Source organism: Oncorhynchus keta, chromosome 17 (assembly GCF_023373465.1).
Source record: "Oncorhynchus keta strain PuntledgeMale-10-30-2019 chromosome 17, Oket_V2, whole genome shotgun sequence".
NCBI classification, from domain to species: Eukaryota; Metazoa; Chordata; class Actinopteri; order Salmoniformes; family Salmonidae; genus Oncorhynchus; species Oncorhynchus keta.
This window is the reverse complement of record NC_068437.1, coordinates 20,729,545-20,873,723: the sequence shown is the minus strand read 5'-3', so window position 1 is coordinate 20,873,723 and position 144,179 is coordinate 20,729,545. Positions and strand designations below refer to the sequence as shown.

Below are 144,179 nucleotides of genomic sequence, written 5' to 3'. Positions count from 1 at the left end.
GTTTTGACAGTGACATTGAATGGAGTGTGGTCCTCCAGAGCTCTGGGCATATAAAGTAGGCCACTGTTGCATGCAACAATGGTAATGGGCAGGCATACCATGGCGCTTCCATGAATTATACACAGGTGCCGTATCTGCACAAAGACAGCTTCACACCCGCTGTGAGGAGATAGATAACCGCCCAACGGCCTGGGGTAGAGGGAGACCCTGTGACTTTACCTTTATGGCCACACTGGAGACACAGAGCCATCTATCAATCTGTCCTCTGGAAACACAATAGGGCGACCCACCCCAGAAAGGTACGGCACATCAAGGCAAATCCCGGCCCCACACACAATTGCATAGCTCCTATAGCCAGAGGCCTGTCATCAAACAAGAGTCAAAGATACACAGAAGCATGACTAAGGTAATCATAGGCTAAAACCACAGCCTATTCACCAGTCTGAACCATGACTCTCGGAGTGTGCTTAAGATTAATAGCTTGACCAATTCTACTTTCAGGTTCTTGGATTCGGTTGCTTTAAATTGAATGTAGCTTTTCAGGTTTATTTTGAGAGGCGAGTAGTGGGAGCAATGGGATCATTCTTCTTAAGTGTTATTAGGATGTAACTTGAAATCACAGGGGATTTTGTGCTGTTTGGACAAATTAAGGTGAATTGTTCCGAATCTGAAGTGGTGTTGAATTTGTTGAATTAATGGCTACACAAGGGGGGTGGGGATCTGTCTGTCACCCATTTCTATTTTGGTTGAGTGGGTAATGCTTTTCTGGCTCCGAAAATGCTGCTTTAAAACAGGAGACTGACTGAAAGTGTATCTTTAGGCCACAGAGATGACCAAAGTAACTCATTGCTAATCATGGAACAATGTCATTTTCTTTCATTATATTCAGTAGGCTTAGTGTGTGTGTGTGTGTGTGTGTGTCTGTCTGTGTGTGTGTCTGTGTGTGTGCTTGTGTGAGTCCTTCAGTCTACCTGAGAGCTGCTTCCTGGTGAGCATTTTTCTTTTACGTGGGACAATGATACGTGATTGAACTCAAAGGGTAACTTGGTGCTGTAACACTTTCTCAAAACAACACAACTCAGTGTAATGATAAGGTTGGCACACCGCCAACCAGGCACATGCCAGGCAGCAGCCAGATTGCAGGGAGAGGTCGTCTGCGCTGCGGAGGGTCAAATCTCGCGCTGACTCACAGATTAATGTTTAATTGGCCTGTAATTAAATTACTCCCTAAAAAACTCTGTGTGAATTATCTGGGCCAGACACCAGTTTCGCTCTTCCCTTTTCATTGCATATGGCGTGACACTTAAAGCATTGAAGGAAGGATAAATATGATAACTGCTCACTTCATACAAGTGCGGCGGTTAACATTCTTGCTTCTTTTTTTATGGAGTCGTCATGCTCTGAGCAGGTTCAAATGAAGCGTGAAAGAGACTTCGTGAAAGGCCTAGTAGCACAGAGGAAGAGGGAGAGATAGAGTGAGGTAAAGATACCCTTCAGGTATTACAGGCAGTCTGGGGGATGGATGACCTTGACCTTGTCTGTCTGTATGTCTGTCTACCTCAGTCAAATTTTCAATCAAATGTAATTATAAAGCCCTTTTAATCCTGACCAGCCCTGTTGAACTGCAATGTACAAATAGGGCTGTGCTGTGTAGAGCAGTTACGACAAAGAAAGATTGAATTCTTAATTATAGTGTCACCTGACCTCTTGAGCATGTCTCTCCAGAGGTGGCACCACTGGTCCCAGAGTGGCGGGCTGATTTTTTTCCTTCTGATAATAGACCTAACCAGGTATAACTCCGGAACCTAGTTGTAGCAGGTACAGTAAGGATTGTCCTTTTGTCTCAGAATAGTTGAGCGTGCTCCAAAGTTGCCCCATTTATCTTTTACTGAAAACAACAAAACTGTAAAGAAATTCCAGTAGGCCTAGCCTAAAACTATTATATTTGCTTCATCCCCATTGTTTTTTAAAAGTAAAACATGGGCAATGTATGGCATTTATGGCAGCCAGGCAAAGTTGAGGCTGCTCTGTGGTTGCACCATGGATAGCGGAGAGCGCGCTTTGCATTTTTTGCACTACCTCCGATATCCATGGATCAGATTCTGCAGCACTGTGATGAGAAGGAGGATGTGAAACAGTTGACAAATCATAAGGCATGGCAAGTCAGTCTAAAATAACTATGCTTTGTCCTTCTTTTCAACACTTTTGCGTCACCATTTTTTAGTAAACCAAATCAAGTGGTTCGTCTCTCTGTCCTTAAACAAGCTCATAACAAAGCAACATGACCCCAGAGCCCTCTTCTCTAAAACAGCAAACATACTTGAGACACGGTTGTTCTCCACATCATACATCGACCCAAAACCCATTAGTTAACATTGTAGCTTGAGGGGGATGTTCCTATATTATAGATTATGGACTGAAAAGACAAGAGACAAAGACTACAATGTATCAGAGGTTACTTTACATTCAGCTCTGTCGATGCCTATTGGAAAATCCCAGGGTTTTCAGAACATTCAGGCATTATAGAACAATGTTTGTTCTCTATCTGTTCTCTGTCGGCACAACTACGCCACAGCATATAGCGCTGTCTCTCTGAATCTGATTGGTGGCCCACCTTAGCGCAGAAAATTACACGCTAGGTCAACTCCTGTTCTGTGCGTGCCCAAACAAAGCCTCCTCGGCACGCTCCAGTAGGGAAACTCCTTCCCGTGCCTCAGCATCCCTGGTCTCATCTGTCCATTGACTTTGTTACCGATCTCCCCTCCTCTGACGGTTTCACCACTATTCTGGTGTTTGTGGACAGATTTTCTAAACCATGCCGGTTTATTCCTCTCTCTGGTCTCCCTACCTCTCTCCAGATAACCGAGACACTGTTCCTGCAGGTCTTCTGGTACTATGGACTCCCGGAGAACATCGTCTCCGACTGTGGCCCCCAATTCACTTCATGAGTATAGAGGGCTTTCATGGAGAAACTGGGGATCACAGTCAGCCTCACTTCCTGGTATGGGCCTCAGTCCAACGGGCAGGTGGAGAGGATGAACCTGGAGCTGGGGAGGTTCCTGAGGACTCACTGCCAGGACTGGCAGGGGGAGTGGGTCTGATTCCTTCCCTGGGCGGAATTCACCCGGAATTCATTATTTCACTCCTCCACCATTCTTACTCCATTCCAGTGTGTCCTGGGTTATCAGCCGGCCCTGGCTCCATGGACTCCACGCCGAGGCCCCTGCGGTGTCGAATGATTCTGACTCGCAGAGGAGGTTTGGAGTGAGGCTCCAGTACCTGGTGGACTGGGATGGGTAGGGCCCAGAGGAGCAGTTTTGGGTTCCGGGGGAGGACATTCTGGACCCCAACATCATCCGTGATTTCCATCTTTGCCGACCAGCCCGCTCTTCGTCCTCGGGGCCATCCCTCTGGCCGGCGTCATCCTGCAGCTGCTTCCCAACTCCCAGTGACCACGTTACATTCCCATTGTTCCTCAACTGTAGTGTATGATATACCATTTCCTAGCTCTGAATCTCTATTTTGATCCAATGTAAAAAACACTATTTGAAATTTTTGCTACATAAGACCAAATCGAGCCAGTCGATCACAAATATCCATATGTTTTCATGGCTATCTTTCCATATTCTGAATGCATTCTCCATAGAATACATTCTAGTCATGAACCAATCAAATTTAAGGTACACAGTATTTAAAGGGATTGCTTTAGATAAATGAACAGAAAAACAAATTGAGTGTTTTCTGGGATTTAATTAAATTTATTCACTGGATGCAAGGGAGCCACACTCGCAAACCTTGTTATGCAACCCCATGTCGCCAGCAGCATACCACCCTGCATACCACTGCTGGCTTGCTTCTGAAGCTAAGCAGGGTTTGTCCTGGTCAGTTCCTGAATGGGAGACCAGATGCTGCTGGAAGTGGTGTTGGAGGGCCAGTAGGAGGCACTCTTTCCTCTGGTCTAAAAAAATATCCCAATGCCCCAGGGCAGTGATTGGGGACACTACCCTGTGTAGGGTGCTGTCTTTCGGATGGGATGTTAAATGGGTGTCCTGACTCTCTGAGGTCATTAAAGATCCCATGGCACTTATTGTAAGAGTAGGGCTGTTAACCCCGGTGTCCTGGCTAAATTCCCAATCTGGCCCTCAAACCATCACGGTCACCTAATAATCCCCAGTTTACAATTGGCTCATTTAATCCCCCTCCTCTCCCCTGTAACTATTCCCCAGGTCGTTGCTGCAAATGAGAACTTGTTCTCAGTCAACTTACCTGGTAAAATAATGGATAAATAAATAAAATAAAATAAAAGGTAAGTCTGAATACCAACTACTGAGAAGTGCATAGGAAAAGCAGGTATAGGAAAGGTGTAACTTTCCTAAGTCTGAATCAGCCCCAAAGAGTATAGAAAAACAAAAATATGTGCCTCATTAAACTCCCAAACCCAACTGAAACAGAGAAATCCTTCCTCCTACTCAATCCTTTTGTCTGTGGGGAAACAAAGTAATACCTACCATAGGAGCTGAACAATACATACAGACTCAGATACATTAATGAAACTGCAACACTTCCTCACCTCCTGGCTTGTTCATTTACATGAGACTCTTCCATATCATTCTCAATAAACGTGTAGCAGCCAGGGTTAATGTGGCTAATCATGAATTCCAGTGAATCAGAAAATATGCAACATTGTTTCCAAAACACCTATCATTTTCATCCCATTTCATTCTTATATTTAGTCATTCAATGACACTTCTCATCGATCATGTCCATGCCAAGATTGTTTCAGCTAGAGACATTACAATGTGGTCGAAATACATCACATCCTGAACTTACACGCAACAGAGGATCTCTGGATCAATAAGTCTGCCACCCTCAGCCTGCTATATATACAGTACTCAACTCACTTGTAAACCACTGTTTGTCCAATGTCCCCAGATCATGACATACAGTATTCATGCTGTATACAGTAGTAGGAATACGAGACACTTGATGGCTAAAAATGGAACGGATTGTTAAAAAGTCTCCCCTAAGCACCTCAGATGACACCCCTTGAAAGAGAGTGATTCTTCATTTGGGCTGATCTGTGACCCCCTAGCACCTCCCCCAGTTAGAGTAGAATAAGGGAACCTCAGAGTAACACACAAGGAAACTTTATTGACACACACAGAAATGAAATGGACATGGAAAGGTAATGGAAGTGTTTTTTAACACACACACTGTCTCACTAGTCCAGAGATATGTCCAGATATTGCTGTGCAGGACAGAGGTGAGCTTGCTGATCGCTCTGTCACTGCTTGGAGAAGTCTGTGAAAATGTGTGACCTGCAGAGTCAGGAGGATGGGCAGATGTTCGGCCCCCTAACAACCAGCCCAGTAACCGCCCTGGCAACCACCATAGCAACCAACCAGTGGTCAGGGCCCTAGGTCTGACATGCCAGTTTATGGTCCCTGGCTTGCCTGCTAGGCTTCAGTGGGTGAAGGAAGCCTACTGCAAGATTTGGAAAGTTACAGAGTTTGTGTCCCTGAGAGAGAGGCCCGTGAGAATGATAAAACATTACTTTTGAATAGGGGTGGGCAATAATGTTGGCTCGAGGACCACGTAAGTTTTTTTTCCCGGACCCGATTTGTATATGGAAAGCAATTTGCTGGCCGGAAAAAGGGCATTTATTTTAATATATACTGTATACAGTCAAGACCAAAATTATTGGCACATTTCCTGCAATTCTACACATTTTCATGTGGCGAGACAAACATGTTATAGCTATTCCACACATTTTGCAGTGAGGGTGAGATAATTTAGCATTTGTAATGCCAATTTCCTGCTATTCCATACATTTTTTTTTACATAAGAGAAAACTTTCCAGTTTTACAGCGAATTTCATAGAAAAAAATGTTTTTAATGATGTGTTCATATGCTATCAAATCAAATCAAATGTTATTTGTCAAATGCTTTATAGACAACAGGTGTGTGGACTAACAGTGAAATGCTTACTTAGGGGTCCATTTCCAACAATGCAGAGTTAAATATAAGAAAAACATTTATAAATAGAAATAGTGACACAAGGAATAAATACACAGTGAATAATGAATAAAAATAACAAGTAAAAATAACATGGCTATATACATAGAGTACCAGCACCAAGTCGATGTGCAGGGGTACAAGGTAATTGAGGTAGCTACTGTATGTACTGTACATATACAGTGGGGCAAAAAAAGTATTTAGTCAGCCACCAATTGTGCAAGTTCTCCCACTTGAAAAGATGAGAGAGGCCTGTAATATTCATCATAAGTCCACTTCAACTATGACAAAATGAGAGAAAAAAATCCAGAAAATCACATTGTAGGAATTTTAATGAATTTATTTGCAAATTATGGTGGAAAATAAGTATTTGGTCACCTACAAACAAGCAAGATTTCTGGCTCTCACAGACCTGTAACTTCTTCTTTAAGAGGCTCCTCTGTCCTCCACTTGTTACCTGTATTAATGGCACCTGTTTGAACTTGTTATCAGTATAAAAGACTTGGTTTGAAGAAATCAACTGTGGGAGCAATTATTAGGAAATGGAAGACATACAAGACCACTGATAATCTCCCTCGATCTGGGGCTCCACGCAAGATCTCATCCCGTGGGGTCAAAATGATCACAAGAACGGTGAGCAAAAATCCCAGAACCACACGGAGGGACCTAGTGAATGACCTGCAGAGAGCTGGGACCAAAGTAACAAAGCCTACCATCAGTAACACACTACGCCGCCAGGGACTCAAATCCTGCAGTGCCAGACGTGTCCCCCTGCTTAAGCCAGTACATGTCCAGGCCCGTCTGAAGTTTGCTAGAGAGCATTTGGATGATCCAGAAGAAGATTGGGAGAATGTCATATGGTCAGATGAAACCAAAATATAACTTTTTGGTAAAAACTCAACTCGTCATGTTTGGAGGACAAAGAATGCTGAGTTGCATCCAAAGAACACCATGCCTACTGTGAAGCATGGGGGTGGAAACATCATGCTTTGGGGCTGTTTTTCTGCAAAGGGACCAGGACGACTGATCCGTGTAAAGGAAAGAATGAATGAGGCCATGTATCATGAGATTTTGAGTGAAAACCTCCTTCATCAGCAAGGGCATTGAAGATGAAACGTGGCTGGGTCTTTCAGCATGACAATGATCCCAAACACACCGCCCGGGCAACAAAGGAGTGGCTTCGTAAGAAGCATTTCAAGGTCCTGGAGTGGCCTAGCCAGTCTCCAGATCTCAACCCCATAGAAAATCTTTGGAGGGAGTTGAAAGTTTGTGTTGCCCAGCAGAAATGTCCTCTTGTCTGATGAAACAAAAATAGAACTGTTTGGCAATAATGACCATCGTTATGCTTGGAGGAAGAAGGGGGAGGCTTGCAAGCCAAATGACACCATCCCAACAGTGAAGCACGGGGGTGGCAGCATCATGTTGTGGGGGTGCTTTGCTGCAGGAGGGACTGGTGCACTTCACAAAATAGATGGGGGAAAATTCTGTGGATATATTGAAGCAACATCTCAAGACATCATTCAGGAAGTTAAAGCTTGGTTGCAAATGGGTCTTTCAAATGGAAAATGACCCCAAGCATACTTCCAAAGTTGTGGCAAAATTACAACAAAGTCAAGGTATTGGAGTGGCCATCACATAGCCCTGACCTCAATCCCATAGACAATGTGTGGGCAGAACTGAAAAAGTGTGTGCGAGCCAAGGAGGCCTACAAACCTGACTCAGTTACACCAGCTCTGTCAGGGGGAATGGGGGGAATACTTTGGGAAGCTTGTGGAAGGCTCCCCGAAACGTTTGACCCAAGTTAAACAATTTAAAGAGGCAATGCTACCAAATTCTAATTGAGTGTTTGTAAACTTCTGACCCACTGGGAATGTGATGAAAGAAATAGAAGCTGAAATACATAATTCTCTCTACTATTATTCTGATATTTCACATGAAATAAAGTGGTGATCCTAACTGTGTATGTAAACTTCCGACTATAAAGTGGCTAAGGTGTATGTAAACTTCCGACTTCAACTGTATATATACTGTAGCTAAGAAAGTAATATTAAGTGTGTTGTGTAGTAGGTTGTTAGTAGCCCATGTGCCTCACCCTAATAATTTGCTCCCTTTCCCCCTCATAACTTAGCCTACTGTTCTGATTTAGTGGTGCACATTTAGCCTATAGCCTGTTTTAGAGAAATGTCATCATCAAATATAGTAAGAGCTTTCATTATCTCCTTATATGCCCCCATTATTTATCTTACGGTTCTGACTTGGTGTACTGGGAGAATACTGTCAGAACGGCCCATGTTCTAAATTCTGTCGCTGTACATTTCAAAAGTGCTGAACAAATAGTTATATTGTCTACGTCCGTCCTAGCTCACTCTTAATCAAAATTACAGATGGCCTCTTATCTGCTCGTCGACCCCTTGTCTTAGTTTGTACATATCAATTGTTACTAGATTCCACATTTGTTTAATTAGGGTGGCCATATAAGCAATGTTTTTTTTAAGTCAGAAAAGGAGGCTGAATGAACTGTTACGCTGCCAGACAAGGCTCCGCTGAGGTCTAGCAGTGGTAAGGTGTTTGGACTGCTGTTGGGACAGCTTTATATAGGCCCTAACAGTTTGTGGGCACCATGTATCACCAGTATAGTGCAATTTGTGTATTGTTTAGTGTTGTGTTATGTATTGGCTTTGCTGGCATGCATCTATAACATTTTTGGGTGAATTTGCCCCACAAAGATTTACATGCTAAAATCACCACTGCTATGACCCCACTGTAGAAAGGGGAGACTCTCACAAACACGATGTTCTCTGTTTTGCTCTATGACCCCCAGAAGTGTCATGGAACTCGTCTAAAGGTAACCCATACAAATTAATAGAAGTACGGCGGTAGTTTTGTGCCAACAAAAATAAGGGGTTAAATATGTGTAAAAAAAAACTAAATATTTTCCTTTCTCATATCTCATAGATATAGGACTAATACTTTAAAAATGTATTCCTTATGATAATTTTTTTGACTGTTGTTTTGACATTTATGAATGTGTTATTCGTTTCTATAGACTATATAAGTAAAAGGAAAATACAATATTTTGTCAAATAATTTTTGTATATATATATTTAAACCTAAAGGGGTCCTAAAATTCCACATCAAATAACTAAATTAACCATTATGTGACCTTCATAAAACAATTCCATATGTCAGCTTCCTCCACCCTCCAACGGGTTAGACTTTTAAGAATTAATTGACATGGAGGTGGCAAGAAAACGATCAGACATTCTGAACATTTATTTAAGCGTTTGGCCATTGTTGTTCTGCTATAGTTTATCCACAGTTCCAAAAAATGCTGGTATGCGATGGAGAAAAACTAACTTAAAAAAGTAGAAGGTGTCACGCCCTGGTCGAAGTATTTTGTGTTTTTCTTCATGTATTTGGTCAGGCCAGGGTGTGACATGGGTTTTTGTATGTGGTGTGTAGCTTAGTGGGATTGTAGCTTAGTGGGGTGTTCTAGGAGAGTCTATGGCTGTCTGAAGTGGTTCTCAATCAGAGGCAGGTGTTTATCGTTGTCTCTGATTGGGAACCATATTTAGGCAGCCATATTCTTTGGTTGTATTGTGGGTGATTGTCCTGAGTGTCTTGATGTCCTTGTGCTGGGTTAGTTGACACAAGTATAGGCTGTTTTCGGGTTTCGTTTATTGTTTTGTAGTGTTTGTGTTTATTCGTGTTTACGTTGTGTGATTAAACATGGATCGCAATATACACGCTGCAGTTTGGTCTGACTCTCCTTCACCATATGAAAACCGTGACAGAAGGTCAATGCAGATTAAATTGAGCTTTATTTTATTTATAAGAATCGTTAGTAGTGCCAATAATTTTGACGCGTATCTTTCTTTAGGTTTTTTAAATTGTTAAACTGAATATTTTTTCTCTGAGTAATTGTATTAGTATAAAATAATATTGTTTTCCTAATTTTTTTGCATACGATATAGGTCAGTATTTGTATTATTTATTTGATGGTCTTTTTTACTCATCTTTATCAAGGGTGCCTATAATTTGGGTTGTGACTGTATGTCCATTATAATTTTTACATACATTTGATCTAGTTGAAGATGTTCAAGAGTGGTCTGAGTTTTTTTGGGTCAAAATAATAATTTGCCCCAAAAATGTCAAACCTCCTGCAGGCCAGATTGAAGGGCCTTATTTTGCCCACCCCTGCTGTAGATGAAGACTGAGTACTGATGCACATGCTTCATCAGCAAGCCTGGCTGGCTGTGCAATTAAACTGACAGTCACATCACAATTAGACGTTATAATGTGCTGGTCTCATTAGCCTTTTATTAAAGTCTCAGTGCAGTCAAAAATGTGATTTCCAGTGTTATGTACATATTTCCACATGATGAAGATGGAATAATACTGTGAAAATTATCATAATGCCCTTTTAGTGTAAGAGTTGTTTTAAAAGACTGCTTCAAGTTTCTGCCTGTTTTTGTGGGATGGAGTTTTGGCTTTCCGTGGTGACATCAGCATGCGGTAAATTAGACCAATAAGAAAGAGAGTTTAAAACCTCTGCCAGTAAGAGTACATTTTCAGTTTTCCCTTCCCAACTCAGACCATTCCCAGTCAGTCCTAGCAAAATTCTTGCTTGAGAAATTGCCCTTTGCTAAAAAGCTATTCTTGTTTACTTTTGACTATTTTAATTGAAAACAATCACAATAAGGTACTACATTCTTACTCAAAAATTATTTGATATGGAGATAAAATGGCTGCATTGGACCCTTAAAAAAAACTAAACTAGAGGGAAAGAAACCCAATCCAAATTCAAATGTGTCCCCATGACAGTGCACAAGTGTAAAATGAATTCAATATTACATTAAAGAAACATTTGATTTCTTTAGAAGCCTCTACCTCAAATAACATTTTTCCATATCGAATGCCATTAACTGAAAAGTAGTCCTTGCAAAAATCTAGGAATGTCTTGCCAAATTATGTTAACTGAGAGCTGTATGAATTTGTCCAATAAACAAGCCACATAACAGACAAGACTAATGCCCTCTATCCCAGGGGACATTCAAAGTATCTCTGGTCTGTGTGAACTTTTCTTACTTTAGGCAGAGAAACTATTGTAAGACAGGAAAACTTTGAGGCTGGTGGGGGTGAACCACCAAGAAGTTGGCCTCCTCTGACACACTCACCCTTCTGTAGACAGAGCAAAACAAGAGCCCAGGGACTGAATTCTCTCTAGGCAACAATATGTAAGAGCACAGACAGAGGCTCACAAGTGGAACAGAACACTCACTCACACTCTTACACAAAAACACAAATGCTTTCACACGTGAATGCACGCACACACAAGGTTCCCTGCCAATGGCGCTGCCTAAAGAGGCTATGAGGCATAACAGGATTGAATGCTCAAAGCTGAGGAAAAAACTAATTCCATGCTACAAAAAAAACAGCAGTTATCCACAGAGGAGTCTTGAGTTGACAGATTGGACCTTTCAGATTAGTTTTAAACAAAGGGGAACATTGTGACAGGCAGCTGTTTTCTGACCTAAAAACAGGTGAGATAGTTCTCCACCTCAAACATTTGATAAGTATTGCATTGCATAAAACAAGTGGTGGAGAGGGATAGAGAGATATACCTGCATTACTACCATATTCCTGTGGATTAAAGCTATTCAGTGACTGGATAATTGAGAGAAAAAGCAGCACATGGGTGTCATCCTGTAATTATGAGCAACATCATAATCCCTTATATTTCACAGGGATCAGGCATTTTACTTACAAATCACTGGGGAACGGCAGTTGGTTTGAATTTGAGAAAGGAATGGCTAGAGGAGTTGAGGTAGAGGAGAAGGGTGAACGTCTGTATTTCGCTCCTGCATTCCCTCGATAGCCCTCACATACCAGTTAATGAAAAAGGGTTTTATCTGCTATGTGGCACTCTTCATTCTTCTTTTTCCTCCTCTACAACCTTAATTAGACATTTTGAAGACAGGCTGCTGCCGCAATGTCTTTCCTAATTTTCTGTGTAAAATGCGGGTGAGATATTACCCATGATTGTGGCCTAATTAATACAACCTCACTAAAAGTTTGTGAAATGGAATGGAAAGGAGAGCGAGATAATCTCCGTCACTGTCTGATATGGCCTTGTAATGAGAAATATATTCAATAAGAATCTCAACAATGTTCCAAAGTGCTTTTCACATTATCTGGTTTCAGGGAGAAAAAGTGTGCTTGATTCTTGGAAAGATGTCCTTGCCCCTTTTGCACTGAATGAAAAGGCTTTAGTCTCATCATGACGAAATAAGGAACAAAGAATAAAGTATGAGTAATGCAAGTTTTTCACCTTTGAAAAAGTCAATTGAAAGTTGTGTGACTATTGCGAGGACTTGGCAGACCTCAGTCAATAACTGATATCCAACTCAAAGGGACACTCCCTGTGAATGGATCGCTCCACTGACCACAATGGACTGCTGCGGACACATCCTAAGAGCATGATCACTGCAGGAGAGATTAAAAAACGGGTGATCCTCAGCAATTTCTGCTGCCATACAATTGCTGATGCTCAACCTTCCAATTGAACAGCCACACATTTTTAGCATCACTCCAATACACACATTTCACTTGTGAGTTAGATAGATTATTAGGAAGTGTGGATCATCATTATTTGGACAGTATAGATTACAGTGCCTTGCAAAAGTATTCATGCCCCTGGGCATTTTTTCTACTTTGTTGCATAACAGCCTGTAATTGAAATGTATTTTTATTTGTATTTCATGTAATGGACATACACAAAATAGTCCAAATTGGTGAAATTAAAAAGGTAACTTGTTTAAAAACATTCTAAAAAGTAAAAAAAAAACAGAAAAGTGGTGTGTACATACATATTCACCCCTTTGCTATGAAGCCCCTAAATAAGATCTGGTGCAACCAATTCCCTTCAGAAGTCACATAATTAGTTAAATAAAGTCCACCTGTGTGCAATCTAAGTGTCACCTGATCTGTCACATGATCTCAGTAAATATACACCTGTTCTGAAAGGCCCCAGAGTCTGCAACACCATTAAGCAAGGGGCACCACCAAGCAAGAGGCATCACGAAGACCAAGGAGCTCTCCAAACAGGTCAGGGAAATGGTTGTGGAGAAGTACAGATCAGGGTATCGTTATAAAGAATGGCCCACCAAAACTCACAGACCAGGCAAGGAGGGCATTAATCAGAGAGGCAACAAAGAGACAAAAGATAACCCTGAAGGAGCTACAATGCTCTACAGCAGAGATTGGAGTATCTGTCCATAGGATTACTTTAAGCCGTACACTCCACAGAGCTGGGCTTTAAGGAAGAGTGGCCAGAAAAAAGCCATTGCTTAAAGAGAAGAATAAGCAAACATGTTTGGTGTTCGCCAAAATGCATGTGGGAGACTCCCCAAACATATGGAAGAGGGTACTCTGGTCAGATGAGACTAAAATTGAGCTTTTTGGCCATCAAGGAAAACGCTATGTCTGGCAAAAACCCAACACCTCTCATCACCCCGAGAACACCATCCCCACAGTGAAGCATGGTGGTGGCAGCATCATGCTGTGGGGATGTTTTTCCCCATCGGCAGGGACTGGGAAACTGGTCAGAATTGAAGGAATGATGGATGACGCTAAATACAGGGAAATTCTTGAGGGAAACCTGTTTCAGTCTTACAGAGATTTGAGACTGGGATGGAGGTTCACCTTCCAGCAGGGCAATGACCCTAAGCATACTGCTAAAGCAACACTTGAGTCGTTTAAGGGGAAACATTTAAATGTCTTGGAATGGCCTCGTCAAAGCCCAGACCTCAATCCAATTGAGAATCTGTGGTATGACTTAAAGATTGCTGTACACCAGCAGAACTTATCCAACTTGAAGGAGCTGGAGCAGTTTTGCCTTGAAGAATGGGCAAAAATCCCAGTGACTAGATGTGCCAAGCTGATAGAGACATACCCCAAAAGACTTGCAGCTGTAATTGATGCAAAAGGAAGCTCTACAAAGCAATGACTTTGGAGGGCTGAATGGTTATGCACGCTCATGTTTTCAGTTTAAAAAATAAATAATTTATTTATTGCTTGTTTCACAATAAAAATATTTTGCATCTTCAAAGTGATAGGCATGTTGTGTAAATCAAATGACACAAGCCCCCCCTCCCACCCCCCAAAAAATTGATTTTAATTCCAGGTTGTAAGGCAACAAACTAGGAAAAATGCCAAGGGGGTGAATACTTTCGCGAGCCACTGTACTTTTTAACAGATTTGAATCATGTAAACACATTTGAAACTTGAGTTTATAGAATGGCTCATAGAATGGGTGACAAAAGACATGCATAAAAACCCTATGAATGATGAAAACCTATGAGACAGAAAAGTGTGTGCTATTGAAACTGTCTGGGATTTCAAAAGTAATTCAATAATTAAATTCTACCTGAGCCAGTCTTGCTACCAGCAGTCAACCCACTTCCACAGAGAGATATGAGTGAAAATCCTCAGGAACACTGCAGCCTCAACTCACATGCATGACCTCCATCAAAGCTGTTTAACACCTCTTAAGGATCGGACCTTTTTTTAAAAATGTTCATCTAAAATGACATACCCAAATCGAACTACCTGTAGCTCAGGACCTGAAGCAAGGGTATGCATATTCTTGATACCATTTGGAAGGAAACACTTTGAAGTTCATGGAAATGTGAAATTAAAGTAGGAGAACATTAGATCTGGTAAAAGATAATACAAAGAAAAAATATTATTTTTTTCCCATCATCTTTGAAATGCAAGAGAAAGGCCACACTGTATTATTCAAGCCGAGGCGCAATTTTGATTTTGGCCACTAGATGGCAACAGTGTATGTGCAAAGTTTTAGGCTGGTCCAATAACCATTGCATGTCTGTTAAAAATGTTGTATCAAGACCGCCAAAATGTGCCTAATTGGTTTATTAATACATTTTCAAGTAATTAACTGTGCACTCTCCTCAAACAATAGCATATTTCACTGTAATAACTACTGTAAATTAGACAGTGCAGTTAGATTTAACAAGAATTTAAGCTTTCTGCCCATATCACCCTCTATCTACAATTATCTGCCAAAATTGTTGCAATCCCTATTACTAGCCTGTTCAACCTCTCTTTCATATTGTTTGAGATCCCCAAAGATTGAAAAGCTGCTGCGGTCATCCCCCTCTTCAAGGGGGGGGGACACTCTAGACCCAAACTGCTACAGACCTATATCTATCCTACCCTGCCTTTCTAAGGTCTTCGAAAGCCAAGTTAACAAACAGATCACTGACCATTTCGAATCCCACCGTACCTTCTCTGCTATGCAATCTGGTTTCCGAGCTGGTCATGGTGCACCTCAGCCACGCTCAAGGTCCTAAACGATATCATAACTGCCATTGATAAGAGACAATACTGTGCAGCCGTATTCATCGACCTGGCCAAGGCTTTCGACCCTGTCAATCACCACATTCTTATCGGCAGACTAAACAGCTTTGGTTTCTCAAATGACTGCCTCGCCTGGTTCACCAACTACTTCTCTGATAGAGTTCAGTGCGTCAAATCGGAGTGCCTGTTGTCTGGACCTCTGGCAGTCTCTATGGGGTGCCACAGCGTTCAATTCTCGACTCTCTTCTCTGTATACATCAATGATATCTCTCTTGCTGCTGGTGATTCTCTGATCCACCTCTACGCAGACGACACCATTCTGTATACTGCTGCCCCTTCTTTGAACACTGTAACCTCCAATTTGTAAGTCGCTCTGGATAAGAGCGTCTGCTAAATGACTTAAATGTAAAATGTAAATGCAGACGAGCTTCAATGCCATACAACTCTCCTTCCATGGCCTCCAACTGCTCTTAAATGCAAGTAAAACTAAATGCATGCTCTTCAACCGATCGCTGCCCGCACCTGCCTGACCATCCAGCATCACTACTCTGGACGGTTCTAACCTAGAATATGTGGACAACTACAAATGCCTAGGTGTCTGGTTAGACTGTAAACTCTCCTTCCAGACTCACATTAAGCATCTCCAATCCAAAAAGAATTCTCGAATCGGCTTGCTATTTCGCAACAAAGCATCCTTCACTCATTCTGCAAAACATACCCTCGTAAAACTGACTATCCTACCAATCCATTTACAATACAGCCTCCAACACTCTACTCAATAAATTGGATGCAGTCTATCAGAGTGCCATCCATTTTGTCACCCATATACTACCCACCACTGCGACCTGTACGCTCTCGTTGGCTGGCCCTTGCTTCATACTCATCGCCAAACCCACTGGCTCCAGGTCATCTACAAGTCTTTGCTAGGTAAAGCCCTGCCTTATCTCAGCTCACTGGTCACCATAGCAACACCCACCCGTAGCACGCGCTCCAGCAGGTATATTGCACTGGTCATCCCCAAAGCCAACACTTCCTTTGGCAGCCTTTCCTTCCAGTTCTCTGCTGCCATTGACTGGAACGAATTGCAAAAATCTCTGAAGCTGGAGTCTTATATCTCCCTCTCTAACTTTAAGCATCAGCTGTCAGCTGTAAATAGCAAATCAAATCAAATCAAACGTATTTATATAGCCCTTCGTACATCAGCTGATATCTCAAAGTGCTGTACAGAAACCCAGCCTAAAACCCCAAACAGCAAGCAATGCAGGTGTAGAAGCACGGTGGCTAGGAAAAACTCCCTAGAAAGGCCAAAACCTAGGAAGAAACCTAGAGAGGAACCAGGCTATGTGGGGTGGCCAGTCCTCTTCTGGCTGTGCCGGGTGGAGATTATAACAGAACATGGCCAAGATGTTCAAATGTTCATAAATGACCAGCATGGTCCAATAATAATAAGGCAGAACAGTTGAAACTGGAGCAGCAGCACAGCCAGGTGGACTGGGGACAGCAAGGAGTCATCATGTCAGGTAGTCCTGAGGCATGGTCCTAGGGCTCAGGTCCTCCGAGAGAGAGAGAGAAAGAGAGAATTAGAGAGAGCACACTTAAATTCACACAGGACACCGAATAGGACAGGAGAAGTACTCCAGATATAACAAACTGACCCTAGCCCCCGACACATAAACGACTGCAGCATAAATACTGGAGGCTGAGACAGGAGGGGTCAGGAGACACTGTGGCCCCATCCGAGGACACCCTGGACAGGGCCAAACAGGAAGGATATAACCCCACCCACTTTGCCAAAGCACAGCCCCCACATCACTAGAGGGATATGTAATAGCACACCTGACTACCTCATCACCATATTATTACTTACCCCCCTTGCTCTTTTGCACCCAGTATCTCTACTTGCACATCATCCGCACATCTATCACTCCAGTATTAATGCTAATTTTCTATTATTTTCACCTCTATGGCCTATTTAATACCTACCTCCGTAGTCTTCTACATTTGCACACACTGTACATAGATCTTTCTATTTTTATTTTATTTTGTGTTATTGACTGTACGTTTGTTCATGTGTAACTCTGTGTTGTTGTTTTTGTCGCACTGCTATGCTTTCTTGGCCAGGTCGCAGTTGTAAATGAGAACTTGTTCTCAACTGGCCTACCTGGTTAAATAAAGGTTAAATAAATCAATACAAATACATTCAACTTGGCTGCTTAAAAGCTGCTTGTTGAAAGGTTAAACTGTCCCATTTTCCTTCCACCACTTAAAAAATACCACCACGGCCACACCTGTGTCCCCACTCCCCATGCGCCAACTGTAGCGTGCAAAACATGTCTCTGTATCAGAACAGTGGGCTTTATGGCAATTATACCACCATATGTTCAAGCAAACCACCAAACTAACATTTTTTTTTTACAGCAGTGTTAGTCAGTGCTGAGTTAGACAGAAACTGGTCGTTTGACTTTTAGATTACCTCTTCTCTTACAAACTGTCCAGCCTCAGCACCACTTGTCAGTTTCCAAGAAATTGGCAGTATTTCTTTAACTGCTGGGGTAAATTGAATGGGAGAGTGCATTCAGCTGCCAATATGACAGTGATTCAGAACAACGAGCTAGCTTGGTCCTCATACAGTATGTATTCACTCTTCTGGCATGTGCTTTATACTGCACATCTTGTCTCGAAATGACTCCTCTCATTGACTCACAGATTCAACATGAAGGCCACCCACTTCATTTTCTTAACTGTTTCATTCAGATTATATATCATTTTCTGAACAAACACAGGAGAGACATTTATTACACCTACATAAGAAATCTATAGTCAATACAGAAATGAGAAAAAAATATCAAGGATATGTGGTGTTTCGAGATGTCACCAAGCCAATGGATGGCGCTGCTGTTATGTGTATCTGAGTGTGATACTATATAATACTAGCGAGCCAATTTAGGCATTACTTACCATGCTGTATGCATGCTACCGAGTGATGCTTAAGTAATGACTTTCTAATCAACATTACCTTGGTCTTGTATAGAACAAACAGCACACAAAACATGGGGGAACATCTCTCCATCTCCACTTAGAGAAGGATCAGTAGGCTACAGGTAGTTTTGGGTAGCCTTCCACAATAAGTTGGGTGGATTTTGTCCCATTCCTCCTGACAGAGCTGGTGTAACTGAGTCAGGTTAGTAGGCCTCCTTGCTCGCACACGCTTTTCAGTTCTACCCACACATTTTCTATAGGATTGAGGTCAGGGCTTTGTGATGGCCACTCCAAAACCTTGACTTTGTTGTCCTTTTTGCCACAACTTTGAAAGTATTCTTGGGGTCAATGTCCATTTGGAAGACCCATTTGCGACCAAGCTTTAACTTCCTGACTGATGTTGCTTCAATCTAACCACATAATATTCCTACCTTATGATACCATCTATTTTGTGAAGTGCACCAGTCCCTCCTGCAGCAAAGCCCCCACAACATAATGCTGCCAACCTCCGTGTTTCAGGGTTGGGATGGTGTTCTTCGGCTTGCAAGCCTTCCCCTTTTTCCTACAAACATAACGATGGTCACTATGGCCAAACAGTTCTATTTTTGTTTCATCAGACCAGAGGACCCCCTGTGCATTTGCAAACCGTAGTCTGGCTTTTTTTATGGCGGTTTTGGAGCAGTGGCTTCTTCCTTGCTGAGTGGCCTTTCAGGTTATGTCAATATAGGACTCATTTTACTGTGGATATAGATACTTTTGTACCTGTTTCCTCCAGCATTTTCACAAGGTCCTTTGCTGTTGTTCTGGGATTGATTTGCACTTTTCCCACCCAAGTATGTTCATCTCTAGGAGACAGAACGTGTCTCCTTCCTGAGCGATATGACGTCCTTATGGTCCCATGGTGTTTATACTTGCGTACTATTGTTTGTACAGATGAACGTGGTACCTTCAGGAGTTTGGAAATTGCTACCAAGGATGAACCAGACTTGTCGAGGTCTACAATTATTTTTCTGAGGTCTTGGCTGATTTCCTTTGATTCTCCCAGTATGTCAAGCAAAGAGGCACTGAGTTTGAAGGTAGGCCTTGAAATACATCCACAGGTACACCTCCAATTGACTCAAATTATGTCAATTAGCCTATCAGAAGCTTTTCCAAGCTGTTTAAGCTGTTTATTTTCCAGGCTGTTTAAAGGCACAGTCAACTTAGTGTATGTAAACTTCTGACCCAATGGAATTGTGATACAGTGAATTATAATCTGCCTGTAAACAATTGTTGGGAACATTAATTGTGTCATGCACAAAGTAGATGCCCTAACCGACTTGCCAAAACTATAGTTTGTTAACAAGAAATGTGTGGAGTGGTTGAAAAACTAGTTTTAATGACTCCAACCTAAGTGGATGTAAATTTCTGACCCACTGGGAATGTGATGTGAAAAAAGTGCTGAAATAAATCACTCTACGATTATTCTGACATTTCACATTCATAAAAAAAGTGTTAGTCCTAACTGATTTAAAACAGGGAATTTTTACTGGGATTAAATATCAGGAATAGTGAAAAACTGACTTTAAACGTATTTTGCTAAGGTGTGTGTAAACTTCCGACTTCAACTGTACATATGAGATGAGTAATGACAGCTATGTAAACATTATTAAAGTGACTAGTGTTCCATTCCTTAAAGTGGCCAGTGATTTTTACTGTATGCCTATAGGCAGCAGCCTCTAATGTGCCACTGAATGCCTTGATATAGAAGCTGTTTTTCAGTCTCTCGGTCCCAGCTTTGATGCATCTGTACTGACCTTGCCTTCTGAGTGATAGCAGGGTGAACAGGCAGTGACTCGGGTGCTTGATGTCCTTGATGATCTTTTTGTCCTTCCTGTGAAATCAGGTGCTGTAGGTGTCCTGGAGGGCGGGTAGTTTGACCCCGGTAATACGTTGGGCAGACAGCACCACCCTCTGGAGAGCCTTGTGGTTGTGGGCGGTACAGTTGCCGTACCAGGCGATGATACAGCCCGACAGGATGCACCACCCTCTGGAGAGCCTTGCGGTTGTGGGCGGTACAGTTGCCGTACCAGGCGATGATACAGCCCGACAGGATGCACCACCCTCTGGAGAGCCTTGCGGTTCCGGGCAACTTGATTGCGGGCGGTACAGTTGCCGTCCCAGGCGATGATACAGCCCGTCAGGATGCTTTCAATTGTGATTCTATAAAAGTTTGTAAAGGTTATAGGTGACAAGCCAAATTTCTTTGGCCTCCTGAGGTTGAAGAGGCTCTGTTGAGGTTGAAGAGGCTCTGTTGAGCCTTCTTCACCACACTGTCTGTGTGGGCGGTTCATTTCAGTTTGTCAGTGATGTGTACACCAAGTAACTTGAAGCTTTCCACCTTCTCCACTGTAGTCCTGTCGATGGAGATAGGGTGGTGGACCCTCTGTTGTTTCCTGAAGTCCACAATCAGTTAGCCATTCTCTGGCGACGACACATTTTTAATAATTACCCCATCATTTGAGAGGCGCATCCATGGAGCATAATGAGGTCTTGCTTGACGAGGCCTTGCCAAATGAGCCGTTGACTTTATTCCCCTGCCCTGTGATTGTTGTCTGATCTCTGGGTGGGTAGGGTAGGTACACTGTTGCCCTGATCCCCTGAGCTCACCTCCCTTCTCTGCTCCAGACTCAGCAATCCACAGGATTCACTGCTATTACTCTGCTTACTTCACAACTATACTCTGCTGTGAATGCCAATTGCTAACACAAACCCGCGATAAGAATACGCCTTGTTTTCAATGTGCCACTCAAATATGCATGCGGCACACACAGATGAAAAGACAGACTCCTATTCCCTAGTTGGGTGTATTTTATTCTAAGGAGCTACATACTCCCTAAAGAACTTCCATAATACACACACACACTCCACTACCAACACATTTTACCTTCATAAAAGCGCACAAGACAATGTAAGTACTCGGTCATCCCCTCCCCTGTTGGTCTGGGCTAGAGCTATATCAGTCTGCAATTCTGTTTCATTATGCATGCATGTTCCCTCAGCATTCCACCAGCACTCTTTCATTACATGTGTGGAGAACCTCTCGGATACCATGCTATCATTCATTAAGAGTGTGTCACATGTCACATGGGCCAAGAGGGCCATAGCATGTCCAGACATGTCCCTCCTCTCTGTCTGCCTGGAGGGGGGGTCAAAGATCAGTGAACACAGGTAGAAGAGCACATTATTTTTTCAGGAGACACTCTTTATTCCTCTGCCCTGTGATCTTGCTGATTTCTCTCACTCCTCATCTCTCTCTCATTCGCTAGCTCTAATGACTTTCTGTTCAGGGCCAAAAGTACAGTATGACGATGCGCAGGGCTACACAAACAAGGAAGACTATGAATCACAGCTGCCTGGAGGGGTAGTCAAAGGTCAGTGAACACAGGTAGAAGAGCACATTTATTTGGCAGAAAACCCTCTCGCTCCTCATCACACTCTCTCTCGTGCTGATTTCTCTCTCCTCATCTCTCTCTCACTCACTAGCTCTAGTGACTTTCTGTTCAGGGCCAAAACGACAGACTGACACAAACAAGGAAGACTATGAATCACAGCTGTACACACATGCAAATAGACTAACTCCACCTGCACAAAGTAAAATGTTTTTACAATATATAGAAATCTCTTATTCTTGTCCTTGGAGACTAATGAAGATGTCTAGCACTGTCGAGACAGTGAAAATTATTCAAACCATAAATGCGTCACAGTGGATTACTGGGGGCGATGAGTTCTGTGAAGGTTACAGATATATGTAAATGTGTTCTCTGTGCATTTCATTATGTTATCCAACTCTTATTGTTTCAGGGCTGAAACTACTGAATTAACCTAAACTCAGCAAAAAAAGAAACATCCATTTTTCTGGACCCTGTCTTTCAAAGATAATGAATAAAAATCCAAATAACTTCACAAAACTTAATTGTAAAGGGTTTTAACACTGTTTCCCATGCTTGTTCAATGAACCATAAACAATTAATGAACATGGACCTGTGGAACAGTCGTTAAGACACTAACAGTTTACAGGCAATTACGGTCACAGTTATGAAAACTTAGGACACGAAAGAGTCTTTTCTACTGACTCTGAAAAACACCAAAAGAAAGATGCCCAGGACCCCTGCTCATCTGTATGAATGCTGCAAGGAGGCATGAGGACTGCAAATGTGGCCAGGGCAATAAATTGCAATGTCCATACTGTGAGACGCCTAAGACAGCGCTACAAGGAGACAGGACGGACAGCTGATCGTCCTCGCAGTGGCAGACCACGTGTAACAACACCTGCACATTATCAGTACATCTGAACATCACACCAGGGGGACAGGTACAGGATGGCAACAACAACTACCAGAGTTACACCAGGAATGCACAATCCCTCCATCAGTGCTCAGACTGTCCGTAATAGGCTGAGAGAGGTTGGACAGAGGCTTGTAGGTCTGTTGTAAGGCAGGTCCTCACCAGATATCACCGGCAACATCATTGCCTATGGGCACAAACCCACCGTCGCTGGACCAGACCGGACTGGCAAAAACTGTTCTTCACTGACGAGTCGCGTTTTTTTCTCACCTCGGGTGATGGTCAGATTCACGTTTATCGACGAAGGAATGAGCGTTACACCAAGGCATGTGCTCTGGAGCGGGATCGATAAAATTGGATTTGATTTGATTTTGAGGTGGAGGGTCCGTCATGGTCTGGGGCGTTGTGTCACAGCATCATAGGAATAAGCTTGTTGTCATTGCTCCTCACAGGACCATCCTCCTCAGTGAATTTTTTGTAATAATAATAATTGCGAAACATTAAAAAAGTTATACTTTTTAGATAAAACTATACTAAATATATTGTCACCCAAAAATGTATTGAAACACACTGTTTTGCAATGAAGGTCTACAGTAGCCTCAATAGCCCTCTGTAGGATATAAACATTGTACAGCTGGAGGACAGCTAGTTCCCTTCCTCCTCTGGGTACATTGACTTCAATCCAAAACCTAGGAGGCTCATAGTAATTATGACAACTTCCGCAGGACATCCTCCAACCTATCAGAACTCTTGCAGCGTGAACTGACATTTTGTCCACCTAAGCTACAACTAGCTAGCACTGCAGTGCATAAAATGTGGTGAGTAGTTGACTCAAATAGAGAGAAAGATCAGTTGAACAGTTTGTAACAAATACATTTCTTCAAAAATGAAAGAGGAGAGAGAGAGGTAGCTATATTTCATATTTTTTCCACTTTCACCTACTTAGCTAGGGAATGCAGCTAGCTAGTTTAGCCTACTCAAACACCCAGCTCAAATAGAGGGGTACTATGTTACCTAGCTGGCTATTCAACACTGGAACTCTTCCAAGTCAAGGTAAGCTTTTGTTTTTATTAATTTATTACCACCCGGGCCGGCGGGTGTGTCTGCTAAACTGCCTTCTAACTGTACACTGTACTGCTAAGTTTACTAATGCGTTAGTTCTGGTAGATTGTAACGTCTTTCCTCCTCCTCTTCTGAGGAGGAGTAGCAAGGATCGGACCAACCGTTTTTTCACCTGGTCACAGACAGCTAATGTGTTGTGCACTGAAGTCCAGAAGCAAAGGGAAAAAGTGAGAGGAGTGTGTGTAGATGCGAGAAGGAATTATACAGTGGTCAAAGCGATCATGCTGTTCGTTTGTGGCTGCTATGAAAGTGAACTGTGTTTATTTGTGATTAGGGGTATATTCATTCTGCTGATTCTATTGAAAAAGTTTCTTAAACGGAAGAAAAAATAACGAAACAGGGATAAACATACCTGAATTTGTACAATAGAAACAATTGTTTGCAACTGTTGGACGAATGATTAATCCCGAGATCAGCTAGATGCAGATAAGATTGTGCAAGGCGGTATTAAAATGTGTCAATGTCTGTCACCTTGATTACTCAAATTTCTCTCGACCTATTACCTGTTTACATTGTAAACCTTCAATCACAGGCTAGGTTGTAGCAACCTCATGATGGGTATGGGGGACATTTTTATCATGTAGTAGCCTAAACCTATTGATGTTACACTGAGCTGGGTGAATGAAATATGAATAACAGTCATCCAATATGATGTAACTGAAATAAGGCCACCTCCATCTTAAATGGCATAGATCACCAATGATCAGGAGCCACCGTCAGTAATACCCACATACATTTATTTTTGCATCATTCCATTCCGTTTACCTTTCTTTCCTCTGTCACGTTCATGTAAGTTGTTCCTGAGGGTATCTACCATTATTGGATCATATTAGGCACATTTTGTGCAAAAGTTTGGGACAAATACCCAATTTTAATCATTATGGAACTCGGACCACGCGTAGCAGCTTAAACCTGGAGCCAGACGCATGGTTCACGACCACTAGAAGGTTGTCATACAGTTCCATGATTTGTGAGAATTAGGGTAGATTTATAGCATTATCGTTCAACCCCTATTGTAAACTTTTTTCCACCTTCCAATATTTTATCGATATAACTTGAATATGACAACTTTCAGGATGAATCAAAGCACTATTTCCTATTCATGAATAGATTTTCTGCTTAAAGGCTGTCCAAACCGTTCTTTATATTTCATACATACTTTACAAGATCATAGTAAATCTACCAGTTGGTGCTGAAACAGAGACAAAGATGAATAGATACTGAAGCATTCTTTAATTGGTTCATATAATCTGAACCCATTCTCTTGATGTGTTCTGTTGAGTCTGTCAACAAAATTATAAGTAGACCGTATTTAAAGGGAAGGCTCAAGATAAATGTACTGAAAACTATATTGGCCGGCAGGTAGAATGGTTTTCAACTGTTGACTGACATTTATTCAGTGTGTGCAAGGTAGCCACACCTGCAGAGCGAATTACGTGATTGAAAAGGGTAAGTCTAAATACCAAATACTGAGAAGTGGATAGGAAAGGCTTGTGTAACAATAGCATGCATTCCAAAATCAAGACCGGGCCCATAGTGAGAAGGCATATTGAATAATGCAAGTTTCAACCCCTTCAGCCTCCTCCTCTCCTCTGCATCCCCACCTCTTCACCCTAACAGCAGCAGTCATGATTTTAAATTATTAGAGTTTTCTTCTCAGTGAACCGTACGACTCCATATGTGAACCAAATGATCTCTCCATGGCTTTTAATGTAACGCCCCACTGCTCTCATGTCTCCGTCTCTCAGTCTCTCCCCACTGGGCACACACTGGTTGAAACAACGTTGTTTCCATGTCATTTTGACTAAATTACATTGAACCAATGTGAAACAGACGTTGAATTGACGTCTGTTACCAGTGGGCCTGCTCTGCCCCCTCCAGCAGCGAGGAACACGCTGTAATCTAGTCTGGTCATTACTGGGAATGCTCAGAGGTGGCACCAGAGGGTTGCTGAGTTTTTACTTTCACTCAGATTGGATTGCAAGACGCTCAGTTATATAACGAATTGTTCAATGGCCATTACAACCTTGACCTCAGAAAGGTTTTTCTTTACATCCTGACTTCAGAGATATATACACAGAACATTGTGTCCACTGTTTGTCACATGGGAGAGAACAGGAGCCAAACATATCAACGAGAGAAAGGACTTTATACAGGCAATGTGAAAATCCTCCCATCAGAGACAGGTTCATCATTTTCCTCTAGAGCTCAGTCTTTCCACTGGGCTTTCATTCGCCCTCCATCCTTTCCTGGGACTGAAAGCACAGTGGGAACATCCTTAGGAAATGATAGTCCAGATACAGCCCATCTCTATGTGTTTAATGATGAACTATAGCTTCAGGCTGAATGATGAAAAACCTCAGTTACAGCAAGAGCCAAAAGCAGAGGTAGCTAGTAGGTACATTCCTCATGAGACATGACACCATTTCTCCACATTAACACAACATTCTGTCATGAAATGTCAAACAGATTTAGCATGATTGAGCTTGTGGGTCTATCAAACATGCAAAAGCAGATATTGACCAAATCATTTCACCTGGACTCCACTTTGACGCCTACATAACTTTGTCCCCGGGCTCAATTGCTACTGCGTATAGACAGAGAGAGGGGTCCGACAGAGAGAAAGCTGGCTAGAGACGAGAACTATCCATCGACAGAAACCTCCACAATGGGTGTCTAATAACTGTCATCTATCCCCAGAAGGGGGCAGTATAGAACTTATGAGTCACATACCAGACTCAACCAAGCAGTTTTTCTTCTATGTGTCCTATCTTGATGTGGAGCTAGTCAGGCAGTGAGGTGAGGATGTAGAACAGGGCTGTGGGGAGGTGACATGTAAACACTGGTTGAAACACTGGCTGAGGGGCATTGAGATGTGTACTGTGGGGTGTTCTGGGAAATAGAGGTCAGTAACCCCATCACCAAACCACTCACCCAGGATCATAAAAGCCAATGGGGAGGAGAAGAGGGCAACTGTTCTCCATTGAGTTCCAAAACACAGACACACACACAATCACCTTCCACAAACAGCAACAGGCACACAGTAACGGACAGGTATTCCACACAAACACATGCATAGACACATAAAACATTTGTTCCTGATAATGAACAATGTCATCTATCATCACCATGAAAACAAAAATAGAACAAGTCGTCCAAATGCAGAAATTACCATGGCAATAGTCATGACAGTGTGTTAAGAACTGTCAAAGGATTGAGCACATATGTAACCATTCAGTCTAAGAGCTTGATTATAGACCAGGGCTGATTTTATTTGGCTACCCCAAAAAAGGGGGTAGCCATTTTTTTAAATGTATAACACACAGTGCATTCGGAAAGTATTCAGAGCCCTACACTTTTCCCACATTCTGTTACGTTACAGCTTTATTCTAAAATTGATTGAATTTAAACAACTTGATTGGAGTCCACCTGCGGTAAATTCAATTGATTGGACATGATTTAGAAATGCACACACCTGTCTGTATAAAGGTACCACATTTGACAGTGCATGTCAGAGCAAGAACCAAGTCAAGAGGTTGAGGGAATTGTCTGTAGACCCCCTGAGAAAGGATTATTGCGTCAGGCCACAGATCTGAGGAAGGGTAACAAAACATGTCTGCAGCATTAAAGGTCCCCAAGAACATAGTGGCCTCAATCATTCTTAAATGGAAGAAGTTTGGAACCACCAAGACTCTTTCGAGAGCTGGCCGCCCAGCCAAACTCAGCAATTGGGGGAGAAGGGCCTTGGTCAGGGAGGTGACCAAGAACCCAATGGTTACTCAGACAGAGCTCCAGAGTTCCTATGTGGAGATGGGGAAACCTTCCAGAAGGACAACCATCTCTGCAGTGCTCCACCAATCAGGCCTTTAAGGTTCAGGGGCCAGACAGAAGCCACTCCTCAGTAAAAGGCACATGACGGTCCGCTTGGAGTTTGCCAAAAGGCACCTAAATGACTCTCAGACCATAAGAAACAAGATTCTCTGGTTTGATGAAATCAAGATTGAACTCTTTGGCCTGAATGCCAAGCGCCACATCTGGAGGAAACCTGGCACCATCCCTACGGTGAAGCATGGTGGTGAAGCATCATGCTGTGGGGATGTTTTTCAGTAGCAGGGACTGGGAGACTGGTCAGGATAGAGGGAAAGAGGTAAAGATGAAAGAGCAAAGTACAGAGAGATCCTTGATGAGAACCTTCACCTTCCAACAGGACAACGACCCTAAGCACACAGCCAAGACAACGCAGGAGTGGCTTCGGGACAAGTCTCTGAATGTCCTTGAGAGGCCCAGCCAGAGCTGGACTTGAACACTATCGAAAATGTCTGGAGAGACCTGAAAATAGCTGTGCAGCGACGCTCCCCATCCAACCTGACAGAGCTCGAGAGGATCTGCAGTGCAAAATGGGAGAAACTCCCCAAATACAGGTGTGTCAAACTTGTTGCGTCATACCCAAGAAGAGTCGAGGCTGTAATCGCTGCCAAAGGTGCTTCAACAAATTATAATAAAGGGTCTGAATACTTATGTAAATCTGATATACATATTTTATTTATTTATTTGCACAAAAAAATCTATAAACCTGTTCTTGCTTTGTCATTATTGCTTTGTCTAAGAGCTTGATTATAGACCAGGGCTGATATTGTGTGTAGATGGATTAAATTATATAATTCTTTCATCAATTGTAGAATAAGGCTGTAAAGTAACAACATTTTCAATAAGAGAAGGGGTCTGAATTTCTTTCCAAAGGCACTGTATACACACACACACACACACAAACACACACACACAATATTTAGAACAATGTAGAATAATAGTGATGACATCACAACTATGAAATAACACATTTGGAATCATGTAGTAAACAAATTAACAGGTGTGCCTTGTTAAAAATGAATTTGTGGAATTCTTCCCTTCTTAATGCTTTTGAGCCAGTCAATTGTGTTGTGACAAGGTAGGGGTGGTATACAGAAGATAGCCCTATTTGGTAAAAGACCAAATCCATATTATGGCAAAAGCAGCTCAAATAAGCAAAGAGAAAAGACAGTCCATCATTACTTTAAGACATGAAGGTCAGTCCATACAGAAAATGTCAAGAACTTTGAAAGTTTCTTCAAGCGCAGTCACAAAAACCATCAAGCGCTATGATGAAACTGTCTCTCATGAGGACCGCCACAGGAAAGTAAGACCCAGAGTTACCTCTGCTGCAGAGGATAAATTCATCAGAGTTAACTGCACCTCAGATTACAGCCCAAATAAATGCTTCAAAGAGTTTAGGTAACAGACACATCTCAACATCAACTTTTCAGAATAAACTATATGAATCAGGCCTTCATGGTCAAATTGCTGCAAAGAAACCACTACTAAAGGACACCAATAATAAGAAGAGACTTGCTTGAGCCAAGAAATACAAGCAAGGACATTAGACCGGTGGAAATCTGTCCTTTGGTCTAATGAGTCCAAACTTGAGATTTTTGGTTCCAATGACTGTGTCTTTGTGAGACGCAGAGTAGGAGAACGGATCATCTCTGCAGCATGGCCACTACATTATTCTTCAGCGATATGCTTTCCCATCTGGTTTGCATCTGGTTGGACTATCATGTTTTTCAACAGAACAATGACCCAACACACCCCCAGGCTGTGTAAGGGCTATTTGACCAAGAAGGAGAGTGATGGAGTGCTGCATTAGATGACCTGGCCTCCAAAATCACCCGACCTCAACCCAATTGAGATGGTTTGGGATGAGATGGACTACAAAGTGAAGGAGAAGCAGCCAACAAGTGCTCAGCATATGTGGGAACTGCTTCAAGACTGTTGGAAAAGCATTCCAGGTGAAGCTGGTTGAGAGAACGCCAAGAGTGAGCAAAGCTGTCATAAAGGCAAAGGGTGGCTACTTTGAAGTATCTAAAATCTTATTCTACAAAGTAGAAAATAGTTTTAAAATATAAAGAAAACCATGTAATAGGCAGTTGTGTTCAAACTTTTGACTGGTACTACTGTATATGTTCCAGCCCCCGACCATCCGCCATTTCAGAGAAATAAAACCACTTGATGCTCTGCTTGATAGCAATACAATTGTTTAGAATCAGTCAACAATATGATGTGCTGTGATAAAAATACTTTTCTTCACTCCATGCTATTGGGAACTGTCAAAAAAGAGTTTTCCATGATAATACAGGCACTGAATGTAGAATTTGGCTTTAAAAAGTCATTAAGACAGCATTGAATTTACACAAAGAGTACCACTCATCTAATAACAATGGTTAACTCATGCTGCTAACAATTGAATTACATAATCTATACATCTGATTTGACTATGTTTAGAAAAAAATAGTCCATCTTGATGCTTTGGAGCTTGTTGATTGGCTATAAATACTGACTGTAGTACTCCCGAGTCCTGACCAATCGACAAGCTGGGTCTCTGAAAAATTATGCCGCTCAGGATGTTAATATAATTTTTTCCCTAATTAGCTATGCTAAGCAGTGGTCAACACAATTCAAACTTGCTGTATAATGGAATATGATGAGGTCACAACATCCATCATATTGGTTATAAAATAAGAAGTGTAGGACTGACTGTACTGTTAGTACTAAATCAGCATAGGCTTGAGACTTGGGGGTTAATGCTTTTCTTTAACAGGAAATATTTTTAAGCATGTCGGCACTGTGGAGATGACTCTTTGAGTTCTCTTACGTATGGAGGCTCACACATTCACCAAAATAAGTTATATGAAAAGAGAAATGATGTGTGGCCTGAAATCTATTGAAGCAAGCATCATAAAAGCCAAGAGAGATACAATTAGGAGAAGAGGTTATACGGCAGGTCTAGTGTGTGGGTGGACCAGTTCAATCAAATGTGAAAGAAGACAGACATTTGACACTCTTTAATGTCTCTCAGGACGTTTATTTCCCATGCATAGTTTGGACAAGTGTGTAGTGGAATTTGAGATTGAAATTTTAAAAAGAAAAGATCTGACATTCATTATTACTTTTCCATTAGGAATCATTCACAAAATGTTTTCAATTAATGTGAAAAGGTTGAAATTGATCAGCAACTCTTTCAAGGGATGAGTTTGGACGAGGAAAAGTGCTGTAAAAACATAAATACATGACAAAAAAGCCTCTAAAACTAAAACATTCAGCACATTTGTACAACACAGTGCAATATAAATGGGAAATTCGAAATGGTTCTCAGCACTGAGCTCCTCGATGTATCACTTGTTGAAATTGCTAATCTCTTTTAGAAATGAGAACGCAATGCAATTGTAAACATTATTGAGTAAGATATGACTGATACAGCACTGTTCAAAACCACAACTGAGCAAAAATTCTCAACTTTTCACTGCCATTTTGTCTTCCAGTTTTTAGTGCAGAGAAACATCTGCCTGTGTAACACAGAAAAGAGAACAGCACAAGTAACAAACCGATCCATGTAGATCATCATGAGAGGTAAGGATAGTGGAGCACAGGACCAGCTAACTCAACTCTACGGTAAGGCTGTGCCAGTATAGCCAGTTCTGACTGAGGAAAGATTGCATTTCGCAGGTCTATTCAACAACACTCTGTAAACCAGGGATGTACAGTTGAAGTCGGAAGTTTACATACACCTTAGCCAAATACATTTAAACTCCCTGTCTTAGGTCAGTTAGGATCACCACTTTATTTTAAGAATGTGAAATGTCAGAATAATAGTAAAGAGAATGATTTATTTCAGCTTTTATTTCTTTCATCACATTCCCAGTGGGTCAGAAGTTTACATACACTCAATTAGTATTTGGTATCATTGCCTTTAAATTGTTTAAGTTGGGTCAAACATTTTGGGGAGCCTTCCACAAGCTTCCCACAATAAGTTGGGTGAATTTTGGCCCATTCCTCCTGACAGAGCTGCTGAAACTGAGTCTAGGACTCCTTGCTCGCACACACTTTTTCAGTTCTGCCCACAAATGTTCGATAGGATTGAGGTCAGGGCTTTGTGATGGCCACTCCAATACCTTGACTTTGTTGTCCTTTTTTCCACAACTTTGGAAGTATGATTGGGGTCATAGTCCATTTGGAAGACCCATTTGCGACCAAGCCTTAACTTCCTTACTGATGTTTTGAGATGTTGCTTCAATATATATCTACCGTAATTGCTGGACTATTAAGCGCACCTGAATATAAACCGCACCCACTGAATTATTAAAAAATGTATTTTGTACATAAATAAGCTGCACATGTCTATAAGCCGCAGGTGCCTACCGGTACATTGAAACAAATGAACTTTACGCAGCCTTTAAACGAAACACGGCTTGTAACAAAAATTAAACATTGGCCTATCAAGAAAGTCTTTGGTCACCATCTTCCTCCTCCTGTTCACTGAAACCACTGAAGTCATCTCCTTCGGTGTCGGAGTTGAATAGCCTCAGAATTGCTTCATCCGATGTTGGATCGTTTTCATTGTCGCTCTCGTCACTTTCATCCAGAGGCAAATTCCCCGCTGAGCTCATGCTGCCCCTTCAACACGCAGCAGTCCAGCCTTTCGAAACCCGTTGATGATAGTGGATTTTTTGACAATGCTCCACGCTGTCAGGACCCACTGGCAGACTTGACCATAAGTTGCTCTTTGCATGCGGCCCGTTTTAGTGAAGGGTTTCTCCCCACTTGTCATCCAAGCCTCCCACTGAACAAGGAGCACCACCTTAAATACACGATTTACACTGATGTCGAGTGGCTGCAAATACTTTGGGCCATCTGCTTTTCTTCCCTCTGAAAGCTGTTGTTGTCTTTTGTTGTCTTTTTGCACTGAGTCAGTTCCTCACGCTGCTTTCCAACGTCTTATCATCGACTTATTAAGGCCAAGCTCCCGTGCAGCAGCTCTATTTCCTTTTCCAACAGCCAGATCGATCGCCTTCAACTTGAAAGTGTCTTTGCCATGATGAGGGTGACAAAATTATTACCGTAATCAGAATGATGGGAAGTTTGAGCGCGCTCGATTTACGTCACATTATGTGACGGTGCTCAGTTTTTGGCGGCATGAATCTTGTGAAAGATTCCATAAATCCATAAATTAGCCACGCCATTGTATAAACCGCGAGGTTCAAAGCGTGGGAATAAAGTAGCGGCTTATAGTCCGGAAATTACGGTACATAGTTTTCCTGCCTCATGATGCCATCTATATTGTGAAGTGCACAAGTCCTTCCTGCAGCAAAGCACCCCCACAAGATGATGCTGCCACCCCCATGCTTCACGGTTGGGATGGTGTTCTTCAGCTACTGCTCCAAAATGTAGGATATTTGTCCCCATGTGCAGTTGCAAACCGTAGTCTGGTGGTTTTGGAGCAGTGGCTTCTTCCTTGCTGAGACGCCTTTCAGGTTATGTCGATATAGGACTCTTTTTACTGAGGATATCGATACTTTTGTACCTGTTTCCTCCAGCATCTTCACAAGGTCCTTTGCTGTTGTTCTGGGATTGATTTGCACTTCTCGCAGCAAAGTACGTTCATCTCTAGGAGACAGAACGCATCTTCTTCCTGAGCAGTATGATGGCTGCGTGGTCCCATGGTGTTTATACTTGCGTACTATTGTTTGTACAAATGAACGTGGTATCGTTCATCAGGCTTTTGGAAATTGCTCCCAAGGATGAACCAGACTTGTGGAGGTCTGAGGTCTTGACTGATTTCTTTTGATTTTCCCAGTATGTCAAGCAAAGAGGCACTGAGTTTGAAGTTAGGCTTTGAAATACATTCACAGGTACACCTTCAATTGACTCAAATTATGTCAATTAGCCTATCAGAAGCTTCTAAAGCCATGACATCATTTTCTGGAATTTTCCAAGCTATTTAAACTTAGTGTATGTTAACTTCTGACCCACTGGAATTGTGATACAGTGAATTATACGTGAAATAATCTGTCTGTAAACAATTGTTGGAAAAATTACTTGTGTCATGCACAAATTAGATGTCCTAACCAACTTGCCAAAACTATAGTTTGTTAACAAGAAATTTGTGGAGTGGTTGAAAAACAAGTTTTAATGACTCCAACCTAAGTGTATGTAAATGTACGACTTCAACTGTATGTGTGTTTGTGTTTTAGACATGACAGTTTTAGGAGCTACAGTATCTACCGTGTGTCTCTCTACAATCTGTGAAATACATCTGCTGTCCTTGCCTGTCTCTTACACCTTCTCACATTTTTTCTTCTTCTTTTACTTCATTACCGGAAAAACACAATAGAGCAAGCACACACTAACAGGTGTCAATTAATCAACATAGATTTAAATGGATCCCATGTCTTATTCAAGCATCACATAGCAAGATGGTGGTGTATCAGCAGCTGCAGATTGGCGGGTGTAATATGTTGGTACAGTAGGAGGTTTGTGGTTAAAGGTCAGGTTTAATTTGGGAGATGGGCGGTGTTGTGAAGGGCATTCTAGGAACAGGAAGTGAAGTGTCTTCATCCTGATACTCAGGTCCAGTCATCTTCGTTCTACCGAAATTTAAAACACCAGCATTAAAGAAAAATGCTGACAATAATGAAAATAAGATTCAGTGTCATCCCAGTGATTACTGTGAAAGATATTATATATCTACACTTACAAAAACACCTTTACACACCAAGTTCCTTCGAAAAGGAAACAGTTCCTTCGAAAAGTATGAAAACAATACAAATAAAAAATACAAATATTTTCAGACGGTAGGTAGTTTTCTGTTGACATGAAATCAGAGATAAATATTTCCCATGCTTTCCCTTGCATTAAGAGAAATTACAATTGTGGTTTTGGAAAAACGAAAATCATCTGTAATTGATAACCTTGTGACACCCATTCCTGTAATTCAGCTAAAATGCTTTCTAGTTAACAAAAGAGCCAGTGTTCAAACAAAAGCATATAATTATTTTAAAGCATCATACACTATGCACAGGTAGGTAGAAATAAAAAGGTGGAGATGGTCAGCTCCACAAGAGAGCCCTGAGGGACAACAGTTGCCCCCAATCAATGACAGGTCATGAGCATCAATGGCTCAGGAAAAGCAAGTTTCGTCATGAGCAAGAAATGCTTCAAACAATCACAATCAAATCAAGATAACTGTGATATAAACAGTTAAATTAAGCTTGCTCAGGAGATTAAATGTTGGATCTAAAAGTCCCATTATCAACATTCTGTGAACCTTGGAGGTGAGAGGGGAGGGAGAGGGCTAGGGGACTGGTATTGAGGAGGTGGGGAAGGGAAGGTGGGCACAAATGTGTGTGCAGGTAGCGTATCTCCGCTCTTAGTGTAATACGAACTTTGACCCATAAGAAGAAATAAGTTACCATAGTAACAATACCGGGAGCGTCAGCGTCCGAGCAGCTAACCAGTGCCTGGCGAGTAACAGTCACATTTACTTCAGACTGTCCAGACGTGGTGCTATGCCATGGTAGCACTGACACAGGTGAAAAGCTGGGGCTAGGCTGTGAGGGGACACTGTGCAGAGACAGGCATGTTCACTTGACGTGCTCAGCGCTGTGGGAGGAACAGTAGTACTTTTTGTGGGCTATGAACGTGGACAGGCTGCTGAACTTGATATTGCACAACCGGCAGAAGCGGATGTTACCGTTCTGCAAAGGGGAGACCAGGAGGGTCTTGGGTGTGGTAGGTGCCGGGACAGCAACAGGGAGTGGGAGACCCAGGGTGAGGGCTGCCCTGTCTGGAAGCAGAGCAACTGCAGCCTGCTGGTTCATAACCCCAACCTCCCTCAGGACCTCAGGCACAGGGGACACAGTCAGGGGGAGGGACCTGGTGGGAGACACAGCAGGAGGAGCTGCTTTGGGGGAGCTGCCACCCCCAGCATGGGGACCCAGGGGGCTAATGTTCACCAGGGGAGAGGAGGGGGATACAGTGTCCATTCTGACCCGAATGTTGATGCTGTCCCTGCGGGTCTGGAGGCCCTGTTTGGGCGGGGTAACTGGAGTCTCATCCCTGGGGCTCAGGCTGGGGCTGATGACAGCTGGCTGGCCCTCCAGGTTCAAGACCAGGCCATGCATGGATCTGAAGTGCTCCACCAGGTCACAGGTCACCACCCTATTGGGAGGGCAGTAGGGGCAGACCACAGGAGGAGAGCCTGGGCCTTTGGCTGCAGGGCCGCTGTGAAGGGATGTAACCTCAGAGCCAGGCAAAGCTGAGGAGTGAGGGCTGGGCGAGGCCCCCTGAGGAGCCTTCTCTGTGGGGAGCCCATTGCCCTCTGGGGAAGTGGAGGCTGGTCTCTTCAGCCTGTGGAGCGTCTTCAGGGTGTTGGCCTGCAAGGTGGTGGCTGGGCAGTAGTAGGTCTTGTGGGCCAGGTAGTTTTCAATGCTGTTGAAGCTGATACTGCAGGCGGTGCACTTATGGTAGTCAGTGAGGGGCAGAGCAGAGATACAGCTGCTGCCCCGTGGGGTGTCCCTCAGACGGGGCCTCTTACTCAGGTCGATTGGACCGTCTCCATCAGGGCTGGTGCTACTGGAAGTGGCTGGACACAGGCCCAAGGCCATGACTGGAACAGGGGTCTCCAGGACCTTCCCTAATGAGGCAGCAGCCTCCTGCTTCACAGCCGGGCCCAGCCCTGGAGCAGAGGGAAAGGCAATAGCAGCAGCGTTGGCTAGGGCCTCAGTCCGAGCCATGTGGATCTCATACATCTTCTTCCTCTTGCGCGTGCGGATGGGCTGAGGCAGGAAGGTGGCTTTGCCAGCGCTTGACCGCTGGTTGGATGGATCGTGGCGCGAGGCACAATAGAAGCGCTTGTGGACCGTGTAGTTCTCATGGCGACTGAAGTGAATGTTGCAGGCCTGACAGAAGGTCCTGGTGGGGTCTTCTTCCTGGTCCTCTGCTGAGCCGCTGGGGCTCTGGCTGCCCTCACTGGCCAGGTCTCGTCCTCCTCCACCACCTTCCCCCTCAGAGGAAGAGGAGGACACAGCCTCCTTCACTCCAGGGTTCTCACTTTTCACCTCCACCAGCTTGCCCTCTGTGCCGGTGCTGCCTGGAACAGGGTCTGAGTCACTGTGGGAGGCTGTGGCAGCCTGAGGGGATGAACCGTGTCCGACAGAGGGGACAGTGACCCCTGAGGCCCCCTCCTTCACTGGGCCAGCCGCGTCTCCCTGTTGATGCCTGCTGGAGCAGTAGAGCTTCTTGTGAACGTAAAAGTTGTTGATGTTGTTGAAGGTGATGTCACACTCTAAGCAGGTGGCCCCCTTGTGGACAGTGGCGGAAGTGCCTGCGGGATAGAAGGCTGGTGCTGCCCCAGGGGACACCTGGCCCTGCTTGAGCCGGCTGTGGACCATCTCAGACATCTTGGCCAGGATCTCTGAGGCCTGGGGCAGGATGGCTGCCTCTGGGTTGAACATGTACTGTGGCAGGAATACAGCTCCTCCAGGCAGCACTGAGCCAGCTCCTCCCAGGTGGGCAGGGCTGGAGCCAGGGGTGGGGCTGGTTGGCTCTGCCTTCACGGCCACAGCAAAGGGACTCCTGGGGGAGGTGGAGGTCTGAGAGCACCCTACCCCTGTGTGTCCATGGCTCTTCCCCTCCCGGTCCTCCTCCTCCTGCCCCTCATTCTCAGAGTCCGAGCGCAGTTCCTCTTTGATCCTCAGGTCTGTGGGGAGGTGGTCAGGTGGGCTGCAGCCTCGCGGGGTGGCTGAGCTCCCATTGGCCCCAGGGCTGGAGGAGTCAGGGTGGGGTACGCAGGCAGGGGGCTCAGGGTGGTCAGCTGAGGAGGGGGTGCTCTGTCGGGGTGAGGGGCTCCTCTCTGCCGGGACTCTCACCTCCAGGTGTGTGCGAACATGCTGCTGGAGCTGGCCGGGAGAGTCTGTGACGTGGCCACATATCTGACATTTCAACACAACACCAGAGTCTCCTGGACTTAGACCTGCCACAGAGAGACAGAGACACACACTATTAAAAATTGTTTTCTTACTATTAAACATAACATTAGATCACTGGTGATTATGCTTCATAGCCTATAGGACCAAATCATCATCAATATACCCATACTCTCTCATGGAGAGACCCTCCAAAAAACACACGTTATATTGTCACATACCCTGAATAGGTGCAGTGAAATGTGTTGTTTTACAGTTTCAGCCATATAAAAACAGCACTCCTGGAGCAAAGTAGGGTTAAGTTTCTTGCTCAAGGGCACATTGACAGATATTTCAACTTGTCGGCTCTTCGAACCAGCGAGCTTTCGGTTACTGTACCAACGCTCTAACCGCAAGGCTACCTGCCGCCCTTACACTATGTAAACATAAAGGGTACTGTAGAATCTGTCAAGGCTACCTGCCGCCCTTACACTATGTAAACATAAAGGCTACTGTAGAATCTGTCAAGGCTACCTGCCGCCCTTACACTATGTAAACATAAAGGGTACTGTAGAATCTGTCAAGGCTACCTGCCGCCCTTACACTATGTAAACATAAAGGGTACTGTAGAATCTGTCAAGGCTACCTCCCGCCCTTACACTATGTAAACATAAAGGGTACTGTAGAATCTGTCGAGGCTACCTGCCGCCCTTACACTATGTAAACATAAAGGGTACTGTAGAATCTGTCAAGGCTACCTCCCGCCCTTACACTATGTAAACATAAAGGGTACTGTAGAATCTGTCAAGGCTACCTCCCGCCCTTACACTATGTAAACATAAAGGGTACTGTAGAATCTGTCAAGGCTACCTGCCGCCCTTACACTATGTAAACATAAAGGGTACTGTAGAATCTGTCAAGGCTACCTCCCGCCCTTACACTATGTAAACATAAAGGGTACTGTAGAATCTGTCTAGGCTACCTGCCGCCCTTACACTATGTAAACATAAAGGGTACTGTAGAATCTGTCAAGGCTACCTCCCGCCCTTACACTATGTAAACATAAAGGGTACTGTAGAATCTGTCAAGGCTACCTGCCGCCCTTACACTATGTAAACATAAAGGGTACTGTAGAATCTGTCAAGGCTACCTCCCGCCCTTACACGATGTAAGCATAAAGGGTACTGTATAATCTGTCAAGGCTACCTGCCGCCCTTACACTATGTAAACATAAAGGGTACCGTAGAATCTGTCAAGGCTACCTGCCGCCCTTACACTATGTAAACATAAAGGGTACTGTAGAATCTGTCAAGGCTACCTCCCGCCCTTACACTATGTAAACATAAAGGGTACTGTATAATCTGTCAAGGCTACCTCCCGCCCTTACACTATGTAAACATAAAGGGTACTGTATAATCTGTCAAGGCTACCTCCCGCCCTTACACTATGTAAACATAAAGGGTACTGTAGAATCTGTCAAGGCTACCTCCCGCCCTTACACTATGTAAACATAAAGGGTACTGTATAATCTGTCAAGGCTACCTGCCGCCCTTACACTATGTAAACATAAAGGGTACTGTAGAATCTGTCAAGGCTACCTGCCGCCCTTACACTATGTAAACATAAAGGGTACTGTATAATCTGTCAAGGCTACCTGCCGCCCTTACACTATGTAAACATAAAGGGTACTGTAGAATCTGTCACGGCTACCTGCCCCCCTTACACTATGTAAACATAAAGGGTACTGTAGAATCTGTCAAGGCTACCTGCCACCCTTACACTATGTAAGCATAAAGGGTACTGTAGAATCTGTCAAGGCTACCTGCCGCCCTTACACTATGTAAACATAAAGGGTACTGTATAATCTGTCAAGGCTACCTGCCGCCCTTACACTATGTAAACATAAAGGGTACTCTATAATCTGTCAAGGCTACCTGCCGCCCTTACACTATGTAAACATAAAGGGTACTCTATAATCTGTCAAGGCTACCTGCCCCCCTTACACTATGTAAACATAAAGGGTACTGTAGAATCTGTCAAGGCTACCTGCCGCCCTTACACTATGTAAACATAAAGGGTACTGTATAATCTGTCAAGGCTACCTGCCGCCCTTACACTATGTAAACATAAAGGGTACTCTATAATCTGTCAAGGCTACCTGCCCCCCTTACACTATGTAAACATAAAGGGTACTGTAGAATCTGTCAAGGCTACCTGCCCCCCTTACACTATGTAAACATAAAGGGTACTCTATAATCTGTCAAGGCTACCTGCCCCCTTACACTATGTAAACATAAAGGGTACTGTAGAATCTGTCAAGGCTACCTGCCGCCCTTACACTATGCATCCTTTGACTCTCTATGTCCCCTATCTTCCAGGCCGGCTCGGTCCTCCCTCCCGCTCCGTGGCTCGACGACTCATTGCGAGCTCACAGAACAGGGCTCCGGGCAGCCGAGCGGAAATGGAGGAAAACTCGCCTCCTGCGGACCTGGCATCCTTTCGCTCCCTCCTCTCTACATTTTCCTCCTCTGTCTCTGCTGCTAAAGCCACTTTCTACCACTCTACATTCCAAGCATCTGCCTCTAACCCTAGGAAGCTCTTTGCCACCTTCTCCTCCCTCCTGAATCCTCCTCCCCCCCCACCCCCACTCCTCCCTCTCTGCAGATGACTTCGTCAACCATTTTGAAAAGAAGGTCGACGACATCCGATCCTCGTTTGCTAAGTCAAACGACACCGCTGGTTCTGCTCACACTGCCCTACCCTGTGCTCTGACCTCTTTCTCCCCTCTCTCTCCAGATGAAATCTCGCGTCTTGTGACGGCCGGCCGCCCAACAACCTGCCCGCTCGACCCTATCCCCTCCTCTCTTCTCCAGACCATTTCCGGAGACCTTCTCCCTTACCTCACCTCGCTCATCAACTCATCCCTGACCGCTGGCTACGTCCCTTCCGTCTTCAAGAGAGCGAGAGTTGCACCCCTTCTGAAAAAACCTACACTCAATCCCTCCGATGTCAACAACTACAGACCAGTATCCCTTCTTTCTTTTCTCTCCAAAACTCTTGAACGTGCCGTCCTTGGCCAGCTCTCCCGCTATCTCTCTCAGAATGACCTTCTCGATCCAAATCAGTCAGGTTTCAAGACTAGTCATTCAACTGAGACTGCTCTTCTCTGTATCACGGAGACGCTCCGCACTGCTAAAGCTAACTCTCTCTCCTCTGCTCTCATCCTTCTAGACCTATCGGCTGCCTTCGATACTGTGAACCATCAGATCCTCCTCTCCACCCTCTCCGAGTTGGGCATCTCCGGCGCGGCCCACGCTTGGATTGCGTCCTACCTGACAGGTCGCTCCTACCAGGTGGCGTGGCGAGAATCTGTCTCCTCACCACACGCTCTCACCACTGGTGTCCCCAGGGCTCTGTTCTAGGCCCTCTCATATTCTCGCTATACACCAAGTCACTTGGCTCTGTCATAACCTCACATGGTCTCTCCTATCATTGCTATGCAGACGACACACAATTAATCTTCTCCTTTCCCCCTTCTGATGACCAGGTGGCGAATCGCATCTCTGCATGTCTGGCAGACATATCAGTGTGGATGACGGATCACCACCTCAAGCTGAACCTCGGCAAGACGGAGCTGCTCTTCCTCCCGGGGAAGGACTGCCCGTTCCATGATCTCGCCATCACGGTTGACAACTCCATTGTGTCCTCCTCCCAGAGCGCTAAGAACCTTGGCGTGATCCTGGACAACACCCTGTCGTTCTCAACTAACATCAAGGCGGTGGCCCGTTCCTGTAGGTTCATGCTCTACAACATCCGCAGAGTACGACCCTGCCTCACACAGGAAGCGGCGCAGGTCCTAATCCAGGCACTTGTCATCTCCCGTCTGGATTACTGCAACTCGCTGTTGGCTGGGCTCCCTGCCTGTGCCATTAAACCCCTACAACTCATCCAGAACGCCGCAGCCCGTCTGGTGTTCAACCTTCCCAAGTTCTCTCACGTCACCCCGCTCCTCCGCTCTCTCCACTGGCTTCCAGTTGAAGCTCGCATCCGCTACAAGACCATGGTGCTTGCCTACGGAGCTGTGAGGGGAACGGCACCTCAGTACCTCCAGGCTCTGATCAGGCCCTACACCCAAACAAGGGCACTGCGTTCATCCACCTCTGGCCTGCTCGCCTCCCTACCACTGAGGAAGTACAGTTCCCGCTCAGCCCAGTCAAAACTGTTCGCTGCTCTGGCTCCCCAATGGTGGAACACACTCCCTCACGACGCCAGGACAGCGGAGTCAATCACCACCTTCCGGAGACACCTGAAACCCCACCTCTTTAAGGAATACCTAGGATAGGATAAAGTAATCCTTCTCACCCCCCTTAAAAGATTTAGATGCACTATTGTAAAGTGGCTGTTCCACTGGATGTCATAAGGTGAATGCACCAATTTGTAAGTCGCTCTGGATAAGAGCGTCTGCTAAATGACTTAAATGTAAATGTAAATGTAAACATAAAGGGTACTGTAGAATCTGTCAAGGCTACCTCCCGCCCTTACACTATGTAAACATAAAGGGTACTGTAGAATCTGTCAAGGCTACCTGCCGCCCTTACACTATGTAAACATAAAGGGTACTGTAGAATCTGTCAAGGCTACCTGCCGCCCTTACACTATGTAAACATAAAGGGTACTGTAGAATCTGTCAAGGCTACCTCCCGCCCTTACACTATGTAAACATAAAGGGTACTGTAGAATCTGTCAAGGCTACCTCCCGCCCTTACACTATGTAAACATAAAGGGTCCTGTAGAATCTGTCAAGGATACCTGCCGCCCTTACACTATGTAAACATAAAGGGTACTGTAGAATCTGTCAAGGCTACCTCCCGCCCTTACACTATGTAAACATAAAGGCTACTGTAGAATCTGTCAAGGCTACCTGCCGCCCTTACACTATGTAAACATAAAGGGTACTGTATAATCTGTCAAGGCTACCTGCCGCCCTTACACTATGTAAACATAAAGGGTACTGTAGAATCTGTCAAGAGACAATGGGAAGCATCGGATAGCAGCAGCAGTAGTTCCGGGGCTTGAGTTTTCCATATTTGGGTGTACCAGGGCGAGGGAGGTGCTTAAACTTGGGGCGGGGATACACTGCGAGGTTATTCCTCCGATTGCAGACTACGAGAACCTGGCCATGCTTGATATATCACATTTTTGCCGTAGCCAGTTGGCAAGTATGCAAAAACGTCTCTTTTCCCTGTTAGCATTTTTAAGCACAACTGTTGCAGTAGCTTAAAACAAAGTGATGAAATGGACACTGTTAATTCAAAATAGTGTTGAAAACAGCCTCACATATCCATGGTGAGTCTTACACTGCTTTCGTGTGTCAACATGGATGATAAATGCGAAAGGAGGGGGGCTTTGGCTGAGAGTTTCTGTTTGCGAGGGTGGAGACTTTACAAATCACATTATCGCATTTTCTATCACGTCTCCCCCAAAACTTAATCAAGCATCTGACCAAATTTCACAATATTTTAGTTCTGGGTTAACCTATATTAATATACCCATAGAAAACATGGAATATCTGCATAGTTGCTGTTCTGAAGTAGAGGCAGTTCTGTATCCTCTCACTGCAATTGTAAACAAAAACATGTAGTCTGTTCATGTATTTACCTGTGGACAGAGGCAGTTTGGGCAGGCCAGGACCTGGGGAGTACACTTCACTGTGCGAGCCGGGCTGACAAACCATGTGACTGGTAACCAGGTGGCTATAGAGGATGTCCCTCGTGGTGGAGATGAAGCCACAGCCGTGACACACTCCATTTTGCGTGTCCGTGTGCACCTTCAGGTGACGCTCACAGTTGGCTTTAGTGGTGAAGGCCGACAGGCAGATCAGACACACAAAGGGACGCTCACCTACAGACACACAGGATACAACACACACAGCTCAACAAAAGTGTCTAACGCAAACATACACTGAGTGTACAAAACATTAGGAACACCTTCCTAATATGGAGTTGCACCCCCTTTTCCCTCAGAACAGCCTCAATTTGTCAGGGCATGCTCTACAAGTTATCGAAAGCGTTCCACAGGGATGCTGGCCCATGTTGACTCGAATACTTCCCATAGTTGTGTCAAGTCGGCTGGATGTCCTTTGGGTGGTGGACCATTCTTGATACACACGGGAAACTGTTAGGCGTGAAAAACCCAGCAGCGTTGCAGTTTTTGACATAGTCAAACCTGTGTGGCTGGCACCTACTACCATACTACGGTCACAAGACGCAGGCCTCCTAATTGTCCCTAGAATGTCTAAGCAAACAGCTGGAGGCAGGGCTTTCTCCTATAGAGCTCAATTTTTATGGAACGGTCTGCCTACCATGTGAGAGACGCAAACTCGGTCTCAACCTTTAAGTCTTTCCTGAAGACTCATCTCTTCAGTGGGTCATATGATTGAGTGTAGTCTGGCCCAGGAGTGTGAAGGTGAACGGAAAGGCTCTGGGTCAACAAACCGCCCTTGCTGTCTCTGCCTGGCCGGTTCCCCTCTTTCCACTGGGATTCTCTGCCTCTAACCCTATTACAGGGGCTGAGTCACTGGCTTACTAGGGCTCTTTCATACCGTCCCTAGGAGGGGTGCGTCACTTGAGTGGGTTGAGTCACTGTGATCTTCCTGTCTGGGTTGGCGCCCCCCCTTGGGTTGTGCCATGGCGGAGATCTTTGTGGGCTATACTCAGCCTTGTCTCAGGATGATAAGTTGGTGGTTGAAGATATCCCTCTAGTGGTGTGGCGGCTGTTTTTTGGCAGAGTGGGTGGGGTTATATCCTTCCTGTTTGGCCCTGTCCGGGGGTGTCATCGGATGGGGCCACAGTGTCTCCTGACCCCTCCTGTCTCAGCCTCCAGTATTTATGCTGCAGTAGTTTATGTGTCGGGGGGCTAGGGTCAGTTTGTTATATATGGAGTACTTCTCCTGTCCTATTCGGTGTCCTGTGTGAATTTAAGTATGCTCTCTGTAATTCTCTCTTTCTTTCTCTCTCTCGGAGGACTTGAGCCCTAGGACCATGCCTCAGGACTACCTGACATGATGACTCCTTGCTGTCCCCAGTCCACCTGGCCGTGCTGCTGCTCCAGTTAACTGTTCTGCCTGTAATTATTATTATTTGACCATGCTGGTCATTTATGAACATTTGAACATCTTGGCCATGTTCTGTTATAATCTCCACCCGGCACAGCCTGAAGAGGACTGGCCACTCCACATAGCCTGGTTCCTCTCTAAGTTTCTTCCTAGATTTTGGCCTTTCTAGGGAGTTTTTCCTAGCCACCGTGCTTCTACACCTGCATTGCTTGCTGTTTGGGGTTTAGGCTGGGTTTCTGTACAGTACTTTGAGATATCAGCTGATGTACGAAGGGCTATATAAATACATTTGATTTGATACCCATTTCAAAGGCACTTAAATATTTTGTCTTGCCCATTCACCCTCTGAATGGCACACATACACAATCCATGTCTCAATTGTCTCAAGGCTTAAAAATCCTTCTTTAACTTGTCTCCCCCCTTCATCTACACTGACTGAAATGGATTTAACAAGTGACATCAATAAAGCAAGTAACATTTTATTTGTTAATGCAAGTGTAGCGAAATGCTTGTGCTTCTAGTTCCGACAGTGCAGTAATGTCTAAAAAGTAATCTTACAATTCCCCAACAACTACCATATAAACACAAATCTAAAGGGGTGAATGAGAATATGTAGATGTACATTTTTATTTATTTTATTTCACCTTTATTTAACCAGGTAGGCTAGTTGAGAACAAGTTCTCATTTGCAACTGCGACCTGGCCAAGATAAAGCGTATGGATGAGCAATGGCCGAGCGGCGTAGGCAAGGTGCAATAGATGGTATAAAATACAGTATATACATGTGATATGAGTAATGTAAGCTATGTAAACATTCTTAAAAGTGGCATTATTTAGAGTGGCATTGTATAAAGTGACTAGTGATCCATTTATTAAAGCGGCCTGTGGGTCTCAATGTAGGCAGCAGCCTCTCTGAGTTAGTGATTGCTGTTTAGCAGTCTGATGGGATCATAGCTTTCACCTGGATTCACCTGATCAGTCTATGCCATGGAAAGAGCATGTTTTGAACATTCAGTGTAGGTCTTTTAACACACAATGACCACCAGTAGACTTGCTTAACCTAATAATACAAAAAGAGAGAAAAGGTCCTACTGTTATAACTGGCTATTAAAAGTGCAATACTTACACAAATATTCAAAGCCGTCCTTGGCCAGCTCTCCCGCCATCTCTCTCAGAATGACCTTCTTGATCCAAATCAGTCAGGTTTCAAGACTAGTCATTCAACTGAGACTGCTCTTCTCTGTATCACGGAGGCGCTCCGCACTGCTAAAGCTAACTCTCTCTCCTCTGCTCTCATCCTTCTAGACCTATCGGCTGCCTTCGATACTGTGAACCATCAGATCCTCCTCTCCACCCTCTCCGAGTTGGGCATCTCCGGCGCGGCCCATGCTTGGATTGCGTCCTACCTGACAGGTCGCACCTACCAGGTGGCGTGGCGAGAATCTGTCTCCTCACCACGCGCTCTCACCACTGGTGTCCCCCAGGGCTCTGTTCTAGGCCCTCTCCTATTCTCGCTATACACCAAGTCACTTGGCTCTGTCATAACATGGTCTCTCCTATCATTGCTATGCAGACGACACACAATTAATCTTCTCCTTTCCCCCTTCTGATGACCAGGTGGCGAATCGCATCTCTGCATGTCTGGCAGACATATCAGTGTGGATGACGGATCACCACCTCAAGCTGAACCTCGGCAAGACGGAGCTGCTCTTCCTCCCGGGGAAGGACTGCCCGTTCCATGATCTCGCCATCACGGTTGACAACTCCATTGTGTCCTCCTCCCAGAGCGCTAAGAACCTTGGCGTGATCCTGGACAACACCCTGTCGTTCTCAACTAACATCAAGGCGGTGGCCCGTTCCTGTAGGTTCATGCTCTACAACATCCGCAGAGTACGACCCTGCCTCACACAGGAAGCGGCGCAGGTCCTAATCCAGGCACTTGTCATCTCCTGTCTGGATTACTGCAACTCGCTCTTGGCTGGGCTCCCTGCCTGTGCCATTAAACCCCTACAACTCATCCAGAACGCCGCAGCCCGTCTGGTGTTCAACCTTCCCAAGTTCTCTCACGTCACCCCGCTCCTCCGCTCTCTCCACTGGCTTCCAGTTGAAGCTCGCATCCGCTACAAGACCATGGTGCTTGCCTACGGAGCTGTGAGGGGAACGGCACCTCAGTACCTCCAGGCTCTGATCAGGCCCTACACCCAAACAAGGGTACTGCGTTCATCCACCTCTGGCCTGCTCGCCTCCCTACCACTGAGGAAGTACAGTTCCCGCTCAGCCCAGTCAAAACTGTTCGCTGCTCTGGCCCCCCAATGGTGGAACAAACTCCCTCACGACGCCAGGACAGCGGAGTCAATCACCACCTTCCGGAGACACCTGAAACCCCACCTCTTTAAGGAATACCTAGGATAGGATAAAGTAATCCTTCTCACCCCCCCTTAAAAGATTTAGATGCACTATTGTAAAGTGGCTGTTCCACTGGATGTCATAAGGTGAATGCACCAATTAGGGAATCTGCTTTGAGAGAGAGAGCTAAAGTAATGTTTTGTTAGAGAGAATACAGTTCTCACCACTGTGTGTCCGCATGTGGATCTCCAGGGAGCTGGCGCTGGGGCAGCTCTTGTTACATTGTGGGAAGGGGCAGACACGCTCATTGGGGTAGGAGTCCTTGGGCTTGTCCTGTGGAGGGGAGCAGGAGGACTGCTGCTTCTGCCGGCTGGCACAGTAGTACATGAGGTGGGCCTGGAGGTTCCTCTCACTGCGGTACCAGATCCCACAGTCCTTACACGGAAAGATGTCCTCTGGACCAAGCAAACAAACAATTGTTATCACTTATCAAATGAGTAGTACATAAACAATGCACGAGAGCAGTGCATGTTCATTCCTTCATTTAAATGATTCCATGTGATCTGCTTACACATTAAAACGTTACATAGACACTTTCATGTAAACATCATGTTCATTGATGTGTACACACATCACCACACACGCATTCAGCTTCGTCACATGATCGATTCAATTGCGGAGCGAGAAAAAACACTTGACATTGCTCCGGGGTCTCCAAGGCAACAAGAGCACAGAGGTTGTGGGAGCGAGCGCCCGCCCGCGCGGGGTAATCGTACTGATCTGGTGTCAGGGCTCATGTTAAACAGGCTATTTTTGATAACGTCCGTAATTACCCACAGTCCTCAGCACAGAGCTTCTACAGCAGGAACCGGGATACGGCTGATCATGTTTTACCCTTTAGCTTGATTTGTGGTGATTAATCATGCACTCATCACAGCATGTCCATGCCTGCTCCCGCTGCTGACTACACTGCCAATAGGGGACTTTATGAAAAAGCGTGAAGGCAATTACAAAGCAGTCTACCTCTGAGACCAGGCGGTACAGAGGAGTTACATTGCCACCTTGTGGTGTACTGGGTGAATGAGAAAATGTGGCACGGTGAACCTTTGCACTTGCATTTGTTCACATTGACAGTATATACACAGTACAGTAACTGCCAATGCTTTGTGCTATGCATGTGCTCACCATAGACTCCAGACCCATATCAAACATCTCCAATCGAAAATCAAATCAAGAATCGGCTTTCTATTCCGCAACAAAGCCTCCTTCACTCACGCTGCCAAGCTTACCCTAGTAAAACTGACTATCCTACCGATCCTCGACTTCGGCGACGTCATCTACAAAATTGCTTCCAACACTCTTCTCAGCAAACTGGATGCAGTTTATCACAGTGCCATCCATTTTGTCACTAAAGCACCTTATACTACCCACCACTGCGACTTGTATGCTCTAGTCGGCTGGCCCTCACTACATATTCGTCGCCAGACCCACTGGCTCCAGGTCATCTACAAGGCCATGCTAGGCAAAGCTAGCTCCGCCTTATCTCAGCTCACTGGTCACGATGGCAACACCCACCCTCCAGCAGGTGTATCTCATTGATCATCCCTAAAGCCAACACCTCATTCGTCCGCCTTTCGTTCCAGTACTCTGCTGCCTGTGACTGGAACGAATTGCAAAAATCGCTGAAGTTGGAGACTTTTAGCTCCCTCACCAACTTCAAACATCAGCTAGCTGAGCAGCTAAACGATCGCTGCTGCTGTACATAATCTATTGGTAAATAGCACACCCATTTTCAACCTCATCCCCACAGTTTTTATTTATTTACTTTTCTGCTCATCATCTGATCATTTATCACTCCAGTGTTAATCTGCAATATTGTAATTATTCGCCTACCTCCTCATGCCTTTTGCACACATTGTATATAGACTCCCCTTTTTTCTCTGTGTTATTGACTTGTTAATTGTTTACTCCATGTGTAACTCTGTGTTGTCTGTTCACACTGCTATGCTTTATCTTGGCCAGGTCGCAGTTGCAAATGAGAACCTGTTCTCAACTAGCCTACCCGGTTAAATAAAGGTGAAATAAAAAAATAAAATAAAAAAGACATTAAAACCAGTAGATGGTGTTATCGCTGACATTCCTATGGAAACTCTAGATGGAGCATGAAGTATTTTCATTTTTAGCGCCATGTTGCTGAATGGGGCTGAATAGCACCAGAAAATAGCTAAAGATCATAGTGAAAGTGGCCGTAACTAGGGGGCTTGGGTGCTTACACAGACACATGTACGAAAGCACACAAGACACACTTATAAAAAGAACACATTATTATCCTGAGCAATCTGAAACTCACTGTTGACAACTGCCGTGGCCAAGATGGCTGCCATCCCAGCCTGCTGGGGGAGGAGCTGTATCTCAGAGTGGAGGGATGCTGGGTAGACACCTGTAGGCTCCTCCTTCACCGCTACACCCTGGGTCTTAGAGGGGGACCGCTGCTCCATAGAGGGTCTAGACAGCGTAGCCAGCAGACCGTCCCCTGTGGAGATGTCCTGGGTTACCTTACAATACAGCTCCTCACCTAGGGAGAAGAGAGAGTCACACACACAACAACACACGTCACACCAGGGGCACGTAGTGAAACATAGATGGTATTGTACAGTATGTTATCTATGGAATGTATAGTAATCTATAGTAGGTCAAAAGATCTCCGTTCTGGTCTCACTCTAATAAGATACCTCTGATTGTAAACCAGGATAAGAGCACCAGAACTAAAAATGTAACAAGAAAAATGGTGCATTATCTGCATGAGTGCTGTGTTGATTGTTTGGGCAGTTTGTAGAACCTTGGCTGTAGATGGTACAGTTGGTATCTGTTGCATCAGAGGTTAACAGGACTCTACGGAGCCAGCAGTCTGTGTCCTCACACACCAGGCTCAACCTGGAGATCTGTAGACACAGAAATAAACAAACAGAGACCGTCAGACTTGCTCTGGACACACAGGGTCACGTTTTTAATACAGAATGAGGTGCGGCAAATAATTATCATAAGCCATCATCACGTATCCTCTGATTCTCACACACTTTTCCAAGTCTTTTCAGACTAACCGATTTTGATACAGAACATTATACAGACAAAGACCTACTGAAAAGTGAGGTTTAACAATGAATTAATCCTGACAATGTCCTCTGAATAAACTGTTCAATAATTAAAGCACATCGAATATACACTACAATAAAGGGACTGATCTTTTCCAGCAGTAAGGGGCAGGCCTGTAACATGGGCAATCAGAAGCATAGAGGGAGAGGAAGGGGGCACAGGCTGAACAAAGACTTGCTGAAAAGAGCTATAGACAGGGCATGGAGAGAGGGAAGGAACAGAGAGACCCCAGGAGAGAGGAGAAGGAAAGGTAAGAAAGGAGATCCGATGACGTCGTAGTGCTCCTATTCACCCGGACGCCCTCTCAGGAGCTTCTCTCAATACACGATGGGACAAAAGGTGTGTGAGTGGAGGGGAGTCATAATCTAGCTGTGTGTGTTGAAGAATGTGTGTCAGTGTCTGCACATGTGTGAGTGCTGCTGAAGCCAGGGCAGGGCAGACCAGAGAGAAACACACACCTGTGCGGTCCTCAGCACAATCTTGTCTTTGTTCAGTGGAGGCTCACAGAGCATTCCACCTGACAATCACTCCCACAGGCTTATCGTGTGTCTGCATGAGACACACACTCATCTACGTACCTCTGTGTGTTACGGCACAGTTAAGCAGAGTGCGTTCGTAACCAAATGTCTTATAGCAGTCCCAGTAAAATGTTGTCTTCTTTGTGATACATTCATGAGAGTGTGTAGTAAAACCATAAACACAGTCACATTAGGTGGAGCTCCACAACTACCATATAGTATAGTTGCACAAGGCCTATAGCAGTGCTACACCTGTATGGAGGCCTGAGGACATATAGATTCTAGAACACTGTCTCCACTAGATGGCAGCAGTCATTCAGCAGCAACAGCCCTGACAGACACACCGCTTCAGGGGATCCACAGTTCACTCAGTCTGCTTGCTACAGGGGATACCTTGGTACACATATTCCAACATGGCACCACATGGACTGAAACTTTTTGAGAGAATATTAGGTTTAAACTGACGCGTGTACAAGGACTGGGGGTATATGGGGTGAGTTGGGAAGCAAGGGAGGACAGTGGAAGGATTTATTTTTGAATCGGTCTGTTCTAGCCTGAAGACGCTGCGTATTGTATTTCATGGAGAACTTGCGCTGATGTGGAGATATGGCTTCTTTTGTTTTAGTTTGTAACCCAATGCTGGAGCCGTCTGTGCTATAAGTGCTGCTAATTTGTTTCAGACTAATTTATCAGAAATCTATCACAATGCTTTGGTATTCACTGAAGAAAAGGCCAGTGTGGTCCGACTTGAGAAAATTTCACAGGAACATTTCACACAAGACTACTGTATATAGGACAGAAAAATAAAACCTTACAACAGAATCAGTTGGGAGTTTTGGACAGTTTGAACAAATGCAAAATGCTCTCTGAGAGACTCTCTGAGACTAGCAGAGAGAAGATGAGGTGGATATGGTGGTTTAGCTGGCTCTGATCTGGCTTTGGGCCCTGACTGCACTAGGGCTTGAAAGACGGCTGGAACCAACACACAGTGACATAATATGAACTAAAAGACATGGGGCAAGATTGCAGTTTGATAGGATGTGTAATTAACAAAGCCAACAGAGGCTGTGGCCGCCAAAGATTGTTAAGTTAAGAGGAGCAGAGAAGCCTCTAGTATCACATCTCCCTAGCCTGGAGGACATAATCAACAATCACAGTATCAAATTAAACATATAATCAAATGGTAAGTCCCTGCCTGTGAACACACACACACACACACACACACACACACACACACACACTCCACCACTAGTGATGTAAACTATCCCACAATGCAGTGTCCAACATCCCTAACTGAAACACTTTCTAATGAGGAGGGAGAGAACAAGGAAGGGGGGGCCAGAGGAGGACTAAAAGACTAAGAGGAGAAGTGAATGTTGCTTAGCGCTGCCTGTGTTCACCCTGGTGGTCTCCCTAGGATCCAGGAACTTTGAGAGCGCTTCAAGTCCCTCAGTGAGGGAGTCTTTGAGGTGCAGTCTAAGCCCCCTCTTCTGGACCCTCGTCTCTCATGAATATTAATCAGCTCAGCCAGGCTTTAATCTGCCTGATCCCCGCACTGCTGCCGCCGTAACGATAGCAAATCTAATTATTTGGTATTCTGGTATTAACCACCACTAGCCCCCTCCCTACACCATACAGCCTCATCATAGCCACCTTCAACTCCCAAACACGCACAGACACAGCCTCAGTGCGCACGCACCTCACCGCAGCCTACGACGCGCTCTCCTTATCACTCCCAAAAACGCCCTCTTCTCACACCGATAAAACTTGAATGCAAATGATGCTCGGCTGATTTCATTCCTGTATTCGTTCATTCTGTAGCCCTGTCGTCGCAGTGTATAAAAAGGAATATAGAATTCTCCCCAGATGCTCTTGTCTGGGGGTTGGAAATGAAGGGAGAAACCTTTCCCTGAACTAACCCCAAGTCTAACCTCGACTCAGATCAATTCAGCTTAATATACGGTTCAATTAAAGCAGAGGAAATAAGACAACGCCTCCCCCATCCTCCAGTAGATTAGAAGATTAAGCCTTCATACCACTGTCAACTCTCCACATATATTTGAATTTGCATACACATCATTGCTACCATAATTTGCTGAATATTCCCTGGTGATTAAAGCAATTATAGAATCCTGTTCTCTGTGGAACCATGAGAAACACAATGAAATGATTGGTCAATAATGAACTTCTTTTTCAATGTGTGCATCCTGGATAATGATATCATCCAAGTGTGTTTGAATGTACTCTATGAAGCGGACACAGCTGGACAGACAGAGAAGAAAAGAACAGGAAGGTAGAATAGTCTCTCCTTTCCTGGCCAGTGCAGCTGACTTCCACTGAATTCCACCATAGACCTCCTGACTATTGGGGCTGGCTTGGTCTTTATTCATACTCGTTTTCCCTCTCACTCTCTCTTTCACCCCCTCCTACCATTTACCTCTTCCCCTTTGCTTAATCTTCCCATCCTACCCGCTCTACAGTACTGTATGGCTAATCATGCCCTCTCTCATCCCTCTCTCTTTCCCATTCCTCAACCTCCCTCTCTCATTCCTACCCCTCTGTCTGCCCTTCTATCTCTATCTCTCCCCTTCAGGAAATGGTTTCTTTCCCAAAAGGGGAATGAAGGGGGTACTCACTGTCCCAAACAAAGAGGTCACTGTGTGAATCCTCCAAAAATACAGAGAAGAAAAGGAAGGAAGATAAACATCAGAAACCTACTCAACATCCGCCTCTCACACACACATTCTCTCTCAACACACACACACACACACACACACACACACACACACACACACACACACACACACACACACACACACACACACACACACACACACACACACACACACACACACACACACACACACACACACACACACTTCTTTAAAACAAATAAATACGCACATTAATACACTAATACATGTGCTTACTGTACAAACACACTGAAACCCATTCCCTTATACTGGTCTGCTCATGCACAGCCACACATCTGCATATACACTATATATACAAAAGTATGTAGACACTCCTTCAAAATAGTGGATTTTGCTACTTCAGCCCCGTTGCTGACAGGTGTATACAATCGAGCACACAGCCATGCAATCTCCATAGACAAACATGGCAGCAGAATGGCCTATACTGAAGAGCTCAGTAACTTTCAACGTGGCACCGTCATAGGACGCCACCTTTCCAACAAGTCAGTTCATCAAATTTCTGCCCTGCTAGAGCTGCCCCAGTCAACTGTGAGTGCTGTTATTGTGAAGTGGAAACGTCTAGGATCAGATGTGAAGTGGTAGGCCACACACGCTCACAGAACGGGACTGCCGAGTACTGAAGCTCGTAAAAATCGCCTGTCTCCAGTTGCAACACTCACTAGCGAGTTCCAAACTTCCTCTGGAAGCAACGTCAACACAATACCTGTTTCCAAGCAGCAGCACACAAGCCTAAGATCACCATGCGCAATGCCAAGCGTCGGCTGGAGTGGTGTAAAGCTCGCCGCCATTGGACTCTGGATCAGTGGAAACGTGGTCTCTGGAGTGACGAATCGCTCTTCACCAACGGACAAATCTGGGTTTGGTGGATGTTAGGAGAACGCTACCTGCCGAATGCATAGTGCCAACTGCAAAGTTTGGTAGAGGAGGAATAATGGTGTGGGACTGTTTTTCATGGTTCGGGCCCCTTAGTTCCAGTGAAGGGAACTTATAATGCTACAGCTTACAGCGCATTCGGGAAGTATTCAGACAGGGGCCCTTTTCCACATTTTGTTACGTTACAGCCTTATTCTAAAATTGATTGAATAAATAAAAATCCTCAATCTATGCAATACCCCATAACAACAAAGCAAAGCATTTTATTGGCACATTTACTGAAAATAAAAACAGAAATAACTCATTTAGATAAGTATTCAGACCCTTTGCGATGAGATTTGAAATTGAGCTCAGGTGCATCCTGTTTCCATTGATCATCTTTAAGATGTTTCTACAACTTGACTGAAGTCCACCTGTGGTAAATTCAATTGATTGGACATGATTTGGAAAGGCACACACCTGTCTATACAAGGTCCCACAGTTGACAATACATGTCAGAGCAAAATGTCCTTGAGTGGCCCAGCCAGAGCCCAGACTTGAACTCGATCAAACATATCTGGAGAGACCTGAAAAAGAGCTTGAGAGGATCTTCAGAGAGGAATGTGAGAAACTCCCCAAATACAGCTGTGCCAAGTTTGTAGTGTCATATCCAAGAAGATTCGAGGCTGTAATCTATGCCAAAGGTGCTTCAACAACGTACTGAGTAAATGGCCTGAATACTTATGTAAATGTTATAGTTCAGTATATGTTTTATAAATATGCAAACATTTCTAAAAACCTGTTTGCTTTGTCATTATGGGGTATTGTGTGTAGATTGATGTGGGAAAAAATGTGGGAAAAGTAAAGGGGTCTGAATATTTTCAGAATGCACTGTACAAATTACATTCTAAACGATTATGTGCCTCCAAATGTCTGCCACAATTTCGGGAAAGCCCTTTTCTTGTTTCAGCATGACAATGCCCCCGTGCACAAACCGAGGTTCAGACAGAAATGGTTTGTCGAGATCAGTGTGGAAGATCTTGACTGGCCTGCACAGAGCCCTGACCTCAACCCTCGAACACCTTTGGGATTAATTGGAATGCCGACTGTGAGCTAGGTCATCAGCGCCTGACCTCACTAATGCTCGTGGCTGAATAGAAGCAAGTCCCCGCAGCAATGTTCCAACATCTAGTGGAAAGCCTTCCCAGAAGAGTTTGCTGTTATAGCAGCAAAGGGGGACCTACTCCATATTAATGCCCATGATTTTGAAATGAGATGTTCAACGAACAGGTGTCCACATACTTTTAGTCATGTAGTGTGCCTCCAAGAAAAAATAATCCAGGTTTGATGAGCTGCATGCAAATGACATGTAAAAATATAAAACTGCGATACTTAAAACAGGCAAGATAAGAGATTTGAAAATGAGGCACTCCTGGAAAGCGGGCTCCAGAACTGCCGGAGATGAGCCTCGGAGATAGGTTTTCCCTCTCTCCTTTACTCTCCGCCCCGCAGAAGCAGGCGCAGATGACAGCGAGCTGCAGATACCAGCCCAGTCGCAGGGACTGAGTGATGAGAATAAGCACCCCCTCCCCATCAACTCCATCTCTACAACCCCACCTCTTTCCATTCCATCTCCCTTCCTCTCTGGCACTGCCTTCATCCTTTTGTTGGCTTTTGCCATTGCACTTTCCTATAATTTCTTTTTTTCTCCCTTTTGCCTCTCTACTTGCCCCTACCATAGTCCACCCATTTGGTCCATTCCCTTTCGCTAGTCAACATCTTCTCAGTGTCTGGCAGGGGCAGAAAGAGGGAGAGATGCCATTGTGGAAGTGTCTGAGGAAGAATTTAGGCCTCTGGTCCTCTTGTGAGCTCTAAGCTCTGTGGCACAACCTCAGGTCCATGTTGCCAATGAACGTATACATGGACGTGCTCTCAACATATCTGCCATCAAGATTAAGCTAGTTTAGTGCACTTTATTATTATAGACATTCAGGAGCGATCAAGAGGGTGACAAGTGCTAAATTACAGATTTGGGGTCTTCTGGAGCGACTGTTTTAATTAAGATCTAATTTGAGAGGGCAGGGTGCAGAAGGCTGCCAAAGACAGTCTCTGTTGATCATTTCAGATCAACTGGAGAGATTTACCAGGAGGTAAACAAACACCGCTAGATAGAGAATGAGAGAGAGTGAGAAGGTTCTCACCTTCACTCGTCCTTCGTAGGGAACGACAGAGCAGTGAGGGGGGAGAGACTCCCCAAAAGTGTGTTTGCAAGCCGTGGGTGGCGGACCTTATCATTTGAGTTCTCCTGGAGAGATTATTGGGGGATTAGTGCTAACGCTTGTTTCTAAAACATGATGAAAAGACGTTCCCCGCACGTGATAACGCTTTGAACTCCACACTCCGCTCCTTCTAGGATCATGCCTCTAGGCTTCGTTTCTGCGAAAGACAGGAGGGTGAAGAGAGGGAACAAAAGTGATGCGTAAATTGAGTTGCTTCTGCAGTGGTGTGAGCTCGGCAGAAGATGGTTTGGAGGAGTATCACTCAAACTACGGTGAAACTATAAGGCATGGTGCTCTTTTCCTTGTTGAAGCATTGCCATTATGAAGTTATACTAACTTGGTTGATACCACCAAATCATCACTACATATCAGGTGTAACCTACTAATCTTAAGACTCTTTTGACCAAGATTTGATCAATTTGTGATGTAATCAAAACGAGGGGAACTATATCAGATGAGTCTGATCCAATCAGAAAATACACACCTCAGTTGCCATGAGACGAGGACATGTTCACTGAACGACAAACTCCCAGCAATCTAAGGAAACCTGGTCAGCTCATCAGTAAACATTATTACACTGTGTACCAAAGTCCAACATCCATATCAGACAGAATAGATTTAAATAGATTTTAATGCCTCTTTCTCAAGAGATGCAAATGACAGGATTTCCATATGACACACACACAGCCCAGTGACATTGATAATCTAATGAGTGAGATCTCTTTAAGAGAGACCTGTCATGGATATCAACTCACTATCCACCCCGTTTCTGACTGCCGCTCATGATCCCCACCCACACAAAGCAACAAACATATACACGAGCGAACACACACGTTTCTTGTAGACAAATGGTGTCAATCCCTCCAATAGAGTTCCAGACACATGTAGGTTCTATGCCAAGGTGCATTGAATCTGTTCTGACCTGTGGGGGCCTAACACCCCATTAAGACACTTTATGTTGGTGTTTCCTTTATTTTGGCAGTTACCTGTAAATCAGATAAAAAAAAAACAAGTCTTATATTAGCTAGGATCTATGCTTGTTGTGTGAGAGTGCACTAGTGTGCAGTGTGTGTGGGTGTTCAAAGTGAACGCTTGTCTTGTTGTGTTACAGGGTAGGCCCGTATTAAACTGATAGCTTATCTGGCAAGATCAAATAAGAAGCACATTTGCTCAGAGAAGGCAGAGCACAGCAGGCAGGTTTGGCATGGATCTGCAGGTCTGCCAGGCGAGGCGGGTGGTGCCAAGTCACCATTTGATGTGATGAGGGGCAGAACCCCAGGGCTCCAGACGCCACTGCAGGCTGCATGACACCACCACTGGGACAGGTCTGAGGTGGAAAGGGACAGGGAGGAGGTCACACTAACAGGACAGCACATGGCATTCTGCCATGAAACCAACACTAAATGTCTCTTTTCTGTTACAAAAACATAATCTTGTAGCTGAATCAGGTAACCCTTTGTCCAATCCCCTACCCATAATATTCCCTACTGAGGCCAATCAAGCAGAAAGGTTGGTAAGGTTGGTAGTGTAACTCAATCACAGCAAAATAAACAAAAGTTAGCTGTGTAAATTGGGTATTTGGAATTGTTTAGACTGTCAATGTTGAATCTTTACACAGTACACGATGGCAACAATCATGCAAAGCCAAATGAATTGCACATCCATTGTAAGCACCAGTAGTTTATTAATAATAATTGGTCTCTTTATAGTGGGAGAGAACGCAGCAGAAAGCAATCTTAGCTAAGCAGAGATAGAGATGAAGGGCTGCGTAGCGGTGGATCTACTCTATTGAGGGTAACCCTGACCCCTGCTGACCCCTGGGCTGGCGGCCTGGCTGGCGGGGAACTGTGGGAGGAGGACGCGGAGTGACAGTGGGAGACACAGGAGGAATGTGAGATTAAACCCACTATCTCCTCCTGACTGAGGGTCAGTCTTCACTCTTTCAGCCCGCAGATAGCAGAGGGAGAGAGAGAGAGAGGGAGAGAGAGACAGAGATGGAGAGGGAGAGGTTAGAGAGAAGGGAGAGAGAATTCAAAAGAGATGGTCAACGCCGAAAATCTACTAAAAACTGCATTGAGACGTAGTCTTCTTGAACATGACAGAAAGGGAAGAGTGAGAAAAGGAGATGAGCAGTGGAAGGGAGGAAACGAAAGATGGGTGATGGGTGTGTGGACTCAGAAATTCTGATAATAAACTAAATCTTAGAAATGAGAGCCTATCAACCAGAAATCAATCATTGGGATTTGTTGTCCAGGAGGATGGCGCCACGCAGAGATAAAATACAGGCGGACGTCTGGGGAGCAGAGGGTAGAGGAGAGGGGTGGGCTGGTCTGGGTTTGCTGGGCTGCAGCTGGGAGAGGAAAGGCTGCAGGACCAGTGAGTCAGTCAAGCTCATGGATGCATCAGCATGAGACAAAAAGTAGATGAGCAGTCTTTCAGAGAAACATTCATGGTCATTCAAGTATAATGTCTTCATATATTTATTAACCCTTTGGGGAATACATACGGCATATACCGTCATTTAAGAACAACATCGCAAAAGGCCGCTATACATTTTGGATTATAAACTGAGAGGTTTGAGCCCTGAATGCAGATTGTCTGAATGCTGATTGGTTGAAAGCTGTGGTAAAGTATATCAGACCGTATACCACGGGTATGACAAAGTACTTTTTACTGTTCTAATTCCGTTGGCAACAGTTTATAATAGCAATAAGGCACCTCGGGGGTTTGTGGTATATGGCCAATATACAGTGCCTTGCGAAAGTATTCGGCTCCCTTGAACTTTGCGACCTTTTGCCACATTTCAGGCTTCAAACATAAAGATATAAACTGTATTTTTTTGTGAAGAATCAACAACAAGTGGGACACAATCATGAAGTGGAACCACATTTATTGGATATTTCAAACTTTTTTAACAAATCAAAAACTGAAAAATTGGGCGTGCAAAATTATTCAGCCCCTTTACTTTCAGTGCAGCAAACTCTCTCCAGAAGTTCAGTGAGGATCTCTGAATGATCCAATGTTGACCTAAATGACTAATGATGATAAATACAATCCACCTGTGTGTAATCAAGTCTCCGTATAAATGCACCTGCACTGTGATAGTCTCAGAGGTCTGTTAAAAGCGCAGAGAGCATCATGAAGAACAAAGGAACACACCAGGCAGGTCCGAGATACTGTTGTGAAGAAGTTTAAAGCCTGGATTTGGATACAAAAAGATTTCCCAAGCTTTAAACATCCCAAGGAGCACTGTGCAAGCGATAATATTGAAATGGAAGGAGTATCAGACCACTGCAAATCTACCAAGACCTGGCCGTCCCTCTAAACTTTCAGCTCATACAAGGAGAAGACTGATCAGAGATGCAGCCAAGAGGCCCATGATCACTCTGGATGAACTGCAGAGATCTACAGCTGAGGTGGGAGACTCTGTCCATAGGACAACAATCAGTCGTATATTGCACAAATATAAATCTGGGCTTTATGAAAGAGTGGCAAGAAGAAAGCCATTTCTTAAAGATAACCATAAAAAGTGTTGTTTAAAGTTTGCCACAAGCCACCTGGGAGACACACCAAACATGTGGAAGAAGGTGCTCTGGTCAGATGACACCAAAATTGAACTTTTTGGCAACAATGCAAAACGTTATGTTTGGCGTAAAAGCAACACAGCTCATCACCCTGAACACACCAGCCCCACTGTCAAACATGGTGGTGGCAGCATCATGGTTTGGGCCTGCTTTTCTTCAGCAGGGACAGGGAAGATGGTTAAAATTGATGGGAAGATGGATGGAGCCAAATACAGGACCATTCTGGAAGAAAACCTGATGGAGTCTGCAAAAGACCTGAGACTGGGACGGAGATTTGTCTTCCAACAAGACAATGATCCAAAACATAAAGCAAAATCTACAATGGAATGGTTCAAAAATAAACATATCCAGGTGTTAGAATGGCCAAGTCAAAGTCCAGACCTGAATCCAATCGAGAATCTGTGGAAAGAACTGAAAACTGCTGTTCACAAATGCTCTCCATCCAACCTCACTGAGCTCGAGCTGTTTTGCAAGGAGGAATTGGAAAAAAAATTCATTCTCTCGATGTGCAAAACTGATAGAGACATACTCCAAGCGACTTACAGCTGTAATCGCAGCAAAAGGTGGCGCTAAAAAGTATTAACTTAATTAAGGGGGCTGAAAAATTTTGCGCGCCCAATTTTTCAGTTTTTGATTTGTTAAAAAAGTTTGAAATATCCAATAAATTTCGTTCCACTTCATGATTGTGTCCCACTTGTTGTTGATTCTTCACAAAAAAATACAGTTTATATCTTTATGTTTGAAGCCTGAAATGTGGCAAAAGGTTGCAAAGTTCAAGGGGGGCGAATACTTTCGCATGGCACTGTACCATGGCTAATGGCTGTATCCAGGCACTCCGCGTTGTGTCGTGCTAAGAACAGCCCTTAGCCGTGGTATATTGCCTTCGGAAAGTATACAGACCCTTTGACTTTTTCCACATTTTGTAACGCTACAGCCTTATTCAAAAATGTATAACATATTTTTTTTCCCTCAGCAATCTACACACAATGTCCCATAATGACAAAATGAAAACAGGTTTTGAGATATGTTGGAAAATGTATTAAAAATAAAAAACAGAAAAGCCTTATTTACATAAGTATTCAGACCCTTTGCTATGAGATGTGAAATTGAGCTCAGGTGCATCCTGTTTCCATTGATCATCCTTGAGATGTTTCTACAACTTGATTGGAGTCCACCTGTGGTAAATTCAATTGATTGGACATTATTTGGAAAGACATACACCTGTCTACATAAGGTCCCACGGTTGACAGTGCCTGTCAGAGCAAAAACCAAGCCATGAGGTCGAAGGAATTGTCCATAGAGCTCCGAGTATTCAGTATTGAGCATGGAGTTGAACTGATCAAACATCTCTAGAGACCTGAAAATAGCTGTGCAGCGACGCTCCCCATCCAACCTGACAGAGCTTGAGAGAATCTGCAAAGAAGAATGGGAGAAACTCCCCAAATATAGATGTGCCAAGCTTGTAGGGTCATACACAAGAAGACTCAATGCTGAAATCGCTTCCAAAAGTGCTTCAACAAAGTATTGAGTAAAGGGTCTGAATACTTATGTAAATGTGTTATTTAAAAAAATATGTTTTAATATAAATTAGCAAACATTTATAAAAGCCTGTGTTTTCTTTGTCATCATGGATGTGGTATTGTGTGTAGATTGATGAGGGAAAACACCAATTTAACCAATTTTAGAAGAATGCTGTAACATAACAAAATGTGGAAAAAGTCAAGGGGTCTGAATACTTTCCGAAGGCCATATACCACACCCCCTCAAGCCTTATTGCTTAAATAGAGCATGGATTACAAATCTTTAAAAAGTATTTGATCCAGTCCAGAGAAAGTGTGTGTGTATGTGTTTTTGTGTATGAGAGTGTGCAATGTTCTGGTATCTGTATCTGGTCAGTGCCAGGAAAACTCTTCCAGCTCAGAATCACATGATTAGACGGACTTTCAGCACATGATGAATAAGAGACAACTCCAGCGAGAGGAACATCCTGTCTCTAACATTTCCCAAGGAAATGCACATAGCGATTGGCCATGGGGTAATAGGAGCGTGAGCACACGCACACAAAGATATTTCCATTTCCCACCACTGACAGATTAATGGGTGATAAGTCATTTTTTAATTATCCTTTCCCATTGACAGAACCCAACCCTCTACTTGACCTCTAACATCTCCCTCCATGCACTTTGAACCTTCACCTCTGACTCCTGGTCATCTCCCGCATCTTCTGTTTGGACGATCCCAGCGTATGGCCCCCATAGTGTGTCGGTGGTGAGGTCCCTGCAGGCCAGGACCTTGGGGTAAGCAGCATCATCACTCAGCTCCAGATCATCTACAGATAGAAAGGGAGAGAAGAGAAGAGAACGGGAAGAGAGAGATAGGAGATAGTGAATTAATATCTCTCTCTAAGGTCCCACAAGCAAACAAGATACACAGTCAAACAAAATTATACCAAATCCAGGTAAAAATACGGTCTCAAAACACAACTACAATGATCTACGTCATGTAAAGGCCAGAGCCCTGGAGATAACTGAGGAACAGACATGGGAGTCCAGGCTTTTTGTAAACAACCGGTGTAGACTAATAGTGAAATGCTTACTCACAGATCCTTCAACAATGCAACAAAATATATAAAACATCTAACAAAAATGTAATTAGTGAGAAGAGGAATAAATGCACTGTGAATAACGAAAAACAATAACAAGTAAAAAATATCATGGCAATATACAGGGAGTACCAGTACCGACTCGATGGGTAATGGAGGTAGCCATGTACATATACTGTGGGTAGGGGTAATGAAACTATGCAACAGGATAGATAAAAACAGTAGCAGCAGCGTATGTGATGAGTGTGAAAGTGTGTGTCGTCGGTATGCATGTGTACGCGTGTGTGGGCGTATGTACTGTGTGTGTTGGGGTTTCAGTGTAAATATGTGTGAGTGTGTCGGTAGAGTCCAGTGTGTGTGCACGGAGTCAGTGCAAGAGAGTTAGCGCAAAAAAAGGGCAATGCAGGTAGTCCAGGTAGCCATTTGATTAGCTATTTAGCAGTCTTGTTTCGAGGTCCTATGGCTTGGAGGTAGAAGCTCTTCAGGGTCTTGTTGGTTCTAGACTTAGTGCACTTGTACCGCTTGCCGTGCGATAGGAGAAAGAACATTCTATGGCTTGGGTGGCTGGAGTCTGAAAATTATTTGGGCCTTCCTCTGACACCGCCTGGTATAGAGGTCCTGGATGGCAGGGAGTTCCGGCCCAGTGATGTACTGGGCTGTACTCACCACCCTCTATAGCGACTTACGGTCGGGTGCCTTGCGGTTGCCGAACCAAGTGGTTATGTGTGCCGTTGATAGGATAGTCTTGAACGGAGCTTGTACAGAGTTCATCCAGTTTGTTCTCCAGGGACTGCACTCCAATACAACAGAGGGCAACGGTGGTTCACCGACGTGCTCGCGTCAGTATGCCCCCTTGCTTGCATCTCTTTTGCAGCCGCTCCCTCTTTCGAGACCTGGGTATTTAAGGCCTGGTACGGAGTAAGCAGAATGTAAAGAGCTGCCAACTCGTTGAAATAGAAATTTCCCTCCAAATCGAGGTTAATGATCACTTTTAAGATGTCCAGAAGCTGTTTTTTCAGTCATAGGAAATTATGGCGGAGACATTATGTGAGCTGGCGTACACACAGAAAAAATATTTTTGTGTGGAGGTGCTGACTAACGACGAATATAAACTATAAAAATAAATAATACAGAAATTTGCACACTATTGGCTAAATCACCCAATAAATTACTGGGAGTTGATATATGGAATGTGCGACTATCTTTATGATTTATTTTGATAGTCTATAGGAGACATTATGTACAAAAGAAGTTAAGATCAGCTTTAAAAAAGCTGGTAAGACTGCTACTATCCACTTTTCTGGAGGAGGAGTGGGGGGGGGTTACTAGAATACTAGAACAGGAGGAGACTCAGGCCATTGAGGAGGAGAACGCTTCACTAACAAACTGACACCCCTTACAACAACACAGAGGATCAACCAAGTAGGATCTCAAAGGCTTCAACAAAAACAGACGTCTCTCACAAAGGGATGATTGAGAAAGACATGTAGAAATTCACTGAGTCCAGTACATACAGTAAGTCGTCATATGACACAGCCCCCATAGCAATGGTGCTCTACAGTGCAGCCCCCCCCACATGGTTCAGCTTCACTTTCGGGGCTCGGGCTAAAGTGCCGAGGCGATAAGAGTGTTTGTCTAACACTCTCCATGTCAAAACACTCATCTATCTTCTCTGTATCTATCCCCACCAGAGAACAACAGACAGACGCTGATAAAATGGCTTTCCCACAAGCCTAGAGTGGGAGAGAGAGGGATGGAGAAAGGGGGTGGCAGGGAGAAAGAGGGATGGAGAAAGGGGGGTGGCAGGGAGAGAGAGGATGAAGAAAGGGGGGTGGCAGGGAGAGAGAGGGATGGAGAAAGGGGGTGGCAGGGAGAGAGAGGGATGGAGAAAGGGGGTGGCAGGGAGAAATGGGGGTGGCAGGGAGAGAGGGGATGGAGAAAGGGGGTGGCAGGGAGAGAGAGGGATGGAGAAAGGGGTGGCAGGGAGAGAGAGGGATGGAGAAAGGGGGGGTGGCAGGGAGAAAGGGAGGGTGGCAGGGAGAAATGGGGGTGGCAGGGAGAGAGAGGGATGGAGAAAGGGGGTGGCAGGGAGAGAGAGGGATGGAGAAAGGGGGTGGCAGGGAGAAAGGGGGGTGGCAGGGAGAGAGAGGAGTGAAGGAAAGGAAGAAAAAAAATTCAGACGCAGTAGTGAGAAGGAGATGGGAACGAATCAAGCTTGTGAATGTGTTTTTGAGTGTGGTACTGTGTTAATGTGACCACTGTTTGACTCCGGTTGTCATAAATGGAGCTCATACCACTATATTTGAACACATTGTAAGCTACTGTATGAAACTGCACTGGGCTAACAAACTCATAATTAAACAAACTCCATTGAAAATCTCTGAAGCTAAAATGTATTTGTTTCCCATAAAATGTTGAAGACTATACAGGCAATAAATAGGCCCATGTCTCTATTAGCTATTAGTCTGTGTTAGTCTTCTGTCCACATCAGCGAGGCTGAAGTCCAGTGTCCAGGCTTGGCCTATCTCCCATCACCCCCTGGTTAGATCACACTGTAACCCCCTAATCTCAACACTCCATCATTGTCCAGTCTGCTGCCCTGTCCCTGGCTGGTCTCGGTCACATGATGCCTTATCAACGTGACCACCACTATTAACCTAATTGTGAAATTGTCTGCTGAGATATTACCTTTGTGAGGAAATACAAAGAGAGCACACTGAGAGTCAGTGTTTAGAACGCCTATTCCCCCTCAGGAGACTGAAAAGATTTGGCATGGGTCGCCAGTTATTCAAAAGGTTCTACAGCTGCACCATCGAGAGCATCCTGACTGGTTGCATCACCGCCTGGTATGGCAACTGCTCAGCCTCCGGCCGCAAGGCACTACATCACTGGGGCCAAGCTTCCTGCTATCCAGGACCTCTATACCAGGTGGTGTCAGGAGAAGGCCCTAAAATTTGCCAAAGACTCCAGCCACCCTAGTCATAGACTGTTCTCTCTACTACCGCACGGCAAGAGGTACCGGAGGGCCAAGTCTAGGTCCAAAAGGCTTCTTAACAGCTTCTACCCACAAGCAATTAGACTCCTGAACAGCTAATTAAATGGCTACCCGGACTATATATGCCATTTAGCAGACGCTTTTATCCAAAGCGACTTACAGTCATGTGTGCATACATTCTACATTCTACGTAAGGGTGGTCCCGGGAATCGAACCCACTACCCTGGCGTTACAAGCGCCATGCTCTACCAACTGAGCTACAGAAGGACTATGTGCATTGACCCCCCCCACACACACACACACACATACACATACATCTTTTACACTACTGCTACTCTCTGTTTATTATCTATGCATAGACACTTTACCTCTTCCTACATGTACATATTAATTACCCCGACTAACCTGTGCCCCCGCACATTGACGCTGTACCAGTACACCCTGTATATAACCTCGTTACTGTTATTTTATTGTTGCTCTTAATTATTTGTTACTTTTCAAAAAATATATATGTTTATGTATTTTCTTTCAACTTCAGTTTGAGTAAATACCTAACACTTATTTTTCTTAAAAGTGCATTGCTGGTGAAGGGCTTGTAAGGAAGCATTTCACTGTAAGGTCTACTACCCCTGCTGTATTCGGTGCACGTGACAAATAACATTTGATTTGATATAGAAGCTACAAATATTTGATCCTGCTGCCCAGTCTTCTCCCTCTCTATCATCTGTAGCACAGGAAGGCGGCGTCACCTCCTGGATGGCAGGGTCCAGCTCTGAGGTGCCCACGGCCAGCCGCCCGGGCACACCATCCAACCTGCGGCTTTAAATAAGAGATCAGTTTCATCCTCCCACTGAGGCGGAGGGAGTGATCACGAGGCCCCTTTTAATCACTGCACATCTGTAATCTCTGCAGGTTAGCATGGCGCTACTCTACGCAGGGCCTCCTCCAGTCCTAATCACTGCTAATTACCACTACCACCCACCACAAAACCCCATAATGACCTGGGGCTCTTATCAATACTGCTCAATGCCCTGCCGCTCGCCTCTCGGCCTGATACTGGCCCCTCTGTAGAGGCTCTACACCCCCACAGCCCTGTTCAATGCCCTGCCACTTGCCCACTCCGCCTGATACCCTGGCCCCTCTCCTCGCCTCTACGCCATATCTATACCCTCACAGCCCTCAACAATATGCCCGGCCTGGACCAGACATCATCTACGCTGCTGCGTGACCAGTGGCCACAAAAACACAGGCCTTATCAATAGGGATCTTGCACGACAGAGTCCACGTAGACCGAGCGGCTAGCCTTATCAATATAGCTCCACTCTGGCAGTGTCCACACAAAGCCTCATCAATACGGCTGCTTCACCAGCCACTGGGGCGCCCTGTCCGTTTACAACAGCAGACAATAAAACAAACAATCACTCTATCATTAATGAAATGACTAATGCAATTACCCGATGAGTAGAAAGATGGGGATAGAGGGAGGGTAGGACGGAGAGGAAGGACAGGAGGGTGAATAATGCAACAATGAGGTCATAAATTAGTAACAAAAATACATGGGTGATATACATGTACAATATTTCAAATGCATCATTGACCTGGATGAAGCCAACAATCACATAACCACTTTTATTTTATAGAGACCTGGTATGTTTGTGACCTGTTGTGGCACGTATCCACAGACAGACTCACGCAAATTCCCTTCCTCTCTGAACCCTTCAAGAGGAACAAAGGAAACATCACATCTAAGCTGAGAAAAAAAACATACTTGTTAACAGACACCTGAAAGTAGTTTGACAAGTCTGTCAAATTGTCATGAGCTCAGTGAACATTGATGTCCTGCCGTTACATGGCCCTATGAGTAACCCAACACCACCAAATGGGTTATAAATTATATCATGTTAAAGTACTACCAATGACTGTAGTTTATGGTATAGTACTGTAGGGGGACCAGAGTTCAGACTAGATTAACCAAACAATGTTTTGAGACAGACATACAGTAGCACTTCCTGGTACAGGTCAAATACACAGCGTACATTTATCAAGTTATTCTCAATAATTCATGGGACTCTTGGACAGCAATTCATGGTCTAATGGACAAGAACTTTGAGTTATTGAGCAATGAATGACAACATCACCAGCATTACTCAACGACAATGACCAACATTACATCAGCCAACCTAACCTAGCGTTCTGTTGGTTGTCACGTATGCAAAACTAAATGCATGACCAATGACTAACAAAAAGCAGTTATACAACCCTAAGTAACAGGTGCTCCCCTACTCCAACACCATAGTCTCCTCTATCAAGGCTAATTGATTTTAAAAAACAATTGTTGATATCAAATGAGCACATCGCTGCGGAGCCATTGATTTTTTTGACACAGTACAACAGGAAATCTTTATCAGGGCCGTACTACGACCCTGCGCTAATAGGTGGGGTTTAACCTCTGCTGAATGACAAATCCCTGAGCTTTCTTCCCCACTCACTCAGCATGGGGACTCCCTCTCTGCTCTGCCCTGTAACGCCCAACTGAGGAAAGAAGATGGGCCCCTATCGGTAAATCAAAATCAAATGTTATTTGTCACATGCTTTGCAAACAACAGGTGTTGACTAACAGTGCTTACTTACGGGTCCTTTTCCAACAATGCCGAAGATTAAAATAAAAAAGGTCAAATGAAAATAGATTGTGACACGAGGAATAAATACACAGTGAATAATAAATAACAATAAGGAGTAAAAATAACATGGCCATCTATATACATGGAGTACTAGTACAGAGTCGCTGAACAGGGGTACAAGGTAATTGGAGCTAGCTACTGTATAGGTAGGTATAAAGTGACAAGGCAACACGATAGATAAGACTGAGGAATAAAGGAAAGCCAAATAATTTCAGCCTCCTGAGGGGGAGGAGGCGCTGTTGTGCCGTCTTTACAACTGTGTGGGTATGTCTGAACCATGTTAATTCCTTAGTGATGTGAACAAAGAGGAAGTTGAAGTTCTCGACCCGCTCCACTACAGCCCTCATAGATGTGGACGTTTCCTGTAGTCCACAAACAGTTTCTTGGTCTTGCCGATGTTGAGGGAGAGGCCGTATTCCTGACACCACATTGCCAGGTCACTGACCTCCTCCTTACAGGCTGGCTCATCGTCGTCGGTGATCAATCCTATCACCGTCTGGCCGTCAGCAAACTTAAAGATGGTGTTGGAGCTGTACGCAGCCATGAAGGGTTAAGGATAGGATGAAAATGTCAGTGAAGACACTTGCCAGCTGGTCAGCACATGCTCTGAGTACGCCTCATGTCCTGGCCCCGTGGCCTTGTGAATGTTAACTCTTACTCATATCGGCTACGGAGAGCGAGATCACACAGGTGTCCGGAACAACTGGTGCTCTCATGCATGGTTCTATGTTTCTTATCTGGAAGTGAGCATAGAAGGCATTTATCTCATCTGTTAAGGTCGTGTCGCTGGGCAGCTCGCAGCTGGGTTTCCCTTTGTAATCCGTGGTAGTTTGCAATCCCTGCCACAACCGCTGAACATCAGAGCCGGTGTAGTAGGATTCGTGCTTAGGATGCGGTCTTAGACGCTTTGCGTTTTTGATGGCTCGAAGGTCGAAGCAGGATTTCTTATAAGTGTCCAGATTAGTGTCCCACTCCTTGAAAGCGGCAGCACTAGCCTTTAGCTCAGTGCAGATGTTGCCTGTAATCCATGACTGGTTGGGTTATAAACATACGGTCACTGTGGGGACGACGTCATTGATGCACTTAATTAGGCCGGTGACTGATGTGGTAAACTCCTCAATCAGATGTGTCCCGGAACATATTCCAATCTGTGCTAGTCCTGTAGTTTAGCATCCACTTCAATGGATCATTTCTGTATTGAGCGTGTCACTGGTACTTCCTGTTTGAGTTATTGCTTGTAAGCAGCAAGCAGGAGGATAGAGTTATGGTCTGATTTTGCCAAATGGAGTTCCACCTACACTCTCTAACAAGAAACATTTCCATGATCATCCAAGCAGACCCAGAGTCCCTTCGGGTCCAGTAGCGGTTCAGTTGAAAATATACACATTTCTGGGATATGCACCTCATGCTCAGGACGCAATCATTTCCATTTTACCCTCTATTGCACAGCAAAGATAAGACACCTGCATCGCCACGCTAATCAGATGAGCTTCAACAGAACTTTATCATTGACATTTACGACTGTTTACCCAACTAATTTCTTTTAACTGCACTGCTGAACTTTTATCAGCAAAATACATACCCTAGGAAAGAGCAGATGCCAAACATGCAAATTACAAATATGTGAAATAAGATAAAATAACTTAAAACAAAATGGGGAACATTACTGTAAGCCAGGGTGGCAAGACAGTGTTGACAATATGTATTCCTGGGAATACAGACAGAAATGAAGAATGCTGACATTCACATGCAAAACTTCATTTTGAGTTCAAAGCCCAGTGGTTGAATGTGTTTACTTGCAATAAGAGCCTGTGATTGAGATACATGACTAGTAACACCCTTGTCTGAGTTTATGCTTCAAGTATACTTTATCACTCTAAAAACACAGCCAGCTGGGAGTCCAAGGTTAGGTCAAAAAGAAACATACAAAAAGGACAAGCACTGAATGTCATCATTAATAGTGGCTATGTGCAATGTACTTCCTGTGTCTCCGGGAGGCTGTACCAACAGGGGGCACTGTAAAACAGAGAGCAGCCTCATTAGGGTCAGCAGTAGGACTGGAGGGTCACAGACAGGGGAGAATGGTTAGATCCGATCAAGACACCAATACTACCCCTGATCTCCCCCCACCCACCCACACACACACATACAGAGACAGTGTGTGTGTGCGTGCGTGCGCTTGTGTGTGTATATGTGCGTGCGAGCTCAATCTCTATTCATTCTTTGCCTCCATCTCTTACAGCCTCCCCTTCCTCCAGTGCTACCCTTTTAGAAATTGAAAGTAGAGACCTTCCAGAAACTCTCCCTGATAATCACACATAAATTAATTAGAAAATGTTTCTTGACATTCTCTCCGCATAGATGGAGGGAAAAAAAGACTCGGGCAAAGCCACAAAATTAATTGTACGGTATGTGACTTCGATAATTAATTCAATCATTAATTCATGTCTTCTTTAACAACTCCTTCTGGCTTCATGAAGGACATTTCAATCATAGCTGTATCAGGATGTAGACTTGGAAAGTGAGTGTAGAATGGAGCTACTGTAAACGGTCAGGGCCATGTACAAATCCACTAGCTAGAAGTTAGAAGGCCTAAGGCGCTATAATAATAGCGCACAAGGATGTGAAACAACGTGCCATAAAATATGAGTCCTTTTCTTACACTCTGGTCTGTGTCTGTACTTTAAAAGAGCAAACCGTTTTAAACATAATGCTGCTTCGTGTAATAAATCTATATAGAAATCACATGCAGTGGTGTGGTGGAGGGTAAATGCAAGTAAACGCAGTTTACCCACCTTTTTCCCCCCATCTCCCAACAGTTTACCCACCTTTTTCCCCCATCTCCCAACAGTTTACCCACCTTTTTCCCCCATCTCCCAACAGTTTACCCACCTTTTTCCCCCATCTCCCAACAGTTTACCCACCTTTTCCCCCATCTCCCAACAGTTTACCCACCTTTTTCCCCCACCTCCCAACAGTTTACCCACCTTTTTCCCCCCATCTCCCAACAGTTTACCCACCTTTTTCCCCCATCTCCCAACAGTTTACCCACCTTTTCCCCCATCTCCCAACAGTTTACCCACCTTTTTCCCCCATCTCCCAACAGTTTACCCACCTTTTTCCCCCATCTCCCAACAGTTTACCCACCTTTTTCCCCCATCTCCCAACAGTTTACCCACCTTTTCCCCCCATCTCCCAACAGTTTACCCACCTTTTTCCCCCCATCTCCCAACAGTTTACCCACCTTTTTCCCCCCATCTCCCAACAGTTTACCCACCTTTTTCCCCCATCTCCCAACAGTTTACCCACCTTTTTCCCCCATCTCCCAACAGTTTACCCACCTTTTTCCCCCATCTCCCAACAGTTTACCCACCTTTTTCCCCCATCTCCCAACAGTTTACCCACCTTTTTCCCCCATCTCCCAACAGTTTACCCACCTTTTGCAGAAAAATGCATTAAAAGAACAGGAAGCGTTATTTTTGTCACTGCGACCGGTGAGCAGAGTTACCCACCTATTTGTTGACCACTACATTACTGATGACGGTTAAGAAAAGGGAAGTATTAATGGGCTAATGGAGGAGAGACAATTGAGTGTGCTCTTGTTCCACTTCCTAAAATGGCTACTTTTTTCCTACAGTTTTAACGGCAGATTTTGTTAGAGGAGTGTGTCAGAAAAAGTGCCAGAAACTCCCATTTCCTGGTGTTAATTCATTGAATCAGGCTGGAGGTGGTAACTACTGTATTGACATTCAATCATTCCAGAGATACTTCCATTTGGGCACACCAAGCCAACGATGCATTTCAGAAAATGCATCACCCTCTCCAAGTTCACCACAGTACAGTACATGTGACAATGCTCTTTCCCCTGCATGAAATCTCATCACACACATCAGATCTAAACCATAAAAAAACATTCAGTATAGTGGAGCAGTGAGCTGGAGTGGGAAGTTGGTGTGAGTCTGGCAGTGGAGAGATAGAGGACAGGAGGGGGAAAGAACAAACTGAAACGCAGGGTAGGAAGGACAGGATGTGGGCTAGCACTGCTGAGAAGCCAGGCATCTGATAGGGTTGTAATCACCATGGTTCTGTCCCGGCAACAGGCGCTAACACATCGGCGATGGGAGCAGCTGGGCTGATAGGGCCTGGACAGCACTGAGAAATGTTCCTTTAGATTATACCCCTCGCCTATCAATCATCACAAGGGGAACAGAGTGACACAGAGACAGGGCCAGTTGAGAGAGAGCGAGAGGACAGGGGTGGACAGGGGTGGGGTTCAAGAGGAACGGAGATAGAGGGGGTTGTTAAGGCTTAACTACAGTTGCTCCTTCATTCTAGATAAAATACACCAAAGCAGGTCTATCATTAAACAGTGAGCTTATTATTTTACCACAGTGAAACAGACATGTAATGGCCACCATATTTATTCACAGGAACAGAACACATTCAACCACTGGGCATTGAACTCCAAATGAAGTTTTGCATGTGAATGTCAGCATTCTTTATTTCTGTCTCTATTCCCAGGAGTACATTTTGTCTTCGACCTTAGATTTTTATGCAACCACTTTTTACAAAAATGATTCAAACATGTTTGCAGAGGTGTCAGTAAGAGCTGGAAGAGGTCACATTAACAAGAGAGAGAGGAGAGAGAGAGAGAGAGAGGAAAGAGAGAGGAGAGAGGAGAGAGAGAGAGAGGAAAGAGAGAGAGAGAGAGGAAAGAGAGAGAGAGTTTTATAACTCTTGGTTTGACCACCCGACGACAGAAAGAAAACAGTTATGAGCTGAACATAACAGTATGTAAATTCAGTTGCACTAATTCCGTGACCGATTTCTTGGTTATTCCATTACCAATTTGGTAACGAATTACAAGTTTTAATCACTTAATAATATAGGCTCTTAGCGTTCATTTGACACCCAATTTGATATTCTTCTATGAACTTCACATGTAGGCAATGGCGTGTATTCATGGATGCCAAGGGAAGCCAGGCTTCAACAAATATTTGACCAATAATAAGTAAATAAAATAATTTATATTTCGTCTCTCTGTGTTTTCATAATTTTCTGTAAATTTGCAAGTGGCTGAATCTCACGGGAGAAATCATCGGAGCGAGGGAAACAATGCCCCTCTGTCTCAGTATGTGTAGCCCATGTACCTGATTCTCTCTGGACCAAAAGAGTATAACATGTTGCCGACGTAGCATTTGATTGATTGACTGATGCCAGCAAGAATTTGGCCTCCCTTGATCATTTCTTTTTTTTGCCAATCAGTATTGAGCTGAGCTCAACTGTGGGATGTTCCAGTGCAGCAAAACACCCCCCAAGGGAGGCCAGTTTGGATTTGGCTTCAGACCAATGAAATCACGTATCTGTTCCTGGTCTGCTTGTGTTGATGTCCTGTAGTAGCTAGCTTCTAAATAGTCCCTTTCCTAAGCCATGGATGGAGATGGGGATTTAGACTTGTGGTTATGATTATGACAGCGATTCTGATCTAACCATAAATTAATATGTTGTGCCACTGGCCTGAGACAAGTTCAATATGCAGCCTAGATGTAGCTTAGTAGGCTCACATTAACTAGATAACTAGCAAGCTTGGCTGGTTAATTGTTGCTCATACAAGGAAGTAGCCTATGACAACAAAAAACTAAAAGTGTACTGTATGACAGAGCCATAGACCGGTTTGCCAACATGAAAAAGAGGATGCCATTGGCATTCAACTAGTCTACAAGTAGGGAGTCAACATTTTTGTTTAAGCGCGCACGCACACACAGAAATCAGTACCATGGACAGCCACATGATATTTAGCAACATTGATTGGACTAAATTGTTTTTGGTATATTTACATTTGTTTTCAGTATTAAACTAAGCATATACAGCCTTGTTGATTTGATGTTTAAATGTTTAAGTTGAAATGGTGATGGAATAGCAGAGGCAGTGCTCCTGTTGTCTTTGTGCTGATGTGCAGGAACTCTGTGGTTCTCAATCAGGTGTTGTTTAGTAAACTGTTGAAAACATGAACTTGCTTGACCATTCTGCAGGAGATATAACTGTCTGTATGCAACATTTGCTTTGTGGACTTCACCGGACAGATGTTGCTTTCCTTTTTTTTTTATGAAACAAACGTATTTGTAGATGAATTTATTCCGCCACTGTGTTACCCATGCACCGCTACCGCATGTAGGTGCTCATGGGTCCTTTTCGATGGAAATGCCCTGAATCAACATGTCCAATGGGCATAGAGTATCTAAAAGGCAAACAAACCTCCTGGAATGAGTAAGAAATAGCCTCTGAATTATAAATATAACCTGCTGTAATAGACAGGTTACAGAGAAGCCATGAGAAAAGGGTCTAGTAATGAGTGGTTGGCTTTCTATACATCAGTATGCTGTGTGCTCATTATAAGAACATATCAAGAGACCAATATTTCCCTTAGACACACATTCTCGGCCTCACACCAGAGGGAGAAACGCACTCCCACAATCCCCGTACTCCTACTCCTCAATCCCTACCCCTCAAAAGTGATGTCAGACCACAGTCAAATGCTTATGATGTGACTGAGACAATGGTCTACATAAATGTCAATAGACCAACTGTTTACCCCCCCCAGATAACAGGATGTCTTCACACAACCACAGTCACTGCCAACCAAATCACAAATGAGCTGCTTTACCCTAGCATTGCCATTATAGAAAAATGTACCTTCTTTAGCCAAGACATGCTGCAGAAATGCATAGAAATGAAAACTGTATCACCACAATCAGTACACTTCATCCATGAAAGAATCACTTTGATTGGTGGTCACAGCAAACAAGTGTTCTTGTCCTTAGAATTATCATCTAGGTACAAATGGATACTTTCTGTATTGTCCTAAAAAAATTACAGATTTTGGGATTGGTATTTTTGTTGATTTCTAATACTAAGAGAAAATAGCTACACAGAATTATGCAAATGTGTTATTACTGCACTTGATACCTCAACTGCCTTCTGCCTTTCGTGACACACAAGGAATAGGCTGAAATAAAACCTCAAAAGTAAAACCGCTATATTGCAACCTGATACACACAACTAAACTTGTATAACTTCTCATTTGATGGATACCTTTACAGAGAAATAAAGCAACTTGCAAAATAATAAAAAAGCAATACTAAAAAAGCAAGCACACAAGGAACATTTTCCAGATAACATTACTGCCTTTAATATTATGCACAGTGATAGGAGATTACACAGGAGATTACGGTCTCCAAAACTGCTAAATACAGTATAAGGAATGTTCAAAACCTTGCTGTTAGGTACATTAATGTTCTTTATAAATTCACATAAAACCATATATCATACGCAGATTTAGAAACAGATATCATAATAATCAGAAATTTTTATAGTCATGATTAAAACTACTTGTATTTAATACTTTCATCTTGGTATACCTGTAAGGAGCCATGTCAGTTCTACCTCTGCCTTTTCCACTTTAGTTCTGCTCATCCCTCATCCCCCTGCTCGCCCTCCAATTCCCTCTACGGAGCTCTCCTATAGAGGGATATGCAGATTCAGTCACTCTCTGCTGACAGAGAGACAACCTAACCATCTATACACACCTTCATATCAGGACCACTCCCTCCCTGCCTCTCACCCACCACCACCGCTGCCCAAAATAAATTATCATAATTTATATGCCATTGATAATATGCATATTACTATGACACTCCATGGTCCTTCATAATTAAATATTATAAAAATCCACCACGCCTGGTAAATAATAATTATTATTATTATTACGTTGCCATAATAATTTATTATTGCGGGTAATTTGGAGGATAACGATAGAGGAAAATGCTAGCAAGGCAGGTCTGCTGGGTTTCTCCAGTTCCGATTGCGCAGCTCAGTGACACTCAGTCTGTTCTGTTCTGTTCTGTATGTGGAGGAGAGAGAGCCAGGAGTGACAGTCCGTGAGCCACGAGGGATTACTGTGATGGCTATTTGCATATCAAGAATTTTAAGCAGAGGAAAATATCAAACCCTCCAGCCAGCAAGGTCATTCAAGAGACACATTTTTTTCTCTTCATAATTTATTTTGCATATCATGCAGCAGGACACATCCTAGATTAAAAAGCCTCTTTACCGTATCATACAATCCCTGCCAGACACTTGGTCCCAGCCACCGCCTTCCATTCTAAAACACCACACCCTCATCAAAATCTATATTACACACACCAACACCATTACAGAGAAATACAACCACAGACACACACCTCATCTTCCACGTGGCCTGAAAAATATAGCAAGAATATCATTTGTTAAATAAATATTTGAGCTAGTGTAAGCCTTTTCCTACAGCATCATATTTTAACGTTCATGGTTTTCACTATCAATTCATGTCACAAAGGCAATGTATTGATAGTTATTGACAGTAAATATAATTATTACATTTTTTATACTGCTTGATAACGATCGTCTATAGTCATATCACTCACTTGGATGAAAGTGTAGGCTACAACCATATGATAACCACTTATCATAACACACTAATGACACTTTACAGGAAGATAGTATAATGCCTTTCTGATGGGAAGTGTCACATTTTATCTTCTAATAAACAGGAAACTAATGTGGTCGACAAATATAGGCATGGGAAGAATGAAAATGCTTATTTTGAGCAATTACAATATGAGTCTTCCTTCTGTTCGTGTGAAATGTAATGTCTGAGCAGTGGTAATGACACAGACACAATGCAATATAATTTACAGGAACGAAATAGATTAAAAAATATATAAAAATCAATTCTATAAAGAATTGCTAACGTAATAATCATTACCATTATATTGTAAAAATGGGATTTTTGCACAGAATTGGAAATGACATGAAAAATATTTCTACACTGTAAATGAACGACAAATATTCATGATTGTGTTCATCATTGACTCATTATGGCATAGAGAGAGAGCGAGAAGACTGCGAGGGCCTGAAGACATCAGTCATGGAGACAGAATATATCAAATTTCTCACATGAAGCGTGGCTGCCATGACATGAACATCTAGAAAGCACAGAAATTGAGGGCAAGCACCAATCTCTGGCAGACAGGAGCATGACAGTCTGCATTTGTGAGGAGGAAAATAGTTAAGTTGGACAGCTTGTGAGAGCGACAGAGAGAGACGGAGAGAGGGAGAGGGAAAGAGAGAGTAAGAAGGAGGGGGAGAGGTCTGTGGTGAGGACCTGACCAGACCCTGCTCTCTAGTGTAAACCACCCCCAAATCCCTGTACCCAGACGGACAGCCAGACAGACAGGAGGTAGAGACAAAAACAGATATGCAGCTAGAAAGTTCTGTATCTTCAGCCTGATCCGAAAACAGGGGTAAACTAAGTGACAGTGAGAAATGAGCAGAACACTAACACAAAGAAGAAAGAGATTAAAGCATTTTCCATATGAGAAAATGTTCCTCTCCCAGAGACTTGTGAGAAATCGCTGATGGAGACTAAACGAATGTATGAACAAGACGATGTTCACCATGTCTCCATTCCTGACATTCAGAGGAAGAAATAACAAGAGGGAAGTGCATGTCTGGGTTTGGGGGTTGTTAGTGGTGATGGGGGATTGTGGGGGGGGGCCTTGACGATAAGGGAAAAATTCAGACCGGTCAAAGTTTCCCTTTTGCCAATCGTGCTCCTGATAAAGACAGCGCCTGCTCCAGTACTGATAGAAGGGCTATCTCTCGCTCGTTCCCCCTCTCTCTTGCTCTCCCGGCAGTTAGTTTGTGAGGAAAAAAGCCTATCACACTAACATCACTGTGCTGCCATCAACCAGCAACCACACAGCAATTAATATCGCTCCAATTACTGTTAAAGGGACAGGCTGGGACATGACGATAATGAAAACATCCTCAACTAAAATAATTAAAAACACTGACAAACTCACTGATGGGCACATACACACTCACACACACAGTTTGAAAATAAATATGAAAGATAGATCCTATAGTAATCTCCTTACATTATTTAAGTGAACAGAAGAAAAATAAAACAGCTATGACAAGAGGGATGGAAAAAAATATGATGGCAATTGCTTGTTAAATCCTCTGTGACATGTTTGTGTTCTCAGATGGGTTTTTGTTACAAGTTGAATAAATTCCCATTGGTCACATTAAAGGCTGCCTCTCCCAAACAACAGCCTGGGCACATCACATCATCTACACAATAACACAGCAACTTAAACACACTCACACTTACTTTACAAAACAAATACACAGCCCTCAGTCAAGACTGCTATGACACAAAAACAAACACATTACACACGCACCACACAATAAACAAGACAAACTAGACATGGATTCACAGTCTCTGACTAGTCGGACAGACAGACAAACTGACTCACCTGGACCCCTCCAATGTAGACAGTCTTCCTCCTCTTCCATCTCCTCCTTAGTGTGTGTTGGACCTTTCTCCTCCTCCTCCTCCTCCTCCTCCTCCTCATCATCAGGTGCACAAAGGGATTCATGTGTCCTTGGCTCTGTTGAAAGAAGAGGGCATCAGAACAATGAGACATCTATTCAAACAACAGGGTTGGTGCATTATACATTATATACGTATCATATTATAATAATATGACGTTACACCGAGACATGAAAATAAACACTATTCAGAAGAGGATCGATGGCCATCCAGTGGCTATTTATCCACTTTTGTCTTATTCAACCTGTGTGAGTGTGTGTCATAGTAACCACTTCTCCAGGTGTATGTGATAACACAAAAAACGTTCTGGGCTAATAACGTAAGAAATAAATAAATAAAAATTGCAAAGTGGTTTAGGAGCTAGAAGCAGAGCTGCCATGTCTATCAGCGCCATCCATCCAGAGGACAGGACACTGTGTGTGTGTGTGTGTGTGTGTGTGTGTGTGTGTGTGTGTGTGTGTGTGTGTGTGTGTGTGTGTGTGTGTGTGTGTGTGTGTGTGTGTGTGTGTGTGTGTGTGTGTGTGTGTGTGTGGTGCTCGCAATTCGTCACACTTGAGTGTGTATGTGTGTGTACAATGAGTCCACTCCACACATACTTTCCTCATCATTGGCGGTTCCTGTCTGTTGATCAAAGCCCTCAGAATAAAGCCTCCATAGCTGTGTAACACAACACCTCAGCACGGAGATGGACCCTTTGATTCTCCAAGCGACACCACAGACAGAAAACCTCATTAGAGACGATGTCTAGTGATCTCTCCCTCTCTGCCTCTGTCGCATAAAGGCAAACCACCTCCAACAAAGACACAGACGGAGTGGAGTATACACTCTAATCACTGTCATCAATATCCCTGTCTGTCTTTGATGAAGGTGATTACTGAATCTCTCTCTCTGATCAGTGTTCACTGTGTAGGGAGAACTCTGAACCTCCTCTTTGACTTTGGTATCATACACTTTACTTCCACGGTGTTCCTACATAGCAGAATGGGCTGATTATCAGCCATTAGCTTAATCAGAGGGACTCTCCCGCCCCTGCCCCACTCACCTTCTCCCCTTCCCCAAATCCCTTCCCATCAACCCACCCCGATAACACCTCGGCCTTGTGCACAAAGGGCATGTTTACCATTGCATTCTCGCTCAGATAAACAGCGATAGCGCTCGATCGATACCCAGCCATAAACGTCCGCCAACGTGACGCCCTCAGAGAGGTGCTGTTATTAATGTAACAGTTGAAGATTAGATCTGTATCGTCAAAAAAAAAAAATCAACCATTGCCCGCCCCCTCCTCCCTAAAAATACACCCACCCCGTCCAACTCTCCATCCCACCCCATACACACACACACACTCAGCCTGTCCCGGCACATCAGCCCCAACACTACTAACCCTCCCTCCCTGCCTAAACAGTCCCATTATTTTCAGCTATAAATCACATTGAATGGCATATTGATTTTATCATGCGCTCAGCTGGGGGAGTGGAGCTGGAACCACAGTTATTGCGTTTAATATTATCAATATTATCTCCCATATCATCTGAGCCGAGGAGGCAGGTATCAGGAGTCGATGACAGAGACTTTTCTGCCGCCCCCTCCTCCCCCCTCTCTACCTCCTCCCCTCCTTCTATGCCTCCCACCCCCCACCCCCCCAACCGAGAAAGCCTCTATCAATCTGATAAGCAGAACTTCCCCTGTCACACCTGCAGGGCAAAGTCACCCAACAACCTGAACTTCTAAACCCAGACTCCTCTTTCTCATCCCCAACTCACTGTGTGTCCTCCCCCTACTGCATTGTTGACCTCTGCTCTCTGCATGTTAACTCACTGGTGAACTCCACTGGTTCCCACAGAAACAAAAACAGGGATGCTACTTGAGCGCAAAGGCCCTGTGAAGAGAAATAGTTATTTGGACCAGCAGTGTTGGTCTCTCTCACTCACTAGTTTTGACTAGCATATTTTTTATTATCCTTATAAGGTCTCAGACAAGGGTCCTTGTTTCAGTAAGAGTTCCTGTATTCACCTGTAGACCATAGATCTCATCAAACACTGAGAATGAAGGAACATTGAAAGGAAGCAGTCACACCACGACAGAGACAGATGAATTGAGCAGATGAGTAGCGTATGTGTGTGTGCATGTGCAAAGGTGCATTGTTTGTTCATTGCAAATTAATATATTTGTTTTCTGTCTAGAAGATGAACACAGAGCGGGTCCTGTTACTGGTAGAATGTGTTTTTCTCTCTAAGTTATCAAGAGCTTATCGCCTATGTCTCTCTCTCTCCCAGATGGTGGATAAGGGACCTTGCCTTTATTAGCCAGCGCTGGCCCGATAAAGACCTGGTATTGATCCCAGGTTGAAAGAGCAGGTCCGTCAAACACGGCTGATTTACAGAGAGCTGATAATGGCAGGACCGGGCAACCGAGGAACCAGAGAGAGAGCTAAATCAACAAGGTGACGTGTCGCTTTTCTCCATTCAGTTTGGGGGGGGAGACAAAGACACAAGAGAAAACACAAAAATACAAGCTTTATTTGTCTCTGAAATGTAATCGGCGTTCTATTCTTCACCATCGCGAGCGAGCGCACGCACGCACACACACACTTAATTCTCTCATCCTCACCTGCAGCACACAAGCTGAAACCAACACACAACCCTGGGTAATCTTTAATCTAGTCTCAATTAACACCTGACAGAATTTCCATGGGTTTATCAAACCAAGCCAACCAGCAGAAGCTTATCACTTAACACTCCATCCCAAAATTTCACAAGAGCAGGACTTTGTCTTTTTAAAAAAGAAATACAGAACTCTGTAATAACTCAAAATAATATGATTCGAAGATAACCCTCTTTGGTAAAAGACAAAGTCCATATTATGGCAAGAACAGCTCAAATAAGCAAAGAGAAACAACAGTCCTTCATTACCTTAAGACATGAAGCTCAGTCAATTCGGAACATTTCAAAAGTTTCTTCAAGTGCAGTTGCAAAAACCATGATGGAACTGGCTCTCATTAGGACCACCAAAGGAAAGGAAGACCCAGCGATACCTCGGCTGTAGGGGATACGTTTATTAAAGTTACTAGCCTCAGAAATTGCAGCCCAAATAAATGCTTCACAGAGTTCAAGTAACAGACACATCTCAACATCAACTGTTCAGAGGAGAATGTGTGAATCAGGCCTTCATGGTCGCATTTCTGCAAAGAAACCACTACTTAAGGACACCAATAAGAAGAAGATACTTGCGTGGGCCAAGAATCACGAGCAATGGACATTAGACCGGTGGAAATCTGTCCTTTGGTCTGATGTGTCCAAATTTGAGATTTTTGGTTCTAACCGTCTTTGTGAGATGCAGAGTAGGTGAACGAATAATTTCCGCATGTGTGGTCCCACCGTGAAGCATGGCGGAGGTGGTTTGATGGTGCTTTGCTGGTGACACTGTCTGTGATTTATTTAGAATTCAAAGCACACTTAACCAGCATGGCTACCACAACATTCTGTGCGATATGCCATCCCATCTGGTTTGCGCTTAGTGTGACTATCATTTGTTTTTCAACAGGACAATGACACAACACACCACCAGGCTGTGTAAGGGCTATTTGACCAAGAAAGAGAGTGATGGAGTGCTGCATCAGATGACCTGGCCTCCACACTCACCAAATCTCAACCTAATTGAGATGGTTTTGGATGGGTTGGACCGCAAAGTGAAGGAGAAGCAGCCAACAAGTGCTAGGCATATGTGGGAACTCCTTCAAGACTGTTGGAAAAGCATTCAAGGTGAAGCTGCTTGAGAGAATGCCAAGAGTGTGCAAAGCTGTCATAATAGCAAAGGGTGGATACTTTGAAGAATCTAAAATATATTTTGATTTGTTTAACACTTTTTTGGTTATTACATGATTCCGTATGTGTTATTTCATAGCTTGCCTTCACTATTATTCTACAATGCAGAAAATAGTAAAAGAAAGAAAAGCCCTTGAATGAGTAGGTGTCCAAACTTTTGGCTGGTACTGTATGCACATGTGAAATTATCTTTTCAACATTCATTGATGGTGTGCCCCTATTCTGCATAGTTTTGGTTAACAATTAACAAGTAGTGGGATATTGGGATATGATGAGTTTATGGGAATTAGTGGTTACATAGCACTGGCAGTTGATTTGAGAGAGTATAGAACTTATTATCCAGGAACCACATAACGTATATTTTAACTTACAATTAATAAAGAAATCATAATGAGTAGGGGGAATCAATCAAATCATCAATGCAAATATTGAATAATAGAGTCAACATAACAGCCGCAGTCATACCTATTGTAGTGAAGACAGCCGAATAGATAAATAATTACTAGAAAACATATGACTGAGACCGAGACAAAAGACTGAGGACTGAGACGACACTATCAATATATCTCCAAGACCCTGGTGCCATCACAGAAGACAACTGTTGTATGAATCAATTGAAATGATGAGCTCAACACAGATAGTTCCACAGAATGAAACAGGGCACTTGCCAAGAAATTTTGTTCATAATCTGGGGCAGAATTAAAAGCAATGGTTCAGTGAGAAAAACCAGGGAACTACCATTGGCAGCAGTATTTGAGTGGCATATGAACCATTTGGCAATAGTGGCAGAGAGTCAGGTCACTCACAGCATCTCAGCAAGCTACAGCACCAGCCATGAGCTAAGACATTGTGAGAAGCAGTGGATCTGCTTAGATGCCACCAGGTACTCACTGAGTTGTGTTGCATGGTTATAAGAGGATAGCTGTATGTTTCTCAGTGCTGCCCCAGGCTGAGAGAGCTCACCTTCATTGTACAGGGGGGTATATGGTGGTGGACTGGAACTGTCACATTCTGCTGAGTCTGAGGCTCCGCCCTCATCGCCCGATAGGCTGACATCCTCAGGTGTGTTGTCCTCGCCACCCTCCAGGTCGCCAATAGAACCTTACAGAGGAAAAAAAGGAGGGAACATTTAATTGAATTGAAAATCTTTACTCATTTATATGAAGACATTAACCTATAACACACAGCACAATAACATCAGGTGAAGGAATCCATACCCCAATTCATGACTATATATTTAGCCATTTAAATACAGTGAAACTAGAATATTATGCTGTCACTCTTCAGTAGAGATTACTGAACAGAAAGCTCTGAAGTGATTAAATTTTTCATTTCATGTCCCTTGTAAAATTGATCTCATGGAATTAGGAGTGCCCCAAAAAATTAAGGATATCAAATTCTGCACAACAGATTCCGTAATGTGTGAAAAAATAAGTGCTATTCCCCAAATGCAACATTTTTAATACATTTTATATTTGGTACACTAAAGCGTTTTTACTAATGTCATAATAAGATAATTAACTCAAACCTGATATTGTATTTCTATGATCCCTGCTGACTACCTGCTGATTTTGTTGCTGAGCTATTTTAGACCGGTGAGGATAGCCTAAATTAAAGCAAAACAATATCATGCTTTAATAATAATAATGTTTTAAAATAATAAAAATGAATTGATATGCATTCTCCTAATAATTATAATCCAGACTAAGTAAAACCAAGGATCAGAACACAAAACCTTTCCTTGTTTTCGTCAGACCCAATCCCCATCATCATGGTCTCATTCTATTGGTGCAGGTCGGGAACAGCTCTCTCCTCACATGCTTTCACTCTACTGTCACACACAGAAAAGGTTCTACATGAGACCACTCTAATTATGAAAGCCCACCAGTATTTCAAATCGGATGCCACAACTCTCTGTAGACATAACGTTACAGCCTATTCTCAGGAGAGCACATAGATTATTAATTAATCTCCGGCCCTATTATATAAAGACGATTAGGAACCGTCAAATCGGTGTAAATGGTTATTCTACTGATTACCATGGGAGAAAATAAACGACAAATGCAAACAAAGGCATTGCAAGTAAGTCTTGGGGCACAACACAATTTTAAACAAGTACATTTTTGTCAAATTAATACTGGATATTAAAATGGGATTTTACCCCATAGTTTGTAAATGAATTCCCATGAGGTTGTGATGAGCGAAGTGGGATTGTTCCAAGCTAAAGCCGTGACTGGGGGCGTATATATTTACACTCCTAGAACAAAAAGGCCTATAATCTATACAAAGCACACAACAATACCCGTGAATAAAGAGTCTTGTAGAAAAAGAGAAAGGCAATTTTTCTAATTCTGTTAATTTCACTTCCAAGCAATTAAAACGAGGCAGAGATAATGCTTGGAAACAATCGCTGCCTGACAAAGTGTTTCGGTCTTTGTAAATGAAACATCTTTAGGCTAATTTTGACTTCCACGCCTGCATGGTTCACTGTTTCAGATAAAATTAACAGTTAGATTTGGACCTTAATACTAAATAAAAAAAGATGAAAGAAAAAAGATCGATCCCGAACACAATATTTTAGAATTATGTGGCTTGAGCTTTGGTAGATCAAATTTACAGTATATCTGTGTGAGGACATTTTCATACAATTAATTTTCCTTTAATCATAATTGTACAAAGGGACTTCTCTGTATAAAATTCCAATTATATTTCTTGTTAAAAATGTAAGTTTGAATTATCATTTCTTTCCTCATTACTGTTCTGGTTTAATGAATCAATCGCCGCACCACTGCTTTCAGACATCAAATTGTGGGGAATAAGTTGAAACTTTTGCCTCATTTATCCACAAAAAATATATATAATATTTTTTCCTCTTCAGGATAGTTGTAAGAAAGGATAGTACTGTTTACTTGATAAGCATTGTACCATCCTACATCATCTGAACTTTTCAAAAGTTATAACCACAAATTGTTTAAAACTCACTGAATAAATTGACGGTTAAACAATTCAGAATTAGACTTATTAAAAAAATGTATGAATTTGTTAACCAATCATATTAGGTATATTAAGTAACTGAAAACAACACAGAAATATGCCACACAATGGAGATGTCGCCGAGTATAATTTGAGGAGCAAATGTCTGGACTGTCAATCAAGTATTGAAACATGTAGTATATAACCTGAACTGATACCATTAGCCAAATTCTGAAATAAGTCTCAAGTCATTCATGTGCGTGCACTCACACACACACACACTAACCTGCATGCATCTGTGACACAGAATTTTCATCATAAAGACAGTGAAAAAGAAAGAGAGCGGGTTGGGGGGAACTCAGAGCAGCCTCCAACTCCATCTGCCACTCTAATACAGCACAGAACAAAGTGTAAAGCTGATGAAGGCAGAGGAGATACTGCTTTATTAACTCGCCGTCCACATCAAACCTGTGTGCTCAGCAGCGGTGATTAAACACAGAGACAACACATCAAACCTGTGTGCTCAGCAGCGGTGATTAAACACAGAGACAACACATCAAACCTGTGTGCTCAGCAGCGGTGATTAAACACAGAGACAACACATCAAACCTGCATGCTCAACAAGACTGATTAAACAGTTGCCGACGCCTGGCCAGCTCTTACACTAATACTCATCTTACAAAACAGCAGAACAAGAAGAGAAGCGCTACTTGTATCAGACAATCAGACACTTGTGAGAAAGAAGAAAATCTTAAAGGAGGATATTTAGAGAAAGTGAGAGAGGCCCCTTCGTATGTACTCTTGAAGAGGGAACTGGGTTACCTGACATAGAGTCACATGCTGAAGAGGAGCCTCTTATTGTTCAGACTTAAAGGAATGACGAAGGATTGAGTAAATATTATTTTAACTTCAGTTCTATCAGGTCTTTCAAGCTTGAACCCCCAAGAGGGTTTAAAACCCACTTCAATTATCAGAATTAAGTTTTTGTTATACTTTGCAAAAAATGTAGTCCATGCGATTGGAATGATTTCTCTAATTTGATATCTAGGTGAAATAAAACATATATTTCATTTGATCCGAGGAAAGTAATGATGAATGACTTCATTGATTACGCCGTAAATTAAACAAATCTAGCAAAATGTATAGATTTGAATTTTAATAGATTTTTTTTTGTTTGTTTCTTTGCAACTTTTTTTAAAAACGTATTTTGTACATAATATTGCTGCTACCGTCTCTTATGACCGAAAATAACTTCTGGACATCAGAACAGCGATTACTCACCACGAACTGGCAGAAAACTACACTGCTCAAAAAAAATAAAAGGAACACTAAAATAACACATCCTAGATCTGAATGAATGAAATATTCTTACGAAATAATTTTTTCTTTACATAGTTGAATGTGCTGACAACAAAATCACACAAAAATTATCAATGGAAATCAAATGTATCAACCCATGAAGGTCTGGATTTGGAGTCACACTCAAAATTAAAGTGGAAAACCACACTACAGGCTGATCCAACTTTGATGTAATGTCCTTAAAACAAGTCAAAATGAGGCTCAGTAGTGTGTGTGGCCTCCACGTGTCTCCCTACAACGCCTGGGCATGCTACTGATGAGGTGGCGGATGGTCTCCTGAGGGATCTCTTCCCAGACCTGGACTAAAGCATCCGCCAACTCCTGGACAGTCTGTGGTGCAACATGGCGTTGTTGGATGGAGCGAGACATGATGTCCCAGATGTGCTCAATTGGATCAATTGCATCAATGATCTCCTCTTGTAGGAACTGCTGACACACTCCAGCCACATGAAGTCTAGCATTGTCTTGCATTAGGAGGAACCCAGGGCCACCCGCACCAGCATATGGTCTCACAAGGGGTCTGAGGATCTCATCTTGGTACCTAATGGCAGTCAGGCTACCTCTGGCGAGCACATGGAGGGCTGTGTGGCCCCCCAAAGAAATGCCACCCGACACCATGACTGGCCCACTGCCAAACCGGTCATGCTGGAGGATGTTGCAGGCAGCAGAACGTTCTCCACGGCGTCTCCAGACTCTGTCACGTCTGTCACGTGCTCAGTGTTAACCTGCTTTCATCTGTGAAGAGCACAGGGCGCCAGTGGCGAATTTGCCAATCTTGGTGTTCTCTGGCAAATGCCAAACGTCCTGCACGGTGTTAAGCACAACCCCCACCTGTGGACGTCGGGCCCTCATACCACCCTCATGGAGTCCGTTTCTGACCGTTTGAGCAGACACATGCACATTTGTGGCCTGCTGGAGGTCATTTTCCAGGGCTCTGGCAGTGCTGCTCCTGCTCCTCCTTGCACAAAGGCGGAGGTAGCGGTCCTGCTGCTGGGTTGTTGCTCTCCTATGGCCTCCTCCACGTCTCCTGATGTACTGGCCTGTCTCCTGGTAGCGCCTCCATGCTCTGGACACTACGCTGACAGACACAGCAAACCTTCTTGCCACAGCTCGCATTGATGTGCCATCCTGGATGAGCTGCACTACCTGAGCCACTTGTGTGGGTTGTAGACTCCGTCTCATGCTACCACTAGAGTGAAAGCACCACCAGCATTCAAAAGTGACCAAAACATCAGCCAGGAAGCATAGGAACTGAGAAGTGGTCTGTGGTCACCACCTGCACAATCACTCCTTTATTGGGGGCTCTTGCTAATTGCCTATAATTTCAACCTGTTGTCTATTCCATTTGCACAACAGCATGTGAAATTTATTGTCAATCAGTGTTGCTTCCTAAGTGGACAGTTTAATATCACAGATGTGTGATTGACTTGGACCTTGTGTTGTTTAAGTGTTCCCTTTATTTTTTTGAGCAGTGTATTTTTCTTTTAACGAGTCTGACGAGTCCGACGTGAATGACATACTGCTTTCCCGGGAACAGGCCAAAATCCCCGTCATTTGCGTGAAGAGAAGGCGGAGAAAAAGGGTCCGGAGGGCGGGCTGCCTTCTGAGAATTCGTAGGCGATCGATTAAACCCCCACTGCCTTCCGTTCTGCTTGCAAACATACAATCTTTGGAAAATAAAATTGATGACCTACGCGGAAGACTAAACTACAAACGGGACATTAAAAACTGTAAAATCTTATGCTTCACAGAGTCGTGGCTGAACAACGACAGCTGGCTGGTTATACACTGTATCGGTGGGATAGAACAGCGGCATCTGGTAAGACAAGGGGTGGCGAACTATGTATTTTTGTAAATAACAGCTGGTGCACAATATCTAAGGAAGTCTCAAGGTTTTGCTTGCCTGAGGTAGAGTATCTCATGATAAGCTGTAGACCACATTACATACCTAGAGAGTTTATCTGTATTTTTCATAGCAGTCTACATACCACCACAGACAAATGCTTGCACTCAATGAGCTGTATTCCGCCATAAGCAAACAGGAAAATGCTCAGCCAGAGGCAGAGCTCCTAGTGGCCGAGGGACTTTATTACAGGGAAATTTAAATCTGTCTAACTTAATTTCCATCAGCATATTAAACACCTCCCTCTGCAACCAGAGAGAGAAAAAAAACTGTGGACCACATTTACTCCAAACACAGAGACGCATACAAAACTCTCCCTCGCCCTCCATTTGACAAATCTGACCATAATTCTATCCTCCCGATTCTTGCTTACAAGCTAAAATTAAAGCAGGAAGCAGGTGCCTCCTGCTTTAAGTGAGTCGGTCAATAAAAAAAGTGGTCAGATGAAGCAGATGCTAAGCTACAGGACTGTTTTGCTAGCACCGACTGGAATATGTTCCAGGATTCTTCCAATGGCATTGAGGAGTACACCACAGTCATTGGTTCATCAATAAGTGCATCGATGACATCGTCCCCACAGCGACCGAACGTACATTCCCAAACCAGAAGCCATGGTCTACAGACAACATCCTCACTGAGCTAAATGCTAGAGCTGCTGCTTTCAGGGAGCAGGGCTCTAACCTCGAACAGGCAAAGCATCAATACAGGACTAAGATCAAATCGCACTACACTGGCTCTGATGCTAGTCGGATGTGGCAAGGCTTGCAAACCATTACAAACTAAAGGGAAGCACAGCCACAAGCTGCTTACTGACACAAGCCTACCAGATGAGCTAAACTACTTCTATGCTCGCTTCGAGGCAAATAACACTGAAACATGCATGAGAGCACCAGCTGTTCTGGAAGACTGTGTGATCATGCTTTCTGCAGCCCATGTGAGTAAGACCTTTAAACAGGTCAAAATTCACAAGGCCGCAGGGCCAGACGGATTACCAGGATGTGTACTGCAGGCATGCGCTGACCAACTGGCAAGTGTCTTCACCAACATTTTCAACCTCTCCCTGTCCGAGTCTGTAATACCAACATGTTTTAAACAGACCACCACAGTGCCTGTGCCCAAGAACACTAAAGGAACACCTATGTGAGAATGCTATTCATTGACTACAGCTCAGCGTTCAACACCATAATTCCCTCAAAGCTCATCACTAAGCTAAGGACCCTGGGACTAAGCACCTCCCTCTGCAACTGGAACCTGGACTTCCTGATGGGCCACCCCCAGGTGGTAAGGGTAGGTAACAACACATCCGCCACGCTGATCCTCAACACAGGGGCCCCTCAGGGATGCATGCTCAGTCCCCTCCTGTACTCCCTGTTCACTCATGACTGCACGGTCAGGCACGACTACAACACAGTCATTAAGTTTGCCGATGACACAACAGTGGTAGGCCTGATTACTAACAATGACGAGACAGCCTAGAGGGAGGAGGTCAGAGACCTGGCCGTGTGGTACCAGGACAACAACCTCTCCCTCAACGTGATCAATACAAAGGAAAAAGAGGACCGAGCACGCCCCCATACTCATCGACAGGGCTGTAGTGGAGCAAGTTGAGAGTTTCAAGTTCCTTGCTGTCCACATCACCAACAAACTAACATGGTCCAAGCACACCAAGACAGTCATGAAGAGGGCATGACAAAACCTATTCCCCCTCAGGAGACTGAAAAGATTTGGCATGGGTCCTCAGATCCTCAAAACGTTCTACAGCTGCACCATCGAGAGTACCCTGGTTGCATCACTTCCTGGTATGGCAACTGCTCGGCCTCTGACCGCAAGGCACTACAGAGGGTAGTGCGTACGGCCCAGTACATCACTGGGGCCAAGCTTCATGCCATCCTTTTATACCAGGCGGTGTCAGAGGAAGGCCCTAAAAATGTATCAAAGACTCCAGCCATCCTAGTCATAGATTGTTCTCTCTGCTACTGCACGGCAAGCAGTACCGGAGCACCAAGTCTAGGTCCAAGAGTCTTCTAAACAGCTTCTACTCCCAAGCCATAAGACTCCTGAACATGTAATGGCTACCCAGACTATTTGCATTGCCCCGCCCCGCTCCACCCTTCTTTTACACTGCTGCTCTTCTCTGTTGTTATCGTCTATGCAAAAAAAATTATGGTCACTTAGAAATGTCCTTGTTTTTGAAAGAAAAGCACATTTTTTGGCTACTAAAATAACATCACTTCGATCAGACATTGTTAATGTTGTAACTGAAACATCTGACTTTTAATGGAATATCTACATAGGCGTATAGAGGCCCATCATCAGCAACCATCACTCCTGTGTTCCAATGGCACTTTGTGTTAGCTAATCCAAGTTTATAATTTTAAAAGGCTAATTGATCATTAGAAAACCCTTTTGCAATGATGTTATCACAGCTGAAAACTGTTGTCCTGATTAAAGAATCAATAAAACTGGACTTCTTTTGACTAGTTGAGTATCTGAAGCATCAGCATTTGTGGGTTCGACTACAGGCTATTCTTGTTCTCAGAAATTAAGGCTATTCCATGCGAGAAATATCAAGAAACTGAAGATCTAGTACAACGCTCTGTACTACTCCCTTCACAGAACATCGCAAACTGGCTCTAACCAGAATACAAAGAGGAGTGGGAGGCCCCGGTGCACAACTGAGCAGGAGGACAAGTACATTAGAGTGTCTAGTTTGACAAACAGACACCTCACAAGTCCTCAACTGGTAGATTCATTAAATAGTACCCACAAAACACCAGTCTCAACGTCAACAGTGAACAGGCGACTCCGGGGTGCAGAGTTCCTCTGTCCAGTGACTGTATTCTTTTGCCCATCTTAAACTTTTATTTTTATTGGCCAGTCTGAGATATGGCTTTTTCTTTGCCCCTCTGCCTAGAAGGCCAGCATCACAAAGTTGGCTCTTCACTGTTGCTGTTGAGACTGGTGTTTTGCGATAATGGGCCTCTGTACGCCTATGTAGATATTCAAAAGAATTTAAAACAGCCGCTTCTAGATACAATAGTCATTTACAACATTAACAATGTTTACACTGTATTTCTGATAAATTTGATGTTATTTTAATGGACAAAAAAAACGTGTTTTTCTTTAAAAAAAACAAGGAAATGCCTAAGTGACCCCGAACTTTTGAAAGGAAGTGTACATGTACATATTACCTCAATTACCGACGAACCAGTGCCCCCGCACATTGACTCTATACCGGTAACCCCCTGTATAGTCTCGCTATTGTTATTTTACTGCAGCTCTTTAATTACTTGTTACTTTTAATTTCTTATTTTTTAAACTGCATTGTTGGTTAAGAGCTCGTAAGTAAGTATTTCACTGTAAGGCTGTTGTATTCGGCGCATGTGACTAAAAACATTTGATTTGATATGAAATCTTGGTGACATTGATCGCTCTGAAGACCTCCAAATCTCCTGCGATGATGGTTGAGTACTCAGCAGACAGATGAAGGACCAGAGTGCAGTAGGGTGATGGACGCCACAGGTGACCACAATCCCTGACATTGCAGATAAGCCCGAGGGCCTCTGGGCTACACTGCTCTGCGCTCTTACTGCCCTGACAGCAGACGAGTGACAGGGACTCACTCTGGACCGACTGCAGACAGACAGGTGTAGAGTCAGGGAGATGGAGGCTCTGAAACAGGCTGGGGCCCGTCACACCTATCTACCTGGGTTTAGAATTACCATACCACTCCCTAGCTGCCTCACCAGCCCTCAGTGAAGACCCAGGCCCACATAGAGGCTATAGAGAGGGCAGTCACACACTCTATAATGCCTGTATATGGGGATGAAAGGGAAATTAGTATAGTTGGTACACTACATACTTTTCTTCCCATAAAACACAGGTTGTATGTAGAATGTTGGGGTTGTGGAAGAGAAAATAAGTCTTCCATATTTTAGTGGCTGCATCTCATGTCATTCCATCACTTTATATATAAGTAGCATTCCTGTGTGAGCAGAACTGTCTGTCAAACCGCAGCCAGACTAAACACAGTCAGAAAAGATGTGAGAGCTATAGCCTGTAACTGAATAGAAAAATATATCTGCATAAAATGTCTCAACGCCATCAGTGAAATCATCCGAATGACTGATTATAATACTTATGATAATGAGTGTGATTATAATATGATGATAATGTGTGGCAATGATATTCATGTGCACAGGGCATTGGAGAACTTCAAACAGGGCCCGCCTGATCCCAAATGTGGACCACGTGACAGCAGGACGTCAAACATCAAACAGTTAAATCCCCGGACATAGCACTGGGGTACAGAAGCTTTGACAAACACCCCCCTTTCCGTTACATCTCCCCAAATTAAATCTCTCTTTTCCCTTTACTACATCCCTCACTCCATCCTACAGTATATAATCAACCCCCCATTTCTCCCCTTTCCACCCTGCCATCTCTCCTTTATATTCTTGCTCTCCTGCTTTCTTCCTCTCTACCCCCCCACCATCCCTCCCTCGCGCTCAGAAAAAAACACTGTGACTGGGAGCGTCACTCTGTGCGGATAGCTGGGAGCCGTTCTCGGTTATCGGCTCCTGCAGACTCTCTCTGCTGGTCTGATCTGTCTCCTCTTCATTAAGCAAATACGCCGACGTGGAAATGAAAACATAATAGCTATTTGATTTCCAGCGAGATATTTTGCATATTGGTTCGGAGCTGATAGTGGAATTTCATCAAGTCGTTCTATTTTTTCTTCTTCATTGCTTTAAAAACTGAATTACTGAGCTGGGCAGCTTCAGCAGGATTTCTTTACATTGCTGGGAAGAGAGAGGAAAAAAAGCATAGTTCCCCAGGAAGACTACTTAAACGATTAAATATCCCCCATTTCCCCTTTTTCTCCTTTTGATAACACGAAATACATTTAAAGAATTCACAGTGCTTTAGGTTCACTATACAAATCAGAGATAGGAAGGAGAAAATTAACTCCTTAATGAGCAGGAGCTCTTCTCCCTGATAATGGTCCAGGGGAGACGACGGGGTGAACGAACCCACAGAAAGAGAACGGGACTAGGGAAAGAAAACAGGAAGGAGTTAGTAACATGGAGGGAAACCAGCTTCCTTCTGCCTGGATATCACTCTGTGGGCCCTGAGAGGGCAGGTGTGATGGTAGATAGCACCAAGGTTACCCACTGCCCAGCATCGCCAGTGATGGATTGTCCAGTACAGGGGTATACTTCATGCCCCAATGAGAGAAAAACTACCCCTGCAAGGGGAGATCAACAAACCTCTTCACACCAATCTATCAGATAGCACCACCTCTCAAGAGGACATTTCTGCTGGGCTAAAATAAATCTTCCTCTTGTTTTCCATGTTGGAACATGGTGTTTTTAGCCCTGATAGGGTCCAAGCGTCTTTGAGCCTCATACACACTAACAGCATTACATTCACAATGGCATTCTTACTTTTTCATCTAGCTCCACTAGCTACAGTACCTACTAACACAGAATTTTCAGATGAGTCCAGATTCTGTGACACTTCATGGGCAGCAGGGTGGGAAAGCAGGTTGTTTAAGACACTCGTTATACCAACCACACCTTATACCTTGAGATACAGTATATTCCCCACATCAATGGCATCAAAACAGCATTGTGTGCACCAAGGTACATGGTGAATGGTGAGGTATGAAACAATATCTGTAATTGCAAGGACATTTTACAAGATTTCATCACCTTTGTTTGGGTGCAGAATACAGATTATTATCAGCGAATTTGCATTTGTCAATACATTTCACACAGCTTAAAAATCAACAGGCTTCTGGTATGGAACATTCAAGAGCACAGCAACGTCTAGCTGTGTGACCTAGCTATGACCTGGTGACCTCTCAACCATTTTAGTTATTTGACTATAAACGTCACTGTCCTTGTTCATCTACTTGTAATTACAGCAACTGTTAAAGCATTAACAGTTAGCAAAATAGTAACATCTAACAGTAATGTTCAACAGGTTTAAAATGTATATATATATATATATATATATATGTGTATGTATGTATGTATGTATGTATGTATGTATGTATGTATGTATGTATGTATGTATGTATGTATGTATGTATGTATGTATGTATGTATGTATGTATATATATATATATATATATATATATATATATATATATATATGACACTTCATAATCATAATGAGGTTCTTATATGACCAGTGTGGTATATGTTCCCTCTCTAGGATACAGTATGTCGAATGATGTCCCCTCCCTCCCTAGACACACATCACAACGGTTCCTACTTGGCACCTCATCAAACACTCTCCCGGTGAAAGATGGTCATTATTATCAAGACCATGATACTATCCCACAGAGGTTATATAGGAGGGCAGGACCTACGATCCACTCATTATAGGATGTACTGTACGTAAGAATGTGTGTGTTGTGTTGTCTAAAGGGAAAATTGTGTACTGTATGTGCACCCGTTTTCTTGTGTTTAAAATGTAATTTCATTTTAAGAGAAGGTTTTGCATCACGCTGCCTGTACGTAGGAGGGTTATTATGAATACATTTCTCACTCACACACAGACACAACCTCCAAAAACAAGACACACACAGACACAAAAACAACCACCATGAAAAACATTGACAACAATTTTCCCTAAATAAGAAAAAATGACACTGTCCTACTCGATCCCATCTCCATGGTCATATTTGCAGCCAGAGCAGAGCACGAGGGGAGAACCAGGGGGAGTTGAGTTGCCAGGCGGCTTGAGCCGAGACCCTGGACTATTGAAGCCAGGCATGCAGACAAGAGCCAGGCGATAAGCGCCCTGATAAAAGATTGAAAATAGCAGCAGATTTTAACTTTCCCACCGTTCCCAAGATCCATGGGGAGAGGGGCGGGGGGTAGGGGGGGGGGGTTGAATCAACTACTTATTGCACTGCTCCCTATCTATCCTGAACAACCAGCAAGGCCACTGAGTGGGTATACTGACGCACTCAGACACACACCCCTCCAATTCAAATTTTTGACTAGTGTGTGTGTGTCTGTGTATGGAAACTGGAGAGGGACCTTTTGCAATAACATCTTCCTCCATCTTTTGATCCTAATACATACCCATTTCACATAAATCTAATGCTCTGGACTTCCAACATACACAAATAAGGTACAAGAGGTTTGAAAATGTATCCTTCTCCTTAGTATAGGAGCCATAAATAGGTAGTGATTCTGGGGACTATAGCGTCCAGCTGTGGGTCTGTTCACTGAAACCAAGTAAATAGCTTGCTGAGCAAATTGAAAAGAGATGCACCTATTATAATCAAAATGGGCATTATTATAGGCATCACTAGGGGGTCGTAAAGGGGTCACTATACCCCCCCTCCCTCACAGACACACACACACAAGGTCAGTAGATCTTAAGTTTGACTGTTATTTTCCCAAACAGAAACCACAGTAGAACAATCTCTCCACACTCTAGTCTGGAAGGATAAATAACAGTGATATTGTTGCATATTCTTTATCAGACTCTCACATGCTATATAGGAAGTGTCCTTGAGCACCGATGAGAATTTCCACACATTCTCATAGAATTTAGGTAATTTTGTGTCAAGTGTGTGTAAGATCTTAGGGCCAAACTCATAACTTGGCTTGCATCCTAACATTGCCTTTTACGCCAATTACACGCACGCTTAAGTAAATCTACACAGGTCTGAGTAGTTCATATCCTAACTTTTAGTTTGGTGCCAGTTTTTCTCTGTGCCATCCATTTTCAGAGCAACACCACTACAAGAATGGAACTGGATGTGCAAATAAAGAAAGACATCTGAGTGAGTCAAGTTAGAATCTTGGTAATTACTTATGTGGGAGGGAATATGTAAGAGATCTCATAAGAGGAGGATGATTGCAATCCCTCCACCGCTCTCCTCCTTGATCTTAACCCTGAATGAAGATGGGAGGGGGAATGATTATGATGGTATGCAGAGGAGAGAAGAAGAAGAGAGAAGCCTCAACCCACTGCCATTTCTCCTCCACTAACGCTCTCAAAGCGCTGACAGAAACCAGCAGGAGATCTAAGCACCTCCTCCTCCTGAGCCTTGTTCTATCTCCTCCTCTCTTTTTGTCTGAAGTGCCGCGGCCTTCGGTTGGCCGTCTTATCTGAGTGTTGACCCTGAGGCCTTAGCTTAACTCTCCAACCAGAGGGGCCTACAACCACCGCCACTGCTCCAACAGACAAACACTTACACAGGTGTTTCTGCTAGCGCGAGAGACTAAACACATCCCAGAGCCAGAGAAGAATAAAAAACTGCCCAGATTTGGATCAACAAAACAGTGCTCAAAGTGCAGAGGCTGCTGGGAAGCTGTAGCGAAAGTGACCCCCAGTGAACGTGTTGGGGGTTATGGTTTAGACTAGACTGATATAGCCCTGATAGGAGACTATTAGAGGCCTCGACTCATGGCCTAGCTGCTTTTATCCACTTAACGCTGCTTTATGCAAGCTATTGGATCACTGTGATCTCTCTATGCTTTGATATCCAAATTGTTCTGGCTTGTATCTAGTGTTTGAGTACCTTTAAAATGGTGTTAACTACACAATGTATTTGCTTACTAAGAACGGCAGTATCATAGCCTACTGTTCTCTTAGTACTTCTTAGTGAGTACGCACCGCACCTGCTCTTTAACCCACTCAGTATACCGGCTGCCCTGAGGAAGTCACAACTGTGTATTTCTAAGATGTGTAATATCTGCACATAACCTGTTAAACCACAATACTCTTTTATGGCTCTCCGGTAATTGTTATGACTTAATTATACATCCTAAAAGAACATAAAAACACTCAACACAGTGGTTACTGCTACTACCCCCTGAAGAGAAACCCTGGAAAAGGAGGAGCTGCATAGAGGATATACAATAACACTAGTCTTCCACATCACTACATCCAACTGTAACTTACCGAGGCATTGCATGATCATATGACCATAGGACCATGTCAGTTTATATCGGTCTAACAACAAATTTCAGATTTAGAGATCAAGAAAAAGAAATTGAAAGACCAAAAAAAAAAGGGGGGGGCAGAGAGCGGAAAAAAGGGACACGGAGAGTAAAAATAAATAAAAGGGGCAGAGGAGCGGATGGCAGTTGAAATGTTATCTGTCCCTCCTGTCACATGGCTTAAAAAAATAAAAATAAAGATCCTGGGAGTGTGAGTGTGATAACTCTGTGGAGCATGTAGAGGGGATGTAGAGGAGATAGCATGGGGTTAGCTTGTTAAATATAACCCACTGCATGGCTGGTAGCAGCAAAGAAAGGGGGTATTTTCAAGAGGCAGGGCATCACTGTAGCCCTCACTGCTCTGATAACATCCAGAAGGGGGAGAGGGAACACAGCCCAGAAAAGATGCACTCACATCTATGCATCTTCCCTGGTTGCAAAAGGAAGTATCAGCACCCCTCGAACTCAAAAAGTCACAACGGAATTTCTGATGTGAAAAATGTGTTCTTCTCAGATGATGGGACGATACGGGGGAGTACAGCCAAATGTCAAAGATGATAACTGTAAGAGTGTAGAGAAACAAGTGAACATACACAGTACACACCCACACACACACACACAATTGAATGCACATAATAATAATAATAATACATACATACATAAACACAGAAACACATACCATTTGAATATATGGTTTACTAAAATAACCACAATGGATAACTAGTTGTAAAAAGTAGCTGTATAATAGGCTCAAACCTTGTAGTTCCCACACACGTTTATTAAAACAAAAACGTCTTGATTACAAACATAGTTATTACTGGTACAAAATGCAATAAAGCTAAATGCTGGGTATTTCCATTGAAAACAAAAAGAAAAGAGCACCAACATGTGAGCATATCAAATTGGGTGTCAAATGAAAACTAAGAACCTATATTTTGGGGAAATTAAGGCCTAGATACCATTTTTCAACCACATTCCATCTTAAAAATGAGGCATTGCTTTGATTTCTGGATAAACAGATGGAAAAGGTCTTAGAAAACATCTACCAGAAAAAGTCTTTAAAGGTATCAGAAATACATCAGAACAATAAATGTTAACGTACATTTCATTTTGGTGAAATTGATTACCTTCTGTAAGTTTAAGAAATATTGCCTTGTAATTTGGTTCCAAACAAATCACGTATTTTGTAATCTCTCCCTCTAAATAACAAGTAATGGTAGACCTACCAATTAGCTATAGCGATTTCACTGATATCAATTTTGTTTATGAATTATTAATTGATTAAAACTCATAATTGGTAACGACATTACCAATAAAATAAATGACTGCAAATGAATGGGCTACAATGACAACTCATAATAATCACAAACCACAGTTGGGTCACCTGTACTGTCCTCCCTTCCACTGGCATACTACAACGTTCAGCTCATAACTCTTTCCTTTCTGTCGTCTGGTGGTCAAACCACCGACTATTAAAAAAGTCAATCTGGACAACCCCTCCCTCGCTCGATCCCTCTCTGCCTTTCTCTACCGCTCTACAGTTAAAGTCAATCTCTTACTGACACCTACCCATGAGCCCCCTCTCTTTCCATTTACTTTAACCAGAATCCTCACCCACTGAGCGCCGAACGACACCGGATGTTCATGCACTGTGCTCTACTGTGCTGCGCTGTGATGTCCAAAGCCTGTGAAACATGAGGAGAATGACATTCACATCCATAATTATGCATTTCTATGTAGTACATATCAGGGACCCATGATGTAATTCCGTTACCGCAATTTTGTTTGCGGGTGTAAATCCACTTAAATTTACTGTAGTTCAATAGCCAAGAGATGTTTATAACCTCAAGGTGCCATAGCTGACTCCATTCTTTCTGCAGACATAATCCAACCTTCATTCGGAACAGTTATTTTACAGTTTTTGGAAAACATGGTCGCAAACTATGTTACCACAGTTTGCATCTGCACAGTTCTTCAACAAAAAATGTTTTGGTTACATTTTCAGCGGAAATTGTTCAAAGTAGTTCTTGTGCATATAGTTCTATTGTGTGTTAAACTTTGAAATCAATGTTTTTGTTTGGCATACATTTTGAAATGAAAAAACTGAGTCAAAACGTAATTCAGTTACCGTGGAATTGCCCCACATATTTTAAAATAATATGACGGGTTAGGTATTAGTTTATAGCTTTAACAAAAATATTATTACAGTGTTATGTTGTCTATATAAATCACTTCCTAATAAAGCCATATGATTGGTGATCTTTCACGAAAGCTAGGTCTCATCATTAACTATGAGCACTATGGTTCCTCTATAGTTGCAATTCGTCATAAATATACTTATACATTTTAGTAGGATATACATCACCCTTAGCTGAGGGAATAACCTAGATAAAAGCCACAATTCATCAGTCACTAGCTGAGCTGAGTACATACCACAGCTCTCATTAAAACAGGGTTGTTTCATTAGTTTGGAGTATTAGTTAGCTCTGATAAAGTCTGGTCCTGTCTTGTCTGGTCTGCCGTGGTGTGCAGTGCCAGGGCGAGGTGTGTCTGTGTGGATGACTGTAGATAATTTTAATATCAGGCCGGTGTGGATTGCTGATAGTGTTTTAAGGCAGGGCCCAGTGGACTGAAAGCTGGTAGTACCTATCTGTAATTAGTAACCATTCTCTATCACTGATAAGATAAACTCACCCTGACCTTTTCAATTTTGGTCGCCATGGCAACAGGCACTCTACCCCCTATATTATTTTAGTGATTAAACAGCCAATAGCAGGGAGATGTGAGAAACTGATAGGGATGATTAATAACAGTGTTGGTTGAAGTGTGTGTGTGTGTGTGTGTGTGTGTGTGTGTGTGTGTGTGTGTGTGTGTGTGTGTGTGTGTGTGTGTGTGTGTGTGTGTGTGTGTGTGGGCCGTCAGTGTCACAGAGCCATATGAATAGGCTCGGGTAGGCTTTTTGTGGTGAATAATGGAAATTTAAGATGAGCTGAAAGGGAAATAAAAGCAGGGGGATGAGAGCGATAGATGTCTCCTTTTTGAGAGGCACTCTCAGAGGAAAGGGAATATTAACGTTACCTCCCCCTTCCCCCTCTCAGCCTAGCCCATTGCCCACCACTCTTGAGGTTCAGCACTGGAAGTGTTATCTTTAGATTAATAATAAATGCTGGATTCCAGTATTACACTCACTTAAACCGTGTGGTTTTAGAGTGCGGAAAAATACCTTACTCAGAGAAGCTGCTGGAAATTCAGATGGTGAAGCCTGTTTATAAATGTAACCATTCATACTGCTATTACACTGTTTCAACCAGGATACAGCCCCAAGAGTATAGGATGGAGAGTCTTCTTATACATGGACCTTCCTGCATGTGCCATATAGTCGAGAAGGATTTCATCTAAACAGGACTGAAGGTTAAAAGTAACCCAGAGATGTAATATAATGACCCCTCCACAGCCAGCCCAGTACATCTGAACTATTAACCAGTCCCATCCTCTAATATCACTAACCAGACCAAACTCCCATAATCTTCACCTGGCCCCAAAATCTCCCTTTATTAATACCAGTGAGGCCCAAAATCCCACTCCCTGGAACAGATCAGTCTGCATTTGCATAAAAAGGAAATAGCAGGAATAAATGCAAAGTCTGACCAGTTGACTGAAAGGTCACAGTGGCTTTGTACAGCATGAGGACAAACAAGCCTGGGCCATGACAGTGTTAATCGGTTAGATCGCTGCGCTGATACAAGGAGAGAATCTTTCCCTAAACTAAGGGGAGATCTCCATGCATCTCTACTGGAGTTTTATATTGCACCCTTATTACTCAGAATGTAGGTAAGGCACAACTAAAGAGCGGTAAGCTTGGTGCTGTAACCTTGGTCCACACCAGTGTACTTTGATATACAGTAGTGTTTCAGAATATGCACATTTCGTGTAGTCTCCATTTTGCAGCTTTTGGGAAATTGGGAAGGAGGGTCAGTGGAATGTGGTGCCATGAAGGATTTAGCCAATCAGATAAACGTCAGCCATTCTGAGATATTTCTGAGATAAACCATTCCACAATATCTCTAGAACCATTCCAGGCCTTTCAGTGGAAGAGATAATGAATCCCATAGTGCTGAGTGATGTGCTCACAGAGGGGATCAGACACACACCTACTGAACAGTCTACACACACCATTTTGAAAACCATTTTTTCGGATAACACAGTGCTGGGATAAGCACTTAGAGTAGCACTTACAAGGCCAAGGGGCTGTTGGACACACACGCATACACACACACACACACACACAGGGCATGTCCGCACGATTGCTTGAGTAAGCGAATTAACCACAGTGATGGCTGAGGAGACCCTCACAAATGATTTCTTATAGTCTGTATCACTTCCCTGACAGTTGATGTTCCACTTTCTTTTTCATTATTTATTTATCTATTTTTGCTTTGTGTGAATTCAGCAAAAATACTTCTAAAGCACTTAATGGTGCTATCGAGAGCCCAGATCTGCTGCCACACGCTGCCTGGCGGTTTCATTTGAGATATTCACGGGCCGGCCCCAAAGAACCGCAGCATTATCAAACGTCTAACGAGACTGACACGGCCAATTATTGACAAATGATTCCTTTAGAGCGCACCCGGCTCCCTTGATGAGCACAGAGTTCCTTGATGAGCACATAGTCCCCCCTTTCGTCCTCTGGGCCCGAGGACTCGTGTCTATCAGATTCTATTAAACGCTCAACACTTTGGCGAACAAAGCTGCCTGCGCCTTGCATTGCATTAACTGCTATTATACACTCATGAACTTTGTCAAAATCATAATGGTTCCCTCTTTTATGCTCTTAACAACTCCAACCACTTCTCTTTTTGTGCCACTTGTTATAGGCAGATGAAGGTAAAAAGATGTCTTCGAACCATCAGAGAACAATATGTCAGAAGACTGAGGGGACACCAATTGTGCTGGTTCCACACATATCCTTATCAAACATCACAGCTCTTGGAATTCAAAGTTAAAGAATAGGAACCATTTGAATACCCAGAAGCTAATATCTATAAAGGAACTAATGCTTTATCGGAAATTTGTACTGTGCACTTTTGAGTCTCCAGCCTCCTTATCAATTGCATCGTAATCGGGGGACTTTGATGCATGACACGATGGCTCAGGTGATAGATAGAAGCTTCTGATGAGCTCAGGTGGACAGAGAGGACAAAGGGATCAGGGGATAGAAGGTAAAAACAAGTCTGAGACACATGAGATGAGAACTTTGATACAGATGCAACAGAATAAGAACACTAGGCAACAGGCCCAAAGGTCAAAGGAGAGATTTAAGGAGGGAGGGAGGGGAAAGTGAACCCTGTGTAAAAAAAAACAGTTAGTAAATGAGGTAGAGGGTCAGGACAGAGAGTGTGTCTGTAAAAACAAGGGCTTGACCCACGACCCGTGGCTGGTGCCGAGGCTTTTTGTTTTTCAGCCCAGGCCCTTTACTCCCTCTGCCAAGTCCACATCCTCTCTAACGAGGGCGTAGTTTCTTAACATTCATCATCGCTGAACTCTGAAACTTTATCAGCTCCGGAGCTCGGCGCCACGGACATGGCCCCGGCTTTCTCAGCTCTCAGATAGGCCTGATAACACACTGATAGATTACAGCTGATTGTTTTACTTCAGGGGACACTGCTGCTGCTAATACTAATAATTTGACAAGACTCACTGGTGAGGGTAGGAGGGGCAAGAGCACAAAGAGGAAAGGGAAAAGACACTAAATTAGTTGGAGAAAGGGAAAGTGTGTGTCTGTCCGTCCGTGTCTGTGTGACGTTCTTTGTATTGATGATGGAGAAAGAAAGAAAGAAAAAGGCAAGGAATAAGGAAGTGTATCTTACCCTGCAATATCTCATTCCATGAACGAATAGGTACAAGAGATAAAAGACGAGAAAGGATGAGGGGAAAGTAGAGAGCGGATGGTTGACTAGAGGACATTAGCTAGATCTCATTGCTGGGATGGCGACAACCATCCATCCACTGTTACCTTGTACTCCTGGTCCATTGCAGCTAATCTCTAGCATGCATCAGAAGCCAGGGACAGAGGGCACCTCCACCCCACCTCCTGCCTCCCCGACTAGGCCTGAAACAGAGCCCCTCTACCCCAGGACTCACACATGCGCACACACACAGCCACACACGGACCAGAGGCACGAAGAGCAGCGGAAACCTTACCCTGCAGGGGATGGAGCGTCAGGTGACCTACGGTTTAAAACAGGGTCAAGTGTGATGCACAAGGACACCACACAAAGACTAGTTTCTCGCTACAGTAGCACTCTATAACAAACCAGAGAGAACAGATTGAGATAAGCCAAGATAGAAACAGCTCTTCCATTTCGTTATCTGTTGAAATTCATTTGACATTTTTCTACACTGAACAAAAATCTAAAACACAACATGCAATACTACTGAGTTAGAGTTCATGTAAGGAAATCAGTCAATTTAAATAAATTCATTTGGCCCTAATCTATGGATTTCACATGACAGATATGCATTGGTCGGTCACAGATACCTTTAAAAAAATAAAGTATAGGCGTGGGTCAGAAAACCAGTCAGTGTCTGGTGTGACCACCATTTGCCTCAGGCAGCGCGACACATCTGCTTCGCATAGAGTTGATCAGGCTGCTGATTGTGGCCTCTGGAATGGTGTCCCACTCCTCTTTGGCTGTGCGAAGTTGCTGGATATTGGCAGGGACTGGAACATACAGTAATACATGCTGATCCAGAGCATCCCAAACATGCTCAATTGGTGTCATGTCTGGTAAGTATGCAGGCCATGGAAGAACTGGGACATTTTCAGCTTCCAGGAGTTGTGTAGAGATCCTTGTGACATGGGGCCGTGCATTATCATGCTGAAACATGAGGTGATGGCGACAGATTAATGGTAAGACAATGAGCCTCAGGATCTCGTCATGGTATCTCTGCGCATTCAAATTGCCATCGATAACATGCAATTGTGTTCGTTGTCCGTAGCTTATGCCTGCCCATACCATAATCTCGCTGTCACCATGGGGGATTCTGTTCACAACATTGACTTCAGCAAATCGCTTGCCCACACAACACCATACATGCTGTCTGCCATCCACCCCGTACAGTTGAAACTGGGAATCCGTGAAGAGCAAACTTCTCCAGCATGCCAGTGCCCATAGAAGGTGAGCATTTGCCTACTGAAATCAGTTCCGACGCCAAACTGCAGTCAGGTCAAGAACCTGGTGAGGACGACAAGCAAGTTTCCTTGGGACCGTTTCTGACAGATTGGGCAGAAATTCTTCGGTTGTGCAAACCCACAGTTTCATCAGCTGTCCGGGAGGCTGGTCTCAGACGAGCCCGCAGGTGAAGAAGCTGGATGTGGAGGTCACGGGCCGCCGTCATTACACGTGGTCTGCGGTTGTGAGGCCAGTTGGACATAATACCAAATTCTCTAAAACGACTTTGGAGGTGGCTTATGGTAGAGAAATTAACATTCAATTCTTTGGCAACAGCTCTGGTGGACATTCCTGCAGTCAGCATGTCAATTGCATGCTCCCTTAAAATTGTGTTGTGTGACAAAACGGCACATTTCAGAGGCCATGTATTGTCTCCAGCACAAGGTGCACCTGTGTAATGATCCTGCTGTTTAATCAGCTTCTTGATGTGCCACACCTGTCAGGTGGATGGATTATCTCGGCAAAGGAGAAACTCTCACTAACAGGGATGCAAACAAATTTGTGCACAACATTTGAGAAAAATAAGCTTTTCGTGCCTATCTAATATTTCTAGGATCTTTCATGCAGCTCATGAAACATGGAACCGACACTTTAAATGTTGTGTTTATATTTTTGTGCAGTATATTTATTTATTCCCCTTCTGGATGGATCTTACCAGATTTTTCAGGTTTGCATCAGTATTACATGGTGCCATTTTGAGACCAGAAGGGAAACCAGAGTAGACTAGTTAAATACCAGAGTACTGAGAATTAAAGCTATTGTATTAGAACAGGTGCAATTAATGATTAGGATGTAAAGCAGGGTCAAAGGGACGGCCTGCCCCTCTTCGTTGTGAGGGGAGAGCTCCTCAGCAGAAACCTAACAATAACCAGACCTGCTGTCATCTACGACAACAGAGGCCTGTCCACTGTGTTCCTGCCTCTCTATTAGTGTCAGATTGAGGTCTGCCTTATCTAAGCCAAGCAGCGCTCTATGTGTCTGTGTGGATCATGAGGACGGGGGCTTTGGTCTGAGCAGAAAGACGTAGCGGGGGAAAAGGGTTAAACAAGGTCCAATCTCCTAACACAAAAACAACAACCACACAACACTAACCCTTTATTTTAAAACGTTTTTAAAAAACACAAAATAACTGAGAGGAAGAAAAACATATATTCTTAATTTTTGCGTCAACATTTTATCAGCCTCCCCATGAATAATCCATGCGGTAATTTCTTTCTTTCTCCCTTTTTGTTCCTGGCATTTTGGTGGAGCGAGATAAGGGGTAAAAAAAACAACAGAAGGGCTAGGAGAGTGAAAAAGAGAGATAGATAACATTGATATCAACTCCTACACAACACAGTCATTCCCTTATCTAGGCTTTTTATCACATCCCCCCCACCCTGCTTCCACTCTCTATTCTTTATGGCCTAAAAGAAGGACTATTACCCTTAAAAATGAAGTCAGGTTTTAGTATCAAATTAACCTTATGTACACATTTTAACAGGCCTGTTAATGTGTATAATTCAGCAGCAGGGACAGCTGTGGTGAAATGGTCACAGGGGAGTATGGGGAAAAAGTCAAAGACAGTTCATTTGAACCAGTGGGAGAGTAGCACACACTTGGAAGCAGACACAGACTCACCCTATCCTAAAGTCATGTTTCAAAGAAGAGTAAAAAAATATTTCAGACGAGACTTATCATTTATCTCACTCACAGAAAAAAAAACATCTGTAGTCTATCAAGGTCAGTTACTGTGCCCCGAACAAACAGCACGTTGTTACAGGCCGCTGTTCTCACAATGGCTACAGGTCTGTCTCTGTCAGGAGGGGGCCTTTTGGAGAGGTGTTCTTCTGCACCTCTAAAGGGGACAACCACCCACTTCCTGTTCCGAGGCTCTAACAGGGCCCAAGCTTGTGGGGACAGATTCCACTGTGACAGAGAGAGGGGTGGGACATTTTACTACTGGGATAGGCCAGTGAGTTGTTGCCATGAGCAATCAGCTCTTGTCTAGCTCGTGTCTATGTGTGCTACAGGCTACGTGAACAGCTCATCTGACTCAAAGCTATGACATACAACAAAGAGACAGTAGACAGGAAGAGTGACATCATATTACAATATGGGAAGAGGAGGCATGGAGGAATTCCACTCCTAATGGAACACTATTAAATAGAGGGAAAGAGAGCAGAGGAGAGGAGAGAGGGGTGAGTGGAGGAGAGACGACAGGAGTAACGATGGAAAGAGAGTAAGGGGAGAGAGAAGAATAAGAGGAAAGATAGGGAATGTGGATAAAAAGCAAATGGGTTACAGGATTTGGATGCTGGAGTCTATCCATCACTGATCATCCTGGTATCTCACTGGTGCAATCAGTGATAAAAAGTCAACCTGGAAAAGCCGGTAACTCCGATTGGAGTTCATTGGGCTGTAGATAGGGCTGCTGCCCACGCTCTGTACTGTTTCCTCTGGCCTCGCTGCTAATAGATGGCACAGACAACCAAAACAGCACAACCCTATTATGTATACATATGCAACCTAGATGTATAATAGACCTCCACAATACACTACCCTCAAACTTTCCCAATTATTCTACCATCATACACTCTATCCCTATACCTCCCCTCTCCCTACGACCCTGCTCCCTCTCAAAAAGGCCTACAAAGAAAGAGAAATTAAAAAGAGAGGTTTTTCACCCTGACGCACCCCATCCTTTCTAGATAGAGGGAGAAAGAGAGAGAGAGAGAGAGAGAGAGAGAGAGAGAGAGAGAGAGAGAGAGAGAGAGAGTGATAGGGAGGAAGAGAAAGAGAGAAAAAAAATCATAATTTATCTGTGTATTATCAAGAAAGGCAGACACTTTAATCAGTCAGCTATGAAGTCAGTATTTCCATTCTTATCTGTCGCAGGAGTGGAAATGGAGAGCAGATAGCGCTCTGGGAGCCCATCGGTGGGCAGGAATGATAATGGGGGAGAGAGGGCTGGCTATTGGACCGCTGTGTCAGCCCTATCTGCACCCATTATCAACAGCCTTATCGGCACTGCCATCAGCCAAGCTGTAATGGGGCCAGTTCAACTTTCCACATTATCATACCGCCAAGACCTGGTTCAGTGAGGCTAGAGGTCTGACTAGAGAGAGAGAGAGACTTCTGCAAGAGAATGAAGGATAAAGATAGAGTGAATAAAAAAGTAGGACTGGAAGATAGAGAATAAAAAGAGAGCATTGAGGAGAATAAAGGGTTTTGGAAAACAGATAGATCATTTTTATTTAACTAGGCAAGCCTGGAATCGAATCAGGGTCTGTAGTGACTGAGATGCAATGCCTTAGACCGCTGTACCACTCGGGAGCCCAAGGTCACACTAATTACAGGAATTATAATAATTATCATAAATTTACAGTAACAACCAGGTATTTACTTAGTATTTTACATGGTAATTCCACAACAATAATCTATTAATAATTAAGTGTGTTTGTTTATTTGGGATTCAATAAAACAAAGAACCACTAGGCACCTTTTCCAATTGTTTTAAATTATTTTAGAAAGTACCCACTGGCATCACAAAATGTCCTTGTATATACCAGGAAAAACAAGTAGAAACATAACCGTGAGATAAAGTGCACATTCCTAATCCCCTAGCTTATCAATATAGTCTACACAGGTTGCACTGGCTACGAACAGACACTGTAGGTGGGTTCACGTACTAAAAGGATGAAAATTATGTTCGACATCTGATTGCCAACGGAAGTCGTTAAACCAACCGATTGCTCTTCCTCTTCCCCATTTTTACTCTCTTGTTGTTCATTGATGGTCAAGAAGGCAACTTCTTCATTTACACACTATATAAAGGAAATGAGTTTCAGCTGTGGTCATACTGTCTGACTCAATCTGCCATGTTATTCCGTCATCTAGTCTGAGCACAATAAGGTATTTCATTACGTGCACGTATCAATAAGATACTAAGAAAGGGAAAATATAAGATATAGTTTGGCATGGCATTGGAAGAAAACAAAGGGAGTGGTTAGTAACATGATGTCTGGACTACATCATCTCTCCTCACAACAGACAGACTTCTAAATGTGAAGGGGTGAAGAGTCACTGGACTTGGAGAGGGCTAGTAGTAAGTGGGGTGGACAAAGACACCACCACATATATGGGTCTGATTGGATCCCTATTCCCCTATGGTTTTACTGAGTACTCCAGAGCATATCTTAGGTCACTTAACCATCCCCATTTCATACTGTACACTGAAAAGTACTCCTTAATGACGTGTGATACTACCTGTGGCCCCGCAACTATCTAAATCCCCTCCGCCAAGAGAACTGTCTTTGACTGACAGGTTACTTATCAGCCACAGAGCAAGAACACACATGGTTTACACGAGAGCAAAGCAAACCAGGCTAAGACCACTCACAAATAACAGGGTTGGCCTGAATGAGTCATACTGTACACATGAGAGAGAGAAGAGTTACTGATCCCTGGTTCCTGCCTCAGTTCAACTGGACAGGGAGAGTTACTGGCCAGGGAGTGTGGTGTATCTGCATCCCAAACAGCATCCATTTCCCTACATAATGCACTACTTTTGACCACTAGAGCACTATACAGGGAAAGGGTGCCATATGGGACACATCCTATCTGGCCATAGTGTAGTGTATGAGAGCAGACAGTGAGAGGAGCCACTGGTCTAGACCACCTCTGTTAAGGTGGGTCCCTGGGGCAGTCTAGCATCTCCTCTTTCTGGGCCTTTGTCCCTGACGCCCTGCAGTTCTTATCGTCTATTTTCCTCCTCATACACACACAGTGTGTGTGTGTGTGTGTGTGTGTGTAATATAGATCGTTATGGGTGATCTGAGTGGGGGTGCAGAGTCATAAGTCCATGCAACATGCTGTACATATATCATATTCTACAGGTCAAGAAGACACACTTCTGTGTACATCCCGTATCACAGTAACGGTTGGGGGCAGGACCATTGTGTTCCCGTTGTACTCCGATCCCTCCACCTGCCTGCTATAAAAAGCAGGTCAGGCTGGATTGTTTGCCCAAGCATTTTTATACCCCGGAACCGAACAGAGCGCTGAACACAGTAGGAGTAAATGGCCTCTCTTATCGTCTTCGCTAGGGGGAACTTGTCATAACAGCGTCACACACTACCCCCCAGCCAGCGGCCTGCCTGCCTGCCGACTCAGCCTGAGTATGGCCATGTGGCCAACGGCTACCCAGGACACACATAGAAACACCATCTCTATCCAGACCTCTGCATCAAGGCAATATATCAATGTAAAGATCTAACATACAACACCCACACAACCTTACTCCATCAATCATATCCTGAATAAAAAGTGTCATCGCATCAAACCATACCCCACATAAATATCACTCATCAACTGAATAACGGACACAAAACTAAAGAATTGTTGGTCTCATTTTGCAATGTGTCCCTAACGCCTATGTATTAATTTGGTTGTTACATAGGTAGGTACAGTGTAATTACAGTTTAGGTACACATTATTAAAAAGTCCTTACAACAAACAGCAGCACCAGCAGTGTTTAGAATGGAAGGTGGGACACAGCTGTTATGTACTTGAGGAAAGGGCTCTTTGCTTTAATGTTGTGGAGGTAAAAGTCCACCTGTACTACAGGAAGGCATATGACCACACCGAAGACAAAACACAGCAGCAGTTACTGCAAAAGTAAATAGTTTGACAAAGATTAGGCTACTGTAAGTACAGGTAACTGCCAAAATAATGGAAACACGTGGGTAAATGAGGGATATAAAGTATATTGAAAGCAGGTGCTTCCACACAGGTGTGGTTCCGTGTGTTTCCTGAGTTAATTAAGCAATTAACATTATATTATGAATAGGGTCATGTATAAAAATGCTGCGCAGGCCTTTATTTTGGCTACACCTCCTGGCAATGCCCCAATCCACAGGGCACGAGTGGTCACTGAATGCTTTGATGAGCTTGAAAACAATAAACCATATGCCATAGCAATCTCAGTCACCAGATCTCAACCCAATTGAACAATTATGGGAGCAGTGTCTGAGACAGCATTTCCCACCACCTTCAACAAAACACCAAATTATGGAATTTCTCTTAGAAGAATGGTGTTGCATCCCTCCAATAGAGTTCCAGACCCTTGAAGAATCTATGCCAAGATACATTGAAGCTGTTCTTGCTCATGGTGGCCTAACACCCTATTAAGAAACTATGTTTTAGCAGAGAAGTTTGGAACTCTTTCTTATTGGTCTATTAACTAATTTACCACTTAGTGATGTCACCAGGTAGGCCGAAAACTCCATCCCAATGAAAAAGGATAACATTTCAGCTCGTATTTTCAAACAGCATTACCATCACTTTCACAATGTCATAGTATTATTCCAACCTCATAGTGTGGTAATCAGTGGTGGTCGGTGCCGTTTAGGTTTATGGCATGGCTTTATTTCCATTACAGCATATTGGATGACTGTCATTCATATTCCATTCACTCAGCTCAATGTAACATAAATAGGTTTAGGCTACTACATGATACACATATTTGCTCTATACCCATCATGAGGTTGCTAATTGGTGTAATCAAGGTGACAGACAGTAGCCAGGTTTCCATTTAATTTGCAACAGATTTTCATGTGAATATTCTAAAATCTGAATAAAACATTATGCACATTTTCCCACCAGAGATGTGTTTACATCAAACTGACATTTTGCAGATAAAAGGCTGTGCGTGATGACGTAGTGCACATAAAAATATATTTTGCCACTGAATTCCCATGTACAGAATGAAAAACACAGGTTAAATAGGTTTCCATTGCATTTTCAACCCGACTGATGGTTTTGTCACAAAAACTGTTGCGGTATACAACAAATGTGCCCACTCTGGCCTAGGCATTGGCAATCTAGCCAAGAGCTCACAGATACAGTGCGGGTAGGCTACCTACATGAAACGATTATGGATATAATTGGAAATAGTGGCGCCGGAGAGGATGGCCGCCATTTTACGACCTCCTGACCAATTGTGCTATATTGTGTGTTTTTTTTGTGCTCTGATCCAAAACCAATGCTGTACATAATGTTTTGGCCATCGTTTCATATGACCGAAAAGAGCTTCTGGATATCAAAACAGCGATTACTGACCTTGAGTTGGATGAGGACTTCTACTTCAACAAATTGAAGGCTAAGGACATAATGCTCATCCCAGACCAGGCCCAAATCCCTGTCACTCGGAGGAGGCGGAGCTATAGAAGTCGGCATGAGAGATATGTAACGAGACTGCGACAGTGAGTACATAAGTGGCCATTACTCTCCGTTGAATTGAGAAACATGCAAGCACTGGAAAATAAACTGGATGAGCTCCGCTCAAGACTATCCTGTCAACGTGATCAGAAGAACTGCAATATACTCTGTTTCACTGAGTTGTGGCTGAACAATGACATGGAAAATACAATATATTTTCTATAAATTGTCAGGACAGAACAGCTGCGTCCGATAAGCTGAGGAGAGGTGGTGTGTCACTTGGTCGACAACAATTGGTGCACAATCTGTAATATTAATGTCACGCCCTGACCTTAGTTATCTTTGTTTTCTTTATTATTTTGGTTAGGTCAGGGTGTGACAAGGGGTGGTTTGTTGTGTTTTTGTCCTGTCTGGGGTGGTTTGTTGTGTTTTTGTACTGTCTAGGGTTTTTGTATGTTTATGGGGTTGTTACTAGTCTAGGTGTTTTGTATGTCTATGGTTGCCTCGATTGGTTTTCAATTAGAGGCAGCTGTTTATCGTTGTCTCTGATTGGGAACCATATTTAGGCAGCCATATTCCTTGGGTAATTTCTGGGTGATTGTCTATGTGATGTTGCATGTTTGCACTCAGTGTTGATAGTGGTCACATTTGTTTTGTTATTTTGTTTGTTCGTTTGTTTAGTGTACTTCGTGTTCATTCATCTTACAATAAAAGTATGTATTCACATCACGCTGTGCTTTGGTCTCCTCACTACGATGATCATGAATATTAAGGAAGCCTCAAGGATCTGCACACCGAAAATAGAATGGCCTGGTGTAGACCACACTATCTACCAAGAGACTTTCCATCAACATTTTTTGTAGCCGTCTATTTACCACCACAAACTGATGCTCGCACTAAGACCACACTCAACAAGCTGTAAAAGGCCAACCTAATTTCTACCAACATGTCTCCTGTGCAAATAGAGGCAAAAAAAATAAAACTCTAAATCACCTCTACGCATACAACGCTCGCCATCTATTTAGCAAATCTGACCATAATTCCATCCTCTTAATTCCTGCTTACAAGAAAAACTCCAACAGGACGTACGGATGCGATGAAGCGGATGCTAAGCAGACCTCAGAATGGGGCGAAGGTTCACCTTCCAACAGGACAATTGACCCTAAACACACAGACAAGACAACGCAGGAGTGTCTTCGGAAAAAGTCTCTGAATGTCCTTGAGTGGACCAGCCAGAGCCCGGACTTGAACCCAATCAAACATCTCTGGAGGCCTGAAAATAGCTGTGCAGTGACGCGCCCCATCCAACCTGACAGAGCTTCAGAGGATCTGCAGAGAATGGAAGAAACCCCCCAAATACAGGTGTGCCAAGCTTGTAGCTTCATACCAATGCAGACTTGAGGCTGTAACCACTGCCAATGGTGCTTCAACAAAGTACTGAGTACAGGGTCTGAATACTTAAGTAAATGTGATATTTCTACAAAAAAACATTTTTTATAAATTAGCAAAAATTTCTCAAAACTTATGGGGAATTTTGTGTAGATTGATGAGAGATATATATTTTTAATACATTTTAGAATAAGGCTGTAACAAAATGTGAAAAAAGTCAAGGGCTTCGAATACTTTCCGAATGCCCTGTATGTTCCGGCATTCATCCGATGGCATTGAGGTGTTTACCACTTCAGTCAATGGCTTCATTAATAAGAGCATTGATGACGTAGTCCCCACCGTGACAGTTGAAGTCGTAAGTTTACATACACATTAGCCAAATACATTTAAAGTCCGTTTTTCACAGTTGACGAATTCACGAATGCTGCCATCAATCCATGGTTTCTGGTTAGGGAAGGTTTTAAGTCACAGTGGGTACAACATTTCCTATACGCTTCCTTACAAACTCGCTCTCAGAGTCAACATATACAGTTGAAGTCGGAAGTGTACATACACCTTAGCCAATTACATTTAAAAACTCAGTTTTTCACAATTACTGACATTTAATCCAAGTGAAAATCCACTGTCTTTGGTCAGTTAGGATCACCACTTTATTTTAAGAATGTTAAATGTCAGAATAATAGGAGAGAATGATTTATTTCAGCTTTTATTTCTTTCATTACATTCCCAGTGGGTCAGAAGTTTACATACACTCAATTAGTCTTTGGTAGCATTGCCTTTCAATTGTTTAACTTCAGTCAAACGTTTTATGTAAATTCACCCACAATAAGTTGGGTGAATTTTGGCCCATTCCATTCCATAGGCCTCCTTGCTCACACACGCTTTTCAGTTCTGCCCAAAAATAAGATGAGGTCAGGGCTTTGTGATGGCCACTCAAATACATTGACTTTGGTGTCCTTAAGCCATTTTACCACAACTTTGGAAGTATGCTTGGGGTCATTGTCCATTTGAAAGGCCCATTTGCGACCAAGCTTTAACTTCCTGACTAATGTCAGGAAGGCGGCAGGGTAGCCTAGTGGTTAGAGCGTTGGACTAGTAACCGGAAGGTTGCAAGTTCAAATCCCGAGCTGACAAGGTACAAATCTGTCGTTCTGCCCCTGAACAGGCAGTTAACCCACTGTTCCTAGGCAGTCATTGAAAATAAGAATTTGTTCTTAACTGACTTGCCTAGTTAAAAAAAAATTGAGTTGTAATTTTAATTAACACATAATTTTCCTCCCTCATGATGCCATCTATTTTGTGAAGTACACCAGTCCATCTTGCAGCAAACCACCCCCACAACATGATGCAGCCACCGCCGTGCTCCACGATTGAGATGGTGTTCTTCGGCTTGCAAGCCTCCCCCTTTTTTCTCCAAACATAACGATTCTATTTTGTTTCATCAGACCAGATGACATTTCTCCAAAACGTACGATCTTTGTCCCCATGTGCAGTTGCAAACCGTAGTCTGGCTTTTTTATGGCAGTTTTGGAGCAGTGGCTTCTTCCTTGCTGGGAGGCCTTTCAGGTTATGTCGATATAGGACTCGTTTTACTGTGGATATACAGTTGAAGTCGGAAGTTTACATACACTTAGGTTGGAGTCATTAAAACTCGTTTTTCAACCACTCCACAAATTTCTTGTTTACAAACTATAGGTTTGGCAAGTCGGTTACATCTACTTTGTGCATGACACAAGTAATTTGTCCAACAACTGTTTACAGACAGATTACTTATAATTCACTTTATCACAATTCCAGTGGGTCAGAAGTTTACATACACTAAGTTGACTGTGCCTTTAAACATCTTGGAAAACTCCAGAAAAGGGATGTCATGGCTTTAGAAGCTTCTGATAGGCTAATTGACATAATTTGAGTCAATTGGAGGTGTACCTGTGGATGTATCTCAAGGCCTACCTTCAAACTCAGTGCCTCTTTGCTTGACATCATGGGAAAAATCTAAAGAAATCAGCCAAGACAAGTCTGGTTCATCCTTGGGAGCAATTTCCAAATGCCTGAAGGTACCACGTTCATCTGTACAAACAATAGTACACAAGTATAAACACCATGGGACCACGCAGCTGTCATACCGCTCAGGAAGGAGACGCGTTCTATTTCCTAGAGATTAACGTACTTTGGTGCGAAAAGTGCAAATCAATCCCAGAACAGCAAAGTACCTTGTGAAGATACTGGATGGGACATCGATCCCGAAGAAGTTGACCAACAACAGTGTTTTAAAATGTAAGTAAGAAATGTGCTAAATAAACTAAAGAAAAACAGTAACACAATAAAATGTAAATAAAGAGGCTATATACAAGGGGTACAGAGTCAATGTGCCAGGGTACAGGTTAGTCGAGGTAATTTAGGTATTATTAACATGCAGGTAGAGGTAAAGTGACTATGCATAGATAAACAGAGTAGCAGCAGCTTATGTGAAGAGTGTGAAGGAATGTAAATGTATGCGTGTGTGACGTTTTAAGAAATATCGCTACACCCTCCAACGAACCATCAAACAGGCAAAGTGTCAAGACAGGACCAAAATTGAATGCTACTACACTGGCACTGACGGTCGTCAAATGTTGCAGAACTTGCAAACTATCACGGAATACAAAGGAAAACCCAGCCGAGCTGTCCAGTGGCGCGAGCCTACCAGACAAGCTACATAACACCTTCTATGCTCGCTTCGAGGCTAGCAACACCGAAGTATGCATGAGAGCACCAGCTGTACCGGACGACGGTGTGATCACGCTCTCGGTAGCTGATGCGAGTAAGAACTCTAAACAGGGCAACATTCACAAGGCCGCAGGGCCAGACGAAATACCAGGATGCGTACTCGGAGCATGCGCTTACCAGTTAGCAAGTGTCTTCACTGACATTAACCTCTTCCTGACCCTGTCTGTAATACCCAAGTTTCAAGCAGAACACCCTGTGCCCAAGAACCACGAGGTAACCTTTCTAAATGACTATTTTATCACTCACATCTGGAGCCATGAAATGCTTTGAAAGGCTCACAATGGCTCACATCAACACAATCATTCCGACACCCTGGACCAACTCCAACAGATCACGCAATCTCTATTGCGCACCACATTGCCCTTTCCCACCTGGACAAAAGGAACACCTGCGTGAGAATGCTGTTGACTACAGCTCAGCGTTCAACACCATACTGCCCTCCAAGCTCATCACTAAGTTAAGGACCCTGGGATTAAACACCTCCCTCTGCAATTGTATACTGGACTTTGATGGGACGCCCCCAGGTTGTGACGGTAGACAACAACACGTCTGCCACGCTGACCCTCAACACAGGAGCCCCTCAGGGGTCTGTGCTTAGCCCCCTCCTGTACTGCCTGTTCCTCCACGACTGTGTTGCTGCACACAACTCCAACAACATCATTAAGTTAGCTCACAACACAATGGTGGAAGGCCTGATCACCGACGACGACGAGACAGCCTACAGCGAGGAGGTCAGAGACCTGGTAGTACATTGCCAGGACAACCTCTCCCTCAAAGTAGGCAAGACAAAGGAGCTGATTGTGGCGCACGCCCCCATTCATATCGAGGGGGCTTTTGTGGAGACGGTCGGGAGGTTCAAGTTCCTCAGTGTCCAATCACTAAGGACCTATCATGGTCCAAACACACCAACACAGTCGTGAAGAGGGCTCAACAATGATTTGGCATGGGCCCTCAGATCCTCAAAAAGTTATACAGTTGCACCACTGAGAACATCTTGCATACGGCTCAGTACATCACTGGGGCCAAGCTCCCTGCCATTCAGGACCTCTATACCAGGCCATGTCAGAGGAAGGCCCTAAAATTTGTCAGACTCAAACCACCCAAGTCAGTCTATTGTCTCTGCGACCACATGACAAGCAGTACCGGACCACCAAGTCTGAGACCAGCTTCTACCCCAAAGCCATAAGACTTCTTAACAGTTCATTAAACAGCTACCTGGACTTTCTGCTTTTCACCCCTTAACTTCATGTACATAGTACTTCAATCAATCACCTAACCATTTCTCACATAATTCATTTTACCGACATAAAAAGATCCCACAATGTTGAACCAACAAATTGTCTGCTGGCATTTCATGTTTCCATCAACCCGGTCTTGACTTTTTTCATGCAAGAGGTAATTCATCCGCATGTTGGATGGAAACATGGATAGTGACACATTCAATAATGCATTTGATGTTTTATTTTTCCCTTATTTTACCAGGTAATTTGACTGAGAACACATTCTCATTTACAGCGATGACCTGGGGAATAGTTACAGGAGACAGGGGGGGGGTGAATGAGCCAATTGTAAGTTGGGGATGATTAGGTGGCCATGATTGGGAATTTAGCCAGGACAACGGGGTTAACACCCCTACTCTTACGATAAGTGCCATGGGATCTTTAGTGACCACAGAGAGTCAGGACACCCGATTAACGTCCCATCTGAAAGACGGCACCCTAGAGGACAACGTCTCCAATCTCTGCCCTGAAGCTTTGGGATATATTTTTTGAGGAAAGGGTGCCTCTTACTGTCTGTCCAACATCACTTCCAGCAGCATCTGTTCTCCCATCTAGAGACTGACCAGGACCAACCCTTCTTAGCTTCAGAAGTAAGCCAGCAGTGGGATGCAGGGTGGTATGCTGCTGGCTTGCACACTCTTGCTGCATCAAGGTGATCTCGGGTGTAGTTATTAGTCCAAACAGATGCAAAATGGAACAAAAACTACAGTTTCTATAGGACAAATTCAGGTAGGTCCATCCCCGTTTCATTCCGTTTAAAAAAAAGTTTTGCAACAGAATCGGCGGAATTCATACACCCCTGATAACCTCTCCAAGCCAAACCTTCATACCATAACTGCAAACATTAACCACTACACAGCCTACATCATTGAAACCATATTAGCCAATGCCATAGTCAAGATAGCTACTAGAATTAAAGGGAGTAAGTAAACCGAAAATCCATGTGTATAATCACACAGTACAGTGTACAGCAACAAGTTTAGCATTTACACCGGTGAGCACCGGTGGCAATAATTTAATATCACCGAAAGCTTACTTTTACTTGGAAGAGCTGCAGTGTAACATAAATAGCATTAATCTCTAAGGTTGTCTCTCTCAAATGTGTAAGAAATGTAATTGTTCAAAACTTTAACTCATATATATATATATATATACAGTTGGGCAAAAAAGTATTTAGTCAGCCACCAATTGTTCAAGTTCTCCCATTTAAAAAGATGAGAGGCCATCATCATAGGTACACTTCAACTATGACAGACAAAATGAGAAAAGAAATCCAGAAAATCACATTGTATGAATTTTAATGAATTTATTTGCAAATTATGGTGGAGAATAAGTATTTGGTCACCTACAAACAAGCAAGATTTCTGGCTCTCACAGACCTGTAACTTCTTCTTTAAGAGGCTCCTCTGTCCTCCACTTGTTACCTGTATTAATGACACCTGTTTGAACTTGTTATCAGTATAAAATACACCTGTCCACAACCTCAAACAGTCACACCCGAAACTCCACTATGGCCAAGACCAAAGAGCTGTCAAAGGACACCAGAAAAAAAATTGTAGACCTGCACCAGGCTGGGAAGACTGAATCTGCAATAGGTAAGCAGCTTGGTTTGAATAAATCAACTGTGGGCGCAATTATTAGGAAATGGAAGACATACAAGACCACTGATAATCTCCCTCGATCTGGGGCTCCACGCAAGATCTCACCCCGTGGAGTCAAAATGATCACAAGAACGGTGAGCAAAAATCCCAGAACCACGCGGGGGGTCCTAGTGAATGCTGGGACCAAAGTAACAAAGCCTACCATCAGTAACACACTATGCCGCCAGGGACTCAAATCCTGCAGTGCCAGACGTGTCCCCCTGCTTAAGCCAGTACATGTCCAGGCCCGTCTGAAGTTTGCTAGATAGCATTTGGATGATCCAGAAGAAGATTGGGAGAATGTCATATGGTCAGATGAAACCAAAATATAACTTTTTGGTAAAAACTCAACTCGTCATGTTTGGAGGACAAAGAATGCTGAGTTGTATCCAAAGAACACCATACCTACTGTGAAGCATGGGGGTGCAAAGGGACCAGGACAACTGATCCGTGTAAAGGAAAGAATGTATGGGGCCATGTATCGTGAGATTTTGAGTGAAAACCTTCCATCAGCAAGGGCATTGAAGATAAAACGTGGCTGGGTCTTTCAGCATGACAATGATCCCAAACACACCACCGGGCAACGAAGGAGTGGCTTCGTAAGAAGCATTTCAAGGTCCTGGAGTGGCCTAGCCAATCTCCAGATCTCAACCCCATAGAAAGTCTTTGGAGTGAGTTGAAAGCCTGTGTTGCCCAGCAACAGCCCCAAAACATCACTGCTCTAGAGAAGATCTGCATGAAGGAATGGGCCAAAATACCAGCAACAGTGTGTGAAAACCTTGTGAAGACTTATAGAAAACGTTTGACCTCTGTCATTGTCAACAAAGGGTATATAACAAAGTATTGAGATAAACTTTTGTTATTGACCAAATACTTATTTTCCACCATAATTTGCAAATAAATTCATTAAAAATCCTAAAACGTGATTTGCTGGATTTTTTTCCCCTCATTTTGTCTGTCATAGTTGAAGTGTACCTATGATGAAAATTACAGGCCTCTCATTTTTAAGTGGGAGAACTTGCACAATTGGTGGCTGACTAAATACTTTTTTGCCCCACTGTATATATATATTATATCAGAGTACCAGTCAAAAGTTTGGACACACCTTTATTTTTACTACACTGTAGGATAATACTGAAGACATCAAAACTAAAACATATGGAATCATGTAGTAACCAAAAAAAGTGTTAAATAAATCTAAATATATTTTAGATTTGAGATTCTTCAAAGTAGCCACCCTTTGCCTTGACGACAGCTTTGCACATTCTTGGCATTCTCTCAACCAGCTTCATGAGATAAAAAAAAGTTAATTTGTGGAATTTCTTTCCTTCTTAATGCATTTGAGCCAATCGATTGTGTTAGGTAGTGGTGGGAAACAAAAAGTAAATGGTAAAAGACCAAGTCCATATTATGGAAAGAACAGCTCAAATAAGCAAAGCGAAACAACAGTCCATTATTACTAAGATCAGTCAATCAGGAACATTTCAAGAACTTTCAAAGTTACTTCAAGTACAGTTGCAAAAACCATCAAGCTCTATGATGAAACTGGCTATCATGCGGACCGCCACAGGAAAGGAAGACAAAGAGTTACCTCTGCTGCAGAAGATAAGTTCATTAGAGTTACCAGCCTCAGAAATTGCGGCCCAAATAAATGCTTCAGAGTTCATGTAACAGACATCTCAAGTGATGCACCGATATGACATTTTTGGCCGATACTTGATATTTTCCTTGCCAAAAAAAAGACAACGATACCGATAAGCAATGTTGAAAATATTAGTGGCCTTTGAAGCATTCTAGTACAGTTAAACACATGGACGCAGCGGTCTAAGGCACCGCATCTCAGTGCAGAGGTGTCACTACAGTCCCTGGTTCAAATCCAGGCTGTCTCACATCTGGCAGTGATTGGCGCACAATTGGCTCAGCGTCGTCTGGGTTTGGCCGGGGTAGGCCGTAATTGTAAATAAGAATTTGTTCTCAACTGACTTGCCTAGTTAAATAAAGTTCACACACACACACACACACACACACACACACACACACACACCCCCTCCAAAATTTGGCTGGCATTTACTTATGTCCCCATTAACAGTAAAACATAATCAAAAACAATTTATTTCGCTTACTTGCTATGCTGTTTCATTGTTAATTTCTTCAGTCATTTCATTCTCAACCAGGATTTCTATGGAACACCGCTTGGGTCTTTGCGTGTCAAAAAATATATGCGTCAAGTAATACTATTTGACGTGTCAAATAAGCTTGTTGACCAATCAGGATCAAAATATGACTCACAATAATTTAACGCATTCACACATTTTTTTACGTAGTTATTACACAATCACTCCTATTTCATATGTCACAACAATCAATCGATATGTATGCTATGATGCTGGTAAAGTTGTCTCGCGCACCTACAGTGCTGGTCATAAAAAAAGCTAGTTAGCGAGCTCATGGATGCAAACAATGTTCTTCCCCAAAAACATAGCAAAATGACATCTGTTTCAGTAGCTCTAGTTAACTATATAGCTTGGTGTCATCGTCTAAAATAACCTTAATTTATAAGACAGTTCTTATTTAATTAATGGTGGTCGGACCCATCTATGTGAAGCTAGCCATAATAAGGATTAGCCATAATAGTGGGCTTTGCGGTTAGCCTTCAAAATAAAAGTATGGCATAATTCTACTATTTGTATTCATTTGCATCACTGTCAATTACATACTTTTATTTTGAAGGCAAACTGCTTGCTTCACAACATATAACCCGGTCCGGTCGAGCCTCACTAGCCAGATGAAGCTAGCTGGCTGTTTATAACGTTAGCTTTGGGAAACAGGGTTAAGTAGCTGGATAGCTATTTATTTTCATGAACTGACGTTTAATTTCAATTAGTGAACAACAAGTGGCAACCTAGCTAATACTTACTCACAAGGATTCCTAAATCATTGCGAGGATTAATGAAAATTACTGCAGTTTCTACTGTTTTCAGGCTGGTTGTATTGGTGCTAGCTAGGTACGAAGCTAAAGCTAGCTACCCCAGAAGTTGCGGTCGAACAAATGATGCTTTATTACCAATGCGGTATTGTAAACACATCATTCGTGGCCTGTGTTTGCAAACTTTTTGTACAGCTTTGACAGTGCTACTGTATATTTTTTGAAACGCAAAGACACAAACGCCATTCTATAGTATGCATGTTGTGAAGCTAATAGCAGTAACTCTGGTTGTCAAGGGCAATGAATTCTATTATCTTGGCTTTAATGGATTTTGAATTGTCTCACTGAAATGTTCTTACTCTTTCAAATGACTGCTCACTGCTCGATCCACACAGAAGATATTGTGGGCTAGGTTAGGAATGCTGTGTTGCACATGTAGCGCAATTTTTTTTGTGGCGTCATTACGTCATGTATCTACATTATATAGGTATGCACGTCAGCTTTGACATCAGTTTTGCACATCGGCATTAAACTAGACATCGGGCCAATACCGATGTTGGCATTTTTAGCTAATAATCATTTGATTCCCATATGTTCACCGATATATCGTGCATCCCTAATCACAACCACAGCATTCTTCAATGATACGCCATCCCATTTGGTTTGCGCTTAGCGGGACTATCTTTTGTTTTTCAACAGGACAATGACATAACACACCTCCAGGCTGTGTAAGGGCTATTTGAACAAGAAGGAGAGTGATGGAGTGCTGCATCAGATGACCTGGACGAGCTCAACCCAATTGAGATGGTTTGGGATGAGTTTTCCTGATTGCCTGATCTTCATGTCTTAAAGTAATGAAGGACTGTCGCTTCTCTTTGCTTTTTTGAGCTGTTCTAGCCATAATATGGACTTGGTCTTTTACCAGATAAGGCTATCTTCTGTATTCCACCCCTACTTTGTCACAACACAATTGATTGGCTCAATCGCATTAAGGAGGAAAGAAATTCCAAAAATGTACTTTTCAAGAAAGCTGTTAATTAAAATGCATTCCAGATGACTACCTCATGAAGCTGGTTTAAAGAATGCCAAGAGTGTGCAAAGATCATCAAAATATATTTGGATTCATTTAACACTTTTCTGGTTACTACATGATTCCATATGTGTTATTTCATAGTTTTGATGTCTCTACTATTATTTTACAATGTAGAAAATAGTAAAAATGAAGAAAAACCCTTAAATGAGTAGGTGTGTCCAAACCTTTGACTGGTACTTTATGTAATATATATATATATATATAAACACAGAAAAATCTAGTTTTTGACTGCACTGGGCCTTTAAGTAAGTATTCTCTCTTTATAGGCGGTTCTTGCCTCAGAGGTCAGAGGTGAAACCGTTTACAATGGCTCCAGGGGGGCCAAAGAGCAGAGCATCACAATTCACGCTACACGGTCCCCAGAGTAAATAGCAGGAAGGTGTAATAACTCATCCACACACCAAACAGGCAACATTTCCTCTGTAACCCTGCCAACTTCCCTCCACTAACAGGCCACTCACCCATTCCAATAACACTGTTCACAGTCATCAGCTCTATAGACCATAACGTAAGTGCAAAATAAACTGATACACACAACACTCCACCAACAAAATGAGCAAATCCCTAAATATAATGTTCTCAAACTGAACAGACTATTTAAAACCATCTCAATTCCAACTTCATCTGTCATCTAATATGTACTTTTCTCTCATTCCCCCCACTCTTTTAGCAGTATCAAGTTATGCTCTTCATTTTTTTCACCCCCCAAAAAAAACACATTCAAGATAATCATCAATGAACACAAATTTCCCTGCATCTCAATGGTATCTTACATGGAATCTACACTGAGTAATATGTGGTATTAGTTTTAATTAAATTAATCAACTACAATGCTTGTTAGGAAAAAATGGGGCGGGGAAAAAGATGAGGCTGAAAGAGGGAGGGAGGGAGAGAACTGCATTCACACCTATCATCTAATTATACAACAACATTAATCACATTAACGGTGGAACTGATTGCCAGGGTCCAGGCCTTGCTGCTTCTATGTGTCGCTTTGCTATTGCAGTGGAGTCTTAGCTCCTCCTGCCTGCTCTGTGCTGATAACAACTCTAATCATACTTGGCAATCTCTATCTGCACCGGAGATCGGCCCCCAGGGCTTATCAAAAGTTCACATCGAGCTAAAAGCAGAACAAATAAGGAAAAACACACAAGAGAAAGCCACCAAGGCGCTGTGTGTATATATGGGCATATGGGTTTATGAGTGTGTGTGTTTGTCTGACACAGTGGTTTTCTTTGGTACTGGCTTGGGAAGATTGGATCAATGTTTCAATTGTATAACTATGAAACTGTCATGTGAACCAGAAAATTAAAAGTATATGTCAGATAATATAGAAAAGGGTTACAATCATCCATACAAATGTTACAAATATAAAATCTAAATTACAAAGTTGATGCATAAATAAACTTCCATGGTGTGAAGAGATAAGGTCAATGGGTAATTCAGAGGTGGCTGAACCTATAGACATGACATCATGGTTTCTATAGGAGGCCATGCATTATTCATGGTGACCTCTGAGCTTTATCCGTGATGTCATGAGGGCAGAGCTGCAGAAAGAGTTGCAGCTGTATCTCAAATCAAATTTGTGATCTGTGGATCTGCCTGAGCTTATCTACCAGTGATCAGCAGGCGGCCTTATCAGCCCTGCACATCTCAGAGGGGAAGCTGCCTGCTTTTAAACCTACAATATATCCATCTACCATGTCTGTATTCCAGGCTCTTTTTGTTGTTGCCTTATCAGACCTGCCATCCCTGTTTCTGGTCTTATCCTCTTCTCCCACTTTTTAAAGTATCTAGAGATACACCCAGCTAGTCCCAAACAACAACACAAACACAACAAAGATGAGAATGCAGCAGCCAAATGTAATTATAATGCAAGCTCCATCCCAATCGCCTTCATCTGTCTCATGCTCATAATATCGGAGAGCGATCTGCCGCCCTGCTTATCCTGTCTCCCATCTCAACCGCCAAAATAAAACCCCTGGGATCCGGATGCAGTGGGTTGCATGCATATCTTTCAATCAAGGAGGGATGGATAATCAGTTTGAGAGATCTTCACCGTTGGGAAAATGACACACAAAAGAAGCAGACAAATATCTAACCTGAATTTAGGCTTTCAGCTTCCGTAATGCTGGACACAACATTTGTTGTTGGACCATCATTCCAAATGCTGTTAGCATCATTCCAGCAAATGTGCTTTAACCATATCATAAAATACAGGCTGGTACGAAGAAGCAAGCTTGTGATGCTTATGGAACAATATTGTGGACGTAATCCAACCCCAAGTCTTTATCACCACTCCTCCTCCATTAAAATGTCTGCCAAGGCACAAGAGAATCATGGGACTTGTTTCTCTGTGCACCATCAAGAGGCCGGGGAAGCATGATGGTGTAAGAACTGATAAAGACAAAGGCTATGACAACCCTGAGACGCATACATCCTTTCCAGGGTCTGGACTATATCCACATTCCACGCGAGACTGATGTGTGATCAGTTGATAGAACACTATTGATAGACCACTTTGAAAAGGAAATAACAAATAGGTTTTTTTGTATTATTTAAATTACAACTAGCTAGCCTACAGAACATCAACAACATAACATGAAGAGGATTTGACTTATAGTCAAAGACTTTAAAACCTCTCACTATCATGTAGCCTTTTCCAGTGGCTGCTTTGATGATGGCATGTTGCAGATCCTATTTGGAGTAGATTTGGGCCATTGGCATGAACGCCCAATGGTGTGCCTTTTACTATAAGCTTTTTATGAGCACTTTAAACACAGTGCCTAACATATACTAATGTTACCTTATGTGATGTCTCTTTCCTTTTCAAGAGTCGCTTTCTGCTTTATTTTTGAGCAGCCCTTCCAAACTCAACCTCCAAGATATTGCTACTGTGTTTATCAGACCAAGGCATCTCTTCTGGATGAAGAACTGAAACAGCGCATGGCAACAGAGCAAAACAACTTCTCAGCAGTAGTCAGTAAGTGAGGGTGTGTGTGAGAGAGAGAGTAAATATTATTAATATTTTCATTAACTGCATAATCATGCAAACCTTCACACAATTTGTAAACAGGAAGAACTTGTCAAGCAAGGAGACCAAGCACCAGACCAAAATAAAAACAATTTTAAATGGAAGCCTATGCATTATGGAGTTAAAAGGATAGATGAAAAAATATCCTATTGTAACCCACTATCAATAGGCAAGATCAGCTAGGCGTGCTATCTGGTGTCCCATCTCTGGAAAAAGAACAGTAAAGCCTGGGGAAAATGCAACGTCAGCCTCAGTGCAACCTCAGACAGAAAACAAATAAAAAAAGATCCAATTTTAATCTTTATCTCGTCTGAGATTGGATCGCTGTATATCTGTGTTCACATCGCCTTTTTCAGAGAACAGTGACATTTCCACAACAGAATTAAACAGGAAACCACTGTATCAGTTCAGTTGCCAATGGACAAAAAGTTTTTAAAAGAGCAAATTCAACTTTTTATTAAGCCTACAGCAACTGTAAATAAAGTAAAGAGAGACTGCAATTTAGGCTAAATGGCCCTCACTAATTAGGTAACACAACGTTTAAACCTCCTGCGATAGACCTCATTAACCATTTTTCAAATGTAACCTAGCCTAGATCTAAATGAATAATAGCTTTCCCTCTATGATGTTTCACATTGTTTAATAATTTACTGCACACTCACTGTGGAGAGTTGAGCTGGAGAGCCTGCAGATGTTGCTTGCCACTGAGTGAGATGTGCTTTACATCACATTTAAAATAAAACATGACATTATTTTGAAATCATTTTGAATATATATGCTATAGTAGGGCCTATTTAGCATTTTTAATAGTAGGCTAGCCTACGAGCTCAATGTTATGCTAGCTGACTATATTTTAAATTGGTTTGTGTCAGTAGCCTAGGCAATCAGTAAAACTGTTGGCTACCCTACACAAAATTGAAAAAATATGCACATTTTCACAAAATCCTTAAAAAATATATTGTTACATAATAACATTTTTAAATTAGGTTTGCAGGTAAATGCTAGAAATATTATTTTGGTCACTGCTGAATTTCACAAACCTGTCAAAATGTATATTTCACACTCACAACTGCACAATGACACTTAAAAGGGGAAATCTGCAGTAGCTACATACATTTTGTTGACTTAAAAATCAATATTTACCCATTGATTCGTGAAGAATATAACTTATACATGCCTCATGAGATTAGTTCAACTCTTGTACCCCATCACTGTACATACCATCACTGTACATACCCTACATTACTCATCTCATATGTATATACTGTACTCGATACCATCTACTGCATCTTGCCTATGCCGTTCTGTACCATCATTCATTCATATATCGTTATGTACATATTCTTCATCCCTTTACACTTGTGTGTATAAGGTAGTTGTGAAATTGTTATGTTAGATTACTCGTTGGTTATCACATCATTGTCGGAACTAGAAACACAAGCATTTCGCCACACTGGCATTAACAGCTGCTAACCATGTGTATGTGACAAATAAAATTTGATTTGATCAGAACCCAAAATATAAGATGGTTTTGAGATAGTCCAATGTTTGTAAACAAAGTACTTGTAAACAAATGCTGTATAGCCTCAAAACATGGTTACAACTCTAATGATCCCTCCTTGCATCCATAGCTCTTTGAGAGTGGTTACATTTATCCAGCCCCATGCCTGTTGTTTAGCGAAACAGTAGCGGGGACCTCGCTTTGTTATTGTTTCAACAGCTGATTGCCGCTTTAAAGATAAATGTGAACTTATTTGTTCTTACGTTTGATCTGCCGGGGTTTGCTCTGCTTTCTTCGGGACATGGCTTTATCCTGTTCTTGTTCAGCTGAAAAGAAGTGATCTTCTTCCCAATAAGAACTCTACTAGCAATGAAACACAGCTCGATCTCCACCCGGAGATATCCGCATGACCTGCACTTTGATATTCTTTGACGCGCGATAACTACCTGTGGTCAAGTAAGCTTTAGTTACTTTTACATGTCTTCCCAGATGTGCGGTCTTCTCCTAGCTCTTCCTCCTCTTTCTTGTGATGTCTTGACTGTCACCGAAGGGATGCCAGTGCCTGCAGTTGTGTCGCTATCATTATTGTATTAAATGTTGCCGCTTGATTGTTTTCGTTTTTCCTTTATGTTTTTCCCAAGTCCGCTCCACGCTCTAGCACAGGCAGCCAGTATCAATGGAGCGCGAGCATGACACTAAACAGTACAGCTGATATGGAGACATGACACGCCCCTCTAACGCCACCTGCGTCTGACGTAGATATAGCGTCTCGATGATGGGCGTCAACAGTTGGCCCCCAAATCCTTGATTGTATACCTACTTAGATTTTATCCATTTAGTACGTTTATTTTGACTGTTTATCTTAACTTATCTAGGTTTATCTGGAAGGTTTATCAAAAACTGAAATTATTCTGGCATTTATAATTGCATAATCTGGCAATAGTAGCCTATGATTCACTGCAAATCTGTAGCCTATCTTTATAATGTACAAACTAAAAGGCTAATAGTCCATCCCTTGTAATTTGCCTACAAGATAAAATACAGTTATGATAATATTGAAGTTGATGAGAAATGAAGACATGGGAAACCTTGCATAAGGAAAGTATTTTAGGCCTACCTGAGTAAGACATTTAAACGTGTTGACCCTCGCAAGGCTGCTGGCCCAGACGGCGTCCCTAGTTTCGTACTCAGAACATGAGCAGACCCGCTGGTTGGTGTGTTTACGAGCATATTCAATCTCTACCTATCCCAGTCTGCTGTCCCCACGTGCTTCCACCATTGTTCCTGTACCCAAGAAGGCAAAGCTCACTTCTGTCATCATAAAGTTCTTTGAGAGACTAGTCAAGGATCGTATCACCTCCACCTCCACTACCTGCCACCTTAAACCCACTTCAGTTTGCATACCACCCCAACATGTACACAGACGATGCAATCGCCATCACACTGCACACTGCCCTATCCCATCTGGACAAGAGGAATACCTATGTAAGAATGCTGTTCATTGACTACAACTCAGCATTCAACACCATAGTACCCTTCAAGCTCATCATTAAGCTTGAGGCCCTGGGTCTCAACCCCGCCCTGTGCATTTGGGTCCTGGACTTTCTGATCGGGCCGCCTCCAGGTGGTGAAGATAGGAAACAACATCTCCACTTCGCTGATGCTCAACACTGGTGCCCAGCAAGGGTGCATGCTCAGCCCCCTCCTGTACTCCCTGTTCACCCATGACTGCGTGGCCATACAGGTCTCCAACTCAATCATCAAGTTTGCAGGTGACACAACAGTAGTGGGCTTGATTACCAACAACGACAAGACAGGGCACCCGGAGTGTGGTGTCAGGAAAACAACCTCTCACTCAATGTAAAAAAAAACAAAGGAGATGATCGTGAACTTCAAGAAACAGCAGAGGGAGCACCCCCCTATCCACATCGACGGGACAGTAGTGGAGAAGGTGGAACGTTTTAATTTCCTCTGCGTACACATCACAAATGTACACACCTCTTCAATCTCAGGAGGCAGAAGAATTTTGGCTTTTCACCTGAACCCCTCATAGATGCAACTTTTACAGATGCACAATTGAGAGCATCCTGTCAGGGTGTATCACCGCCTGGTACGGCAACTGCACCGCCCCCAACCGCAAGGCTCACCAGAGGGTGGTGCGGTCTGCACAACGCATAACTAGCGGAAAAGTACCTGCCCTCCAGGACTCCTACAGCACCCGATTTCACAGGAAGGCCAAAAAGATCATCAAGGACAACAACCATCCGAGCCACTGCCTGTTCACCCTGTTAACATCCAGAAGGCGAGGTCAGTACAGTACATTTTATACCATCTATTGCATCTTGCCTATGCTGCTCAGTCATCACTCATCCATATATTTATGTACATTATTTTTCACGCCTCAAGACTTGTGTGTATTAGGTAGTTGTTGTGAAATTGTTAGATTACTTGTTAGATATTACAGCACTGTCAGAACTAGAAGCACAAGCATTTTGCTTACCATGTGTATGTGACCAATAAAATTTGATTTGATTTGTATTTATGTGACCCTCTTTAGTGCAATGTAAATGCAATGTCATAGGTGATGTGGAACACCACATTTTTACTACAAACTTAAGCAATTCAAGACAAATGTATTTATTTGTTTTTAGGTAACTGATGGGTGCCAAGCATGCTGTAGTTTTCATGTAATTCTTAGAAGATTTTTTTTATGTGCTTTACATGGAAATATCTGAATAAAGCCACTGTATAATTTCAAATAAGGAATTATTAGCTACAAACAATGTATGTGGCTCGATCCTGAAAAAACATTCATTGAGAACTGCAGACGTATCATATATATCAAGTACTATTTGTATGTGAAAATGTCATGGGATGCATTTTCTCCATTGTTTACATTTTTGTTGCATACTCTTTGAGGGTTTGCACATGTTGAGGAGTGTGGCTTTAATAGTCCCATCGCTTTTTATGCTACCAAAGTAAAAACCAATTGATATATTGTTAGCAACATAAAGTCTCAAGTGTGCAATGTGTATTCTCAATACTTAAAAAGGCAGTTTGTATGGATTTTATCTGTTTATCTGTTTTTCTAAATCAAATCCAATCAAATCAAATCCAATTTTATTTGTCACATACACATGGTTAGCAGATGTTAATTCGAGTGTAGCGAAATGCTTGTGCTTCTAGTTCCGACAATGCAGTAATAACCAACGAGTAATCTAGCTAACAATTCCAAAACTACTACCTTATAGACACAAGTGTAAGGGGATAAAGAATATGTACATAAAGATATATGAATGAGTGATGGTACAGAGCGGCATGGGCAAGATACAGTAGATGGTATTGAGTGCAGTATATACATATGAGATGAGTATGTAAACAAAGTGGCATAGTTAAAGTGGCTAGTGATACATGTATTACATAAAGATGCAGTAGATGATATAGAGTACAGTATATACATATACATATGAGATGAATAATGTAGGGTATGTAAACATTATATTAGGTAGCATTGTTTAAAGTGGCTAGTGATATATTTTACATCATTTCCCATCAATTCCCATTATTAAAGTGGCTGGAGTTGAGTCAGTGTGTTGGCAGCAGCTACTCAATGTTAGTGGTGGCTGTTTAACAGTCTGATGGCCTTGAGATAGAAGCTGTTTTTCAGTCTCTCGGTCCCAGCTTTGATGCACCTGTACTGACCTCGCCTTCTGGATGATAGCGGGGTGAACAGGCAGTGCCTCGGGTGGTTGTTGTCCTTGATGATCTTTATTGCCTTCCTGTGACATCGGGTGGTGTAGGTGTCCTGGAGGGCAGGTAGTTTGCCCCCGGTAATGCGTTGTGCATACCTCACTACCCTCTAGAGAGCCTTACGGTTGTGGGCGGAGCAGTTGCCGTACCAGGCGGTGATACAGCCCCGACAGGATGCTCTCGAATGTGCATCTGTAGAAGTTTGTGAGTGCTTTTGGTGACAAGCCGAATTTCTTCAGCCTCCTGAGGTTGAAGAGGCGCTACTGCGCCTTCTTCACGATGCTGTCTGTGTGGGTGGACCAATTCAGTTTATCTGTGATGTGTACGCCGAAGAACTTAAAACTTACTACCCTCTCCACTACTGTTCCATCGATGTGGATAGGGGGGTGTTTCCTCTGCTGTTTCCTGAAGTCCACAATCATCTCCTTAGTTTTTTTGACGTTGAGTGTGAGGTTATTTTCCTGACACCACACTCCGAGTTTTACATTTGACAAACCATTCAGGAATATGTAACAAAATACTTCTCCAGAAGGCATAAATTGAGGGTACAAATCAACAACCAAAACAATAGCTTTCAAGACAAGTTTTTAAGCCGTATTCACTGCTGCCATCTAGTGACAATGTGAAAATCTTGTCAAGTAGAAAAAGTCTGGTGTCTAACAGCAGGATAGCTGTTATGTTGTATCAACATGTGAGTTTGTCTTGATGATGTACAGAAATTGAGACTAGTGTTACATCAGATAATCTGATACTCACTAATCATGCTAATCTTTAAAGATCTTGTCATTGTTTTTCACAGATACAGAACACACAAGATCAAACATTACCTTTTGGATTTACCACAGTCATGAGAATCTGTTGATTCCTTATGATACTGGCAAGACCGGTCGGTAACACTTCACATTACATTGCTCTTCTACTTGTGTAGTAATGCTGTTATTGAAACAATGTTATCTTGTCATATCATATGTTAATTACTGTGTAATAACGTTACTCCTATTTTGTGTGTTTGTGTGTGTGTATGCATGTGTGTGTTTGTTTGTGTGTGTGTGTGAGTATGATAGAAATACACAGGTGGGTGTGGCATCAGCTTTGCTAATGATAGTATGTGTTTAGTACTTATAAGGATTAAACACTTTTAAAGAGTCTATTGACGCACACATGCGTAAGTAACATAATAAAAAAATCCCCGTCAATATCCGTCAGTTTAAACTAGAGATATCTTTTTTTTTGCATGGGCTGAGTCTTAATCCACCGCATTCGCCTACATCGCGAACACAATGGTCTTCTCCGTTTGATGGTGGACTTGGTGAAATTGGAAACGCTGATGTGCAAACTTTTGTCTCTAGCGTCGAAATCAATTGGGTTACATGGACCATCTTATTTTGGTTGTTACCGATAGTAGCCTAGTAGCCTAATTTCTCTTTCGCTCTGGAAACAAAGCGGAATATGCTGTGCTCTAAAGATAGCATGGTATTGCCACACAAATATATTAGAAAATAATTGTCAATCTGATCAGAAAAACTGTGCTCACAACCTTTATCTCCTAAATGATGTCGCTGGTGTATTTTGTTAGAATTTTGTAACATAGTGTGCAATATGCAATATCCATCCAGGCTTGAGTCCCGTGCGTGAAACAACACAATAACGAGCTCGGGAAATATAGCCTATACTGAAGCAAAGATTCACCCACATTTTAGATAAAAAAATATCTGCCTACTTTTCTGTCATGCCAACCATCCATGATCCAGCCAAATCAAATAATTCCATGTGTCTGCCTTCTGTCTTCGTAACCTTTCACATAGCCTATTCTATGGTATGGGGTAATCCAATCAGCAACACTGCAGCTGTTGATTGCAATGATCAGCATTCATCATGTACTGTATGCTATATATAATCAATACACACATTTCAATGAGCAGAGTATTTCATGCAAACACAGGTTATAAGAATACTTTCCCATCTTATAGCCAACAACACAGTTAACACAATCACTTCAAACTGAACATGGAAATACTGAAACTAGCTGCACTTTGTTTCATTTGACCTGTTTTCTATTGATATTTCTTTGTATATCCATAACCATTATGTGGATTCATGATTTTGACTTGCTGAGAAAAGCTTCTTGCCTGTCTGTCTCATCCCGACTCTCAATATGTTATAGCTGGAGATTGAATTTGAATATTGAAACAATGTTGGAAATGTCGGAGAGACAGACAGCAAGGTTTATTCAAATCTCCGCTGTTGAAAACTAAATGTTAGTCTAAAAGAAATGTGAGATAATGTCTAAATGTTTTTATAGTGGAAATCAAATTTATAAATTGCCTGGCTGGGCTGATGAGACAGTGGATTGGCAGTCAGATGGAACAAGGTACATAGGCATTTTTTATAATTATTTAATTTTTATTTAATTTTACCCCCTTTTCGTGTTATCAAATTGTTAGTACTATCTTGTCTCATCGCTACGGGCTCGGGAGAGACGAAGGTCGAAAGCCATGTGTCCTCCAAAACACAACCCAACCAAGCCGCACTGCTTCTTAACACAGTGCGCTTCCAACCCGGAAGCCAGCCGCACCAATGTGTCGGAGGAAACACCGTGCTGAGACAAGGATATCCCTACCGGCCAAACCCTCCCTAACCTGGACGACGATAAATAGCCGACCAATCAGCCGGTTACAAACTCTACGTAAACTTTTGGAAAAAATTGTGTTTGACCAGATACAATGCTATTTTACTATAAACAAATTGACACCAGACTTTCAGCACGCTTATAGGGAAGGACATTCAACAAGCACAGCACTTACACAAATAACTGATGATTAACTGAGAGAAATTGATGATAAAAAGATTGTGGGAGCTGTTTTGTTAGACTTCAGCACGGCTTTTGACATTATCGATCATAGTCTGCTGATGGAAAAACATATGTGTTATGGCTTTACACCCCTTGCTATATTCTGGATATAGAGTTACCTGTCTAACAGAACACATAGTGTGTTCTTTAATGGAAGCATCTCCAACATAATCCAGGTAGAATTCGGAATTCCCCAGGGCAGCTGTATAGGCCCCTTACTTTTTTCAATCTTTACTAATGACATGCCACTGGCCTTGAGTAAAGCCAGTGTGTCTATGTATCCGGATGACTCAACACTACACATAAGCTACTACAGAAAGTTAAATCACTGCAACACTTATGAAAGAGCTGCAGTTAGTTTCAGAATGGGTGGCAAGGAATACGTTTCAAAAACGAAACACATTGTATTTGGGACAAATCATTCACTAAACCCTAAACCTCATCTAAATCTTGTAATGAATCATGTGGAAATTGAGCAAGTTGAGGTGACTAAACTGCTTGGAGTAACCCTGGATTGTAAACTGTCATGGTCAAAACATGTTGATACAACAGTAGCTAAGATGAGGAGAAGTCTGTCCATAATAAAGCATTGCTCTGACTTTTTAACAACACTATCAACAAGGCAGTTCCTACAGACTCTAGTTTAGTCGTACCTAGATTCAGTTGTGTGGTCAGGTGCCACAAAGAGGGACCTTGGAAAATGACAGTTGGCTCAGAACATGGCAGCACGGCTGGCCCTTAAATGTACATGGAGAGCTAACATCAATAATATGCATAATATGTATGTAAATCTCTCATGGCTCAAAGTGGAGGACTTTGTTTTTGTAAGTGTTGACATGCTGAATGAACCGAGGTGTCTATTTAAACTGCTAGCACACAGCTCGGACAACCATGCATAGCCCCCAAATGCCAGGTCTCTTCACAATCGCCCGGCCCGCAACAAAGATTCGCTAGAGCGCGATGGGACAAGGACATCACAGCAGGCCAAACCCTCCCCTAACCCGGACAACACTGGGCCAATTATAGAAACAAATCAAATTTGATGTTATTTGTCACATGCGCTAAATACATCATGTATTTACCTTTCACCTTACTGTGAAATGCTTACTTACAAGCCCTTAACCAACAATGCAGTTCAAGAAATAGAGTTAAGAAAACATTTACCAAATAAACTAATGTTAAACAAAACAAAAATCTAAAAGTAACACAAGAAAATTACATGACAATAATTAGGCTATATGCATGGGGTACCGGTACTGAGTAAATGTGCAGGGTACAGGTTAGCCGAGGTCATTTGTAAAGTGAATGCATAGATAATAATCAGCGAGTAGCATCAGTGTAAAAACAAAAGGGGGGAGAGTCAATGTAAATAGACCAGGTGGCCATTTGATTAATTTTTCCGCAGTCTTATGGCTTGGGGGTAGAAGCTATTAAGGAGCCTTTTGGTCCTAGACTTGCCACTCTGGTATTGCTTGCCGTGCGGTATCAGAGAGAACAGTGTATGACTTGGGTGACTCGAGTCTTTTACAATTTTTTATGTGCTAGCTAATGGGTATACTGGTTGCAACACAGACTTGGATTGAACCCAGGTCTGTAGTGATGCCTCTAGTCATGCGATGCAGTGCCTTAGACCACTGCGCCACTCAGGAGACCCACAACCTCCAAGTTTACAAGCCTGATATGTGGTCATGGCTAGAAGGGATCACATTTTTGTCAAATTAAAGTCAAAAGTCACATATATTTTTGTGTTTTAGCTAATCCTAACCCTTTTCCTAACCTTAACCTAATTTTCCTATCCTGTTACGTTAAGTCTCCTAACCTGCTGCGTTCAATACAAATGGGAACTCGGAAATCTCTAACTTCTGACTTCAATGCGTTCAAATCAAGTGGGAACTCTGACTGAGAAAAATCGATTTGAACGGTCATCCAACTCGCAATTTCAACTCGGGAATTCAGGCCGACCTAAAGATCAACCTAAAGATCACTGACGTCATGATTTGACCTCATATTTTTCCCGAGTTCCCAGTTGTTTTGAACTGCATTAGGGTTAGCTAAAATGAAGAAAATAATCCACTTTTTATGTTCATTTGAGAAAAGCTGGACTGGCCCATGGCCGGAGATACCAGACCAGTGAGTCACATCAGAGAGGAAGAAGGAAATTCGTTTTTGTATGGAGGTCAAGGAGTACAGTTACATGCACACATTAATGCGATTATTGTGAATAGTCATATTAATATAATAGTTTGATTTCCAAGATGGCGCAGCAGTAAGACGTAATTATTTTTGTCCCATGTAAATATTCAGTCTTTTTTGTTGTTTTCTGTATACATTTCATTATATTTCAATCTCTTTTTTCAATTTTCAAATTAAATACACCTTCCTGCAACCTGCCTCATCCAATGTGGTATGGATCTGCTATTTTTTAGACCTTAAAACTGGAACCTCCATCCGAAGCTAGACAGCAAACTAGCTACTAGCTATTTAGTCATTGTTAGCCACTACTACTTAGCTCTTCCAATCAACACCTGTGATTGCTTTATGCCTCTCTAATGTCAATATGCCTTGTATACTGTTGTTGAGGGCAGCTCTCGTTGTTTTATTTGACTGCAGAGCCCCTAGTCCTGCCTCAGATAGTCCCCTTGTCCCACCCCCCACACATGCGGAGACCGCACCTAGCTTAACTAGCGCCTCCAGAGATGCAAACTCTCTCATTGTCACTTAATGCCTAGGTGTTCCCCCACTGTACTCGCATCCTACCATACCCATGTCTGTACAAATCAAATCAATGTATTTATACAGCCCTTCTTAAATCAGCTGATATCTCAAAGTGTAGTACAGAAACCCAGCCTAAAACCCCAAACAGCAAGCAAGACAGGTGTGGAAGCACGGTGGCTAGGAAAAACTCCATAGAAAGGCCAAAACCTAGGAAGAAACCTAGAGAGGAACCAGGCTATGAGGGGTGGCCAGTCCTCTTCTGGCTGTGCCGGGTGGAGATTATAACAGAACATGGCCAAGATGTTCAAATGTTCATAAATGACCAGCATGGTCAAATAATAATAATAACAGTAGTTGTCGAGGGTGCAACAGGTCAGCACCTCAGGAGTAAATGTCAGTTGGCTTTTCATAGCCGATCATTGAGAGTATCTCTACCGCTCCTGCTGTCTCTAGAGAGTTGAAAACAGCAGGTCTGGGACAGGTAGCACATCCGGTGAACAGGTCAGGGTTCCATAGCCGCAGGCAGAACAGTTGATACTGGAGCAGCAGCACGGCAAGGTGGACTGGGGACAGCAAGAAGTCATCATGCCAGGTAGTCCTGAGGCATGGTCCCAGGTCCCCCGAGAGAGAGAAAGAAAGAAAGACAGAGAGAATTAGAGAGAGCATACTTAAATTCGCATAAGACACTGGAGAAATACTCCAGATACAACAGACTGACCCTAGCCCCCGACACATAAACTACTGCAGCATAAATACAGAAGCCTGAGACAGGAGGGGTCAGGAGACACTGTGGCCTCATCCGGTGATACTTCCAGACAGGGCCAAACAGGAAGGATATAACCCCACCCACTTGGTCAAAGCACAGCCCCCACACCACTAGAGGGATATCTTCAACCACCAACTTACTATCCTGAGACAAGGCCGAGTATAGCCCACAAACATCTCCGCCATGGCACAACCCAAGGGGGGTGCCAACCCAGACAGGAAGAGCACGTCAGTGACTCAACCCACTCAAGTGACGCACCCCTCCTAGGGACGGCATGGAAGAGCACCAGTAAGCCAGTGACTCAGCCCCTGTAATAGGGTTAGAGGCAGAGAATCCCAGCGGAGAGAGGGGAACCGGCTAGGCAGACAGCAAGGGCGGTTCGTTGCTCCAGTGCCTTTCCGTTCACCTTCACACTGCTGGGCCAGACTACACTCAATCATATGACCCACTGAAGAGATGAGTCTTCAATAAAGACTTAAAGGTTGAGACCGAGTCTGCATCTCTCACATTGGTAGACAGACCATTCCAAAAAAATTGAGCTCTAAAGGAGAAAGCCCTGCCTCCAGCTGTTTGCTTATAAATTCTAGGGACAATTAGGAGGCCTCCGTCTTGTGACCGTAGCGTACTTGTAGGTATGTACGGCAGGACCAAATCAGAAAGATAGGTGCAAGCCCATTTAATGCCTAGTAGGTTAGCAGTAAAACCTTGAAATCAGCCCTTGCCTTAACAGGAAGCCAGTGTAGGGAGGCTAGCACTGGAGTAATATGATCCATTTCTTTGGTTCTAGTCAGGATTCTAGCAGCCGTATTTAGCACTAACTGAAGTTTATTCAGTGCTTTATCCGGGTAGCCGGAAAGTAGAGCATTGCAGTAGTCTAACCTAGAAGTAACAAAAGCATGGATACAATTTTCTGCATCAATTTTGGACAGAAAATGTCTGATCTTTGCAATGTTACGCAGATGGAAAAAGCTGTCCTTGAAACAATCTTGATATGTTCGTCAAAAGAGAGATCAGGGTCTAGAGTAATGGCAGTTTTATTTGAGACGACTGTACAACCATCAAGATTAATTGTCAGATTCAACAGAAGATCTCTTTGTTTCTTGGGACCAAGGACGAGCATCTCTGTTTTGTCTGAGTTTAAAAGTAGAACGTTTGCAGCCATCCACTTCCTCATGTCTGAAACACAGGCTTCCAACGAGGGCAATTTTCGGGCTTCCCCACGTTTCATTGAAATGGACAGCTCTGTGTCTTCCGCGTAGCAGTGAAAGTTAACATTGTGTTTTCGAATGACATCCCCAAGAGGTAAAATATATAGTGAAAACAATAGTGGTCCTAAAACGGAACCTTGACGAACACCGAAATTTACAGTGCACTATGCCCTGAGACTATCCTACCACGCCTAGGAATCTGCACCTTTAATTCTCTGTTCCCAAACCAGTTCTTATAGCGTTTAGCCAAACCCTTATCCTACTCCTCCTCTGTTCCTCTGGTGATGTAGAGGTTATCCCAGGCCCTGTGTGTCCACAGGCACTCTCATTTGCTGACTTCTGCAACCGTAAAAGCCTTGGGTTCAGGATTGTTAACATCAGAAGGCTCATCCCTAAGTTTGCTTTATTCACTGCTTGAGCACACTCCGCCAACCCTGATGTCCTAGCCATGTCTGAATCCTGGCTTAGGAAGACCACCAAAAATTCTGAAATTTCCATCCCTAATTACAACATTTTCCGTCAAGACTGGACTGCTAATGGGGGCAGAAATGCAATCTACTATAGAGTTAACCTGCAGAGTTCTGTCATACTATCCAGGTCTATGCCCAAACAATTCAAGCTTCTACTCTTAAAGATCCATTTCTCCAGAAATAAGTCCCTCACTGTTGCCGCTTGTTATAGACCCCCTCAGCTCCCAGCTGTGCCCTGGATATCATATGTGAATTGATTGCCCCCCATCTATCGTCAGAGTTCGTACTGCTAGGTGACCTAAATTGGGATATGCTTAACACCCTGGCTGTCCTACAATCCAAGCTAGATGCCCTCAATCACACATAAATGATCAAAATACCTAACAGGTATAACCCCAAATCTGTAAACATGGCACCTTCATAGATATCATCCTGACCAACTTGCCCTCTAAATACACCTCTGCTGTTTTCAACCAGGATCTCAGCGATCACTGCCTTATTGCCTGCATCTGTTATGAGTCCGCGGTCAAACAACCACCCCTCATTACTGTCAAATGCTCCCTAAAACACTTCTGCGAGCAGGCCTTTCTAATCGACCTGGTCCGGGTATCCTGGAAGGGTATTGACCTCATCCTGTCAGTAGAGGATGCCTGGTTATTTATTTGAAATGCCTTCCTCACCAACTTAAATAAGTATGCCCCTTTCAAAAATGTTGAACTAAGAACAGATATAGCCCTTGGTTCATTCCAGACTTGACTGCCCTTGACCAGCACTGTTACAGACCTATATCTATCCTGCCCTGCCTTTCTAAAGTCTTCGGAAGCCAAGTGAACAAACAGATCACAGACCATTTCCAATCCCTCTGTACCTTCTCCGCTATGCAATCTGGTTTCCGAGCTGGTCGCGGGTGCACCTCAGCCATGCTCAAGGTCCTAAATGATATCATAACTGCTATCGGTCTTCATCGACCAGCCGTCTTCATCGAACTGGCCAAGGCTTTTGACTCTGTCAATCACCGTGTTCTTATCTGCAGACTCAACAGCCTTGGTTTCTCTAATGACTGCCTCGCCTGGTTCACTATCTACTTCTCAGATAGAGTTAAGTGTGTCAAATCGGAGGGCCTGTTGTTTGGACCTCTGGCAGTCTCTCTGGGGGTGCCACAGGGTTAAATTCTTGGGCTGACTCTTTTCTCTGTATATATCAATGATGTCACTCTTGCTGCGGGTGATTCTTTTATGCACCTCTATGCAGATGACACCATTCTGTGTACAACTGGCCCTTCTTTGGACACTGTGTTAACAAACCTCCAAACGAGCTTCAACACCATACAACACTCCTTCCATGGCCTCCAGCTGCTCTTAAATGCTAGTAAAACTAAATGCATGCTCTTCAACCGATCGCTGCCCGCACCCGCCCGCCCGACTAGCATCACTACTCTGGAAGGTTCTGAATTAGAATATGTGGAGAACTTCAAATACCTAGGTGTCTGGCTAGACTGTAAACTCTCCTTCCAGACTCACATTAAGCATCTCCAATCCAAAGTTAAATCTCGAATCGGCTTCCTATTTCACAACAAAGCAACCTTCACTCATGCTGCCAAACTTACCCTCGTAAAACTGACTATCCTACCGATCCTTGACTTCGGCGATGTCATTCACAAAATAGCCTCCAACACTCTACTCAGCAAATTGGATGCAGTCTATCACAGTGCCATCTGTTTTGTCACCAAAGCCCCATATACTACCCACCACTGCGACCTGTATGCTCTCGTTGGCTGGTCCTCGCTACATATTCGTCGCCAAACCCACTAGCTCCAGGTCATCTATAAGTCTTTGCTAGGTATAGCTCCGCCTTATCTCCGCTCACTGGTCACCATAGCAAAACCCATCCGTAGCACGCGCTCTAGCAGGTATATTTCACTGGTCATCCCCAAAGCCAACACCTACTTTGGCTGCCTTTCCTTCCATTTCTCTGCTGCCAATGACTGGAACAAATGGCAAAAATCACTGAAGTTGGAGACTTATATGGCCCTCACTAACTTTAAGCGCAGCTGTCAGAGCAGCTTACTGATCGCTGCAGTACACAGCCCAACTGTAAATAGCCCATCCAACCAACTACCTACCTCATCCCTATATTTGTTTTTGTTTTTCTGCTCTTTTGCACACTAGTATTTGTACTTGCGCATCCTCATCTGCACATATATCACTCCAGTGTAAATTGCTAAATTGTAATTTCTTCGCCACAATTGGCCGATTTTATTGCCTTACCTCCTTACTTCATTTGCACACACTGTATACAGATTTTTCCATTGCGTTATTGACTGTACGTTTGTTTATCCCATGTGTAACTCTGTGTCATTGTTTTTATCGCACTGCTTTGCTTTATCTTGGCCAGGTCGCAGTTATAAATGAGAACTTGTTCTCAACTGGCCTACCTGGTTAAATAAAGGTGAAATATATTTTATTTATTTAAATGCATACATGCTTTGCAAGAAGAACAGTTTCCCTAATAATTCTGTTTACATGGACACATCTGAAATCAGGCTACCTGATGGCACGTTGATAAATACAGAAAATCGTCAATAAATGTTCTATTTTAGCAACCATGTTATTTTTGGGAAGTATATTTGATTTGAGTTCGGACATATAAAGTTTGTACGTGAAAACTATAAGACGCATACATTCCGTTGTTCCGAACTCACTTCATATGCACATAAGAGGGAGGCTTGCGTTGCCAGTGCTGGCACATGCACAGATCAAATACACACGCCTATTAAGCTGTTTACATGTCCTAATCATTCGAAAGATTACTAGGAAACCCAGATGTTTTAATCGGCATATACTTACTTAGATTTTGACCTTATGTAACAGTATAACTTTAGACTGTCCCCTCGCCCATACCCGGGCGCGAACCAGGGACCCTCTGCACACATCAACAACAGTCACTCACGAAGCATCGTTACCCATCGCTCCACAAAAGCCACGGCTCTTGCAGAGCAAGGAGAACTACTACTTCAAGGTCTCAGAGCAAGTGACGTCACCAATTGAAACGCTATTTAGTGCGCACCACCGCTAACTAAGCTAGCTGTTTCACATCCGTTACACTTACACTGATTAAGATAAGCAGAGTAAGGTGTTTACATGACTATTGTATAATCTGCCTACTGCCATAATCAGTTTAATATAGAATTATTCCTGTGCATGTAAACTACTCAGTGAGAGAGTATTGAATTTGGTCAACTAAAAAAGTATGGCTTATTTGCAACATTTGATTGAACATAAGTTGTTAAGAGAGTACTGATATAATTAGGATGTGATATCCAGGCAAAATTGAGAAAAAATACTTCATATCAGAGTTGTCTCGAGATGGCTATACATATTAATGCCATCAAGTTAGTAGCATAGCATCGCTCTCCATGGAATACAGGCGGTTGATGTCAACAAACTTCATCAAATATTTTTAGAAGTATTACAAAGAAAGGATAGGCGGGAGCTAGACAGCCGGCCGTGCCACTTTGTGGTCAACAACTCCAATTGTTTGAGCGGAGAGACATGTATGTAACTTGTCAGTATATCCATAATGTTTGGTCACAGCTAGCTGTGTTGTCACGTCATGTGGGGAGGTGTGTGTTTCTTTGTTAACATCTGGTGCATAATCTCTAATATTAAGGAAGTTTCAAGGTTCTACTCGCCTGAGTTAGAATACCTCATGATAACTTGTAGACCATACTATTTACCAAGAGAGTTTTCATCTAGTTTTTTGTAGCTGTTTATTTACCACCACAAGCCGATGCTGGCACTAAGACCGCACTCAACAAGCTGTTTAGGGCCATAAGAAAACAAGAAAATGCACATCCAGAGGCAGCACTCCTGGTGGCCAGTGATTTTAATGCAGGAAAACTGAAATCCATCTTACCTCATTTCTACCAGCATGTCATCTGTGCAACTAGAGGTGAAAAAACTAGATCACCTTTACTCCACCCACAGAAATGCATACAAAGCTCCCCCTCACCCTAAACTCTCTAACCATAACTCTATTGTCCTAATTCCTGTTTACAAGCTAAACTAAAACAGAAAGTACCTATACGCCAAGCAACAGAGCTATTTTGCTAGCACTGACTGGAATAAGTTCTGGGATTTGTATATGTATTGCGTATGGATCCCCATTAGCTGCTGCCAAGGCAGCATGTGCTCTTCCTGGGTTCCAGAAACATTAAGGCAGTTATACAATTTTAAAAACATTATAATACATTCACAACAGATTTCACAACACATTATGTGTGTGCCCTCAGGTCACTAATCTACTACCACGTATCTACAACACACAATCCATGTGTACGTGTGTGTATAGTGTATATGCATGTGTCTATGTCTGTGTTTGTGTCTCTTCACATTCCCCGCTGTTCCATGAGGTGCATTTTTAAAATCTAATTTCAATGCTTGCATGAGTTACTTAATGTG

At 43.2% G+C, this 144,179-nt stretch overlaps 1 protein-coding gene and 1 long non-coding RNA gene across 5 annotated transcripts; both read right to left on the bottom strand.

Annotated features, from left to right (window-relative positions):
- Positions 1-30,694: 30,694 nt before the first annotated feature.
- LOC118396621 (zinc finger protein ZFPM1-like) lies at positions 30,695-128,647 on the bottom strand. Its single transcript, XM_035790924.2, has 9 exons — positions 128,223-128,647; positions 83,652-83,789; positions 78,791-78,925; positions 62,350-62,483; positions 49,894-49,996; positions 49,405-49,629; positions 47,279-47,509; positions 43,254-43,496; positions 30,695-37,663 (listed from the first exon to the last, which is right to left on the bottom strand). Exons 1-9 carry the CDS (start codon positions 128,260-128,262, stop codon positions 35,274-35,276), a joined length of 3,639 nt encoding a protein of 1,212 aa, XP_035646817.1. The 5' UTR covers positions 128,263-128,647; the 3' UTR covers positions 30,695-35,273.
- Positions 37,672-42,889, bottom strand: LOC127908224 (uncharacterized). 4 transcript variants are annotated; one of them, XR_008066403.1, is made up of 4 exons: positions 42,405-42,889; positions 42,125-42,348; positions 38,578-38,745; positions 37,672-38,073 (listed from the first exon to the last, which is right to left on the bottom strand). It is a non-coding gene; the product is annotated as an uncharacterized LOC127908224 (long non-coding RNA). The 4 variants fall into 4 exon arrangements; XR_008066406.1 differs by lacking the exon at positions 37,672-38,073 and adding an exon at positions 38,097-38,241; XR_008066404.1 differs by lacking the exon at positions 37,672-38,073 and adding an exon at positions 38,385-38,521.
- Positions 128,648-144,179: the final 15,532 nt, after the last annotated feature.

Coding starts and splice junctions, on each gene's coding strand:
- LOC118396621 (XM_035790924.2), bottom strand. CDS start 128,262: ATGTCCCGAAGAAAGCAGAGCAAACCCCGGCAGATCAAAC. Junction 83,790..128,222: donor CAAACCCCGGCAGATCAAAC/GTAAGAACAAAT, acceptor TTCCTCTGTAAG/GTTCTATTGGCGACCTGGAG. Junction 49,997..62,349: donor GAGATGACCAGGAGTCAGAG/GTGAAGGTTCAA, acceptor CTGTGTCTACAG/ATCTCCAGGTTGAGCCTGGT.